This window comes from Thamnophis sirtalis, unplaced genomic scaffold (assembly GCF_051295495.1).
Source record: "Thamnophis sirtalis isolate CommonGarterSnake01/CBP01778 unplaced genomic scaffold, rThaSir2_p1.2 scaffold_3, whole genome shotgun sequence".
In the NCBI taxonomy this organism is placed as follows: Eukaryota; Metazoa; Chordata; class Lepidosauria; order Squamata; family Natricidae; genus Thamnophis; species Thamnophis sirtalis.
In genome coordinates this window covers 119,660,237-119,782,489 of record NW_028261383.1, presented here as the reverse complement: position 1 = coordinate 119,782,489, position 122,253 = coordinate 119,660,237, and the positions used below count along the sequence as shown (strand labels likewise).

The 122,253-nt window shown below is 38.5% G+C and overlaps 1 protein-coding gene across 1 annotated transcript; it reads right to left on the bottom strand.

Moving 5' to 3' along the window:
- Window positions 1-5,068: 5,068 nt before the first annotated feature.
- Window positions 5,069-66,399, bottom strand: LOC106553293 (uncharacterized). Its single transcript, XM_087708248.1, has 78 exons — window positions 66,381-66,399; window positions 66,111-66,158; window positions 63,436-63,667; window positions 63,198-63,341; window positions 62,951-63,107; window positions 58,384-58,411; window positions 58,171-58,288; window positions 57,989-58,081; window positions 56,627-56,690; window positions 56,452-56,550; window positions 56,246-56,349; window positions 55,860-55,998; window positions 55,264-55,382; window positions 54,529-54,678; window positions 54,236-54,406; window positions 53,362-53,665; window positions 53,202-53,263; window positions 52,710-52,797; window positions 52,496-52,613; window positions 50,954-51,077; window positions 50,734-50,870; window positions 50,372-50,627; window positions 49,542-49,784; window positions 49,269-49,445; window positions 49,034-49,179; window positions 48,858-48,948; window positions 48,380-48,769; window positions 47,911-48,037; window positions 47,606-47,724; window positions 47,160-47,356; window positions 46,668-46,851; window positions 46,399-46,564; window positions 45,890-46,014; window positions 45,378-45,686; window positions 45,082-45,285; window positions 44,267-44,392; window positions 44,010-44,180; window positions 41,515-41,619; window positions 39,707-39,802; window positions 38,556-38,708; window positions 32,750-32,962; window positions 32,524-32,667; window positions 29,615-29,771; window positions 27,421-27,448; window positions 26,575-26,692; window positions 26,371-26,463; window positions 26,168-26,231; window positions 25,993-26,091; window positions 25,789-25,892; window positions 25,099-25,237; window positions 24,494-24,612; window positions 24,246-24,395; window positions 22,955-23,125; window positions 22,338-22,641; window positions 20,990-21,051; window positions 19,817-19,904; window positions 19,608-19,725; window positions 18,254-18,377; window positions 17,906-18,042; window positions 16,878-17,133; window positions 16,083-16,325; window positions 15,810-15,986; window positions 15,575-15,720; window positions 15,393-15,483; window positions 14,915-15,304; window positions 14,008-14,134; window positions 13,506-13,624; window positions 12,796-12,992; window positions 12,238-12,421; window positions 11,951-12,116; window positions 11,235-11,359; window positions 10,431-10,739; window positions 9,912-10,115; window positions 7,585-7,710; window positions 7,331-7,501; window positions 7,138-7,242; window positions 6,818-6,913; window positions 5,069-5,352 (listed from the first exon to the last, which is right to left on the bottom strand). Exons 3-78 carry the CDS (start codon window positions 63,643-63,645, stop codon window positions 5,197-5,199), a joined length of 11,634 nt encoding a protein of 3,877 aa, XP_087564374.1. The 5' UTR covers window positions 63,646-63,667; window positions 66,111-66,158; window positions 66,381-66,399; the 3' UTR covers window positions 5,069-5,196.
- Between the last annotated feature and the right edge of the window lie 55,854 nt (window positions 66,400-122,253).

The following is a 122,253-nucleotide window of genomic DNA, read 5'->3' as shown; positions in this document are numbered from 1 at the left end:
GAAGAATTAGAGTGAGTCCGTATTCCTTTTACACCCTCTTACCTTTAAACTGTTGGTGCAAGGACCTAAGAGGCTGGTCCCAAGGCTACTTATATATGAAGTGATTTGCATGCACAGAACCCTCCTCTTCTTTCTAAGGTCAAAACTGTTTCAGTAATCTTAGCAACTCTTAGCAAGATTCTCATACATATTTGACGCAAATAGATATAATTAGACATATCAACACCATGGATCAGTCTATAAATAATTTGTCAAGGAGAGAGGATTATGTATGAGAATTTATATATTGCACTTCAATTCTGTTAATCGGTTGAAACACAGTAAGTAATAATTCCTGATCTTTATAAAGTGCAATTCAGAGGCAAGAGACTGAATTGAGGTACCTCAAGCACTGGATTGGAAATGTATATTCATGGAAAAGGAACAGGAGGCTAGCAAAAATATTAAACATTAAAAAGATGGACACAGCCATCAATACAGGTAGAAAGGGAAATGACAATAGGACAAGAAGTAAACTCATGAAAGGGGAGGGTAAAAGAAAGACCGGCCCTAAAGCAAAGTTATAGGGACAGATTAAAGAACACCAACACTAAAAGAGTAAGTGCAACTGGCTTACAAAACCATGTGGGGGAAAAATAAAGGTATTACGAGAAAAAGTGTCTTGAAATAATTTGAAACTAATTTTGTTTCATTTATTGTTAAAATAAGAAAAGAAAGAAAGAATGCAGACTCTTTTTACCTCTGTAAAAAGAGGAGAGTAAATTTTGAGGGAGATTAATGTGTTCCATAGGTCTGATGTTTCTCAATGAGCAGCTGTGGCTATAGTCTCAAAATTAAAGATGGTAAACTGGTACATGTTTGAGATTACGTATTGCTTGAAAAAATTCCTCCTCTTCAAAAAATTGCTTTCCTTCACATCTGCAGTAAAAATAGCCAACCATAAAAATTCTGGGTCCTAGAAAGACTTCTGAAATATATTTCCTTAACTAAGGGCCATTACTTTTGGCCCAGCTTCATTATAAAGGAGAGAAAAGAAGTTCAGGACTTCTCTCTAGCTGTCATCCGAAGTCACTGCCTCTTTTGGCAAGGTGCCTCTGACTTTGACTGATGGGACCTTAGGGGAAATTGGTGGAATCACATTTAGTATTTGGCACCAACTTAATTTACAGAAGTGTTTGGCATTCAAAGAATCTGAAAGCTGAGAACCAGAAATTCAGCTGGTGAAGGACAGTATTACACTAATGGCCTTTTCAGGTCTGATCTCTTTATAATGAATAACAAAGAGATTTTCTGAATATATATATACAGTGTATGTATGTATGTATGTATGTACGTACGTACGTACATACATACATACAGTATGAATGGCCTTGGTAGAGATGAGAAACTATCCTTTTGCAATGTGGCATTGAAAAAGACATAGAAGTTCTGGGTTTCAGCATATCAACATTTATCTTGTTCCCCGAGTTAAAACCCTAATCCTCAGCTAGCATGGGTAAGCCAAGTGTATGAAGGAAGTAGTAATTTAATAATAGTAATATTAATTTAAACAAAAAAAAACATTTTTCTGGTTTTGATCCAGCAACCTGTTAGCCACAGTGCTTTTTAAAATGCTAATAGGAAAAGAAAGATCTTAGGAGCTCTTAGACAAAAGAAACCAATATACTGTTTGAAGTGTATTCTCCTCTCTGCAAAGAAGCCATTGAACTTCTAACTTCAGCTTGTAAGGAAGTGATCCAGCTAAAACAGAGGGTGTTCATGGTGACCTAGATTGGGGAGGGAGTAGAGAATTGGTAGAAGGGAATTCTATTTGTAGCTCAATGTTAAACTAAGGACCCTTTATGGTCCCTGAGCTTCGGTCTTTTCTTGCAAGTGTTTCATTCATTACCTAGTTAGATAATTAAATGTCTACAAGAAAACAACCAAGCTCAGAGAGCACCAAGGACCACACAGATAGAAAATTGTTGGGGGACCACCTGAGGGTGGTCTCCAGCATTGAGTCTGAAAGCTCTGAAGAATAAATTTCTGGTCCCGGTGATCAAACCAGATTGGATCCTGCAGCATTATCCTGCAACATACATGTTTGCCTTCATTCATGAGAATTGTTTCTCTTATATTTGAATATGTGTGAGGGAGACTTGCCACTAGAATGAAGTTAGGCTTTTTTGGAAATTTCTGAATTCATACCAAGCAGAAAAGATTCGTAATAACTGAGCTAGAGCAACAGGCATGGTGAATAAGCCCACTATTGGCAGTGTTGCCCAACCTGGTTTTTATTAGACTACTGTATAATGCACTTTACATGGGACTGCCCTTGAAGAATATCCAGAAGTTTTAACTGGTATAAAATTTATTTATTTTATTAATCAAATGTAGCTGCTCATCTCAGAAGAGGTGGTTCCAAGCAGTGTACAATAATCAAACCAACAGAGCAGGAAGATACAGGTGCTAGTTGTATGATACCATTGCTCTGCAAACTCCATTGGCTTTCGGTATGCTTCTGGGTGCAATTCAAGGTCCTGGATGTCACCACTGAAATCCTTCTTGACTTAGGACTGGGTTACTTACAAGGATTGTTTCTACCCAGTTGTTTCTACCCATCTATCCAATCTGGCAGGAACAGGATGCTGACAGCTAAGATACTGTCAGACAAGGAGTGCCAGCTGACAGAGCCCAGCAGAACAGCCTTTTCTGCCATGGCACCCACCTTTTCAAACTTCATTCCCCCTGAGATTAGATTGGTCCCATCTCTATTAGCCTTTCATAAGACCTTGAGAACCTGACTTAATGCACAAGCTGAGGACCCTGGATGTTGGTCAGAGCCTGGTTGACAGATGAGACAGATGACAGATTAGATTGTACCCAGCTGCTATGTGTTTTTATTCTTGTTTTACAATGTTTCCTGCATTTCTATTTGTTTACTTGTCTAGAGTCAAGTAAAAGTGAGATGTGTGGCTAGATAAATAAAAAAAATTACAATAATACATTTATTTTCTAACCATTATTTATCCAATCATGTTAGAAGACAAATCTATAGAAAATATGTGTTCAGATGAAGTGTCATTATCCACTTATCTGACTTTTGATTCTGGTTGGTTCACAATTCTTTCTGGTTGGCTACTTTGGCAATGTTTTTAAATACATGAAAACAATTTTAGAGAGGGAATCTTCTCTTATTTTGGGTACTGATCTCTGCAAAAGTTAACTGAGAAGTTCTATGATATGGTTACATAAGGGTCAATAAATCTAAGAAAAGAGCTATTTAGTAAATGCAAAACATCTGATTATTTGAATCCTATTCTCTTGTACTTCTAGAAAACGATTGGGGGAATGTAACTTATACATAAATGGATAGTTATCAAAAGATGGAATGGAACAATTTGCCACAGCCAACTCACCATGGCCAACTTGCTGTCAGACAATTTGCCACAGGAGAATTCAATCAATATAAAAGTTAAATCAATGTCAACAGAACATGGCAAATAATAATAAAATAAATAAAGTCAATCCATAAATACAAGAGTTACAATAATTTGGACAAAAATGTGGTCACCAATAATAAAAGTAACTGAACAAAATGATTAATGCAACATTGAATTGCCCAGAAGAGTTGTCCTGCAGTAAGTTGGCTGTGGCAAGTTGTCCCATGAAGTATTGGCCATGGTGAATTGGCTATGGCAAGTTGTCCTGGACCCATCAAAAGCTAAGCCAGTAGCATGTTAACCTCCTATTTTCTCTACAATAATCTCGGTCTTTGGTTCAAACATCCCTCAGAATCTCCATTTGATTTCTTGCATATGCAGATTCTGTCTTGTATCTCTTCATCTTTCTCTCCATCACAGATTTCTTCCCAGATATACTTCCTAATTACATTATACTATTGCTTGTAATGTTTTCACTTTAAAAATTATGATTGCTCTTAAATCTATTCATGCCTTTTGAATGTAAACTTTAATCTAACTGTTTTGAGTATATGTTCTACAGACAATTCATTCTTGATTAAGCCACAATGTCTCCAATGTTGCAGCACACCTGTGTTAGTCTATATAAGCAAAAGTGAGGAGGAATTTGGTAGCATCTCTTCAGACTGAATTTAACTTTCATGAATTGCAGTTCACTTCATCAGATCCACGGAATGAATTAACTGATGCAAGATTTAAAGTGGTGTGGAATGGAGTGGGAAGGGTGGAAAAATTAGGGTGATTATACAGATTATATGTGGGATATATTATAAAAACCTTATCAGTTAAGAATGTAATATGTTAAACATGTATTATATTTATTTAGGTTTTCTAAGATTTCTTGAAAATTTTGGGTGTGTGAGTTTGGCCATCTCTCGTTCAATTGTACTGTTAAAAATGTTTTTCTTTTTGTTGTTGTTCTAAAATAACTAGAATTTGTAATGGAGTGTCCTGGAATATTGATATTACTGATCAGTGATATTACTTTGCACTTCCTTACTTCTGTCTATGCATTGACAATCCACATACAATGTTTGACATTGGGTGTCAAACTTGATTTCATTGAGGGCCACGCCAGGGTTGTGTTTGACCTCGGGGGGAGTGGGTGTGGCCAAGGTGGCCAGCTCAACATAACTCATGGTGGGGGCACCTGTGTTGGTCCAAGCATTCTGCCAGAGAAAACAGAGCTTGGAAGGATGGTGCATGGCCTTTGCTGTTTCCAGGGTGGCCTCGCAGTCCAGATGTAAGCATCCATGAGTTTGACACCCCTGGTCTATAGTCTTAAAGCACATTTTTCCTTCTATTTGTTGGAAAGTTCATTTTTATTAAGAGAGGGCATGAAAAAGATGCATTAATGTTTGTTACATTATAGGACAAGGTTATAGTGAGAGGAAGGCAATGCAGAAGGGAGAATTATAAAAGCTAAGAAGGAAAGCCAATATAGAAAGCTGTAAAATTATTGTATATTGGTATGTATGTTCTGTGCTTTGTTTTGTCTTATTGTGTTTTTTTTCTTTGCTGTCTCTTCCTATTGTTTTAATGAAAATTATTTTTTTAAAAGATGCGTTAAAATGCTTATTAATAATAGGAAAATAAAGAACATAATGTGATTTTTCCAATTGCTATAATCTTTATTTTCTACAAATTGAGGCAAAATAAACAGTAATTACAGGGAGTGACAAAGAGCTTCACATTTTGCGCTTCTCTTCGGTCACTTTGCCATTTCCAGGTGAGTTTATTCTTCACTTACAACCACCTTCTTATGCACTTCTCGGGTCTTCACCCTGAGTTTGTTCACCTGGGACTCAGCAATGTCAGCCCTTTCCTCAGCTTCTTCCAGCTCATGCTGAATCTTGCGGAATTTGGAAAGGTTCACATTGGATTGTTCCTCCTAAAAATATGATTGAAATTAATTATTATTATTTTCCATTTATTGAAAACACTGGCAAAAATTTAGATAGTATGGTTTTTTTTTAAAAGAGAAAGGAAATGTAAAGGATTATATTTGTGTCACATCCATATTTTTTTTTCCAAATCCAGAAGTGAATCTTTTTCTTCTGTTTCTGGCAAAATAGCAGCAGGAAATTGTTTCCTTGCACCCCCTTTTTTCCTCACTGTACATGCTTCAGGATGAAAAGTTCATAAAGCTACCAATCCAAAAATGCAAGTAGATGTTTTAATTTTTCCTCAATAATAGACTATTTTAAAGGTAAAGGAAAAATTAAGTGTTGGAAAACAAAGGATTTAAAAAGATGGAAAATATTTTCCTGCTTAGCTTTATTTTTAGAATATGTTTTTATATGGAGTTAAATAAAAGTTTAAAAAATGGTTCTTCGGAATTTAATAATCTTTGCCTAATTATAGTGTTACATGGGTTTTATTAGCATTAAAGATATACTGGAATTACAAATTGAATTCTTACTGCCTATCAGGAAGTAGCTACTGTAAATACTGGTAAATGCAAGAATTAGAAGACATCCCATCTCCCTTTCAACCTTATAAGTCTATGATTACTTATTTTTCATTTTTTTTAATTACCATGCATGCATTGAGAGCCCTTTCTCACATGCACACCATTAAGGAGAAGATTAAGAAGAAGATGCCAAGCTAGGCATTCCCTATAACAGGAGATTACTCCCAATGCCATAATTTATACATATTTTGGTTTAATGGAGCAATTTGTAATTATTTACTTAGGAGTCAATGTTGGGAAGAAAGGTAATTGTGTCAGTTTAATAACTGCTGTCCTAGTAGTGAGGAGATGGCAGTATAAACTACCAAATTGCTACCTCAACTGTCAGGAGGCAGGGTCAAGACAAATGACCCAAATGGATCCTGAGTGACATTTCAGATCATCAGTCTTTCCCTTAGAGCTCAGCTGTATACTCCAGGAACCATGCTAGGAATATAGTTCACCCTGAGTGGAATTAATATCCTTAGCATTTAGTGACAAGCATGCATGTTCATATAAAATTAGTACTTAAAATACAATATAAATAGTGTGTGTGTGTGTGTGTAACATTTTAAATAATTTATATGAATTGATAATTTCATATAAAAATTAGCTATTTAATAACTTCGCAATCACAAAAGCTATGGTATTAGTGCAAGCACCAGGCCTCCCAGGCCTCTGACATCCCCTGAAGGCCTCTCACACAATCCTTCTTGCATCAGTCTTGCATCAGAGCCTCCCACATCCCCTTCTTGCATCAGTCATAATTAGCACTGTGCTTTATGCCCCTCAATTCATTGTGCCATATGCAGGTTAATTTGGTTTCTAATAACCTTTACTCTTTCTCTAGTATTCTCTTCCACAATTCTAGTTCAAGCAACCCCAAGTTCAGAAAAATACTTACAGCTTCCTCAGATTGCCTCTTATATGATTTCACCTTCATTTGCAATTTGTCCACCAAATCTTGGAGTCTCAGAACATTCTTCCTGTCTTCCTCAGACTGAACAAAGTAGAAAAAGACATAAAATTATGAGAAAAAATGGATGGATGGAAGGATGGATGGATGGATGGATAGATAGATGATAGATCATACATATTTATAGAGATAGAGGCAGAGAGAAAGAAGAAAGAGAGATAGAGATATATGGAGATAATATAGAATATAGATAGATAAATATAAATACTGATGATCCTTCAAAGGTATCAAAAACCCTCTTTCCTCACCTGGTAAGTCAGCTCCTTCACTCGTCTCTCATATTTACGAACACCTTTGATGGCATCAGCACTACGCTTCTGTTCATTCTCAACCTCAGCTTCCAATTCACGCACCTGAAATAAAAATAAACATTTAGCCCGTCCACCAGTAAGCTTTTTATATGGTTAGAAATGCATGAAGATGCATACAAGGTATACATACTCTATGCTCCAGTTTTTGGAGCTGCTTCTTGCCACCCTTCAATGCCAGCTGTTCTGCCTCATCAAGACGGTGCTGCAGATCCTTCACACTCTGCTCTAGATTTTTCTTCATCCTCTCCAAATGGGCGCTGGTGTCTTGTTCCTTCTTCAGTTCTTCTGCCATCATAGCTGCCTATTTACAGAGAGATAACTACCATTCAGAAAAACTTTCAGACCAATTTAAAACAGTTTTAAAGGAAAAATGTTTCAACTCACATCTGTGATGGCTTTCTTGGCCTTGTCTTCTGCATTGCGTGCCTCCTGAATAGATTCCTCCATTTCAGTCTGGATTTGTGAAATTTCTGTTTCCAGCTTCTTCTTGGTATTGATCAAGCTGGTATTCTGTTTGGGACAAGAACAGTGTTTTTGTAAAGCAAGAAGACTGACTTTGTCATTTGGATTCCTATTCTTTTGTAAAAAATATTGCTGAATATATTAATAGTTGTACAAATTATGCTATTATAATGAGACCAGCCTGCTTTATTGTCCTCCTCAAGCTACAGAGGAACAAAAGGTGGCAGAACAGTGTCTCCACTGATTCTACTGTGGGTAGAACCAACTACACTCAGTCAGGCAGAGCTGAAACCTATTATATGAGTATTAAGAACTGGTGCCAAATTTGCTTAATTTCTTGTTTTATCTTCACTAATTATGTTGTAACGGCCTGGGTGGTGGGTGGGGCTCATTTGTTTACCAGGGCTGGTTTCCAGATGTCTGGTAAGCAGGAGGTATCGTCACGTTTATTCATGTTGTGGGGGTGTTTCTCTATTTCAATAGCTTCCATAATTATTTTCTTGTTGAAGTGTTCAGTTTTGGAGATTAATTTGGTTCCTTCAAAATTAATTTCATGTCCTGTAACTTTAAGGTGCTGGAAAAGGGAGGAAGTTTTTCTTTTTTTTTCTTACTGCATTCTAGTGTTCTGTGATGCATGCATTTATTCTCCTGTTCGTTTGTCCTATGTATGTTGCAGGGCAGATTGTGCATGGTATTTCGTAGACTCCTTGGTTTCCTAGCTGGATTTTGTCTTTGGGGTTTCTTAGGATGTTGGCTATTTTTTGGTCAGTGCTGAAGGCTGTCTTGATATTGTGTTTGTGGAAAATTTTGCTGATTTTATCTGTGGTGCCTTTGATGTAAGGGAGGAGGGCGATGCCATTGTCCTGTTCTGTGTCTTGGTTTTTGAGGGGAGTGTCCCTTTGGATTAGGTTGGTAATTATGTTTCTTTGGAATTCTTTGGAAATTAATACTTTTGTGAGAGTGTGCAATATATATATATATATATATATATATATATATATATATATATATATATATATATATATGTGTGTGTGTGTGTGTGTGTGTGTGTGTGTGTGTGTGTGTGTGTGTGTGTGTGTGTGTGTCTGTGTGTGTGTGTGTCTGTGTGTGTGTGTGTATACACATACATACATGCACATATATATACACATACATACATACACATATACACACCCTGTGTGGTGTATGTGTATATATATACATACACATGGATCCGCAGCTGACTTTAGAACATCATTTGTCGGCTGTGACCAGGGGGACTTTTGCCCAGGTTCGCCTGGTGCACCAATTGCGGCCCTACCTGGACCGGGAGGCCCTTCGGATAGTCACTCATGCCCTCGTCACCTCAAGACTGGACTACTGTAACACGCTCTACATGGGGCTGCCCTTGAAGAGTGTTCGAAGACTTCAGCGTGTCCAGAATGCAGCTGCGCGAGCGATTGTGGGTGCACCTCGGTACACCCACGTTACACCTATCCTCTGCGAGCTGCACTGGCTGCCCATTGGTCTCCGGACACGCTTCAAGGTGCTAGTCGTTACTTTTAAAGCCTTACATGGTATCGGACCTGGGTACTTGAGAGACCGCCTCCTGCCAGTCACCTCCCAAAGACCTATCAGATCCCACAGATTAGGCCTCCTCCGAATTCCATCTGCTGGCCAATGTCGGCTGGCGACTCCTCGGGGGAGGGCCTTCTCTGTGGCTGCTCCGGCCCTCTGGAATGATCTCCCCGTGGAGATCCAGACCCTCACTACCCTCCCGGCCTTCCGCAAAGCAGTTAAGACCTGGCTGTTCCGGCAGGCCTGGGGCTGTTGAACTATCCAGCCCCACTCGAGGTTATGGCTGTTGTAGTATTTTAAACTGTTGTTTTTTATTTTATTTTTTGTATCCCCTCCCTTTTTATTGTTAGCCGTCCTGAGTCCCTCGGGAATAGGGCGGCATACAAACTCAATAAATTGAATTGAATTGAATTGAATATATATATACACACACATATACACATACACACACACACACACACACACATATATACTAACATACATACGTATTGTATTTGTGCTGATAATTATATACATACATACATACATACATACATACATACATACATACATACATACATACACTCACAGACACACACACACTTACCAGTATATATAAAAAATTGCATCAACCTCTACAAGTTCATATTTATATTTTTCACAATTGCCTTCTTACATTAATGCAGTCATCAATGTTATGATTTCTGACTTACCTGGCTATGGAGGAGCTGCACACGTTCACTGGCATCGAGAAGCTCCTGTTCTGCCACTTTTCTGGCCCTCTCTGTCTGTTCAAGAGCTGCCCGGAGCTCCTCAATTTCAGCCTGCATTAGGTTTGCTCTGCGCTCAATCATGGCCACTTGTTCCTTCAGATCATCCTGGCTTCTCAAAGCATCATCCAGATGTATTTGGGTATCCTAAAACAGGATATGGCAACATTTGTCTTGGAAAATGATTGTAATACAAGGGAAAAATGCATCTCTTTCTTAAATATCATGTTGGAGGTACTTGATGGAATAAGAGACAATCTCATCTCCACCTCCACCATGCATCCTGCATCCCATTCCTCCCCATCTTTAAATTACAATTTGTATTTTTACACTTGCTAGAAATATTTACTTTTGTAGTTTTATTGTTTTTGATGTTGTAAGTCACCCAGTGTTGCCTGGTGGTAAGATGGGAGCAAACAAATTTAATAAATAAATAAATAGAACATAGAAGTAAATATGTACCTTGAGTTGTCCTTGTGTGTTCCTGAGGTTCTTTAGTGCTTCAGCAGCTTGACGGTTGGCATGGCTCAGTTGGATCTCCATCTCATTCAGATCTCCCTCCATCTTCTTCTTAATTCTCAGGGCATCATTCCTGCTCCTAATCTCAGCATCCAATGTGCTCTGCATGGACTCTACCACCCTCACGTGATTCCTCTTCAGCTGATCAATTTCTTCATCTTTCTCTGCAATTCTTCTGTCAATGTCAGCTTTCACCTGGTTGAGCTCAAGTTGGATGCGCAGGAGTTTGCCCTCTTCATGTTCCAGAGAGGCCTTAAAGCATAAAAGATAAATTTATATAGCCTCCAATAGGAGCTTCCAAAAGTACGTGTTCCCTGGAGAAAAATGGATTCAGACGGTTGTTTTTCCGTGTCCCCGAAGAGGATCAAATTCATCCAATTAAACTATTTTCAGATTTTTTTTGAAAAAAATGAAATATAAAAATGAAATTTTTAATCTTAGAAAACATTAATTAGCATATGAATGCATGCTATGAAATACTGTAATAATAGACCGATTACTGTCTGCTTGTCATGGTGTCTTCAGATTGGGAGTCAGTATGATACCACATAGAATTTTCTGGAGGCCAAGAACTGCAAAGGCCTTTCACGATCTCATTTAGACTTCCTGCTGGTCAACAAACTATTAGGGAAAATGGGATTGTGTGTTGATCTGGTAAGTGCCCACCTTTTTTCTTACAGTCTTTTAAGTAGCCTGTTTAATTATATAAAACATTACTTGCTTTTCTACTAATAATGACATGATTACCTCAGCCTCTTCTAAAGAAGCCTGGAGTTCACCCTTCTCCTGTTCAATCTGCTTCTTCACTTTCTCTAGTTCATGGATGGCCTTTCCTCCCTCAGCAATCTGTTCCGTTAGGTCAGATATTTCCTCTGTTGATTTTACACAAGATAAAAAACAAATAAATAAGAAAATATGGGCAGCATTGGCAATTTTCATCATTCATCCTTGCTCTTCAATATGTGATTAATATTTGAAATGTTCTGAATTGTTAGATCATTGGCATTAAGCAAAATTGATATTTGCTTTCTTATAAGAACTAATTATCAAAGAGTTTTATAAGTTAACAAGACAAAAAAAATACTTTGCATTTTGCCACATCAACCAGGAACATACAGTACATAAGAATAGTTCATGTGCATGTTATTCCAGGCTTGAGTTAAAGGACAGTGTGAAGATGTTTCAACCATATAGGATATGTGTATTTCAATATTGTGAAACATCAGCTAGTTGCTTTTGCTACTATCTTTTTTTTACTACTTTCAAGAAAAACACTTGAAGGGATTTTCTGCATTGAGTGCTAAAATAATATGACCATCCGTGGTTATCCCAAGTGAGGTATATTAATTGCCTCAAACAACAAAAGAACTCAAAGGCAGTTCTGCATCATCTGATTTCTTTTCTTAGCTCTCCCAGTAAATAGATTCACAGTTCTATCCATGACTAGAAGAAAAACAGCTTACGCTGGAGGTTCTTGTTCTCGCGCCTCAGAGTTTCCAGGTGATCCAAGGATTCCTCATATGCGTTCTTCATCTTGAAGAGCTCTGTGCTCAGAGACCGAGACTCCTTCTGGGAAGCTTCCAGTTCAGATTGAGCTTCCTCATATTTCTGTTTCCAGTCTGCCAGAATCTGTAAAGGGTCAATGAATCATCAGCGCCATACAAATGTGATTAAAAAATAAAATAATAAATTTAATTGGCCCAACGTCTTGGTACAAACTGTTCCTTTTTAATCATCAGGAGCAAAATACCTTATCAAAGTTCTTCTGCTTCTTATCAAGAGCTGCACAAGCTGCATTGGACCTTTCCACGTCAATCATCAGGTCCTCCACTTCATTCAGCAACCTCTGCTTGGTCTTCTCCAAGGAAGCACATTTGGAATTCACAGCTTCTACATGTTCCTCAGCTTCCTGCAGACGCTGAGCAAGCTTTTTCCTGTTGGAATATAATTACAGACCATATTTAGGAAGGCCTGGGAACATAATATCTCAACACATTTGTATAAGAGCCTTCTTTCATGTTATCATGTGCAATAATGCCATTTTGTGCCCATCACTCTGACAGCAGCCCAAACCTTGTATCTCAGTGACCTCAGCACTTACATGTAGATAATCAAATGTGTGTATGTATGTATGTATGTGTGTGTGTGTGTGTGTGTGTGTGTGTGTATATATATATATATATATACACACACAAATTCCCATCACATATTCAAGGTGTATTTTGATGTTTTAATGCTTACGTTAATGATGTCACCATTTCTGTTTCACATACACATTTGTGCCACACACAAACACATTTTCACTTACTTGGCTTCTTCTAACTCTTCTGTGCGCTGGATAGCATCTGTTTCATATTTGGTCCTCCATTGAGCAACTTCACTATTGGCTTTAGACAATGACCGTTGAAGCTCAGCCTTGGCTTCCTGTTCCTCTTCAAACTGTTCCCGGAGCAAGTCACAATCATGGCGAGCTGACTGCAAACCATGCGCCAGGGCATTTTTGGCCTGAAACAAAAACAATAATAATTAGTAAGAGTGATTTTCAGAATTTTGTTTTTATCTTTCTATGTTTTACCTTTACCTTAATATGTTTGTTATGTTTGATATTTTTTATCTAGCTATTTATGTCTGAAATCTCTTTACATTGTGTACTTTGCTTTATTGACAACATTGCTGAAGAGGAGGTGTTTAAAATGTAAAACAAATATATTAAACTCTCCTAGGTCATAGTCTGAACTTAACTAATACCCAACTTACACAGCAGTTTTTTCTTCATTAATTCTTTTTTATCTATCTATCTATCTATCTATCTATCTATCTATCTATCTATCTATCTATCTATCTATCTATCATCATAATCTATTTGGCTACTGAGCTGAAATTCATGATGCTGGATCTCTAACTACAGTTTAAAATATAAAAACATAACTATAGAAATAATGCACACATTATTCACAGCAATATTGCAGTACCAAAGATGGAGTTAAGATCTATGCAATGCATAGACAAATTTCATACCTTCACTTCCTCCTCAAGCTGCCTCTTCAGTTCCTCAACTTGCTGTGTGAAGGCTTGTTTGCCTCTTGTGAGTTGAGAAATCAATGCATCTTTTTCCTCTACTTGGCGGGACAGTTCACCTAATAAAAGACATTTGATTATAGTTACTTTTATAATGGTCACAAAGAGCAAGAATAACTAATATGTCTTCTTGAAATTAGTAGGATTTATTTTCAACTTCAAACAAGCGTAGAAACGAGAGGGGAACTAGTCTGGTGTGGTGATTAAAAACACTAGGCTAGAAATTGGACTACTGTGAGTTCTAGTCCTCCCTTAGACATTGACCCAGCTGGGTGATTCTTGGCCATACTCTCACTCCTAGAAAGAGGTGAGTGTAAAGAAAATTGCACAAATTTCTCTAGAAAGAAGGAAGGAAGAAAGGAAGGATTCAATTATTATAAATGAACTAATGTTTATAATGGCAAAATAATACAGAATAACACAATTTGTTCCTTTGAGTTACCTGTTTCTGTCTGCAAACGTGCTCTTTGAGCATTGAGGTCATTAATTGTGCGCACATGTTCTTCCTCCTTTGTTTTAACCTCACTGAGCTGGTCTTCTAATGTACGGCTTATCTTCTCAAGATTTGCCTAAATGTAAAATATTGGGGGTGGGGAGTGATCTTTCATATATTGAACACACAGCAGAGACTTTTAATGTTTCTTTAAAGATAAAATGTTTATCTGTATAAAATAGGCAGCCCCCAATGTCTTTTGTCTTCTTCAGATGCTAGCAGTAATACACTTTAATTAAAAAGGAAATTTCACACAGCAGAGAATGGAGAAAATTTACATATTTATCTTACAAATCACAAATAGTTCTTTCTGTTTTAGAATATCTCTAGATAATTTTTTGCCCTTTAGAGTTTTAGCAGGAGCAATTCTGATACTATACAAAGGATATAATACCAGAATTTGCTTCAGAAGGACAGTTAATTACAAAGTAGTTTTTAAAACCCAAGTGCCAAGCTCTTATAACCAATAGATAGCAAGAGTTGTCTTCAGAGTGTAAAGCTGAGGTGGCATGCTCCCATGAGCAGAAATCATGTCTGTCTTGTACAGTTTGTAAATTTTATTCACATGGCTCAAAATAATGCAAATGAACATATTGTTTTTTGTAACACACATTTTCTACATATAACTCATACCTAAAAGGTTTGTGGGTATCTTTTAAAATTGTTTTAGAATCTGGAAATTCAATATAAATATTAAGTGCTCACTTATGGCACCATACTTTTATACATTCAAATGCTTACATATGTATAAGAATTACTGAAAACTGCTTTGTCCACATTTTTAAATAAATCAAATGATTTGAATTATATCCTGACTTTGTCTAACAGAAACATTGCCTATACTTCTATAGGATACCTTAGATTTAGAGACAGATTCCATATTGCTTGCAAGATCATCTATCTCCAACTTCAGTTCACTCTTCTCCTTCTCCAGCTTCTGCTTCACTCGCTGCAGGTTATCAATTTGTTCCCCAAGTTCAGCTGTACTATCTGCGTGCTTCTTGCGGAGGGCAGCAGCCGTGGCTTCATGCTGCAAGGTGGCCTCTTCAAGGTCCCGGCGCATTTTCTGAAATTCTGCCTCACGTTTCTTGTTCATCTCAATCTGAGCTACAGTTGCTCCACCAGCTTCCTCCAGACGCTCACTGATCTCCTCAAGTTCCCTGGAGAGATCACCCCGCTGTTTCTCTGCTTTGGCGCGAGATGCCCGTTCTGCCTCAATCTCCTCTTCCAATTCCTCAATACGAGCCTAGAGAAAGAGAGGCAACCATGAACCCTGAAACTGGCTTCCAGATAGCTTAATTCTCCATTCATGAATGGACCACTGCATGACAAACCTGCAGCTCCTTGATCTTCTTCTGAAGCTGGGAGCCCAGGGCCTGCTCATCTTCAATCCTGCTCTGCAGTTGGCTGATTTCAAAGTCTTTCCTTATCACAACAAAATATAATGATTAGCAACCAAATAAAAAAACTCCATTTAGCACAAAAAAACCCCCTGATAATAGACATTAATACTTACTTCTTCAGCTTTTCATCCAGCTGCTGCTTATCATTTTCCAGATCCATTGTGGATTCCTGAGCTAGCTTCAAATCCCCTTCTAGCTTCCTCTTAGCTCTTTCAAGGTCCATGCGAAGTTTCTTTTCTTGCTCCAGAGACCCTTCAAGCTGAAGACAAAGAGATCAGGGAGATTGTGTCAACACAGCAGTACACCCACCTCAGACCAATTCTTCTCTGGAGATGGTAGCATACTTACATCATCTACTTGCTGTTCCAGCTTAGTCTTTGCTTTGGTCAGAGTGTTCACTTTGTCCTCCTCTGCCTGCAGATCATCCAAGGTCTGTTGATGGGCCTCTTGCAGGGCTTTCTTCTCCTTGGTCAGTTTGGCAATGGTCTCGTCCAAGACCGCCATCTCTTCAGTAAGGTTTTTCACCTTTAAGCGTTGAACAGACAGGGTTAAAATGCTCTATGTATTCTGAAATGGCAATAGTGGGTAGCAATTTAATTCTGATATATTTTTGAGTAGTACCTTGTTTTCTGTAGCATGCTTCTCCTTTTCAACCTTGGCCAGTGTCAGCTCAAGATCATCAATGTCTTTCTTCAGTTCTGAGCATTCGTCCTCCAGTTTCCTCTTCTTGGCTGTCAATTCAGCATTCATTTCTTCTTCATCTTCAGCTCGCTCAGTCAGCTCCTTAATTTTAGCTTCCAGTTGGATTTTGGTTTTGATTAGCTGGTCACATCTCTCCTCGGCATCTGCCAAGCCATCAGATTCCTATCAAAGAAAAGTATGGACCATTTAAAAAACAGTTTTCTAATTAAAATATTCACATATATAAAATTCCTATTCTAATGGAAAAAGTAACTTATTACTAAGAAATATGCAGAGGGATCAACTCTCTTTATATTAACTGCAATAGTAATCAAAGGGAAATTGTTCTTTGTTATGTTGAGCAAGTCAATATGGTGCAGAAAATATGTTTACTATTTATTTATTTGTAATGCTACCCAACTGTAACTGTCTCTTTAATAAATATTGGTCGTTAGTTAAATATGAAAATAAGAATAGTTTACCTATTACAATACAATTCTTACATATATTTATGTGTTAGGTCATTGACTTCTTAATTATAACACTGTTTAACAATATTACAGACATAGAATAAGTAAATATGATTTTGAGAGTATGTAGCAATATAAGAAAATATCTTAATAACCCCAACCAAAAACTGCCGTGAAGTTTCATCTGCCAGCTTCAAATTACTGCTTGATAAACAATACTAGAACATTTAATCAAACAACAATATTTAATATCTAACAGGCTTACAGCTTGGACTTGAAGTTGCAAGTCATTTTTCTCCTGCGTCAGGGACACCATTTTTTCTTCTAGTTCCTTCACTTTGGCTTCTGCCTTGGCAAGATTCTCCTTTGCTTTCTCAAATTCTTCCTTCATGTTGGCCATTTCCTTCTCTGACTCCGCACTCTTCAGCAGGGGCTTGATCTTGAAGTACAACTTCATCCATGGCCAGTGCTTCACATTCATGAATGAACGAACATTGTACTGAATAGTGAAGATGGATTCTCTGGAAGGAAAGCAAAATAAAACTGATAAGTTAGAATTAATTTGGAATATACATATATAATACAAAATCAAGCTCTTGGCTTAATCCCCAATCTTATCAATTGCAAGATTTGGAAATATTTTAAAATCTAATAACTTTGGCCAATATGTTGTACCATATATCTAATTAATGCAAGATAAGGCATTAGTTGGATATATGGTACAACATATTGGGCAATTGTCATGTCATCAGATTTTAAATACTTCCACATTTATTTCTCTAGGAGTAAATACTTAAACACTTAAAAATGGGATAAGCACAAATAAATCATATTCAACAATTGGATATCTCTAAATTTGCACAAATAGCATTCTGCTTTCTTCACAAAAATGTTACCTTGCATTTATATAATTTTCACTAATGTAAGTTAAAGAATATATGTAAGAAATATAGATTAATGCTAGTATACAAAGCTTTTCAAATACATTTTAAAAAAATGTTTATACAGTTAAATGTGAAATAAATATATATTTAAATGCATAATTTCTGCCATGTTATGCAATGAACTGTCCTGAGGATCTGAGATTTTTAATGGCTACTTATATCATTCATACATGACTTCTCAAATCTACTATTGCTAAATGATGCTAAATGTTCTATACTATATATTATAGTCTGTTCTGCATGCTACAGTGGTTTTCCAAGCATCAATATGTCTGTTGGGTATCAAAGGCGATTCTTATATGTGTCTCTTTGTGTATGTCTCATTTTATTTGTAATAGCAAAACTGTACCTTCGTTCCATCATTTTCTTGAACTCAAACCTTGCTAAGTATCCACGACACATAGCTTGGGTACGTGTAATTAATTGTGCCAGCTTATCATCTCTCATCTCCTCTAGAAGACCCAGAAGCCCAGCTTTGAAGAACACCTGGGGTATGGAAGAGAAAGTATAATAAATATATAATTGCCTCCATAAACAATGTTGCATTCAAACCAGAGGTGAGTTGCTCCCGGTTCAGCCCGGATCGGGCGAACTGGTAGTAGCGGCAACAGGAGGCTCCGCACACACACACGAGCGAACCGGTAGTAAAAAAAATGGCAGCCCACCATTGATTCAAACAGTCAAAAAGTCATCTTACCTTAGTGTGGCCAAATTTATACTGGGTATGGTCAACATCAATTGATCCAAGAAGTTTCTCAGAAGCCTTCTTGCTATCTATGAATTGTCCCTCTGGGATGGCACTTGCATTCAGAATTTTGTATCTATTAAAGAAAGCAGAAGCTAAAGTTGCCTAACATTGGAAGCCTTGATATTAAGAAGACATGTAGGGATGAAACTCATTTTGGTAAACATCCAAAGAAACATATATCAACATTTGGACTATCTCCCCTCTCTGCCCTATACACAAACATAACACAAGCAAATCCATAATATCTATGGGAAGACCAAAACTTGTATACAACATTGAAGCATGTACAAAAGAACATGACTTTTGCATTTTGACACATTTTCATTAACTTGCCAATTTTGCACACATACACGCCCAGCCCCTCAGGTGACATTGTTAATAACCCAAGATCTCTGAATAATGGTATCTATTACTAGGAAAGTTTAGGTCATACTCAAAAGTTCTACTAAGCATTCTGCTTTCAGTTCTGATGACAGCAGAACTGTATACAGTTTCTTCCTGGGTTTTCAGTTTAGAGGACTTGAAGTGTGTCTTTAATGAAGGGGAAATAAGTGTGCACCTGTTTGCTGTTTAATAACAGTCTTTCCAATCAGCATGAGAACAAACTCTCAGACCTACCAGCTTTGGCTACTTCCTTAAAGCAAAGAGATTGGTCAATGTGGTTGAATTTTCGAAAGGTTTATCAGTGTCAACTTGTCATCATGCTTCTAAATGCTTTTGTTAGTACAAAGTAGTTTATACTGTATCGATACGTTGAATTATTCAAGTCTGTAAAAGTAAACATCTGAAACTCCTGAACCAAATTTGTAATTCTTCTTATCCACAATTCTATTCTATATAATGAAGACTTATGAATGGAAGTAATAAGATTTTGTTATTTTCTCCCCTAAATTCTTAATATAAATTATATGATTTTATTTAATTAATAAATAAAACAAACAAATAAATATAGTTGTACTCCTGACAACTATATGGACATAACCCTGAAGCTTTCCTGGCAACATTTGCTCAAATAGTTTGCCATTACCTTTTTAGAAATGAGAATTATTGGCCCAAACTCACCCAACTGGCTTCCATATCCAAGGTAGGGTCAGAAAACCTAAGTCTCTCTGCTCCCCACTAGACTATATGACACTATTTACATTCAATCATCCAAGTTTCCTGCCTAGGCAGGGGGTTGGACTAGAAGACCTCTGCTGTTGTATTGTATTATTGTAAATTACTAAAGTGTAAACTGCTGTAAGATGGAGACATTAAAAACAGTTAGAATCCAAATGAGTCAGTAGCTGGAAATCAATCTGACCTCTGTTTGAAATCAGCATAAACAATCCTGCTGGGGAAGCCTTTCCTGCAAATTCGGATACCTTCAAGTACACCATTACATCTCAGTTGGTGCAATACAAGGTCATGTTCCATGGAACCTTAGAAAAACCACATGAAAAAAAAGATGTTACAATATCTACCAAAGGTAGATTACATTTTTCATTTTAAAACCAAAGTTCTGTATCTTACCAGGAGTTTTAGTTTCATTGGGGATGAGGCAGCGCACAAAATGTGGATGAGTGCTCCTCAGATTGCTCATCAGCTTGTTTAAGTTTTCCTGTAGGATTTGAAAACAAAATTATTATTGTGTTTTTTTTAAAGTAAATTTATATACCCTGTTACCCCAAAAATAAGATCTCCCTGAATAATAGCCCCAATTGGGCTTTTGAGTGCATGCGCTAAAATAAGCCCTTCCCTGAAAATAATCCCTCCCAAAAATATTGCAACACACTAGCAGCCTTGAGGTGACCACCTCCTGATCTCAAAAATAATAAGATCTGCCCAAAAATAAGGCCATGTGTTTATTTTTTTGGGGGGGAGGAGTCTAAGAAAAATATGACCCTATCTTATTTTTGGGAAAACATGGTATTAAGAAAAAAACTAAAGAGTGAGCTCCACAATTTGCCATAGGTAGCCAGAAAAAAACAATATGGTGAACTTTCCCCACATTCTCACAAACAACCTTTTAACTTTTGTCCTATTCTGCATCAAATGACATTTATATTGATATCTTGGTTAACTTTTTAAGGATAGTGCATGTTCTTTACCTTTTGAGAGCATGTTACAGATATTTTAATTAAATGCTCTTGTGATTAAGAAATGTTTAACAACTCAGCGGTTTTTAAAAAAAAAAACACCAGCAGAATTGTGTACTGTATTCACCCTTTATAATCTTGACTGTGATGTATTCTCTTAAGGACCATTGGTAGACTTCTATTGTTCCATAATATTGTGAACTAATATTTGATTGTTCTTATCTTGCTTTTCCTCCTCTGAGGGGGCTAAATATGTCTATTGCTCTATCAGCCTATGGATATTGAAATATGCTTTATGTGAAGTTAATCTATGTAGCCAAGTCAACTGGCAATAGCTTTGCAGTTGGACTCTTGTCCTATGTTCAGTTTTGGTGGACTCTTCTCCTATCTTCTCCCTTGGAAAACCACTGCCAGTCAAGAATCAGGCAATGGCTCTCCCATCTTCAATTCTGCAACTGCCAAAATCTGTATTTTTGTTTGCGGCAGTAAAACATGTTTTCTATCACAGCCCCTCCCCACAGATATCTTCAGTTTATACAGAGAGGCACATCTTTCCTGCACGAGTGTCCTCGAAGAAATAAAGGATAAGATCATCGGATTTCCATACCCTGAAAAGGGCAGACACAGTCTGGAAGGAGGAACCCTTCTTCTTGGCTGCCTTCTTTCCCTCTGGGAAAAAAAGAAGAAAGAAAAGGTGTGGGAACCACAATTAGACAGTTATCTGAGGTTTAATAATTTATCCTATAGCACAAGTAACTAACAATAGATATTAGGTGTATCACATTGTTGTGTTACAATTTGTTAAACATGATATATCAACCTTATATGTATGTGATTATAGTTATAAGAACTGCAGTTGGTGAGGCAAGAATTAAAGGAAGACAACACAGTTAGGTAAACTCTGATCAAATGCCAGCCTTAAAGATGGGAAATAGAACAACTAAACTTTCATTGATTTGGAAAAAAAATGGAGGGAAAGGCTTTGTATTTGAAATATTTCTGTGCTCTGTCATTGGCTTATCTTCTATGCAGCTGTGACTTCGTTTATAACTATAGTATGAGCTGCTTATGTATTCACACTACAACCAAATATGTGGGCCATATTTCTGAAGAAAGATTTATTGTAGGGATTGATGTGAAGTCTGTCACTAAACCATACTGTTTGAGTTCACCTTATGCTAATCCAGAACCCTGCAGCAACACTGCAATTTGAACCAGATCATCTCATACATTTATTTGTATTTCTTTGGAAATTATACATTTGGGGTATTTGTGAGAGAAAATTGAAAGAGCAAATGTAGTGTAGTGGTTAGGTCCTGGACTGAAGCGATTTCAGTAATGTTTTTGGTCAGTGTGGGTCACTTGGCTAATCTTGGTCTGTCATCCCAATCAATCTCATAAGGTTATCATGAGGATAAACCTCTCAGAGAAAAGGTGAAACATAAGTACTTTAGCTAATGTTAATGTTGGGGTTATTTATAGAACACGGGGAAAGGATGTGCCAAGGGTCTTTAGGAGAAGCTAAAAACTATAAAAACTATAAAATATTACATATATATGCAATGTTACTTATTAATCAATTATTAGGAAATATCTGGTTTAAACCATGTTAAGGCCAGCTGCACCTTTAGGGGTTGTTGGGCACATTTGAAATATTGATAATGTCACCATTTGCAAAATGGCTGTTAATGGTTTACCCATTCACAAAATGGCTGCCATTGGGGACATCATCATTTACAAAACAGCAATTTATTTTAAAGGTGTCTTTAGGAAACTCTGGACATTGTGCAAGTTATGTGCTTTTTTTCATTTTTAGGTTTACAGATATGAGCTCCTATGCTGAGGATTCCCTAACCTGTATAAAAACAATATCATATGGGGATAGCACTGACATGGGCAGTTGTTTTGACTCTGAATGATGTTTATCGTTCATTATTTCAAGTGTTAAGAATTACCTTCTACTGGACGGTCAGCAAACAATAAGGCCAAGGTCTTCATAGAAGACTTCTGATACAGACCCACCACGGTTTCATTCAGGGGGTCCTTGTTCTTGTCCAGCCAGCCGCTAATGTTGTAATCAACAGTGCCAGCATAGTGCACAAGGGAGAAATGAGCTTCAGCTTTGCCTTTGGCAGGCTTGGGTTTCTGGAAGTTGTTGCTCTTGCCAAGATGCTGGTCATAGAGCTTGTTCTTGAAAGAGACGTCTGTTGCCTTGGGGAACATGCACTCTTCTTCCAGGATGGAGAAAATGCCCATGGGCTATAAAACAATGAGGGAAAGACAGTTGGCCACTACATGGACTATTATATACTTACTTCAAATAATTTCATCTTTTGTAATTTTGAATCAAAAACAATGGTTTTCTTGTGATAGTCTATGAAGAAATATGATTAACAGCGGAACAAGCATTCAAAAATTATATTGAGTTAGGGAAGCATTGTTATAAATATATCTGCATCATATATCTTTATAGCTATAATCAGGGATATAGCTCACATGCCAAGGCAGTTAACGGTCATTAGTTGAATTACTGCAAAATTCAATATAATAAATATAAAAATTTGATCAAAACCTTCTCAATGAGTTCAATGCAGGCAGCCAAGTCCATTCCAAAGTCAATGAACTCCCATTCAATTCCTTCTTTCTTGTACTCTTCTTGCTCCAGAACAAACATGTGATGGTTGAAAAACTGTTGCAGTTTCTCATTGGTGAAGTTGATGCAGAGCTGCTCCAAGCTGTTGTACTAGACGTAAGAAAAGAATAAGAATAACAAAGATATATAAGAAAAGAAGGCAGAGTTTTGGTAAAATGAATTAAGATGAATTTGTTTTAAAAACACAAAATGTGTTGTCCATTCTTAATTTTGGCATCCAAATGTTTAATTGTAAAGTGTTTTTCATCAGTTTCTCTATGTAACATCAATATTATGCTGAGTTATTAAAAAAATATTCTAAGGTTCTGCATTAAGCCCATAACTATTATTCTGAAGAATAATTATACATGCTATAAACCGTGACCCGACAAAAGGGCGAACGACAACTCTGCACCCGACTAAACCGCGTGTTCTAAAGTGCTCCAACGAATGAGCGCTGAATCGTGCCAACAACAGCGCGGTGACAACAGCGCGGAGACAGAAGGGCGCTTTACAACAGTGTGTCGACAGAAAGCCGATTTAACTTAAGGTAAGGGTTAGGTTTAGGGTTAGGGTTAGGGTTAGGTTTAGGTTTAGGGTTAGGGTTAGGGTTAGCGTTACATTTAGGGTTAGGTTTAGGTTTAGGGTTAGGGTTAGTTTTACAGCGCACTTCTGTCGGCGCGCTTCTGTCGGCGCGCTTCTGTCGGCGCGCTTCTGTCGGCGCGCTTCTGTCGGCGCGCTGTTGTCGGCGCGATTCAGCGCACATTCGTTGGAGCACTTTAGAACACGCGGTTTTGTCACCGCGGTTTTGTCGGGGGTGGTTTTGTCGTTTGCCCTTTTGTCAGTGAACCGCTATAAACAGAATGATACTATTTTTTGACTAAATAAAATTGCTATATGTTTATTTTCTCTTTTGCATATGAATGGAACTGCTAATTAAATTACTTTCTTTCTTGGTCATGAATTTGCTAACATGTTGCAGAGCTTCCCCAAACTGGCAAGCTGTTCAATTCTGAATATATGTCTGATCAATTATATGTGTCTATATATTGACACATTTTTAGAAGACTGCTGCAATGTTCTTTAAGTCAAAAATCGCAAATAAAAAAAATCTAAGTCTATGTTATGAGCTAACAAAAACATTTCAGAACAAAGATAGTAGAACAAAACTGAGATAGGAAGACTGGGTAACAAAAGCCATCTGCTTGGTCCCAAGGTTTCATTTCCTTACATCAAAGATCTCAAAGCCAGCAATGTCCAGCACACCGATGAAGTGTTGTCTGGATTGTCTGGTATCCAATTGTTGGTTGATACGGACGACCATCCACAAGAACATCTTCTCAAAGACAGCTTTAGCCAGAGCACCCACATTATTGTAGACCTAGAAGAACAAATTGGTGACATATGCAACAAGGAACATTCACATAAAGAGAGTCATTATTTTTTTTTAGCTTTCCCTTTGATTTTAGAAAGACTTACCTGCTGGACAGTTTGGCCTTTGGTGACATATTCATTGCCGACCTTGACCCGGGGATAGCATAGAGCTTTCAGAAGATCTGCTGAGTTGAGATTCGTGAGGTAGGCAGCCTTGTCAGCAACTGAGCACAGTCAAGAAAGGAAGATATGATCAGTATATATTAGCAAAACTATAATTTCCAACTCTTCTAGAAGACCAAAACAGATTCTAATTTTGACAAATAGGCCATACAGATTTTTTTTCTAAATTGATTAGCATTTTGAATTATTCATTAGGTTAACAATTGAATTATTGTATTACTGGGGGGAACCCCCCTCTCCCCAACTTCAGTCAGCTTTGTATGGAGTGGGGATAATCACACTCCCAAAGTTTGCAGGAGGTATATCTAGCAAATGGCAAAACAGCAATTTAAAATACATTTTAATTTTTCTATGTATTTCCTTCTAAAGCTAAACTTTTAAAAAGCATCATGTCTTTGTCTAGTAAGGGAAATACTACTAATAAAATGCAATATCCTAGCAGTTCTGAAAACGATATGTTGTACTGCATCCTCCATATCATATTCTGGATCTTAGCATATCATGTTTGTCATTCCGTAGTCAAATACCTTCAGTGCCGTCTGGCTCAGCCTGCTCCTCTCGCTGCTTCTGCTTGAATTTCATATTCCCATAGTGCATGACAGCTCCAGTCAGCTTGTAAATGGCTGTCTTTTCCTCTGCAGTGAAGCCCAGGATGTCAATGGCACTCTGGCAATGAAATCTATAGTCAATACATTGCCTGATATGCTAGATGAAAGCACAATGCTCAAGCCTATTTGGAGTTGGAAAACTTAATATATTCTAGTAACGAGTGACCTGTGATTTTTATTCATTCTATTTTTTTGCTGGCCTTGAAATACTGCATCAAGATAGAAGATCCTTCTGGAAAAGGAGTTAGCAAATCCTTTGGGTTCCCATGATTTCTAACATCCCCACATGGCTTCATCAATGTTTCTGAGACGCACTAAACTATGATGACTCATTATAAAAAGAGAAAAATCTGAAAGGAAGAATATCAAAACCCCTTTTTGTAGTAGTGGCAGCAATAAGTTTGGTTTAAAAGAAAGATGGAAGAAGGGAATTTCCTTCCACTATTGCTATTCCCTGAAGCACTCTGACTGAAACACTAGAGGTTCTTTCTACTGGGACATTTAAAAAAACTATTTTCACTCCTAACATAATTGGTCCAAAAATGGTATACCAAAATGGATATGTAATCAAGTTAATATCTCATGTCCTCACTTTTGCAAATTACTTACATCAGTTGCCATCAACTCTTCTTGATCATCAATGCTGGCAACAGTGATCTCACCCTGGCTGACAAAATGGAAGTCATATGGGTTGGTAGTAATCAGAAGCATCTCTGCATAAAAAGAAGCACAAACATGATTCAGTTTCAAGCATCAGCACATTTTTAATGTTTAATAGTGGAAATAGTCTTCCAAATGGATGATTCTCCTTACCAATCAGTTCTGGCCTCTTGTTGGACATGATCTGATAAAAGATATGGTAGCTTCTTTCAGCCTTGAGCTGGAAGGTAACTCTGGACTTCTCCAGCAGATCTGGCAAAACAATAAAGTTGTATTAGTTAAGGAAGAAAGAAAGGATCAAATAAACACACAAAGAAATATCCCTTACATGTCTCAATGTCTGCAGAAGCCAGCTTGCCAGTGGTACCAAAATGGATTCTGATGAATTTGCCCTATAAAGAAGAGAAGGCATAATATTAAAAAAAAATTGGGAGACATAATTTTACTGTTTCAGAGATTAACTTGCAAACAGAGGCAGCATTCAGTTTTTCACACACGAAAGTCTTTCGTCCTATTTTGCACAGGACTTACAAAGCGTGAAGAGTTGTCATTCCTCACAGTCTTGGCATTTCCAAAAGCCTCCAGCAAGGGATTGGCACTGATGATTTGATCTTCAAGGGTGCCCTTCAGTGAAAAAGATCATGATTAATTTCATTTTGTTTCATCACGGAAAATTTCTATGTATTCACTTTTCATCTTTTACAAAAAAAAACAAAAAAAAAAAAACCCACACACATGTATTTTGCCTGTTTGAACTGGCTCTTCCTTTTTCTTGTCAGAAGAAACTGCAATTGTTGCGAAGTACTGGATGACACGTTTCGTGTTCACAGTTTTTCCAGCACCAGATTCTCCGCTGTTGATTCAAAGAAGACTTAATTAATGTGTTAGAAATCATTTCATTGAAATTCCAACTCCAGGTCACTAAGAAGTAGGGATGGGGGATAGCCTCATCTGCCCTCAGGCCTGGAAAATCAGAAAGGCCTTCTAAGCCTGACTGAACTATAGGAAATTGCAGATTTCATTCCACCTAATCTGCCTACCAACAAAATTTATATTAACTCTGGCTCCGCAAAACACAGTAAAAATTCAAAGTTTAGAACCACCTGCCATGGATATGAGTTATTTCTCCTCTGAAACTCTCTCTCATCTGACCCATGCTGCATTTTTTTGGTGTTGTTTTTCGAATCTAATTGTACCTTAAAGTGGGAAGGCCAATTCGAAGAATCTCGATTTCAAATCTTATTGGTGTGTGTGTGTCTGTGTGTGTGAGTGTGTAAGAGAGTTATATGACAGTATGCACAAACTTCCATTGTTCTACCTGCTACTGGCCTTCTAGCTAAAATAATTTTCCCATCCTTGTTCTACATACTTCTCTTCTATACATGTTTAACTACAATGATCTCCACTGCAGTTTAGGGAGGAATCCTAACAGGGGCTGCCAAATGTTGTTGAGGAATCATTATTGTTACGGCATTCAAACAGTGATACACAGTAGTCCTGCAGTTTCTTTTAGAACAGTGGGCTAATTGTCCTAATTTTATTTCAAAGAAATCAGTGGACCAGTTAAGAAGGCATACTTACGTGATCAAAATGGATTGATTCTCGCGATCTGAAAAGATTTTTTAAAAAGTTACTTGTGACTTTTTACAATTTTACAGTATGTTGCAAAAAAACCCCACCCCTACATCATTCTGAATATAAAGCAGAAGAAAATCCTCTAAATTTTTGAACTCTCTTATCCCAATACACCACACACACACACACACACACACACACACACACACACGTGTATTTATGTGTATATGGATGTATATGTATGTGTATGTATGTATATATGTGTGTGTACACATATATGCTGTATCTATGTGTGTATCATAAATCCTAAATAAGTAGTTTTCATCTATTTGTCTTTCACCAGTGACAATTTTAATTTGCAGAACAATGTAATTGTTTTAAGACACCTTGACCACTAGAACTAATTCAGTATTTGACTGTCATCAAAAGGAAAAAGATTCTAAGGAGGTATGTTTTTATTTATTTTTTCTATTTAAAAGATTTGGAAAGAAGCTGTGCAGAGGGGATCAGAACTCAACCTCTTTTACTACATCAACAGGATAACTGAGGCAGGAGAAGCCAACAGCAGAAACATCATCTTTGAAAAAAGGTCAGATCAGGCTGTGGCCATGGAGGAAACAAAAATCCCTCAGAACTTCCCTCAGTGAATCTGCATGGGCAAGCCATTGGGCAACAGCTGAACAACTTGCTGACTTCTCCTTTCCGTTTACAAAGCTCAGAGCAGAGCTATTCTTAAATCAGATTCTAATTACATCTGATCACTGTTCTTCAGGGGTATTATTTAAAAAACCCAGATGTATGAAGCATTGCCATTCATTTTATGGCCTGCATGTATTGCTCCTTGTATAAAGATGTACAGATGCATCGTGTAACATTTTCATAGTCAATGTCCCAGGCTGTGTTTAGATGCCTTATCAAAATCATTCTGTTTCTTCGAATGTGGCAATATTATGTTTTATTGCCTATAGGTAGTGCTCAACTTATGGCCACTTGCTTAATAACTATTCAAAGTTACAATAGACTCCCCCCCCCAAAGGTATTTAACAATCCAGTTCCAAACTTCCAACAGCTTCCACCCCCCACCCCACCCCCTCCTGTGGTCCCCTGATTGCATTTCAGAAGCTTGGCGACAGATCCTCATTCATGGCCTTTTGCAGCATCCCACATTCCTGTGACTACAGTTTACATCATTTTTACTGAAAAAAGCATTTATTTCCAATTTTCAGCAAAAATCCCCCATAGCAAACAGCGGATTTGCTTAACAGCCATGGTGTTCTCTTAATGATCAAGATGTTTGCTTAATGTCTCTGTATTTGCTTAACGACTGCTGAAAAAATGGTTGTAAAAGCAGGCCTGGTCACATATGATTCGATTTATGACCATCATGATTTAACAACCATAACAGGCATTATGGTTGATTTGATTGCTCTGCTTGTTTTTTGTTTGATTTTTGTCTGTAGTATTTATTTTGTCATCTATTTGTGGATTTTTTTTACCATTGATGATAATAAATATTTATTTTAGAAACTTTATATTGCCATTTACTCGCACATGGCAACTCAAGCATTATATAAAAATAAAAATAACAAAAGAAAATTAGAAAAAAAAATAATAATAGTCCCCACCCCCATCCCAGTGGCAATACATATCCATACACGCCATTTAATGGCCTCCATCCAACTCTGGGTTCCCTAGAACCATTGGCAGAACCAGGTCTTCAGCACCTTCTGGAAGAGTTTAGAGTGGAAGCCAATCTAATCTCTGGGGGAATGCTGTTCCAGAGAGAGGGAGCCACCACAGAGAAGGCTCTTCTTCTGTGTCCTGCCAGATGTATCTCCCTAGAGGATGTGACCCACAACCTTCCTTGCCATTCCACTCTAGTGGGTTACGTAGATGTGACTGGCAAGATATGGTCCCTCAGATAACCTGTCCCAAGCCATGAAGGGCTTTAAATTCCCTTGAATTGCACCTGGAAGCAAATTGGCAACCAATGCAGTTCCTGAAGGAGAAGTGAAACGTGCACATCAAGAGCTGCACAAAACCATGCAGGCCACTGCATTTTGCACCAACTGAAGCTTCCGGATGCTCTTCAGGGGGAGCATCTATTCTTAAGGGTCTGAAAGGAATTCCAAAAGCCATGTTCTTCCTGTTTTCCCTACCTTATTATTCCCCACCCCCCCAAAAACATTCATTTACTCACCAGTTAACATGAACTGATATGCATTGTCAGAGATGGAGAAGATGTGGGGAGGGGCCTCTTGACGCTTTTTGCCTCTGTAAGCTGACACCACTTCTGGGTTGTATACTGGCAACCACTTGTAGGGATTGACAGTGACACAGAAGAGACCTGAGTAGGTCTGAAAAAATACAAGGCAAATATCACCATCCATTTGCTTGTTATATTTGTTATTTTCCTTAAAGCCTAAGGAACTGAATCAGAGGTGGGTTGCTTCTGGTTCAGCTCAGATTGGGCAAACCAGTAGTAGCGATGGCGGAAGGCTCCACCCATCTGCCCAGACACTTCCAGACACTTCTGCACATGTGCAAAAGCAGCATGTGAGTGCGCATGCACATGAGCAAACAGGTAGTAAAAACAAATAGCAACCCACCACTGAACTGAATCATACATAAAAAGGTATATGGAAGGGGAAAAGAGTTGAAAAGGAAAATAAAGAAAGAAATAATAATAAATGATAGATATTTACTGTGTAGCATGAAAGGAGCAGTATCATAATTTCTATACTTTCTAAAGGTTCGTTTTAAAAAATAGACACATAGCACATTCAGTTGTGCAGAAACTGCTACCCTGTTTCCCTAAAAATAAGACCTCCCTGGATAAAAAGCACAAATGGGCTTTTGAGCGCATGTGCTAAAATAACCCTCCCCCCAAAATAAGTCCACCCCCAAAAGTTTTAGTTTAGTTTAGTTTTCACTTTATTTGTATGCCGCCCTTTTCCCTGGGGGAACTCAGGGCCGCTCACAGTTCAAAAGGGGGGGGGGAAGGACAAACAATTTACAACATAAAGGCACTACATCATTTAAGAACTCAACAGTCATACAATTCGAGTAGGGGTTAGAGTCTTTAACCCCAGGCCAGCCGGGACAGCCAGATTTTAAGGGTGGCGCGGAAGGTCTGGAGGGTGGTGAGGGTCCGGATCTCCACGGGGAGTTCGTTCCAGAGAGTCGGAGCAGCCACCGAGAAGGCTCTCCTCCGGGTAGTTGCCAGTCTACACTGGCTGGCTGATGGAATTCGAGAGGAGGCCTAATCTATGCGATCTTATCGGTCTAGTGGAGGTAATTGGCAGTAGGCGGTCTCTCAAGTACCCAGATCCAATACCATGAAGGGCTTTGTAGGTGACAAGTAGCACCTTGAAGCGCACCCGGAGATCAACAGGCAGCCAGTGCAGCTCGCAGAGGATAGGTGTTACGTGGGTGAATCGAGGTGCACCCACGATCGCTCGCGCGGCCGCATTCTGGACCAGCTGAAGTCACCGAATACTCTTCAAGGGCAGCCCCATGTAGAGCACATTGCAGTACTCCAGCCTAGAGGTCACAAGGGCACGAGTGACTGTTGTGAGAGCCTCCCAGTTCAGGTAGGGATGCAACTGGTGCACCAGGCGTACCTGGGCAAATGCCCCCCTGGTTACAACTGACAAATGGTGTTCAAAAGTCAGCTGAGGGTCCAGGAGGACTCCCAAGTTGCGAACCCTATCTGAGGGGCGTACAATTTGACCCCCCAGCCTGAGAGATGGAACACTTGGCCAATTCGTGGGAGGGAAGTACAACAGCCACTCGGTCTTTTCTGGATTGAGCACAAGCTTGTTAACCCCCATCCAGTCTCTAACAGCCTCAAGACCCTGGCTCATCACGTCCATCGCTTCATTGAGTTGGCACGGGGCGGACAGATACAACTGTGTATCGTCCGCATACTGATGGTATTTTATCCCGTGCCGTCGGATGATCTCACCCAGTGGTTTCATGTAGATATTGAAAAGAAGGGGGGACAGGACCGAACCCTGCGGCACCCCATGCGTTAGGGGCCTAGGGGTCGATCTCTGCCCTCCGACTAACACCGACTGCGACCTGTCCGAGAGGTAAGAGGAGAACCACCGTAAAACAGTGCCTCCCACCCCCACCTCCCACAGTCGTCGCAGAAGGATACCATGGTCGATGGTATCGAAAGCCGCCGAGAGGTCAAGGAGCACCAGGATGGAGGCATGGCCTCCATCCCTGGCTCTCCAGAGATCATCAATCAACGCGACCAAAGCGGTTTCTGTGCTGTAGCCAGGTCTGAAGCCGGACTGGATTGCAACACAGCACAGCAGAAGCCATGAGGTGACCACGCTCTCGCCGCCTCCAGCACCTCAAAAATAATAAGACCTTCCTGAAAATAAGGCCAAGCGCCTTATTTCAGGGAAACATGGTATATCAGCTTATAAGAAGTGCAGAGACCACGCACAGAGGCCTCCCATATTATTTATGTGCATAATATAGTCCACCTTTTGTCTATATGAATGCAGAAATATGTGATTACCAAACTGACTAATAGATTATTCTGACAATGCAAATTTATAGCCTGAGTCAGGGGTGGGTTCCGGCTTCTTCTACTGCCAGTTTGCTCAGCGATGTGCTTTGGGCACATGCGTACTTGATGCGTGCATGTGCAGTTGGTAAAAAATGCTTCTGTGCAAGCGCAGAAGCAAAAAACAAGATGGCAGCACAATAGAACCGGTTTGGCGGCATGGCCAGCCAAATTACTACCTACTCAACCAAATCGGGCCAAACAGGTAGGAACCCACCTCTGGTCTGAGGGGTATTTCACCAGGCTTTTTGTTGACTGATGCAATCAAAATTGGACACTATTTTTTATGAATTTTGTTTGGATCAGTTTATCTTACTATATGATAGTTATTCTAAACATGTTCATTTCTAGACCCCATGTGAAAACATGAAGTAATCAGTTGACTCTATTATCATTAAAATCTCTATTGGGTATTTGTTCAGATTTTTCATGAGCCTTACTGGTTTTAAGAGATTATACATGCATTATTTGAGTCCGTAGTATTGCACTAGCAGAAAGCAGCAAACAGAAACAATGGCTGCACTCACGTAGATCATCCAGGCTGCATAACGCTCTTTGAGGTTATATAGGACAGCAGGTTCATTGAGGTGGGTCATCATGGCCATGTCCTCAATTTTGTCAAATTTGGGAGGGTTCATAGGAAAGATTTGGTCATCCTTTACAGTTACATTCTAGGAAAGAAAAGATATTGATAAGTAGACCTGGTCTAATAAAGGCTAACTTTTGACAATATGTTTCTTGTTCTTTACTCACTTCTCCTTTTTCAGTCTTGACTACGACTTTCCCTGCATCTTTACTTTGTACAATGCCTTTCACATAGGCTTCCTTAGCATTCACCACATAAACCGAGGTCTTGGCATCAAAGGGCTTGTTCTGGGATTCAATTCTCTCCTTTTCTGACTTCCGGAGAAAAGCGGCAGCTTCCCCGAAAATTGCCATTTCAGCGTCTGACGACATGGCTGCAGTTTACAGGGCACACCGCAGCAGAGAAAACTACATGGAGGAAAGATGGTCTATCAGCTTATAGGTACAGTGCAAACTTTTCTAAAAGGCTAAATCATTAGTTTTTGTCTCTTTTGCAACTTTCCGCCTGGTGGACTTAGCAACTGTTTATGATTACAAGACCCTTCTAGATTGTCTTCCTTTGATGAAAACAACATTCCCCGCTAGAAGGAACCTGTGTTTTCTTTTCTGGAAGAAGAGAAATTGACCAAGTATAAGATGGGTCATTTCAGTTCCATTAGAAACTTGTGGATATTAATAAATCAGCATATGGTATGAGTCCCTCTACTGTCGTCATTATTATCTTCAACTTTTTATTCAAGAAAAAGTTTTACTCTTTGTCCAAAAGAAAAAAATATATAAACTATGGATGAATAAACAAAAGCAGAAGTGTAAGAGCTCAGACTAGATATATATAGAGGGGCGGGCAGAGGGGGGGCAGAGGAGGAAAAGAGGGTGAGGAGGGAGATCTATCTATCATCTGAAAGAAAAAATAACTCAGCATACAGCAGAACAGCATCCCATTTCCCTATTTGTAATCTGTAATCAATTACTTTGGTTAAGTGTAGGTAACAAAGCAGGACTCTGCTGAGAACTCAGCACATGTTTTATAAATAAAAAGAAGAGTGAAGTGGAAAAGGAAGTGGTATATATATGTGGGTGAAAAAAATGTGATTTATGTACTCAGAACAACTATAAAATATTATCATACCATATAAAATATTTAATTCCTTTTTTAATAATGTATATTGTAATTATTATGTATTCCAACAGGTGATGAGTATTCTAACGAAGGAACTCTGAATTTAATCAGCAACAGAAACTACTCCTATCTCCTGCCTCCAGGCTGTTTTTCTTTTGAACTGGGCATATGCCATTATATTTTTACCCTACTGTTTTGAAAAAGAGACGTTCGTGAGCGTTTTGCGTCTATGAAATTAAATATTGCTTGCTTTATCCTTGGCATTAGAAATATTCCAGTCTCTTATCAAAAATTTGAAAGTGACAGTACAGAAGCCTGCTTTGTGATCCTGCCGTGTTTGAAAGTAAAGCATCTTCCAAAAAATTGTAACTAGGAAACCATAATCTTCATGGCCAGCAAAATGAAACATCTTCATTAGGGGGTCACAGAGATCCAGCCCAAGATTTGTGCCTTGCTGACTTGAGTTCTGAAATAAAATCCAGTGTTCCATCACTTTTTAAGTATCATAGTTTTATATTTTAATTTTTTTAAAAAAATCATTTTGGGGGGATCCATTTATATTTAATGCTTACATTTAAAAAATAAATAAATATTTTGCTTATATTCTTTTTATTCTTCCTAGCTGCTTGTAGAGAGATGGGCAGAAAACAATTTTAATAAATGAAAATGAAAATAAATAAATAAATAAAATCTCAATTTAAAAAAATATTTGTTTATCTTTACTACGTGTTAGATGTTACACGTTGATCACATTTTCAAATGCAGTTTTATCTATATTATGGGGATCATAATATTATCTACATTGGGAGCATTGTAATGTTATCTATCTATCTATTATGGGCACTAGCACTGTTATGCCTTACCTCACCTTCTGCAAAGAAGTTACAGGCAGCCTTGAGGCTGGCCAGAACTACCCGAACAATTTAGAAAAAACAAAAATGATGATGATGATTCTCTTTGTAATCCAAGATTTCCAAAGTTCCAAGAATATGTTGATATAAAGAATGGAAATGTACAGACATATTCAAGAACAGGTGTAATGTCCCCAGAGAAGTTAGTTCCAGAGGTGGCAAGATGGCCCTGGGATGTGTAAGATCCCAGGCCTACCCATGATCCTGCCCTCCAATTCCAAGTTCATTCTTCACATGACTTACCTTGAAGCTCTAGGCAAAGCTCAGGCAGATCAAAGATAAAGCAGGTCCCAGAAACTCTTTTATAATATCCGCTCGGCCCTAGCACCTCCTCTGCCACAGGTCAAATATTTCTGGCCAAGTATTGTTTTGGCAAAGTTGACTGCAAACATAATTCTTACTCATATTATCCCTGGATATATTTAGAGTTGAGCCACTGCATTCCTAAAAGTGCCTGTATCATTTCTAAATATATTTGATGGAAGTCATTAACTTACATTTTCAATAAAAGCATCTTAACCGAAAAGGGCTACTGACCACCCCCGCCCCCACTGAAAAATCAGTTTTTAAAAAGTGATTTCAATGACTTTTGATCACATTTAAATAGCTTGAATAACATTTAAGTGACTCCCCCCGCCCCCCCAAGCCATTTTCATTGATACTTTGCAGAAGGGAAAGGATAACTGGCTACTATGCTACTGACAGAGAGTCACAGCTACTATAATTGTCAAATATTTTATTCCAATCGGATTGTGATATGTCCAAAAACCTACTGTGCAATAAATCATTTTTGCTGGAATGGGAAAACCTGTCTACTATTTTCAGACAACGTCTGATAAATAGTCATGATGACGAGGAAGGAATAGGAGACTTGGGGCTCTTGGCATGCCTTCTATGATTACCAAGACAGTATTCGCACACCCTTTGGACCATGCTTAGAATTTGAGTTATAAAGAGCATGTGTTCTGTAAGAGCGTGCAAGAGAAGAGGCTGGGAAGAGATACTTATGCCTTGCAATAGCAAGCCAAAGGTTATTGAGAAAGAAATATGATGATGATGGAAAAATAAAAGAGTATAAGGAGCTTGAGGCTCTCAAATGCTGCAAGAAGGAGTTGGTGTGGTTTGCCAAGTCCTAAGTGGCAAACTCAAACTTCCCTTTAACGTGTCCTTTCTTGGGCGCAATTTTGGGAAGCTCCGCATCAGGTTAATTTGCTTCATTGTTCTCCTTCCAGGATCTATGCCACTCTTTTTCCATGTTCTCCCCACCTTTACATAGGCATTTCTTGTTCATTCCCCCTCAGTGTTTGTGACGTTACTGTAGGAATAGGGGCTGCTTGCAATATTCCTTCCTTTCCATTTGTTTAGGTGGTGGAATGTAGTAAAGAGACGGATACCCAGGAGGAAGGGGGCGCATTCCAGAGGAGTAAAAGGCCACTCGGTCCAAATGTGATTTGTTAGAGAAAGAGGCTGAAAACAGACCCTCCCTAGTAATTCCTGGAGTACATGGTAGAATATATGGTAGATGTGGATAGTAGAGTGCTCAGTTTGGCAAGATTTTGTCTACAGGTGTGAAATAAAATAACTCTATTTGGAAAAATCTCCATTTGTTGTTTTTGGTTTGGAGTCTGGACGTGTAGTGGGTTATTGTTTAACCCAGTATTGTTTCTCTAAGAGATGTGTTGGCCATCAAATAGGTATGTAATGCAAGAATTTCCTCCTCCTTAATCCTTAGCACAACCAAATATAAAATTATACATTATTTAGCACTGATCTACTTTACAAGCAGTGGAAATTTTTGCTTAGATCTTTAGAGCACTTTTTCATTTTCTTAATCAGTTATTGTTCATTCCTCAGAGATTAAAACACATAGAATTTTGTCAAAACTCTGGAGAAATCTACTTATCTTATTGCTTGCAACAGATGAGAGAAAGAGAGAGAGAGAGAGAGAGAGAGAGAGAGAGAGAGAGAGAGAGAGAGAGAGAGAGAGAGAGAAGAAGAAGAAGAAGAAGAAGAAGAAGAAGAAGAAGAAGAAGAAGAAGAAGAAGAAGAAGAAGAAGAAGAAGAAGAAACGTGCAACTAACTGCACATTTTTTCTGTCCTACTGCAGTTAATGTCAGTTTCATTTGTGCTTAGCCAATTTTTATTGTAATGTAGGGGCTTTTTTTAAAGATTAAGTACTAGATAACAATGCCAAAACAAAAACAAAAAACAATTCAGGCTAAAGTAATATCACTTACAGCTGGGAACTCCAAACTTAGCAATTTTGAGACTTGTGGACTTCAACTCCCAGAATTCCCTAGCCAGCATGTCTGGCTGAAGAATTCTGGGAGTTGAAGTCCACAAGTTTTAAAGTTACCAGCCTCTGACTTACAGAATTACAGATGGTGTATGACTGACACCAAAAATAGCCCTTCCCCAACTGATTCCATATGTGAGTTCACAATTATGTATTTTTCTCCCCTCTTATGTGTGAGTTGAATATTTTAGTAGTACAATCCAATATACAAATTGTTTTCCCAACTGCTAAAATGTATTTTCTTATTAAAACGATATATAGTTTTGTAATTTCTTTTTTGATATCTATTAAATCACTATTCAAATTTCGGTTCTCCAAGATCTAATCATCACTTTGGAAAAAGAGCAATACTATTTGTATAATAAAGCTTAGTTTGTTCATTTATAATGTTCCCCCTATTGAATATGAAATGTATTGTTATTCCATGTTATTTTCATTTTAATTACTAATCAGTCTCTATATACCAGGATAGTACTGAAAACTATTTGGTTAGGGATATATGATGGCTGTGCACTGTATGACTATAAAGAAGGAATATATTATGTTTTCTACAGTGAAAAAACAAAAGGAAAAAGGAAAACCTGGATTACTTGGATACTTTATACAATTCTAAGAAATATGGCTAAGTAATGAAAGTCTTATATTGAAGCATCCTTACTTCTTAATGTATTTTCATTGGATTTAGTATAAAAATAAAAATATGTTCTGTTTATGCCGATGTAAACTTTACCCATTTCATTAAAAAAAAATACAAACTGTCTTTCCATTAAAATCTGTGAAACATATATTGCAAAATTGAAAGTTAATAGCCTAAATCAAATTCAGTTTTTGATTACTACATCAATACTTCCATGTAGTTTTCTTGATAACAAGGTAGCAGTAATTTGTCACTGCTACTTCTATAGTTCCCCCCCCCCTTTTTTTTTTACTTCCTAGTCTACCTTTTTGGTAATCTGCTACAAATAAGCTCCAATTCTACATAGCTTTTCAGAGATCAGGTACTATATTCTGCAACACATTTAATTCTACTGCCAAGATAATTCTATTACCAAGGGAAATTCAATTTTATGGAAATTATTATAATCCTTATGGAAATTACATTATGGGCATTATATAGATAATATATTTCTATATAGAAATAATAATTAGATATTAATAAAACTCAGTTAAATATACACATCCTACAGAGTGGTGAAATTCATTTTTTTTTACTACTAGTTCTGTGGGCATGACGTGATGGGCATGGCAGGGGAAGGATACTGCAAAATCTCTAGTCCCTCCCCACTCCAAGGGAAGATTATTGCAAAATCTCCATTCCCATCCCACTCTGGGGCCAGCCAGAGGCGGTATTTGCCGGTTCTCTGAATTACTCAAAATTTCCGCTACCAGTTCTCCAGAACCTGTCAGAACCTGCTGAATTTCACCCCTACATCCTACAGGCAGAAAATTAGAATTGCATAAATCATCTGCAGTTTCTAGCATTAAGTAGAATGAAAGAAAAGTCACAACAGTTTTTAGTATGCAAAGTTCTCTATCATCTTTATTTTCTATATATTAAGGAAAGATAAACAGTAATTACAGGAAGTGACAAAGAGCATCACATTTTGCGCTTCTCTTCGGTCACTTCGCCATTTCCAGGTGAGTTTATTCTTCACTTACAACCACCTTCTTATGCACTTCTCGGCTCTTCACCCTGAGTTTGTTCACCTGGGACTCAGCAATGTCAGCCCGTTCCTCAGCTTCTTCCAGCTCATGCTGAATCTTGCGGAACTTGGAAAGGTTCACATTGGATTGTTCCTCCTGGAAAAGCATACAATTATTCCAATTTAATTCCCAGTAATTGTAAAAAAAGAATACATAATATTTCTTCTGAATTCTTCTGAAGAACCTTTTTTTAAAAATATATTTTTATCTTCAAAACAAACCTAAAAATCCTCCTTCTTTACATACTGTAGAAAGTGTACCAGTTGGTTACAAAAGGCTTTTGTGCATCTCTTCCATCATCATCAAATATAATTCATATTAATTCTAATATCTTAATTCAGATATTTATTATATTACCATTATCATACCTCCACTTTTATTTGACTATGATTATTTAAATGTCCTTCATCATAAAATATACCATGATTTAATACATAGCCACACACTGGCATTTCATTTACTTATTTATAAAATCCTCCATTACCATTAAATCCTCATATCCTATTCTAGCTAAACATCCATAATATTTAATACCAAAATTTTCTAATCCTCCTTTCCAAATCCCTGTTTACCATTTACATCCAATTCCCTCATATTGTACTCATAGCATGTATATAATTTATTATCATTATCCTTTCTTTATTTGACTATATCCTATATCATAACATTTTCCCCCTAATAATTAAAACTTGGCTGTGCCTAATTTTGTTCTTTTTATTGTTATTGTTATTAATAACCTTTATATATAGTCCAAAAGTATTTCTAACCTTTCCTTCATGGGTAACATTCAATATTCATATCCAACATTTTTAAGGGCCTAAAATTAATCTGAAATATCAAACTAGAAGCATAAGCAGAATCTCATGAGGTTACAAAGATTAACATTAATTCCATGAAGGTCTTCATTCATCCAAAGTGCATAAGAATAGGCTGACACTTTACAAGCTCTCATATAAATACGATTTTATATTCACAAGCAATATAAAATGGGACCTTTTCAGAAGGAACCTTCATTATTTTATGTCCTACGCATAGTGTGTTTTAATTGTGCAGAGAGAGAGAGTTTTTGGAACTAGGTCTTCCTGTGAACTTACGGCCTCTTCAGCTTGTCTCTTGTATGCTTTCACTTTAAGCTGTAGTTTATCGACCAGATCCTGGAGCCTCAGAACATTTTTCCGGTCTTCTTCAGACTATATATATTTAAAGGATATAAAGAATGGAGAGAGTAAGTATGCAAATTATTTAAACCTTTATTTGTTTTTCCTAAGAGGTTTTTTTTTGAAAAGTTTTTTTTTAATTTTTATTTTCATACAAGTAACCACAAGTAGACCATTACATCTTAACCAGCACTATTTTGTGTTATCCAATATTATATCAGTTCCTTTTACCATCAACCCACAGAACTATCATTTGCTCTTCTGCTTTCCATACACCATATTATACCCGATCCACTGCCATCCTGCTTTCTCTCCCTTTCTCCTCCTCCCAACTCCTTTCTTCCTTCTACCATCCCGCTCTTCTCTACTTCCCCTTCCTCTCTCCTCTTCCTCTCTCCTCTTTCCACTCCTTCTCTCTCGCCTACTCTTTTCCTCCCCTCTGCTCCCTCTCTCCTAACCCCTCTCTTCCTCCTCTCATCTTCCTTTCTCTCTCTTCCACTCTCTCCACTTAGCTTACATGGTGTATTTCATTGTGTAAGCAAGCTCCATTTAATATTGATGGTATTAATGATTACATTTCAATAAACATTTTTATATTAATAATTTTAATATACATCCTATTTTAAAGGTATGCATATATAGCAATTCCATTGTTATCCTCCCCCGCTCCAAGGCATATTTTTTGGGCAAGGTGCGGTTCAGGTTTCCAGCTATCCTCATAATAATATTACATAGTTATACAGTTTATTAGACTTGTATGTTCAGTTTATTAGACTTGTATGCCGCCCTATTCCCAAGGGGATCAGGGCCGCTAACAAACCAAGGGGGAATGGGGACAATACAAGCAAAACAAACAAAATGAAAAAACAATACAGAAAACAGATTTAAAAAACTCCTCAACAGTCACAACAAATTCAAGTGGGGCTGGAAACTCATCAGCCCCAGGCCTGCCGGAACAGCCAGGTCTTAACAGCTTTGCGAAAAGCCTGAAGGGTGGTGAGGGTCCGAATCTCCACGGGGAGATCGTTCCAGAGGGCCGGAGCAGCCACAGAGAAGGCTCTCCCCCGGGTGGTTGATAGTCGACATTGGCTAGCAGATGGAATCCGGAGGAGGCCTAATCTGTGGGATCTAATTGGTTGTAGGGAGGTAATTGGCAGGAGGCGGTCTCTCAAGTACCCAGGTCCGATACCATGTAGGGCTTTAAAAGTAACGACTAGCACCTTGAAGCGCATCCGGAGCCCAATAGGCAGCCAGTGCAGCTCGCGGAGGATAGGTGTAACGTGGGTATACCGGGGTGCACCCACAATCGCTCGTGCGGCTGCATTCTGGACAAGCTGAAGTCTCCGAATGCTCTTCAAGGGCTGCCCCATGTAGAGCGCATTACAACAGTCCAGTCTTGAGGTCACAAGGGCGTGAGTGACTGTTCTTACATGCCCCAAATTTTTAAACCTCTTCTTATAGTCTCAGTTATTTTTCCTCTTTAAGAGTATATTTCAAGTTCCCCATCCATTTTTATCCCATATATTTTCTCATGTGATACTTATCCTTATCTATAACCAAATATTCATTTCCCATTCATCTGTTGGCGCCTATCAAGTAATACACTATCCTCATTCAAATATGTTAGCTTACATTTAATTATCTTTTCATTAGAGTCCTTGCTATTCAATTATTACAATTCAATTAGGCTGCTACTTAATTTTTTTCTAAAAGTTTTTGAAATAAATGACAGTTTCCATTCTCACCTGATAAGTTAGTTCCTTTACTCTTCTCTCATATTTCCGTACACCTTTGATAGCCTCTGCACTACGCTTCTGCTCGTTCTCAAACTCAGACTCCAGTTCACGAACCTGACATTAAAAAGAAAATTAAAACATGTAAGCCTAGCAATCGAGATTCCCACTAAATTATGAAAATGCATGTGGAAACTTGGTTATAAGGATTAGCTACACATAGCTATAGATGAATGCTTCTATGTTTCTAATTTTTCTAATTATCTTTTCCCAACTTTGTTTGATATGATTTGCTCCAATCCTCTTTTCTTTACTTTCTTAGCAGCATTCAACAAAGCATTAAAAGAGTGCGGCATGTGGGAAAGGTTTTTGACTTTTAAGACTCTCCACATGTAGAGATCTTAGTCTAAAATAATGTGTAGCCTTGGTTGCATTTGTCCATTCCTTGCAAAAATGTTTTGAAACTGAACGGCATTTTCCTTAACATCACAGGCAATGCTATACATTTCATGGGTACAAATGAGGCAGGTAACCCTGTTTTATATTATGAAAAAGTGTTACAGAAAAGCCTTAATTGTGTACAGCCATGGTATCAATCAATATTGATGGTTCAATCTAGTGACACCATGGTATATTGACAAATGCAGTTTTGAAGGTAGAAGGAGTAAATAGTAAAAAGCATGAATTTACAAAGAGAAGAAGTAAAAATAGATATGTGACACTAATAGAAGGGAGAAGGATATGAATGAAGGTGGGAACTGGAAGCTTTTTCATCAATATTTCTGGTTGAGCAAGAAGAAGAAGTAGGGCCTTGGAAATCAAACACAATCTACATCCATGTGTTATTAAGAAGGCTTTGGACTATGTGACAATGGTCAATTCCTGGGAAGATACTGTTGTATGAATAGATCTCATTTTGTAGGAATAGATTATATAAGATTATATCTTACAAAATATGGGGAAAATGTTTGCATTCTCCATCTTATCAGGAGTGTGTTAAACTGTAATAAAATGAAGGGGGTGGCAAATGCCCAGACACAAAAAGACAGCCAAGAACTGAGCCAAGAAAGTAGAGATACAGAGTGTCCAAGAAATACCACCAGAAAGCTAGAGGGTGTCATGTCAAATGTCAGAGGTTTCTATTCCAACAGACAGAGTATTGAAAATAAACAGGGAGATAGGACTTACTTACTTACTACAATAGGATAGTAATGCTAATTAGGACATAGCACTGAAACACTACAGGTATTTCAAAGGAACAAACTCAACAGAAAGGGTGGAAGCATTGCACTGCGTGTAAAGAAACATGTATTTCTACATAAATTCAGGAATTAGGATTTATTTCCAAAGGAAAACAATTTGGACCCAGGAAATCCTGAATGAGAAAAGTATCCAGAAAGCACAATCACAATAATCTACATAAAAAGGGGAAAAAATAGCATGGATCCAGCATAGACAACATACAAAGAATTATAACATAGTGAAAATACAGAAACCTCACATTTGCTCATACTGATGATGTTACTTTGTTCAGTAATGAAATGTCTATAATTAAGCAGCCCAACTCAGAAAACACCCAGAAAGAAAAGGGATATGTACAGGAAAATGGAAGAATGCTAAATCCCCAAAGAACATAAATAGCCTAAGAAACTGTGGCAGAAAGGCTGAAACTCAGCAGGAGTGAAGACTGGCTAGCAAGAAATATTTTAAAAAGCACATTAAAAAGTTATTTGTGTACATTAGAAGCCAAAAGGAAACCCAGAGTGATAGATCTGTTGTGAGAAAAAGGGAAATTGATTATCACCATTATGCCACTGGAGGAAAAAGGGAACAGTAAACCAGACCTCCTTAAACCAGACAAGAAGAACATAAAGAGAAACAAGTTGATTAGAATGAATTCAGATCTCTAGGGCAGATAAATGACTTTCTATGGTAATGAAAGAATAAATGAAGGTGATCACAGAACTTCTTGCAATAATTCCTGAAAAATCCTGCAAGCTGATTAAATCTCAAAATACGAGAGACACGAATGACACAGAGGTTTTTGGAATGACACCAAGAGGAAGTATGTCAAAGGATGGCTGGAATTATGTCATGAGAAAGGTTGCAGATGAAAAATCTGCAGAAAGAGGAAAAAATAGGATAAAATAAAGTTATTCTATAATGTGTACAGAGATAAAAAGACTGTGGCAAACAATGTAGTTAAGGAAAATAAATAATAATTCAAAGGAGGAAAAAAGGTGGTAAAATTTTAATGGAAATTAAAGAAATATTTTAGGAGTCAGTGAAAAGGATTAAAAAGTGGGGGAGGGGGAATAAGTGTGATGAAAAAAAATGTGGGGAGCACACCTTGGGATATGTAGGGCAACTTTATGTTGGGCAGACCATGTGCAGACCATATTTTTGCTCTTTGACATTTCTCTGAATTTCCAGGTAATGTTACACAAAGAGAAAGCAGATCAAAAGTTCATAGTACATGCAATTGCTCATATATGAATAATACATACCCTAGCCTCCAATTTCTGGATCTGTTTTTTCCCTCCTTTCAGGGCTAGTTGCTCTGCCTCATCAAGACGGTGTTGCAGATCCTTCACAGTCTGGTCCAGATTCTTCTTCATCCTTTCAAGATGGGCGCTGGTGTCTTGTTCCTTCTTCAGTTCTTCAGCCATCATGGCTGCCTAATAATAAATGAACCAAACAGATGAGAGTAAAGAATGCCTGGTGTAAATTGATTTTTTTTTCATCAAAAACTCATTTTACTAACATCAGTGATGGCTTTCTTGGCCTTTTCTTCAGCATTGCGTGCTTCCTGAATAGTCTCCTCCATTTCACTCTGCATCTGGGCAATGTCTGTTTCCAGCTTCTTCTTGGTGTTGATCAGGCTAGTATTCTGTTTAAAAATAATGTGGTCAATCGTTTTTCAAAAAAGGCAGAAGCCACAAGTAAGTATACAGAGAGAGAGAGACTAAATGATTGATATTGAAGAACTGAAATTATCTATCCAATCCAGGAATGGAATGAAAATAAATGACTGCTAGAACTGCTAGAACATATATATATGACAACACGAAACAACAATGGACACACAACCAGCACCAATCAACACCAATCTATCAATCATGATACAATCGCACAACCAATCATTCCACTTACTGAAACAAAGCCAGCACTCCACACACACACACAAACACACACCAAGATTTATAGAAAGATGTCAGCAGCTCTGACCACACTTTAAACCCAAGACCCAGCCTGAGGATGGCGAGTGAGACCTCGCCAAAACATTGCCAAGACAATCTCAACCTTACATGGGAAAAGACCTGAATACAACAAGACCAGCATATTCATACATACATACAGACAGACAGACATGCATGCATGCACGCACGCACGCACACACACACACACACATATTATTGGCTTTTCTAATTTTGTATTAAAACTCTTCATTTTGGATACATTCCAAAAGTATTGAACATACACTATCTAACCATTTGGGATTTACCAAAGTGTCCCAAAGTAGTTAGGAAGCACAAATATATTTGCACTTTTGCTATTTTCAAGATAAAACTTATTTACCTGGGTGTGGAGGAGCTGCACACGTTCACTGGCATCCAGAAGCTCCTGTTCAGCCACTTTTCTGGCCCTCTCTGTCTGTTCAAGAGCTGCCCGGAGCTCCTCAATCTCGGCCTGCATTAGGTTTGCTCTGCGCTCAATCATGGCCACTTGTTCCTTCAAATCTTCCTGGCTTCTCAAAGCATCATCCAGATGTATTTGGGTATCCTAAAACAGGTTTTTGCAATATTTGTCTTTGAAAATAGTTGTGACAAAAATAAAATATCAACTGTGTCTTGAATATAGAAATAAATATGTACCTTGAGCAGTCCTTGTGTGTTCCTGAGATTCTTTAATGTTTCAGCAGCTTGACGGTTGGCATGGTTGAGTTGGATCTCCATCTCATTCAGATCTCCCTCCATCTTCTTCTTAAGCCTCAGGGCATCATTCCTGCTCCTAATCTCAGCATCCAATGTGCTCTGCATGGATTCTACCACCCTCAGGTGATTCCTCTTCAGCTGATCAATTTCTTCATCCTTCTCTGCAATTCTTCTGTCGATGTCAGCTTTCACCTGATTGAGCTCAAGTTGGATGCGCAGGAGTTTGCCCTCTTCATGTTCCAGAGAGGCCTTAAAAGTAAAAAGACAATAAAGCAAACATTATGGAGCTATCATCTGAAAATTTATTAAGTAAGAATATCCTACCAATGGAATCATTTAGTTCACTGCCTACTGCCTAGAGTGTGTGTGTGTGTGTGTGTGTGTGTGTATGTATGTATGTATGTATGTATGTATGTATGTATGTATATGCTATAAAATAATTATATAATTACCTCAGCTTCTTCTAGGGCGCTCTGGAGATCTCCTTTCTCTTGCTCAATCTGCTTCTTCACTTTCTCCAACTCATGAATAGCTTTTCCACCCTCAGCAACTTGCTCCGTGAGGTCAGAAATCTCCTCTATTGGTGTGACACAAAATACAGTGAAAAAGTAGAAATCTTGCTGTACAAAATGTTACAAAATCTTATCCAGCTTTTAACACTAATACAAGTTCTATTGTTCATATTAATGCCTTACATTTGATGGGTTGAAGGCATCAGCAGCCTAAGACAACCACGTGAGGAAGATATTACTATCCACATGATGTTTTACAACATCCCTCACCATTGCTTAGCTTGGCTGGTGGTGCAAGAAGTTAGATTTCAGTAACACCTGCTGTAGGTGCTCCCCATCTTCCCCATCTTTCATCAAAATAAATAGGACTAGATGGAAGCAAAGTAGAAACTTCCCAGTAGAAAACCATGATTAGGGTTGAGTGAGACCATATATGAGCATGAGCTTACGTTGCAAGTTTTTGTTTTCACGCTTCAGAGTTTCCAGGTGATCCAAAGATTCCTCATATGCGTTCTTCATCTTGAAGAGTTCTGTGCTCAGAGACCGAGACTCCTTCTGAGAAGCTTCCAGTTCAGACTGTGTCTCCTCGTATTTTTGTTTCCAGTCTGCTAAAATCTAAACACAAAAAAACAGCAAGAAATAAGTTTATTAAACTTAAAACGTGTGTACAGTGCATTTCACTTTTAAAACAATGAGTTTGAACAGCAGCTCCCATTACTTTATCAAAGTTCTTCTGCTTCTTATCAAGAGCTGCACAAGCTGCATTGGACCTTTCCACATCAATCATCAGGTCCTCCACTTCATTCAGCAACCTCTGCTTGGTCTTCTCCAAGGAAGCACATTTGGAATTCACAGCTTCTACATGTTCCTCAGCTTCCTGCAGACGCTGAGCAAGCTTCTTCCTGAAGAAACATAAACCCAATGTTCCATAGTAGCAAAATATTTGATTTGGCTGAACAAGCTGTCTAGTGAATAGTCTCATTTCAATCATTCTGCTTCAGCTTCAGTAAAATTTAGGATAAATAGGTTTGCAAAATCTCAGGAGTCTTATCCCAAGACACACAATAAAATATTGTTCGGTGAACAATGTTTGATTAATGAACTATCTTTATCTTTATTGCTGCAAACACCCCTTTCTGAAAAGTCACACATCTAACTCTATTCATACTATAAATTTATTAGAAAGTTTCAATATGTTTATTGAACGTACTTAGCTTCCTCCAGTTCCTCAGTCCGCTGAATGGCATCAGTCTCATATTTTGTCCTCCATGTGGCAACTTCACTGTTTGCCTTGGACAGGGCACGTTGTAGTTCAGCCTTGGCTTCCTGCTCCTCTTCATATTGCTCTCGAAGGAGGTCACAGTCATGTCGAGCCGATTGCAAGCCATGAGCCAGGGCATTCTTGGCCTGTAGAGTTAACCAATATTAGAGATTCTGCAAATTGTCAGGTCATCAAACATAATTAAGAATCATCTTCCAGGATAAGATTTCACAAGAAATGAGAACAGAAAGAAAGGAACATAGAAAAATTCAATAAATACACACACAAAGGCTAGTGTGGTATTAGGAAATCTTCTGAAGCATCCCAGGAAGTTCTGTGTGTACTTCTGGTAGAGTTAAAGATAATAAAAGATCTGCATAATTCAACTTATGTACCTTTATCTCTTCCTCAAGATGTCGCTTCAGTTCCTCAATTTGTTGAGTAAATGCTTGCTTACTTCTGGAGAGCTGGGAGATCAAAGAGTCTTTTTCTTCCACTTGTCGTGAGAGCTCACCTATAGCAAGGAACATATGACATGTTTGGAATAAAAGTCACATTAACATTTTCTCAGCTGAGGGAGCTTCAGGATTCAGCTCAATTCATTTCAAAAATCAATTTGTGAATCCAATTTAGCAAGACTCTTCACATTAGGGACAAAAAGAAACAAAATAATTTCCCAAAATATATTTCATCATTTTACCTGATTCTGTTTGTAGGCGAGCTCTTTGAGCATTGAGGTCATTAATGGTACGCGTATGCTCTTCGTCCTTTGTTTTAAGTTCGCTTAGCTGATCCTCTAGTGTGCGGCACATCTTTTCAAGATTGGCCTAAGCAGCATGGAAAAAGAGAAAAGGGCAATCTTTTAAATGATTCCACTGGACCAATCATTTATCTTCACTACTAGACACTACAATGTTCAATATTTAGTAATGATACCTGAAGTGTTTAAGAAAACAGAACAGCCTCCAGAAATAAAGTGGGATAGATGGCACATCTTGTATAGCACAAACAAATTGGGATTTATGAACATTTAAATTATGTACACACACACATACACACACACCATGAAATAATGACAAGGAAGACAATTTTAACTTCAGTATATAACAAAGAAACTTAGGTATAAAACCAGCATCTTTTCACTTACTATTTGATTTATTACAGCATACCTTAGCTTTAGAGACAGATTCCATATTGCTTGCAAGATCATCAATCTCCATCTTCAGCTCACTCTTCTCCTTCTCCAGCTTCTGCTTCACTCGCTGCAGGTTATCAATTTGTTCCCCAAGTTCAGCTGTACTATCTGCGTGCTTCTTGCGGAGGGCAGCAGCCATGGCTTCATGCTGCAAGGTGGCCTCTTCAAGGTCCCGGCGCATTTTCTGAAATTCTGCCTCACGTTTCTTGTTCATCTCAATCTGAGCAACAGTTGCTCCACCAGCTTCCTCCAGACGCTCACTGATCTCCTCAAGTTCCCTGGAGAGATCACCCCGCTGTTTCTCTGCTTTGGCGCGAGATGCCCGTTCTGCCTCAATCTCCTCTTCCAATTCCTCAATACGAGCCTAGAGAAAGAGAGGCAACCATGAACCCTGAAAGTGGCTTCCAGAGCACTTAATTGTCCATTCATGAACAAACCACTGCGTGTCAGACCTGCAGCTCCTTGATCTTCTTCTGAAGCTGGGAGCCCAGGACTTGCTCATCTTCAATCCTGCTTTGCAGTTGGTTGATTTCAAAGTCTTTCCTTATCACAACAAAATATAATGATTAGCAAATAAAAAAACTCCATTTAGCACAAAAAACCCCTGATAATAGACATTAATACTTACTTCTTCAGCTTTTCATCCAGCTGCTGCTTATCATTTTCCAGATCCATTGTGGATTCCTGAGCTAGCTTCAAATCCCCTTCTAGCTTCCTCTTAGCTCTTTCAAGGTCCATACGAAGTTTCTTTTCTTGCTCCAGAGACCCTTCAAGCTGAAGACAAAGAGATCAGGGAGATTGTGTCAACACAGCAGTATATCCACCTCAGACCAATTCTTCTCTGAAGATGGTAGCATACTTACATCATCTACTTGCTGTTCCAGCTTAGTCTTTGCTTTGGTCAGAGTGTTCACTTTGTCCTCCTCTGCCTGCAGATCATCCAAGGTCTGTTGATGGGCCTCTTGCAGGGCTTTCTTCTCCTTGGTCAGTTTGGCAATGGTCTCGTCCAAGACCGCCATCTCTTCAGTAAGGTTTTTCACCTTTAAGCGTTGAACAGACAGGGTTAAAATGCTCTATGTATTCTGAAATGGCAATAGTGGGTAGCAATTTAATTCTGATATATTTTTGAGTATTACCTTGTTTTCTGTAGCATGCTTCTCCTTTTCAACCTTGGCCAGTGTCAGCTCAAGATCATCAATGTCTTTCTTCAGTTCTGAGCATTCGTCCTCCAGTTTCCTCTTCTTGGCTGTCAATTCAGCATTCATTTCTTCTTCATCTTCAGCTCGCTCAGTCAGCTCCTTAATTTTAGCTTCCAGTTGGATTTTGGTTTTGATTAGCTGGTCACATCTCTCCTCGGCATCCGCCAAGCCATCAGATTCCTATCAAAGAAAAGTATGGACCATTTTTTAAAAAAAGTTTCCTAATTAAAATATTCACACATATACAAAATTTCCTCATCTAATGGAGAAAGTCACATTTCACTAAGAAATATACATTGGATCAGCTCTCAGTGGTTTTTGGAACAATAAACAAAAATAAATATTTTCTGTATATTGGATAAAAATCAATGTAATGCAGAATTTCTTTATTTATTTAATTTTTGATGCCACCTAACTCCAACTGCCTTCTTAATAAATTGATAATATTAGTTCATACAATATAAAAACAAATATAGTTTATCTGTTACTTGATGTCTTTATATACCTTTATATACTGTCAATGATGAAACAGTATTAAGATGTATTAAAATTTAAGATTTATTAAGATGTATTAAGTATTAAGTATTAAGATGATGAAACAGTATTAAGATGTAATAAGGTATTTAATATATGTTACAACAAGGGTGAATTTCTAAATAATCCCAGATTTCCATAGATTTCCCCTGTAATCTATAAATGATTGCTTACTAAACTATGCTGGACTAGCCAATAAAAGAACAATATTTAATATCATTTTATGTGCTTACAGCTTGGACTTGGAGTTGCAAGTCATTCTTTTCCTGCATCAGGGACACCATTTTTTCTTCTAGCTCCTTCACTTTGGCTTCTGCCTTGGCAAGATTCTCCTTTGTTTTCTCAAACTCTTCCTTCATGTTGGCCATTTCCTTCTCTGACTCCGCACTCTTCAGCAGGGGCTTGATCTTGAAGTACAATTTCATCCATGGCCAATGTTTGACGTTCATGAATGAACGGACACTGTACTGAATAGTGAAGATAGCCTCCCTATCAACAAAGTTAAGAAGTGTGCCTTAAATTACGTGTAATAAACACAGATCCACCAATCAAAGCCTTCTGACCGAATTGATTTAAATAATTATGGGATCCTCACCTCCTTTGTAACATTTTCTGATACTCTGTTCTTGCTAAGAAACCACGACACATAGCTTGGGTGCGTGTTATCAGGTGGGCCAACTTATCATCTCTCATTTCTTCTAGGAGACCTAAAAGACCAGCCTTAAAGAACACCTGGGGAAAAAAAGCATTACCAATTGTCATATGTAAGCACTACAAAATACAAAACAGTATTTAGGATAAAAACTTATATATACCTTGGTGTGTCCAAATTTATACTGGGTATGGTCCACATCAATGGATCCAAGAAGTTTCTCAGAAGCTTTCTTGCTATCAATGAACTGGCCCTCTGGAATGGCACTTGCATTCAGAATTTTGTATCTAGTAGAAAAAAATATCACCTATAAATCTTCCTATGTAATGCCTAATAGTTTTTTACAATTATTTGTCCTCAGTAAAAGAAAATTGAACATAAATATGAAATGCTATAAAATATTTATTCATCTCTCAATATGGGCTTAGGTGGTTTGGGTGGGTCTCCTTTTAGTGAAAGATTAGTAGAAATAAGTTGGGTTGTTTTGTTGTCTCTTCTGTGTGAGTACTCTGCTGGATATTATTATTTTGAGATGGTGGTGAGTATGTTTAGTTTGTGAAGCTGCCCAGATCATTTGGGAATTGAGCAGCCTAGAAATGTGAGAAATAAATAAATATGGCTTGTCAAGTTTTTGATAACCAATTATACCTAAAAGCATCAGACTCAACAGAAGTTTCTTTAACTAGATTTATTGTAACAAGAAAGATATTAGATTACAAAAGTCTCAACAGTAAAGTTTGCTCTTTTTCCCCAATTTCTGAAGCTATAGAAATTCAATCCTGCTAAGGTGGGAACTTTTTTCAGTCTCTTGACTTCTAAGTAAACTGGTGAAAAGAGCATATGTATATATATTTTTGGTCTGGGTGTCCAGAATGGAAAACTCTCTTAAACTCTAAACCATACCATTACACTGAGAAAATAAGAGAGTTCAATTCTAAAGTCATTTATATTTAATGCATTGTTCTAAGGTTACAAGCCAAGGATATGTAAGAAAGTTTCCAAGGTGTCATGGGACAGGCTGGATCTTTCCTTCAAAAAGAGATAAATTTGTCATTGGAGGAAAATACCATGCTTACACATCCTTTACCAGCACTCTTGCTCTCTAAAGGAATGATAAACATGACCAACAAGGTAATATTTTGATTCGGCAGAACCTAAAGTCACTCACCCCTAAATCAAGACAACATTTACGATTTCCTTCCTGTTATTTTCAATGGAAGAAAAACTGTCAAAAGGAATAAAAATCTGAAAAGGGAGAAATGAGCAAAACTCCTGTTCATCATCCGCCAATGTGCTATTCTGCCTATCGATATGATTGCTGTTTTCAATTAATCTAATCCTTTAATATCTTGAATCTATTTGAATGTTAAATTAGGATAGAAGTACAATATCACAGAGAGTTACTATGACAAATAATTGGCATAGATAGATAGATAGATAGATAGATAGATAGATAGATAGATGATAGATAGATAGATAGATAGATAGATAGATAGATAGATAGATAGATAGATAGATAGATAGATAGATAGATAGATGATAGATAGACAGACGATAGATAGATATATGAGAGAGTGGAAGGGAAGAAGAAGAGGGTGGGAGAGGGAAAGGGAAAGGAAGAGGGGGAAAGAGGAGGGAGGAGAAAGAGAGGAAACACACATAGAGAGAGAGATGTAAGGAACCCTTATAAGAAGGTCAAGCTGACCTCTGTTTGAAATCAGCATAAATGATCCTACTGGGAAATCCCTTTCTGCAAATGCGGATGCCTTCCAGTACACCATTGCATCTCAGCTGATGAAGCACAAGTTCATGATCCATAGCACCTTTAAAAAAGATGATTAAAAAAAGAATCAGGACCAAAGCACATAGAGAGGGACAAGCATTGTAAAATATCTATCATAACCTCAACAATGCCTTACCAGGCGTTTTTGTTTCATTGGGAATAATGCAACGCACAAAGTGTGGGTGAGTACTTCTCAGGTTGGACATCAGTTTGTTTAAGTTCTCCTATAGATCCAGAAAAGAAGCATATCTGTACAAAATTCCAAACAAATCAATGTATTCCTATAAAGGAAAATCATGAATCCAAACAAGCAGGGGTATATAGCTCTATTGAATGCAAATGAATTCTAGTCATTGGATGGATTAAAAATAAGACGAACAACAATATTCAAACTCCACGAAGACCTAACATATTCTTGTGGCCCACTAGCAGCCAGTGGAGCTGTCAGCAGAGTCGGACAGTGACAAGGTTGGGAGGAACATGGGAAGAATCATTTTAATTTGCGAATTCTAAAAATTCAGTCCAATTCAATAGCTTTCTTAAATACACAAATGAGTTGTTGGATTATTACTACATAATATATTTTCCCTTACTCACAAAGGAATCCCAGTATAGCATTTTACCATACCCTGAAAAGTGCAGACACAGTCTGGAAAGAAGAACCCTTCTTCTTGGCAGCCTTCTTGCCCTCTAAAATCGAAATGAATAGAAAAAAATAAATAAACCTCACATTTCTTGAACATTTTTTCTCATTCAAGGGGAAAAAATCCTTTCATTATAGTTCTCACCTTCTAAAGGGCGATCAGCAAACAACGAAGCTAAAGTCTTCATTGAGGATTTCTGGTAGAGTCCTACCACGGTGTCATTCAAGGGATCCTTGTTCTTCTCCAACCAGCCACTGATATTATAATCCACAGTGCCAGCATAGTGTACCAAGGCAAAGTGGGCCTCAGCCTTGCCTTTGGCAGGCTTGGGTTTCTGGAAGTTGCTTGATTTGCCAAGATGCTGGTCATAAAGTTTGTTCTTGAAGGACGTGTCTGTTGCCTTTGGGAACATGCACTCTTCTTCCAGGATGGAGAAAATGCCCATGGGCTACAAAGAACAATGACATGGTTGCTTAGACAGCATCTGGAGAGAATATTGAACTTTGGAATAACATGCTTCTTCAAGCAAGTATATACAGACAAGTAAAATCAGAACAGAGATGCTGAAAAGCAATGAAATATAAACATGGAGACACACTCTCTCATTGAAAAGTAGACTACATCTTCTAAATTATACTTCAATAAGCAACTATGAATATCTAACATGGCTTCATACTTATTATATGATATATTCCAATTATACTTTTATTTTTATGTCAAGAATTGGTTTGAGCATATTATTAAAAATTGATTAGGATCCTCTATAATTCTATGTATTCTTTACCAGGTTGTCCTTCTAATAAAGCCATTAGAAAAGCTGAGAGCTAAACTTTCTAGAAAAATAATAATAAAGGAAAGGGAGCAGTCAAAAACTGTAATGGGCAGGACAAAACAAGAGTAAGAGAAACTACTATATGTAGTTTCAGTTTGTATTTTCATCAATTATTTTTGAGAGAAACCTAAAGCACTTCTTATCCCATCTGAAATATGCATCAGTTATGTCTACTATAAAATGAACCTTCTCAATGAGCTCAATGCAGGCAGCCAGATCCATCCCAAAGTCAATGAATTCCCATTCAATTCCTTCCTTCTTGTACTCTTCTTGCTCCAGGACAAACATGTGATGGTTAAAAAACTGTTGCAGTTTCTCATTGGTGAAGTTGATGCAAAGCTGCTCCAAGCTGTTATACTATAAGAAAAGAAGGGAAAGTTTTGGTAAGATGAATTAAGATGAAATAAATTTGATTGGGTAAAGCAAAACACTGTTCCTCTTATCTGTTAATATGTACATCTTTCTCCCAGTTTCCTTACATCAAAGATCTCAAAGCCAGCAATATCCAGCACACCAATGAAATATTGTCTGGCTTGTTTGGTATCCAATTGTTGGTTGATGCGAATGACCATCCACAAGAACATCTTCTCATAGACGGCCTTACCCAAAGCACCAACATTATTGTAGACCTAGAATAAGAAGACAATGGCAAAAATCAGTATGTATAAGGGATATTTTAAATTAATAATTATTCCAATTTTAGATACAGCATATGTATGTGTATACATATACACACACTCTCATATATGGACATACATACATACATACATACATACATACACATGTATGTGAAAGAGAAATAAAGATGAAGAACAACTAAAGATATAGCGGTGCTAATAAAATATGAAAATATACAAATATATATATGAAATGAATAAGCTTTGTAGAAACTAAAAATATATCCATAAAATATTTATATAGATCTAGCTCAATCATTTAACATATTTTTAAATCTATTGATGTAGATCATCTACTGCTCCATCTTCCCAGTTTGGTACAATTGGTTAGTTCAGTTATAATTACATAAGAATCTTAGATTCTTGATGTTCTATTATTCAGGTGCCTTAGCCTATAGAATATAGCTAAGAAAGAAAAATGGATTTTATCATTATTAATTACAGTTTTGAATATTGATGCTACAAGGATTATAGTTATAATTCCATTCACCTTGGGGGATGCCAGGATTTGTGAGAGTTGGTTTAATGTAACATTACCTGCTGGACAGTTTGGCCTTTGGTGACATATTCATTGCCGACTTTGACCCGGGGATAGCACAGAGCTTTCAACAGATCTGCTGAGTTGAGATTCATGAGGTAGGCAGCCTTGTCAGCAACTGAAATAGGCAAGAAAGAGTTTTGAGTTAGAGTCTTTTTTTAATTATAAATCCCACTGTATCCATGCAATTTGGAACAGTTAACTAATAAACATGAAAATCAGTACAATTTTGGAAAAAGTACAAAAGAGACTTTTGGTTACTGTTGGCTGAGTTCTACTTGCCCAATGATGGGAATGTTCATTCTCTAAAATTATAGCTTCACTTACCAAAAAATGATTTTTGAAAAAGAAGAAAAATGTTACAAGAGTATTTACTATAATATCAGTAAAAAAAAAATATGAAAACTTCCTCCTTCTTAAATACTAATAAATAGATGATAGCATAATATTTTTATGGTCTACTATCTATTCCAATTGATCAATATGAATATCCTTCTAGATAACGCTAGGGAAGCATGGGATGTGTTTCTGCAAAATAATGTCCTATTTTGTTCTGAATTATTTTAAATGATTTTGCCATAATTTTTTCAAATACCTTCCGTGCCGTCTGGCTCAGCTTGCTCCTCCCGCTGCTTCTGCTTGAACTTCATGTTCCCGTAGTGCATGACAGCTCCAGTCAGCTTGTAAATGGCTGTCTTTTCCTCAGCAGTGAAGCCCAGGATGTCAATGGCTTCCTAGTAATTCAAGTAATAGAAAGGATTCTGTCTAACCCATCACTGAGCCACCTTGAGAGTTCAAACTCACTTGAAATCATTTTGGCAAGTACAGTAGTCTGCAGTTGTCTCCACCAGTGTTCCTCTTGGAACATTATGCCTCTCATCGTATGCCCAAATCTCACATACACTCACACATTTAAACCAAATATTATTGTCTGTCTAATCAAATTACAATTTTATGTTCCCGATTCTGCAAATTACTTACGTCAGTTGCCATTAACTCTTCCTGATCATTAATGCTGGCAACACTGATCTCACCCTGGCTGACAAAATGGAAGTCATATGGGTTGGTAGTAATCAGAAGCATCTCTGCATAAAAAGAAGCCCAAACATGATTTCATTTTCAAGCATCAGCACATTTCTTAATGTTTGATAGTCGAAATAGTCCTCCAAATGGATGATTCTCCTTACCGATCAGTTCTGGCCTCTTGTTGGACATGATCTGATAAAAGATATGGTAGCTTCTTTCAGCCTTGAGCTGGAAGGTAACTCTGGACTTCTCCAGCAGATCTGGCAAAGCAATGAAGTTGAATTAGTTAAGGAAGGAAGGAAGGGTCAAATAAACACACAAAGAAATATCCCTTACATGTCTCAATGTCTGCAGAAGCCAGCTTGCCAGTGGCACCAAAATGGATTCTGATGAATTTGCCCTGTGGAGAAAATAGTATTTAATTTAATAAATTCTCAATGTATTTATTTAACTCTACAATAGGATGTTACAAAGATCTCTCCTTTTAATAGCAGGAATTTCAGTCTCTGGCTACAGAATGTATGGAATTTTTTTAAAATAGTAATTTTTTAAACTTAATTTGTGTCAGAGGTTTTAAGGAAAAAAAGTGAATGAGTTTACCATTTTAAGAATACAAAATTTTAAATATGCCATATGTTAAACTTTATTTTAATAATATTCATGATACAATAATTATTAAACTTTAATAAAATTGTAAAATGTGAGTGAACTAAAGGAGAAAAACAGTTGAGGTTTGTCTATGGAGATTCATAGTCATCCAGGTCCTAAAGGTGTTGTTCAAAAGGCAAGAAAGAAAGAAAGAAAGAAAGAAAGAAAGAAAGAAAGAAAGAAAGAAAGAAAGGAGGGAGGGAGGGAGGGAGGGAGGGAGGGAGGGAGAGGGAGGGAGGGAGGGAAGGAGGGAGGGAAGGCCAGTTGCCTTTTGAATAACACCTTTGGGACAACAGTTGAAGTTTATTATATAAGAGAAACAAAAAGTGGGTTGATATGATAGTAATGATTGATAAATAATATTTTTATTCTTCATTTAATGAGATGAGATGAATGTGAACGTGAAATATTGCAAATAATAATTGCAATCAATTTCTTTCCTTTTCAAAGACCAGAGTCACAGTGCACCATGTTAAACAGGAAAGGAGGGCTAAGCTTCCTTAAACTGGTCCTGGGTTTCAGTGTTCCAAATGGGACTTGGCCTATGGATGGACCTCTTCATCAGCATCCATGGGGATGGGGAAGGGGGGCAGGCAAGGAAGGACAGAATGACTGAAGTGGCATTGTCCTGACAGAAGGCCTTCCCCTTTTGTAAGTGCATTGTGATGTCATAGACACATCCCAAAGGGGTGGAGCTTGCAGTTCAATAACACAACACTCAGGGATGGGATTCTACCGGTTTGGAGTGGTTTGGGCAAAGCTGTAGCTCCGAAGAACAGCTGGGAGCGCGCATTCAGCAAACTGGTTGTTAAACCAATAGGATCCCACTCCTGACAAAACTGCTTATGTTATTTTGATGCTGCTGCATAGGTTTGATGTGAGGCATTCTTAGCCTGAAAAACAAGTACAATAACATTGTAGCTTGTCAAAAAGGCTCCCTTCCCAAACACAACCTTGTTGTCTCTAATTCATTGTCATTTTTAGTAGGATGCTAAGAAGATTTGCACAAAAAGAATTATACTCCCACACATGTTTCAAACTGTAACTTACAAAGCGAGATGAATTGTCATTCCTCACAGTCTTGGCATTTCCAAAAGCTTCCAACAAGGGGTTGGCACTGATGATTTGATCTTCAAGGGTGCCCTGTAAAAGTAGAATTACTAAGTCAACCTTTATACATAATGAAATTGTCAGAAAGGAATGTATAATCTTCTCCAAAAGCCGTACTTTACCTTTAACTTGCCAGTTTGCTGTGGTTCATCCTTCTTCTTGTCACTAGTTGCAGCAATTGTTGCGAAGTACTGAATGACACGTTTCGTGTTCACAGTCTTTCCAGCACCAGATTCTCCGCTGTTAAAACCGAGTAAAAGACCAGGCTGTTAGCCAATATATTGCTCTGTGAAACTTCTGATGACCAGAAATATGATTATTGGAGGTGTACTCACGTGATCAGGATTGACTGATTCTCGCGATCTAGAAAGCAAAGAAACAAAGAAGTAATCCTAGCAGAAATAAATGTTGTGTTAATTTTGTGTTATGTTTATTAATAGTTAGAATCTGACTTGTTCATTTCTGTTACCAATCTTGAGCACGAAATCAGCTGATTTGTTGATAATCATGTAAAGTTTCTAATATACATGCCATAACTTCTATCATACAGTGCCCATGTAACTTACATTGCTTCCTTTCAAAGAAGACTCTAATACTATATACTGAATATAATACAATACTGAATTATAAACATTATAATTTTATCTATTTATTTATTATTTCAATCTCAAATTCATGACTGGGTGATTAATAGTGTTAAAAGAAAATATAAAAGCCTAAAAAACAATACCCACCCATGCACATAAAAACAGTGACTGAGGTAAAAAAAAAAAAGTCTATGTTGACTATCATAAGTCAACATGAGCAATACATGGGCTCAGGCCCATTACTCAATTCGCAGATCTGATGATAATAATAATAATAACAACAACAACAACAACAATAACAACAACAACAACAACCCTTCTGAGGAGCTTTACCTTGTCGTGGTGGAGGGGCTTGCATGCTCTAATGATTCTAAGGGCTATGCTGAACAGATGCAACCATATCAGACAGGTCTCAGGTGAAGGGCCAGACAAAATTTGTTCTACAACCCATTCAAATATGGTGAATATGAAAAAAATGAAATTTATGCCGGCTGAACCATCGCCCGGATTAACAAGGGTTCCGTTGGATGCTATGGCTCCTGAGCATTCTGCGCAAAATGAGCTACTGGGCTCAGCTCCCTCTGCTAGGCAACGAGGGCATGGAGCTGACAAGCTACTGGAAGAAAAAGTGAAAAAGCGAAAAATCTGGACTAGGGAAGAAAACATCTCTATTATGAAAGCTTACTATCAGTCTGAGACAGCAAAATGTGGATTTCAAAAATGAATGTATCAGATTTGGAAGGTGAACCACATGACTGTGATATCAGTGAACAAAGGCTAACCAACGACGTGTAATCCTAAGCCACAAATTTTTCACTATAGCAGAATTAACAGAAATCAAAGAGAAAGCAACTAATGGTCTGAGTATACCAACAAAGAAGAGTAACATCAAAAATGATTTGCAGACTCAAAAGCAAACTGAGGAAGAAAGGGAGGAAGAGGTTGCTGAAATGGATGAAGATAAAGAACAAACACCAACAGATATTGCTCAATTATCTGAGAAAATAAAGCATCAAATGGAAGATGCTGAAAGAACACGTTTGCCAAAGCTGAACCAAGTGAACCGGAAAGGATTGAGAAACATATTTAAAAAAGGCAATGAGGCTGTGCAAACCATTCAAACCACTACATTAGCTGAAACAAACCAGCTGATGTATGCAGCAGCCTTCATAACCACCAAAGAATTGGGTTTGAAAATACAAAAGAACCAAAGAGGCAAGAAAAGGAAGCCTAAATGGAAAATTCGGTTGGAATTGAAGATCAAAAAATTTTGTGGAGACTTGAGTAATTTGAAGAACCTAAGGCAAGGTCAACTAAAGAACAAGCAGGTCAAAAGCAACCTGGAAGCAAGATACGATTTGGAGAATAAAGAGATTGTGATAGTAATTGAAGAGCTGAAGCAGAGGGTTGTTGCCGTTGCTGAAAAGATTAAAAGATATGAAAACCGAGTAACTTAATTCAAGGAAAACTCACAGTGCAGAGCAAATCAGCATGAGTTTTATAAGAGCTTAGAAAGTGGAGATGGAGTAACAACAAATGAAAAGCCTGATAAAGAGAAAGCTCTGGAATTCTGGAAGAATTTGTGGGAAAACAACAAGAAGCACAACAGAAATGCAAAATGGATCAAACAGATTGAGGATTCTATTAAAGTGCATAAAACGGAAGATGTGAAAATAACAAAAGAAATGGTGCAAAGACAGTCCAAAAAAGTGAAGAACTGGAGTGCATCTGGACCAGATGAGTTACATGGCTTCTGGTTAAAGGCACTTAAAAGTGTGCACAAAAGATTGGCAGCCCAAATGAACCAGATCTTTAAAAAAACCTGAAAATGATGAATGGATGACAACTGGAAGGACATTTTTTATCCAAAAAGATAAAGAAAAAGGAAAGGATCATGGAAACTATAGGCCAATCACCTGTTTGCCAACAACATACAAGATCCTTACTGGTATTATTGCAAACCAAATTTATGGATACTTGGAAAGAAATAACTTGCTTCCTATAGAACAGAAAGCATGCTGCAAAAATGCAAGAGGAACAAAGGACCAACTGCTGATTGACAAACTAATCCTAAAGAATTCAAAGAAAAGACAAACCAACCTGTTCATGGCTTGGATAGACTATAAGAAAGCATTTGATTCAGTTCCCCATAGCTGGATCCAGCTATCTTTGGCATCAGCAGCAACATACAAAAATTCATGGAAACTTTAATGAACCTCTGGAAAACGAAGCTTATAGCTAATGAAGAAGTACTGGGTGAAATTGAAATTAAATGAGGCATTTTCCAAGGCAATTCCCTTTCACCCCTACTTTTTATACTCTCAATGCTATCACTGACAATCATTTTGAAGAAGATGAACTATGGATATGAACTTGCAAAGAAAGAACTGAAAATTTCGCACTTGGTGTACATGGATGATTTGAAGCTGTTTCGTAAAACAAAAGCTGAACTGAATTTATTAATTGAAAGCACAAAAGAATTTAGCCAAGACATTGGTATGCAGTTTGGAATTGACAAATGTGCAACAATGGCAACCAAAGCAAGCAAAGCCATAGAAGATGATGGAATAGAACTTGAGAATGAAGAAATGATAAAGGCAGTAAAACCAGAAGAAGGCTACAAGTACTTGGGGATTTTAGAGGCTTCTGACTTAAAGCATAATATAGTCAAGGAATTAACTTCAGCCAAGTACATTCGACAAATTCGCAAGATATTAAAGTCCAAATTGAGTGGAGGAAACATCATAAAAGCCATAAATACCTGGGCTATAGCTGTGATTCTATACTCTGCAGAAATAATTGACTGGACCAGATGGAGTTGGACAATTTGGACAGAAAAACAAGGAAGCTTATGACAATGAATCATGCTTTGCACCCTAAAAGTGATGTTGACTGATTATATCTACCAAGAGCAAAGTGTGGTCGAGGACTCCTACAAGTAAAACAGACTGTGAAAGAAGTAAAACACAACTTGAATGATTACATCCAGAAAAGTGAAGAACCAATGATTAAGTAAATAAAGAAGACCTTCTAAAGACAACTAAGTGAAAAGCTGAATATAAGAAAGAAGTAATTGAGAAGTGAGCTGAAAATTGGAAAAACAAAGCTATGCATAGCCAATACTTGAAAAGTATTGAAGGCAAAGCTGACCAAAAGCTAACTTGGAACTGGTTAAGATCAGGAGCACTGAAAAAAGAAACAGAAGGCTTTATTTTGGCAGCTCAAGAACAAGCCTTAGCCACAAACTGCATGAAGGCAAAAATTCAACATGTTACCACCAACAGCAAATGTTGCCTCTGTAATGAAAAAGATGAGACAGTCGACCACTTGATCAGTGGGTGCAGCAAAATTTCACAAACTGACTACCTACAATGCCGTGACTGCGTTGCTAAGATCATTCACTGGAAATTGTGCCAAAAGTTTGGATTTGAGTACAGCAAAAACCACTGGGAACATCAGGTCCAGAAGGTCTTAGAGAATGAGAAAGTCAAGATCTTGTGGGATTTCAGAATTCAGACTGACAGGCACTTGGCCCACAACACACCTGACATAACAATAGTTGAAAAGAAAAAAGTATGGTTCATTGACATTGCAATACCTGGAGATGCACAAATTGAAGATAAACAGCAAGAAAAAATCACAAAGTACTGGGACTTGCAAATTGAAGTTGAGCGACTGTGGAAAAAGAAATCGTGTGTTGTCCCGATTGTAATTGGAGCCCTTGGAGCAATACCTAAAGGGCTACCTCGCTATTTGGAAATTTTAAATTTATCAGACTTGAACATTCTGATTCTACAAAAAACCACCCTATTTGGAACAGCTTATATCCTCCGATGTTACCTTAACAGTTCCTAGGTCCTTGGTTAGGACTCGAGCTGTTGAGCTACCAACCAGCCCCAAAGGCTGTGAATCTCACCAAAGATTAACCACATAATAATAGGAATGTCCTAAATATTGTCACAAAGCTAACTGAATTTATGGGGAGTTTGGCTCAGAGGTGGTTTGATCCAGATCGGGTGAACTAGTAGTAGCACTGGCAGGAGGCTCTGCCCACCTTCCCGGATGCTTCTGTGCATGCACAGAAGCATTGCCTGCATGCACAAGCATGCACGAGAGCGCACCTGAACTGGTAGTAAAAAAAATTGGCAACCCACCACTGGTTTGATTCCACTGAAATTGAATAACAACGAATAAGTGACCATTGTTATACTTTCTGGAAAGGTGAAAGACTCAGTCTGGAAATTCCAGAAGCCATTTTCTTCCTTTTTCCCCCAACCTTGTTTTTGTCAGAATACTCATCTACTTATCTTCTTACCAGTTAACATGAACTGATATGCATTGTCAGAGATGGTGAAGATATGAGGAGGGGCCTCTTGGCGTTTTTTCCCTCTATATGCATTAACCACCTCTGGGTTGTACACTGGCAACCACTTGTAGGGATTGACTGTGACACAGAAGAGACCTGAATATGTCTGGAAAGAAAAGACAAGTTAGTAATTGTTTGCTTGTGGACATAAAATATTTGGTTGTGAATTCAATGACAATGTTCAGATTCATCTTACATAAATCATCCAGGCTGCATAACGCTCTTTGAGGTTATACAGGACAGCAGGTTCATTGAGGTGGGTCATCATGGCCATGTCCTCAATTTTGTCAAATTTGGGTGGGTTCATTGGAAAGACTTGGTCATCTTTAACAGTTACAGTCTGCAAGGGAACAAAAGGTATTTCAGTCAAAAGCATTCAGAGGATGATGATAACAAAGCCTTACTTTTCCCTTGTGTGGTGTTTTTCTACTTACCTCTCCACCTGCACCTTCTTTCTTAACTGTGACTTTCCCCGCTTCCCTGCTCTGGACAACACCTTTTACAAAGGAAACCTTAGGATCCACCACAAAGACAGATGACTTGGCATCAAAGGGCTTGTTTTGAGCTTCAATTCTCTCTTTCTCTGACTTGCGGAGAAAGGGGGCAGCAACCCCAAAAGCTGCCATCTCACTGTCAGATGACATGGCTGCAGCTTAACAGAGAGCACTGGGGAAGAAAGAAACAACTCATATGGTGATCACAACTTTAATGTGCTGCTTCATGCAATCTCCTACTTTGCTATCTCAGGTTATCTCAATCTAATTTGAAGAAAAGTCCTTTTCATCCATGAAAGGAATGCATATCTACTAATAAGTGGATAAGCAATTATTGCAAGAAATAGGGAATCAGTGCACATTATGAAAAAGTTTGTGCGCTATTCAATTTCATTGAAAAATGTGCATGACTGGCTAGCACACTTAACCACTGTTTATTAAATTAATCTAATTAATTTTAAATTTCCATGACATGTTGAACCTTCTAGTAATTAAGCCTGGATTTCCCCAACTGGCTAAAATGTAACTGTCTAGTTCATGGTTCAGTATATTAGATGAACACAATCACTGAAAATAATGATGAACTGGGTTATATGTTCAGAATACAATACTTATAAAGCCAATGTGCACAAATTCTTCTTCCTCTTATTTAAATAGTGATGGTCTGCAGTTTTCTCTATCATCATGGAAGCCTGGGGAGAAGTTGATGAAACTGTCTGCTGGTAGGAAAAAGTAACAGATCTGAAGAGACTTCATGAAAGCAAATGCTAATGAAAAGGGCAAAGGCAAAGAAAGTAATAGATGCCCCAGAGGTTGATTAATGACCCGGGGCAACCCTCCTGCCACTTTCTAGTTCTCCCCAAGCACATCTCATACGCACAACACCCTCCCCCTGACTTCATTCCTAATGTTGCAATTTGGCAGTGTTGGAATAAGGACATTCAAATATTACTTTTATACAGAACTCTTGGTGACAACTTAAAGCTGCCTCACTCAACATAAGTGTCATGAAGACAAGGGGAGATATTCTTGTTGTCTAGGCATGATTGTACTGGGCTTAAGTGCCAGTGAAGACAGATCTTTAATGATCAGGTTCTTCCCAGCTGACACTTTTGTAATGCCTATACCTCAGCCTTTTAATTTTAATGGAAACTGCATTATACTATATGTATCCTGCATCTAATACAGTCATTGTTTCTTTGGTTTAAAAAAAAATCCTCCTTTTTCCTTAGCAAAAGATATGAAGGGAAAACGGTTTCCTTGTGAATGATAACATTGAGAGGTTTTTGTCAAGAGCCAGTCTCTAAAAATAGAGAAACCATAAACCATAGAAACCAAAAATTTGATTGTAGTTGGCATACATCACAGAATAAGTTAAATATGTATCCTACTGACCAATATAGTCTTTGGCTTCTAAATTTCAATTCTATTTCTCTGCTTCTCTATCTTTTGTTTATTCTAGTTGTTATTGCAGAAATCCTAACCCTTATTATTTGATAGGAAGAATTGCATGCTTAAGTTGTACTGGCAATGCAGAAGACTATTGTTATTTTGAGTTTAGTGACATATTTTTATTTCTCCTTCATATTAAGAAAAGCCTAGAAGTTTAGAGCTCATTCTTAACTCTCCTGCATGGTTTTTTGCTTTTGCTTGCTTGAATAAAGGAGGGATGGGGATTTACATAGCTGCAAAACTGTGAAATTTTAGACTTTCCGTTCCCATCCCAGAATCATGTGGTGCCTAGTCAAGATCAGGTTTTACAATCTTATCCATACCAGGGTTATTAAATCATGGTGACTTTTTATTATAAACATCATGGGGTTGTTGTTGTAGGTTTCTACACAAAACGTAGCATTGGCACCTTGGGAACTAGATACCCAGGGTGGGGTGGGTTGTAGGTATCTCTGCTGTTGTCATTAAGGAGCTTCTCATAAGAGATTTTGATATCATCTTGCTTGGTATGTTTGCTTTTTATGTCATGCTTTTAAATCTGTTTGCTACAGTTAAATAATAATGCTTAACATCTCTTTATTCACTGGTGTGCTCATCTGTGGATCCAAAAGAACCAGTTGCCTGGATACCCGATCACCGCCTTGAGTCTTGGTAAAACATAGGCCTACAATTAGGATCAAGCTCTTTGTTTATGTGAAACAAAGCAGCTTTAAAGCCAGGGCTACAAACTCAGCTAGAAATTTTTTTGGGGGAAAAAAATCTATTTTGAAGTAAAGAAACAAAACACAACACAATTTCAGCTGTTTTTGAAGTCTCGGTCAAAAGTGAAAGGTCATTATAAATCAATGTGACTACTAGCCAAATATGAACAAAGATATTCCATTATTGTTTTTTTTTTAAATTGCCACTCTTCATCTTTTGTGAGAATAAACGGGTTTGCAGACTCTTGTCACATGCTTAGAAGAGCAGGAAATGCTCAAAATGCTTAACAGATGTCAAGACGAAACACTAATAAAAGATCAGATCTTACAATCTGAGTAAAATCTCTACAAAAGGCGTCTTGCGTGGCATTAATAAGGAAGAGTCAAATCTGTCTGTTCAGCTCAGTACCCAGAAAACAAACCCATTGAATCCCTCAAGAGCGAGTGTAAATAGCCTCTTACCTCCTGATGAAGAGAGTAGGTGGAATTCAGGCTCAGCACTGGCCAATGCTGCAAAACAAAAGGTCAATCTCTTCTTACTGATGGTTTGGCTTTGTTTATTAAGCCATTCAGCTACAAGCCACTGATTAGAGCTGAATGAATAGATTTGAGATCCCTCCGATCCAAGTAAATCCTCTCACTTTAACAACAGGGCATAAGAATCAACCAGTATGAATGGAATGTATGGGTGCTTCACCCATTCAGACCTTGCCGCCGCTGCCCAGCACTTACCTACTACTATCTTAAGAAGGACAAGGCAGGTTTGGTCCTTGAAACACTTTTATACTGTTGGATGAACATAAGAGCTACCTCATGCCCACCCCATCGCCATTCTTCACTGGAGGCATTTTTGGCTAACCTTTTCCAGTAAAGCATTGTTTGGCAAACTTGACTAAAGACATAATTGTCATTTGACATAGCTGGATATAATTAGAAATATTTGATGTCTCTCATACTGAGTAAATGCCCTATAAATAATGTCACCGAGGATCTAAAGAAGAGAATCTGGACTATTCAAGAAAGCCAGAGCATGGAATAAGGGCCTCTTAAGTTCCATCACTTAATGGCATCCTAAACACAGGTTTTAGTCCAATATCAACATTTAGGTCATCTGGCAACAGAAATAGGGTTCTTTGTTGGGAAGTACTCATGAGAAAATATTTGCAAAATGAATCTCAAGTCTCAAAAATGATTTTTTTTAAATGACAAATCTTCTATTATTATTATAGGTATTTCTGGAATTTCTCTTCTAATACCTTGGCAAAGCAAGTGTTCCATCTTAAGACTGATTTATATGACCATTGGATTCAGAAGCAATTTATAGTCATTTTATATGTATGCGTAATGCAGCAGAAGATAACTTTTTGCCTGCATAAGCTCATCGCCATGTTAAAAATGCACACTTAAAATATATTGTTCTGTATCTCTTTTAATATATTAAAATGTAAACATTTGGGGTTCTTCTGTGATATTAAATTTTCTATTTTACTAAAGGTTATAAGAAACACATATTTTAAAAGTGTATTCATACATAATAAGATATCATATGTACAGAAGAAGTTGGATGCTAAACCACAACTATGCATCTACCATTAAGAAATATTTATGTGGGACTGTGTTGGCACACACTTATTGTGGAGTCCTTGGCACTCTCTGAGCTTGGTTGTATTCTTGCATATATTTCATTACCTAACTAGATAACAACTAGGTAACATATAGTGCTGGAAAGGAATGGAGTTTCCTCTCTCTTTATATATAGTGCTTTGCCCTATGGTGGTGAGAGAGTCCTTTTCTTCTAGGTAGTTCCTTGATTATTGTTTACTGTTTGATTCTTTGTCTGAGTTGATAGTTCCTTCATTGTTCACTGCTTGATTATTATAGGCTGGTATTAATCCTGGTGTTAATCTCTCCTTATATTGCTGTTGATTGCTGGTGAGGAGGTATGTTGATCCTTTGGTTTTCTTTTTAGTTTTTCCATTGCCTCTAACACTGCCATACATCAAAAATATTTCAGAAATAAATAACAGCTTATTACAACCACATGATATCGTAGCACACAAACCATTTAAAGTTCTGGAAAAATGATAGTAAACCAAAAGCTCCAGTAGCCCCAGAAGAAAAAACAGAAGTTATCTATAATATACAGTGTAAGAATTGCTACATCCACTATTAAACACAGACAGGCAGAAGTCTAACAGAACATTTCCATGAACTCAAAGTATCAGTCCAAAAAATCATGGTGAAAGCGCCTTAATTTCACAACACATAGACGGATTTAAGCATAGTTTCAACTGGGAAATTGTGAGCATCTTAGATAAAACTAAATTGAAAAGTGCTAGAGAATTCCTGGAAGCCTGACACTCCAACAAATCAGCCATCAACAGGCACATAGAGATAAACAACATTTACATACTATTCAAAAGAGACAATATAATAATACACTGTACAGATAGCTCTGTACTTGATTATGACTTCTATATTTTAAAGCATTATGTAATGTGGAGAATTTAAGAGAAGAGTCACAAGAATGATCAAGGTGCTCAGATATTGGCTTAACTTTATAAATTAAAAAGTTGTCTGGTGTTCTGTGTTATTTCATGATCACATCTACTTTTGTCTTGCAAGTAATATCCAAGTAATACATCTGTAACAGAGAGGGACAGTGCATAATAGTAACACCTGAGCACCAGACTCAAGCCCAGTTTGGTGTGTTCTGAAAGATACAAATGTGGATAATTGAACTGAATATAGTCAATGGTAAAGAGGTCAGAATTTCCAAGTGTTTTTCATTTTTGGTGGGTATCATTTTTGTTTTTTAACCAGGTAAAATCTGTTTTATACATACTGTTTTTAGATGTCTCTCTAACTACAAAAGAGCAAGGGAATAAAGAAGAATCGGGTCACGAAAATAAAACAATTAAAATTCATATCAGACTTAAAAAACAAGACATTTATTACATGCATACATAAATAGATTCTTATTGAAATACCTGTGATATTATCTGAGAGGCTAGCTGCATGATTTGGATTCAATTAATACTCTAGCATCAATTCAGAGAGTAGCTACAGATGGATGCCATTTCAGGAGTCTTTGAGAAGTTCTAAGAATCATTGTGGAGACATGGAAAATTCTTAGCAACTCAAAGCATTAAAACCCATTTGAATTACTGAAGCCAACATTTTAGAAGTCTCCATCCAGGAGCAGAAGGAAGAGGTCTCTGTTGGGATTTCTCAGATGAGACTTCTATTATATATTCATTCCACTTTATTTACGGAATTACAAGGATCCAAATAGTATTCCATTTGTAACTTGGGCTTTCTTGTCAATTCCTTTTTTTTCTACCACCCAAAAATGGTTTAAATGTGGACTACTAGACTAAGTATTGTTTTCAAAACATATGTCAAAGTAAAACGTTCTCAGACCATTAGCCATCCTTTTTCTTCTTTTTGAAAAGACTTATGTTACTCTTAAAAACAGGGAGGTGTTTTTTAAAATTTATTACACCATCTTCATGGTATCCCCTTGCCTATTAAGGTAAATTGTTTGTTGTAAACAGAAGCCCAGCCTGAAGTCTATGCAGAGGTGAGATGAACTGGGAAGATGTGTTCATAATGAGATGTGGAAGGCAAGATGAGAAATTTAAGAGAACAAGTTAATTAATTAATTAATTGAACCATTTTGATCTGATGTTTGGAATCAGATATGACAAATACAACTAATAAATGTCATTGTTTCTCTATCATTTCTAGTCCTTTCCAGGTATTTTTAGCCATCATAAGATGAAGAAGAGCAAGATGTCAAGTTATGAAGGTCAACAGCTGAAAGCGTATCACTTTCTAATGACCGATAAAAGGGAAGATCTTTGTGTTTATGTTAGTGTATGATTTGAAAATATTTCCCAGGCATTTCAGACTTCGGCTGAATCCACCACTTTCCTGCTCTTTAGTGAATGAATCCAACTTTTTCAGACTTCTGTCACAACTTAGAAAAAAAGATTGTACTGTTTTAAGTCTCATCTTAATTTGAATGAGTGGATTCTTTAAAGCAGCAGCATTTATAAGCTGATATAGAACCTAGAAAAAAGGCCAGATTCTTTTAATGAATAGAAGATCCGTGCTTGGAACATGTGAAAAATGCATCTTCCAATCATTTTCAAAACATCTGAAATGATTGTCTAGTGATATGATTACATTGGTTTCTCCCATTCCAATTTTCTTTGGCAGACTTCCCAAGAGGAAAATATATTAAGGTTTAAGGAAGTAACACATAAATAGTTCTCTTATTTCCAGAAGCTCTATACTGATGGAATTTAACTTAACCCCCTTTGGAAAATTTATATTAGATTTACAACCTGTAAGGAAGTGTAACCATTGGAGTATATATCAATAGGTTGGTTGGACACAAACTTTGTAATTTTATTTTGTAAAAGTAATACTCCTTTTTTTCCAAATTGAATTAAAAGAAAAAAACTTTTACATTATCTCGGTACTCAACAGCTTTGAAACTTTCCAAATTGATTTGTTCCAGGTGGCACGATTAGTACCAAAAACGACAAGAAGCAATTTTTTCCCATAAGAAATTATGTACTGAATCACAAGAAACAAGTTCTAACTTGTGCATTGAGTACCAAACAATGAGTACCAGGCCAAAAGTTTTGCATCAAAATACATTGAGTAACAAATTCCAGAACAGGTTAGAATTTTGAGCTCTTTTTAGCATCTCTAAAAGAATGCTTCCTTTTCAGAAATGAATTGCAAATTGTCTATAGAAGAAGGCTGGAACTGTAAGAAACCATGATCTAAGACATTCTGTTGAAGTTTTCCCCCTTCCAAATATCTCTTTCCTATAGGCATTCCCAGTTCTGGGTACAAAAATCCAGACAGTTATTAGGAGGGATTAGCAAAGGGTTAAGCCAGTGGTGGGTTTCTGCTGGGTCGCACTGGCTCAAGAGAACTGGTTGGTGAAATTTACCGATCCAGTGAGAGGAGGTTCGACCGGTGGATCCGGAAGTAACTTCCGGAATGCTTGCCCTGGCTGTCCTGTCGCAGCTCGCTCACTCCCCTGCCCGTCTGCACTAAACTAGCCCAGCCTGCCACTCACTGATTGGCTAGAGTCCAGCCAATCAGTGAGTGGGCTGGGGATGACCCGTTTAAAAGTGTGGCGCTTGTTCCCAAGCAGCTGTCACATTGTGCTTGCTGATCGGTCCTCCCTTCACTTCGATTCACCTTCCAGCAGCTTGCTGCTTCCCTTAGGTAAGCAACTAAGTGCGAGGGGGGGGGGGGCGGGGGGAGGCTAGCTTACGCCAGGTCACAGCTTTTGTGAGGAAAGGCCTTCCAGGTCTTGCCTTGTGATAGCTGCGAGCTGGCATTCGCCATATGGCCGAAAGCGGGGGTGCGGGCTAGCTTTCTCGAGGGAATGCCTTCAGGCCTTGCCTCGTGAAAGCCATGAGCTGGCATATGCTGCATGGCTTAAAGCAGGTGGATGGCGGCAGTGGCGGTGGCAGGCTAGCTTTCATGGCCGAAAGCGGGTAGATGGTAGCAGCAGCAGGCTAGCTTTTGTGGCCGAAAGTGGGTGGGCAGCAGGCTAGAGTACACCGCATGGCCAAAAGCAGGTGGGTGGCAGTGCCCAAAAGCTGCAAGCTGGCATATGCCATGCAACCAAAAGCCCCCCACCCCCCTCTCCAGCCTCGCCTGGCTGGCTAAGCCTGCCAGGTGGCATGCCTAGCTAACCAACAACCCTTGTCCCTCCACTCTGGTAAGTTTACCTGTCATTCTGCCTCGTTGCCTGCTGCTCCCAGCTGCACACTGGCATATGGCACGTGGCAAAAAGCGGGTGGGCAGCGGTGGCAGGCTAGCTTTCCTGAAGGCCTTTCCACATGAAAGCCATGAGCTGGCATATGCCGCATGGCCGAAAGCAGGTGGGCAGCGGCGGCGGCCTAGCTTTTGCGAGGGAAAGCCAATTGGTGAATTATGCTGGCTTCATTTCCAACAAGTTTCAGCTGCAGGTGGAAAAAGCAAGTGCCATGTATTTTCCTTAACATAACATGCAGGAAAGCAAGGATAAATATGTTTAGGAGAATATCTGGATATGTTTCAAATTTCTCAAACGACCTGTCCAAAGTGTGGAGATGTTCTACATATTTGTCCTTTAACTATGCTTTTCCAAATACAGAAGGTGCATGGGGTGAAGAAAGAGAGAGAGAGAGATCTTCCTCCCCCACTTCATCCCACATTCCTCCTCAATGCCTATGATCTGTCATCAGGCTAGCCATCATAGAGGTGAGGAGTTGACGGTGTAATAGGTGGGAGTGATCAATATTGAGAGAGCTCCACCTTCACGACCTACTGAGGAAGAATGGATGCAGGTTTTGAGTCTGGCTAGTCTAAAGAAAAGAAGAATTAGGGGTGACAGGATAGCAGTATTCCAGTATTTGAGGGGCTGCCACAAAGAGGGGGTCAAATTATTCTCCAAAGCATTACAGGACAAGAAATAATGGTTAGAAACTAATCAAAGAGATAAGCAACCTCAAATTAAGGAGAAACTTGTTAACAGTGAGGACAATTAACCCGTGGAACAGCTTTGCCTTCAGAAGTTGTGGGTGCTTCATCACTGGAAGTTTTTAAGAAGAGACTGGACAGTCACTTGTCTGAGTTGGTATAGGGTCTCCTGCTTGAGGAGGGGGCTGGACTAGAAGACCTCCAAGGATCTGATCTATTCTATTCTATTCTGTTCTGCAAGACGTGAACTATTCCCTCTGTAAACAAGATTCCTGCCTTTCCTAGTTGGTGGAAGCTTCCAGAGAAATGACGGGAGCTATGGTCAGAATCAGGGGTGAGTTTCTGCCATTTCAATGCGTGTGTGTGCACAGTTGCCTGTAAATAGGTATGTGCATGCGCACAACATTAAAAATGTCAAAAAAATGCCGCAATGACTGGGGTTCAGGGGCATGGTGAGCCTGCCGTCCCTACCAGTTCGGCAACCCAGTCACAATTTCCACTACCAGTTCACCTGAACCGATGCAAACTGGTAGCAACCCACCTCTGGTTGGGAGAGGGAGAGTGTAGTGCTTCTAACCTTGAAAAAGGCAGCATGTGTCCCCTACCAAAGATATTGCTGTAATCTGGATAATTTGGAGAACTATTATCCAATCTCCAGCTTCATTATAAGATCATTGAGAAAGTGGTAGGGCTGTGGAAGTGAAAGACTTCAAAGGAAACAAAAAAGTCCTTCCTCTTTTAAGACAAGTTTATGGCCATACCACCAAAACCCATTGATCACTCTCATGGATGGTCTTTGATGGGAGTGTAACCCTCCTGGTCATCCTTGTCCTCAAGTGCCTTTGTTACCATCAACCATGGTACCTTCCTGAGCCATTTCCAAAGTTGAGAACAGAAGCCACAATGTAACAATGGTTCTCCTCCTTTTGAAGCCAGATTAATTCAGTGTTAGCGGAAGGGGAAAATTTGAGCCCTAAGCCCTGTTGCAGGATGATGGAGGGTTTGCACAGCATCTGCTGCTATTTAACATGAGGAAGCTGATCCATTGACATGGAATCAGGAATCATTAGCATGCTGTACATTACAAGCACTCTGAGCTAGAATATGCAAGTATTCCTTGTTTAGCAGCTGCCTCAGGTAGCAACTGTTCACAAATACAATGGTAAATAAGCAGTAGTAAAAGTGTTTAAAATATATACATTTCTGACCAATGCATGCACTTTCTCCTCCTGACAACAATGTACAACAAAGTGAAAGTAATGCTGGCATTGTTGCATGAGATAATTTTATCTTAATGAGATCACAGAAATTAGCAATTCTTTCTTACTTTTACTGAGATAATTAGAACTGCAGAAAAAACAATTGCTACCAGTCTGTCTTTTACAGAAGACCTGTATACCGCATGAGACAGAAAGAGGGTTGTGAAAATATCTACAGACTCCTCACATCCTGGGCATAAACTGTTTCATCTTCTATGCTCAAAACAATGCTATAGGGCACTGCACGTCAGAACAAATAGACAGAAGGACATTTTTTCACCCCATGCCATCACTCTGCTAAACAACTAATTCCCACAACACTGTTAAACTATCTAGAAAGGCAGTATCACCATCATTATTCTCATCTTCCCTATTCCCTACCCCCTTGTCTTCTTATGACTATAACTTTGTTGCTTGTATCTTATGATTTATATTGTTTACTTACATCCTAGTAGTACATCACTAAGTGTTGTATCTAATGTTTTATGATGAATATATTTTTACAATGACTATGATAATGATCTATCACTATTTTTGTATGAACGCTGAGAGCTTATGCGTCGGAGACAAATTCCTTGTGTGCCTAATTACACTTGGCCAATAAATAAATCTATTTCTAATTTTAATTAAAAGTTTGTGTGGGTCCTATAGTTATTCATATATGATATTAGGGAGATATAATTCCAAACAAGGTCTAAATCATTTCAAATTATTTTTAAAAGTATTCATCATGTGTATCAGTATGGAGCTCTCCTTCATTTACATTCCCATCATCCACAATCCCTGTAAATATCAGCAGGTAGATAGAAAATTCAAATACCTTATAACAAAATAACACTAAGACTTAATACAGTTTATTATATAATTTATTTATAAGGATTGCCTAAGTTCAGGATTGACCCTGAATATTAACTTGTAACTATACATCAGACATCAGTCACAAGTTACAGCAACTAAGGAACATGACTTTCTGCTTCTTGCAGTGACTCACCCCTCACCCACTCCTGTAATGTGAGAAGCAACTGCTTTTTTCGACCAGGGAACCTGTTAGTATTGCCAAAAGCCAAGGCAATCAAGGTTCATGTCAATGTCAATCCCTTGACATTGGTCTTGGTTTCTGGCAATTTTATATTATCTACTGTTTTTAATAAGGATTCATAATTGCATGAATATCTATCTCTATCTCTATCTCTATCTCTATTTCTATCTCTCTCTATATAATGTCTGCAAATTATTCAATACTGAAATTTTACACTAGTGGAATACTTGGTTGAACACTATTTCTGAAGAGTTAAACATTGTTTTGCAAATCATTTCAGGCAGTGAAAAGTTAATTACTAAAAGTCATGGGCCGATCCTTGTAAGTTTACACAGATAGAAAAATATCATAAATGTCATGGAATCCTTTTTCTGTACAACTGCAGTTTGAGTTTAGCATTGTCTCTAAAATATTTAGTTCTGGGAAAAGGCCAGAAAAGGAAAGAACTCTTCTTAATATATTACTTATTATGAGAGGATTTTGTATTGTCTAAAACTGTAGAACGCAATATCTTCAATTAAAGCGTCCTTATATTTCACCATTTGCCCCAGACATATTTGTTAAAAATCCCGAGTTACTGTTAGAACTGAAATGGTTTTTGAATGGTTACAAACCTATAGGAACAAAAAAAAGTTTTGGTTTTTACAGACAGTTCAGAAGTATTATTAATGCAGGTATTAACTATTTGCAATTGTAGAATATAACAAAAGGATTTTTAAAAGGTACCATAAATATCTATGGCACCTAGATTTCAAATCATGTTCTTCTAACTGAAAAAGTTTCTGTTTCTCAGCAACATCCATTCTTTCATCCAAACTAAACAAGCTGCAAATCAGATAAACTCAATTTTTAAAGTAGAAAAAAGAACTTTTGGTTTTGAACATTGTTAAGATTGAATTTGAAACGTAATTCTGTACTCGATGAACATATCATTGCTAAACTGTCTAAACTTTTATTGAAAAGTCACCGTGCTTGTTTTAGTTTAAAAATAAATGTTCCTCACTTTCAAATTGTTTAAATAGCAGTAAAGTAGGCTGGAAATTTTATGAAATAAATTAACACTGCACTGATTACTTTGTAACAGGAGAAAATGTGGCCTCTTCATAATAACAGAAAACTCCACTGAATCATATCAAAGGCCTGTTAATGTCAACATCCTAGATCTGTATTGGCCAACTATGCACATGGGGAAAGTTCAGAAAGAAGACATGAAAACAAGGATCCTCTTGTGCTATTTTTTCCCCCAGAAACTATATTGCTTCTGATCCCTGAGGATACAGCAATCATTGTAATTAGCTGCAATTATCCTCATTTATGTGTCAATTTCTGTTTCAAAGCTGTTCAGCTTGATGCCGTGCCATGGCACTTCTGATCCATCGGCATTCCTTTCAGTGGGCATTGATTTTCATTTGCTGTGTCTGCTCCACTGCTAGTTAACATCAGGAATCAGTACTGTAAAGAAAAGAAAAGAAAAGAAAAGAAAAGAAAAGAAAAGAAAAGAAAAGAAAAGAAAAGAAAAGAAAAACATAGTTTCTCACTGCAGAACAGGATGTTACAATACACAAATCTTGTCTGAAAACTTGTATTGATTTATCATTCAATTGAATCTTTTTCCAATAACAAAACTTCAGTCAAAATAACCTGATCAAATATATACTTTAAATAGCAGAATTGATTTTCAGAATGAAAATGTTATTCATATATAAGGGAAGATGCTACCCCAGTACCATTCTTGCTTTTGGTTTTCTAGTTTTGTACTTACTGTAATCTTGTTGATATTTTAGTATTTATGACTTTAATTGTAAGCTGCACAGAATGATTTTTTAATGTGAGAAGGGCAGCATGTGAATTTAATAAATAAATAATATGAATAATATGAGATAAAAGCAGATAAAGCTTGGGAATTATTGAACTCTCTGAAATTAAGTTGAACTCAGGTGAGTAGTGGTGACATTCACTTTGGGTGATACTGTATTAGTGGAGAGAAGGAACTCTGCTTGCGATGGCGACGTGCTTTTTCCTGCATAGCTAATAGCAGCTTTCGGTAGACCATCCTGCCTTTATGATCGATATGAAATTACTTCCCCAAGCAGAGGAACATATGCAACAACTACTGTACAGATTATAAGCTGATCTGCCATTCCCTAATTCTGCCAGAACATACTCGTATAATCAGTTTTACATGACATGTCTGCATGAAACTGAACTGATACAGCCAAGGCAGTTTAAAGTCATCTTAGCAGTTTCAAATTTAAAACGGCATGTACTGTCTTCTTTAAACACGTTAACCATGGACGTGATACAGTAGGCTTCACTGGTGATTATGTTGATGAAGTAATTCCAGGAAGTGGAATCTCTTTGACTCTGATTGGACAATTTAAGCTGTCTCTTCTCCTCCAGTCATTGGAAAGTACCCACTATGATCATTTCAGCTTGAGCAATAGGAGAGAGAACACACCTGGCTTTCTCAGAGGGCATTTGCTTAACCAGTGCTTTCTCAAATGCAGGCTTTTTATAAACACAGGCTTAGTGCTCTTTTAAAAGAGTGGTACACTGGGCATAAATATAAGGTTCATGCACTGTTGAGAGAACACTAATACTATGTTGCATTGAAGGTTTATTTAAAGAGAGAAATAGAGACATACAAGTTCTGCCAGGTGTGTGTTGTTGCTTCTGCCACCAATGAATACATTGCAGGTTGTCTGCTACTTCTGTGGCTGTAATTGTGTGTGTTCTCTTTGGGAAGTAGTGCCATTTTGCTGACTGTATGAATCACTTCTGGGTGCTAACAGCCACATTCACTTGCAACCATCACCACCATTCCCTTTCAGCACCAGCCAAGGATAGGATTCACTTTTTACTGAAGGCTGACTCTGCTTTCAACTCACCCCCCCCTCCTTCCTACCCTTTATCTGAGTAGCTTTGACAAAGATCTAGCATATTTTTTTAAGAATGTGCATGCAAAAGGGTGGGACTTGGATTGCAAGGTTGCACTCACCATCATGTAAGGTTTAATACATGCAGTTTAGTTTTCCGAGCTTTCGGACTCGTGCTAGAGACCATCACATTCTGGTGACATAGAGGTCCCCTGAGAAAGGGCTCCAGCATGAGCCCGAAAGCTTGAAAGACTAAACCTCTGGTCCCAGTAACTGACCCTATTGGATCCCATAATATTATTATATTTACATTCATTTGTGGTTTGAAGCATATACCCCATGGATGGCCGAATTGTGACTTATTGGGGAAATTGACAGGCGGCTAAACCAGATGTTTTAAGCACCCACAGTCACTAATCCCTCTCTTCCTCCTCCCAATTAAAGGGGTTTGTAGGCTTTGACTACTGACACTTGATAGCACAGGAAATGAAACTAAGGAAACCCACAAACAACTTTTATTTTTCTCACTGTGGATAGCACCTCTCATCAGGCTCAATGTTGAGAGCTTCAAAGAGCTTCAAAATGAAAGCAGAACAATTTATGTCAGCCCACTTTGCCTCTTGCTTACTGATTTATTTCTGTATGTGTGCATGTAGTCTGGTATGAAAACAAACACCACAAGAATGACTGGAATTTTATTGTTGTAGGGAATAATATCAGAGTCTTGGAAATCTGCCAATTTTCCTCTTTTCTCTTTCCCCTCCACCACGGAGAATCAAGCTGTTATTAGTTTCAGTCTGTTTCTTGTATTGGGATGAGGAAAGCAAAGGAAAGGAGACACTGAACTAATTTACTAGGATAGTTATATTGACAAGGTATATATTTGTAAGACAATCAGGAATTGAGAGTGAATATTTATTTATTCATTTATATTTCATACTACTTACCCACCAATCTACCGCAGGGAGAGGCTCTGGATGGTTTATAATTTAATTAAAAAATTAAACATTAAAATCAGAATAATTTAGGGTTAAAATAATTATAATTATAAATAATTATATGAATTTCATATGAAATACTGGGGTGGATACAATTTAGATTTATACACATGTTGCTCGTTAATATTTTCATTTACTTCTAGAAATTATCTCTTGTCACTTCTATTTCGATTAGATATACAGCTGCACTTCCAGGAAATGAGAGCTTCAGCATTTCAGATGAAGATAAATACAAACAACTGACTTGGTTTCTTCATAATCTGTTTCATACATAAAAGCCAACCACTGTCACTTGCTTAAAATATTTCAAAGTACTTACCGTGGGTAATAAGAGAAGCTTTACATTTCTTGTGAATTTGAAGCAATACAGAGAAATTCTTACTGTCTTCAGTTCTGTAGCTGATATTTATTAATGCTATCATCAACTTTCATTTCCAAAGCATTCCAATCTATTAGTGTAACAGTTCTTTTTACAAAGATCTCACTTCCATTGGGTGAACCATAAAATTATCATTTAAATGTCTTATTATTAGTTTAATTAGCCGTGTGGAAGCTAATTAAAACTCCTATCAATGTGAGAGATACATTTCCCTGTTGTACACGTTCCATACAGTTCCTCCCATTTTGTAGCTTCTTGTTTGACAGCCTTTTCAGTTGGGTCGAAGGACTCAGCAACAGGGCATGGAGAGAGCTGTGATATAGAAGTTTACATAAGTAGTGGTATTGCTTTCTCGCGCATTTTCACCTCAGAGACACATCAGATCTTACATTACTGTGAAAGTCCCTCATTTGGGGCTGATAAGAAGGGGCCCTCTCCTAGCCTCAGTATCAAATAAACTGATATCCAGCTGAAATGTGATTTTTTTTCCCAAGCTGTTGAAGGAAATGAATGGGTTTTTTTGCCTGCTTTAATAGTACTGAAATTGTCACAAGAAAATGCCGAAGAAATCATTCTCTTGAACCAAGCAACAGAAAATAAGTTGAAGGCCGTGAGGTTTTTCAAGGGGCAAGTTGCAGGATGATCATATTTTCCAGAAAGGTATATTCATTGTCTCTGATTGAGTAACATTGGCACATCAGCCTTCTCCAAGAAGTCACCTCAGACTTGTCATCTAGTCCAGTATCTTTATAGGTTGTGATGTGCCAAGTTTGTGCCTAAAATGATTCAAGTTGCTAAACAGACTTGTCTACTCTAGCTTACGTTCCTCATAGGATTATGCAGATCAAGTTTCCAGTTGGCATACTGAGCAATAATAGATAATCATGAAAGAGGGGTCTCCTTAAGATCGTTTTGGTATCCGTATCAGTCACGGCTCAGAAGAGTAGACTTGTATCATGAGAAAGATTTATATGCTCCTATTTCTCATCCCATATTCCCTCCTCCTATTGACACCTCTGAGAGATTCAATATTTATATGCCATGGAAAAGACATATCAGATAAATTGTTAAATATTAAAGGTAAAGGTTCCCCTTGCACATATCTGCTAGTCATTCCCGATTCTAGGAGGTGTTGCTCATCTCCATTTCAAAGCTGAAGAGCCAGCGCTTTCCGAAGACATCTCTATGGTCATGTGGTCGACATGACTAAATGCCGAAAGAGCACAGAACGCTGTTACCTTCCCATCAAAGTGGTCCCTATTTTTCTACTTGCATTTTTACATGCTTTCAAATTGCTAGGTTGGCAGAATCTGGGATAAATAATAGGAGTTCACTTCGCTAGGGATTTGAACTGCTGAACTTACAACCTTCTGATTGACAAGCTCAGCACCTTAGCCACTGAGCCACCACATCCCAATTGAGCCACCATGTCCCAATGTTGTATATTAGGAGCATTTTAATGCAAATCTTGAATGTAACAAAAAATAATAATTAGGGCTGCCACAATATTTGACTTTCTGTACTTGAAGGGCAGTCATAGAGAAGAGGGGGTTGACTTATTCTCCAGAGAACCTGAGGTTGGACAAGAAGGAATGGCTGAAAATTCATTAAAGAGTGATCCAGCCTCAAAGTAAAGAAAAAAATCCTGACAGTGAGAATTATTAGTCAGCTTGCCTTCTGGAGTTGTAGGTGTTCTATTGCTGGAGGTTTTCAAGAAAAGATTAGAACTCCATTTGTCCAAAATGGTATGAAGTTCCTGCCTTAAGCTGGGGTTAGTCTAGAAGACCTCCAAGGTCCCTTCCAGCCCCATGATGCTCTGTTCTATGTTTCAACAATGAAGTTGCATGTGCAGCAGGGTTAAGGAGACCGAGATGGAGATCAGCAATACAGTGGTGTTGCATCACAAGCACTGAATCTTTTCTACACATATGGCAAATTTCTGTGAATGTTGTGGCAACAATGGATTCTGGAATTCAGTTCAATGCTCAAAATACAATAAGAAGCAGATCTGAAATCTCCAGAGTTTGACAACACACTCTTAGTTGTGGGTTATAAGATTACAAGGTGGAAATATATGATTTGATTAAAACTGGGTAAGTTAAAACAGATTTCATTAATATAGCCTTCCTCCATTGTTTTTGTTCCATTATTTCAGCATGAATTCAGTATAATATAATGCAGCGTTTTCTGAACTAGAGGAACACCAGCTTTACAACTCAATATCTGTGTAGTGCAAGCAGTGTTTAAGCATTTTATTGGGATGCAAGTTAATTATTGAAAAATACTCATAAAAGAATAATTCCACATCAGTGGTGTCAAACTCGTGGCATCACATTATTATCATGTGATCTATTGTGACTTTTTCCTCCCTTTGCTAAAATGGGAGTGGGTGTGGCCAGCACATGATGCATCCGACCCATGGGTCACGAGTTTAACACCCCTGCTCTATACGGATGTGGAAAATATTAAAATAAAGAAAATTTTAAAAGTTTAAAGTATGGTGAAGTAGAAATATAAAATGCAATATGACATGAAATGATGAATGAAAGATGATATCCTGTGAGATCTTGAAATAGTTAATGTTTAATAGGTGTTTCTAAGAAATGGTGAATTAATGGTGGATCACTGAAAGGAAAGCAAAAGGAATAAGAGCAAGAAAAAGAGATAGATATAATTATATAAAATGATGCAAGAAGAAAAATGTTCTTGTATGGAACAATGAACCATGGAAAGCTATTTTAAAAAATCTATTAGGAGGAGGAAGGAGGGAGGAAAAGTTGGGGAGGAGAATTTCAACTCCTTCAATTATAGCAATATTATTAACTAAATATTAAACACAATATCAAAAATAAAATATCTATCAAAATATTTTAATAACTTTGAAACATTCTTTTTTTAATGTCGTTATTTTCCTCGGAGCATTGCCTAATTAAGAAGTAACTAATCTTTTTATGTATTTCTTGGGTTAACATGTTAGTTTGATAATACTCAACATTGAGCAATAATTACAATTTTTGCTATAATCAATGAAGCTCCCTTAGTTGTATAAATATTCAAAAATAGTAGACTCTGAATCTGACATTAGTATGAAAGGACCATCTGTTCTTGCAAATGCATACCCAATAAAGATATTGCTATAATAGTCTGCTGTGAATTATGTTTTTACATACATACATACATACATACATACATACATACATACATACATACATTGTGATGAACAAAAAAATACTTGAAAGGCCAGAAGATCCTATCATTGTATGAAAACATTTATACAAAATGTATGTTGGAAATGTGAACAACATGAAGGAAGATTTTGTCATGCTTGGCGGACATGTAAAAAAAATGGATTCAAAGACACATTTATTAATTTATACCCCGCATTTACCAATAATGCAAGGTGGAAAACCTGATTATAAAATGTAAAGTATACAAAATATGTTTAAAGCGATTAACATTAAAAATTATTGAAGAAATGTTTAACCATTAGTGTATTTTCCTCAGACAGGGTTGTCTTCTTTCTGAAAGTTGTAGTCTCATTTTGAAATAAGAGGAGCGTACAGGAAAACAAGGCTGTGGCAGTGGTAAAGGCTGTTCTATCTGAAATTGACAGCACAGAGGGCACTGATATTGGTCTACTACAAGTGGTAACTCAGGCTCAGTAGAAGGTCTTCCCCTCTCAGAAATACATCTATCCAAGTATTAAGTTCTGCATCAGCCACTAACTCATAGCAAAGGGATAGGGATTATTGTCATTTGGGAGACTGAAAGTGATCAGAGGCACTGTTTCACAAATAATCAATTATAAGGCTTTGTTTGTAAGGTTGGGCTTGGTGGATAATTTGGAGGTGGTGTTATGGTAATAGTGTCCAAACTTCTTTGCTGTACAACTTCCTCCATGCTGTGAAATTGGAATCTCCTAGGCTGATGAGTTTGGGAGATGTCCTTTGGCCTTCACAGTTCCTTGTCACTGTGATAACCATGGACTTGTTTTAGGTAATGATAGATCTGATCAGTTTGTTTGCCTCTGAACTGCTTTTTTGCCACTATCAGTACAGTTTAGCCTTCCTTTATTAGGAGGTAGTAATAGCAGATCTGCAGCTCCAGATAGCCCTGAATGGAGAGAAATATGTCTACTATTTTCTATTGGGCTTTAGGCTGGCTTCAGGATGGAAATTATATTAGTTGTTTTTATTAGTTACTTTAGGTGGGATAAGGACAAGGACCACAACTAGGACAATCTCCTAATTCTGCTGTATCTACCTGCAATCTTTAATATCAGAGACCACAGTATGGTCAGTTGTGATGGTTTGGATAGATGTCAGACTCTGGGAGGTTGACAAATTCAGGAAACAAAGCACTTGGATTTTTGAAAAGTTCTTTGATTTCTACTTGAATGCAGCAGAATCTTGAAAGCCTGTCAAAGCAATTCTCCCATTTAATTTATACATGGCATATTTAAGATGGAGGAGAGACATTGCATGCTGGGGGTGATATGTGACTCACCTCTTCCCCTTTATTGTTTAACATCTACATAAAGCAAATGGGAGAAGTTATGTGTTGGCCCCCAATGGGATTATCAGTATACAAATAATAGTTACATATCTCACCATGGGCAGGAGATATGATTCTTTCTTGGTTCCTGGTGACTGTTAGTCCAGATGGAAAAATACAGCTCTAGATGAAATTCGGGGGGAAATGGAAGAGTAAGGTGACCAGACGTCCCGCTTTTGGCGGGACACCCCCGCTTTTTGATGCATTTTCCCGCGTCCCGCCCGCTTTTTTAAAAGGCACGCTTTTTTTGGTGCTCGCAGCTCCCGCCCATCAGCTGCTGGGCTGGCTCATCGTTCTGTTCTATGCTACCACCTACAAATTTAAGCCAGCCCAGCCTGCCGCTCACTGATTTGATTGGCTGGACTTCAGCCAATCAGTGAGCTGGCCAACCAGCTCACTGATTGGCTGGACTCCTTAGCTGAGGACGCATGCGCGAGTCTCCATTTTATTTCGTCTTTGTTTTGGGCAGCTGCGCTTACTCACTGGTGGTGAGTAAATCATGTTTTGTATTGTCTAATTTGGTACCGTGGGAATCGGGAGGCGCTGGGGGGAGGAGACAGCCCCCTTCTCCCCCTTTGGCTTTGCGGAGTTCACAGCCAGCCCCTGTGGTTCCATCCAGAGCTTTGCTGCCCGTGCCAGCGGCAAAAGCTCTGGAACCACGTGGAAGTTCTCGGGCGGCTGCTCCCTCGCTCTCCTTTGCCGCCTGTTCCAGCGCAGCACAGCCTGTGCTTCCTTCCGACCTTCCCGCAAATGCGCCACGCTCTCCAGAAGGGCTAGGACGGGTCCGGTGGCTAAGCAACGCGCGGCCTTCATCGGGACTGACAGCCGCGGCGAAAGTAGCCCCCACTGGCCACCCTTGCTTTTGTCTGCTGGGTAGTGAAGGCGGCGGCGGAGGAGGAGGAAGCAGCCCGGCGTCGCTGCTTGCCGCGCGCTCCCTCGCTCGCGGCCAGGCTTTGGTGCTGCCTTTCCCGCTCTGTGCGTGCTGCCCAGACCTCTCCTCCTTCCGTGGAGTCCGTTCGTGAATCAATGGGATTCGCCGCGGAAGGAAGAGAGGTCGTGGCAGCGGCAGACGCCAGCAGAGAACGTCCCCTCGCTTCTGGGGCTTCCTTCTGGGGCTTCCGCTGCTGTCCCGACCTCTCTTCCTTCCGTGGAGTCCGTTCGTGAATCAATGGGATTCGCCGCGGAAGGAAGAGAGGTCGTGGCAGCGGCAGACGCCAGCAGAGAATGTCCCCTCGCTTCTGGGGCTCCCCGCTGCTGTCCCGACCTCTCCTCCTTCTGTGGAGTCCGTTCGTGAATCAATGGGATTCGCCGCGGAAGGAAGAGAGGTCGTGGCAGCGGCAGACGCCAGCAGAGAACGTCCCCTCGCTTCTGGGGCTCCCGGCTGCTGTCCCGACCTCTCCTCCTTCTGTGGAGTCCGTTCGTGAATCAATGGGATTCGCCGCGGAAGGAAGAGAGGTCGTGGCAGCGGCAGACGCCAGCAGAGAATGTCCTCTGGCTTCTGGGGCTCCCCGCTGCTGTCCCGACCTCTCCTCCTTCCGTGGAGTCCGTTCGTGAATCAATGGGATTCGCCGCGGAAGGAAGAGAGGTCGTGGCAGCGGCAGATGCCAGCAGAGAACGTCCCCTCACTTCTGGGGCTCCCCGCTGCTGTCCCGACCTCTCCTCCTTCTGTGGAGTCCGTTCGTGAATCAATGGGATTCGCCGCGGAAGGAAGAGAGGTGGCAGCGGCAGACGCTGTACAAACTAATCCAACCTAAATGTAGAGGAGGAGAAGAAGGGGGGGGGTTAAAAAGAGCAGAGGAAAAAGGAAAGAAAGCATGAAGAAAACATAAAGAAAGGGATGGGAGGGAGGGAAGGAAGGAAGGCAGTTTATGTTGAAACAGAAAATATTATATAAGGAAGAAAATGGAAATAACTTAGGAAGGAAGGAAGGAAGGAAGGAAGGAAGGAAGGAAGGAAGGAAGGAAGGAAGGAAGGAAGGAAGGAAGGAAGGAAGGAATTGCACTTAATATTGAAGGAAAAGAGAATGAAGGAAAAAGTATTGGAAGGATTGAAAGAAGGAAGGAGGAACAAAGAGATTACACTTAATATTGAAATGGAAAAGAAAATATAATGAATGAAAGAAGAAGTATAGGAAGGAAGGGAAGGAAGGAAGGAAGAAACAAAGACTGTTGAAACAGAAAAGATAATATAAGGAAGAAAATGGAAAGACGTATAGGAAGGAAGGAAGGAAAAAAGGAAGACAATGTTGAAATGGAAAAGAATATAAGGAAGAAAATGGAAAAAATTATAGGAAGAAAGGAAGAAATGTACTTAATATTGAAACAGACAAGGGAATGAAGGAAAAAAATATTGGAAGGATTGAAAGAACAAGGTTTTCCTTGTATGGGATTGATAGCGTCATTCTTAAATTTATTCCCCAAATTTTTTCCCATTTGTCTAGTTCAATGTTATAGCCAAAGTTCTGTGCCCATTTTATCATTGGTTCTTTTACAGTTTCCAATTTCCTCTTCCATTTGATACTTCAAGAGGAATTTGTATATTTTCCCTATCATCTTTCTGTCCAGACTTTGAATAATTTTATTCAATTTGTGTGGTTCTGTTTCAATACCATATATTTTAGTGTCTTTATTGTATTTAGTTTTAATTTGGAGGTAGGTTAGCCAGTCACCTTTCATATTCTGATCTGCCAATTCTTCAATTGTTTTTAAATTTCCCTGTCTGTCAATTAGATCTCTGTATCTTAGAATTTTGTTCCAATCTGTAAAATTTGGGTGTGTCGTTCTTTCTGTTGGTGATAGCCAATTTGGGGTTTTCACATAGTGGATTTTTTTTATTTTGAGCCATTGTTGCAGTAAAGTTCTAATTAAATGATTTTGAAAGTATTTGTGCGTTTTATGTTTGTCATTCATTCCATAAGAAATTATGCCAGCCTGCCTGCAGGTCATGGCCTTCTAAGATCAGAATTCTTTTATTCTTTAACTCAATCCAATCCTTCATCATTGTCATTGTTACTGCAGTTGCGTATATATAGGCTCCCTGTGTGCTTCCATCCATCCCTACGAAGATCTGCTGACTCTGCCTGCCTGCTGGTAAGTGAGCTGGGTTTTTTCTTTTATTTTTTTAATGTATTTTAAAATAATATTTTATTTATTGTGCATATGATTTTTAAAAATAGTGTTATTCTGTGTTGATTCTTTTTTTAAATTGTCTTAAACTATTTAAAAAAAGATTCTATCCAAAATAAATTGAAACAAGCCATTTTTAAAATTTCTATGCACAATACTTTGAAATGGACTCAGGAGTCATGATTGACACTGAGTGAATTTGCACTTTTAATAATCAGGAAGATACAATGGCATTGAAAAAAGTGACTGATGATCATTTTTCACACTTAGCGACCGTTGCGACCATTTTTCACACTTAGCGACCATTGCAGCATCCTCATGGTCACGTGATCAAAATTTTGTTTGGCAACAGAATTTTTTTTAATCAAGCCCCCCCCCCCCCCCCCCGGTCAAGGGCGTCCCTCTTTTCCAAACTGAAAATCTGGTCACCTTATGGAAGAGGGCCTTCATATGATGCTTCTTGAAGTGACATTTTTTAGAACCAGAGCCTTTGCTGGTGATCTGTTCAAGCCCATGCTCGAAGAAAACCAATCAAGTCCAATTCTATATTTGTTTTCACTAATAGATAGAATCTTGTCAAAATAAAACTATAATCTTCTAATTTACTAGATATATGTGGAGAGATTCTAAGATGTGTTGACCTTGAACCTCTTCCCCCCCCCCCCATCCCCTCTGGACTGCACAGAGTCTAGGCCTGTCTCTGGAGAAGCTCTATGTTGCTAAAACTCTTTTTCACTGATTCTCCAGGTGTATATTACAGTGTTTCTCAACCTTGGCAACTTGAAGATGTTCGGACTTCAACTCCCAGAATTCCCCAGCCAGCGAATGCTGGCTGGGGAATTCTGGGAGTTGAAGTCCGAACATCTTCAAGTTGTCAAGGTTGAGAAACACTGGTATATTATATCACGCAATCACTCATGTCTCTGTCTGGATTATTGCAATTCACTATATATGGGGCTGCCCTTAAAGACCATTCAGAAATTTAGGATGCCACATCCTGCATAGGACAGTACCTAGGCCTTCTCCAGGAGCTGCAGTGGCTGTCAGTTATCTTTCAGGTAAAAAAAAAAAAGGCTTTTAAGGCTTTTAAGGCTTTAAGGCCCTATTCAAACCCAAGCATCTCCAACACTGTTTATTCAGTGAAATCATGGCGACAAGAATTATTAATTGATATTATCTTAATATTAATCAATTATTAAGAAGGATGACATCTTTAGGGAGTCTTTCTGATCCTTCTTGGTGAAAATCTCCTTTGGAATAATTTTTCCTTGCATATTTGGACTGCTTTCTTTCCATTATGCTTTTGAAGAACAAGACTAAAAATCTGGCTCCTCTGGAAGGTGTCTGGGGTCGAGATGGAAGTTTGTATTTCTCTGCAGTGTGTAGACACACTGTTCTTAGGGATAGTTAAGGATGTTAATTGTTTTCAGTTCTTCTTGCTATTAATCCTATTAGGGGATTTTGTAACCCACTTGGTCTTTTTCAATTGGTGTTTAGAACATGGTAAATAAATAAACTAAAATCTGGAGTCTGCAGCTTGGAGGAGTTTTGTTTAACAGCTTAGAACCACTTCATACTTCACGAAGCAACATGTCCCTAAACACCTTGGCCATGTGCCAGGAAGTTATGGCCAATGACAGGTTGCAATCCCTGACACTTATTCAAAGTGTTTAATGGAACACGTTTTCCCTCACACTTCATGTATTTATTGCAGGAAATACAAATGTTGTGCCAATGTGTCCTGCTATGATGAACAGCAAAATGCATCTGACATGTTGTCTCAGCTGCACTTGAAAGTCAGATCCTTCTAGGAGGAATGGCTGATTTTCAGTTGTCCAGCAAAATATTTAATCTCCACGCACTCTACGTTTCTGTCAGTATGTCTATTCTCAACCTTTTTCTAGCAGATGGTGTAGACTGGTCAATGTTTTACTCCCGAGGAAGATAAACACTCACAGGAGCTGACATGTTTTGGAGTTACAATATCATGAGATGAAAGATGGCCAGGCCAGAGTGAGACCTGAAGGGATGCAACAGTTGCACATTTGGCAAAGTGGTGAGCTTTGAAGAACTGCCCAACTTTTCCATTCCCAAACGGGACCAGGCTTTTAAAGACTTGTCTATTTTAAAGAAAACCCAAATTTCTATATACCTCTTTAAAACAAGAAACGGAAGTCATATTTGTTTGGCTAGTCTTATGTGCATGTTCAAGGACTATAGGCCTATTATTTAGTTGTGGGGTTTGAAGCTCATAAGCCATTTTGTAATAAGAGATAAAGCCAGCTTCTCTAGGAGGATTAGAGTGTTAATTTTGTCCTCCTTTGCCCTTCGTGGACCTTCCTGCACAAATACAAAGAGCAAGTGATTCAGGAACCTGATACAGAACTCCATTTTGCCTCAGTGTACTTTGCTGGTCAGGCATTAATATTATCCAAAAAGCTCAACTTCAGTTTATGCATTCAGATCAAAACTAGAAGGACTTTTAGCATTATTACCAGTCAAAACATCTTAAGACAAACATTTGCTATGGTGTTCTACATTAATTTAGACAAAATGCAGGTTTCCCTGTTCTTATTATTTGAAAATTCAACTGGCCCCATCTGTCCCCAATTTCTGCATGGCCCTGAAAAAGGTGGTGTCTCTTTAAGATTCTTAACAAAACTTATAATGTAGATTTCTCATGTTTCTAAGTCTTATCCAGAGGCCAGAAAAAGACAGTCTGCTTCACTGAACAGCAGCAATGTGTAGTGTGAAGTGCTTCCATGCTGTTTCTGAAACATGCACAGCCCCAGTAGCCAAGCAGATGGACCAGAGACATACCCAAATATAGGACAGCTTCCCTCCCTTCTTTTTAACATATATAAACTACTGTAGAGAAAGAGAGAGAGAGAGAGTATATGAATGTAAAGGACATTTTCTTGTTGCCAAACACATTACATTAGCTGCACGCAAAACTAAACTAAATGTTCTAGAAAAACCCTTGTCTTTGCAAATGGATTCTTAAAAATCTCCTTTTTCTTGTGTCGTTGATAATCTTAAGGTTATGATACAGAGAAATTAAGCAATAGTAATATTTTATTATAGTTCAATCCTATTTTTCTTGTCAGAAATTACAGGACGACTTAACGGTCTCCATCCTTTTCACATACAGAACCTATGAGTTTAAACTTTCAATTTTTCATATACTCAGACAGATCATTGAGCTAATGTTATTTGTTTTGCCTTCATATGTGTGGTCTGCCTAGAGACTTCAGTACAGATCTCTACTTTCTGTCTTTAAATGTAACAAAAAGTGCCCGAAACCATTTTAAAAGTAATAATCACAACATACTTACCATACATGCTTACAAGGCAAAGCTGCTAATATATGGTAGAATGTAGTCAAGGCTTGCAGGGGGGAAGGGTATGTCTGTCCTCTGGAAATGAGCCTCTCCCTCTTGCCACCCTTGACTAAATTCCACTACATAATATGGAATTGGTTACTGGCACTGATTATGTGTGGCTTATTAAAAAGTCTGGATGTAGTCTATAATCAGGTTATAGCTAAGTATAGGAAAACTGTCCCATGTTTTCATATTTTATATTAGGTATTCAATTTCTTTTGGAAATTGAATGCTTACTAAATCCATTCAAGATGACCCAATCAAGCCACACCTTCTGGTTTATCATCTTAACAGCGTTGTCCTGCGAAATCAAAGTATATATTTGTACCTCTTTGCTTTTTCAACCTAATCAACAAACTGGGGCGAGATGACAAAGAGGCCATCTTTGTCTCACGCTGAGTTATGGCTTTAAGGACCTCTACACCCATGAGAGATCCCCAGCTAAAAGATGAAGTGTCCTTAGCAGAGGAACCTCATTTGGTATCTAAGTATGTGCTCCTATCCTGGGACCATCAATTCCTTCCCAAGCACGTCTTGAAGGAACTAGGAGTTCAGTTAAGCTATTTTTACATGTGCAATTGTCACTGTTCCCCAGGGTAAGGTTTCGGGCACAAGCAGCTTCTATTTCGCTGACTTGTTATTACTTCTGATGGATGCTGAGGCTCTTGGGAGAGTGAGTGAACACAGCATATGTCTGCCAGCTGCAGAAGGAACATGATCTGGTCCAAATATAAGAACTCTGGGAATTATCCATTTGTTTTATACCTTATTGGTTCATTTAAAGCAACGATACTCTTATATAGCTCAGTGTCTGCAGGATAGATCTCCTTTGAATAGATCTTGCTGCTATGCTATAATACCTAGGGCCTTCTTTGGTCACACAACTCTTAATACGTGTTAGATGAATGGTGGCTTACGTAATAATAAAGAATATGGGAAATTGAATGAAAAAGATAAGAGGACTTCTTTCAGGCTCATCTTCACATGCAAGAATATATTCAATAATGGAGCTTTAAAAGAACTTCTTGTCAAACCTCTGTGCCCGTAAAAAGTGAAAATTAATATCTGGGAGATGTGTTGCTTAGAAACATGGGGTGACCTTTAGCTCTCAAATGCCAAGCAGATATGATTTCTTTGAGAGGTGCTTTAAGTGTTCTTGCTGCAATCTTTCTAAAAGAGGCTAAAAAAGGCTAGTACACACGTATTTCATATTTGGTGATAAATGGGAAACTAGATCGTTATTTACTAAATATAACATTGCCATGGTAGATAATTTCTTTGATCATCAAGGGCCTTGGTAATAATTTAGAAGGTATTTGATACAATGTAGAGAAGGTTACACAATCACTGTCCACTCCATAATTATAAGGTATTGGTTTTTCTTACCTCTACTCATCCATGTTCTGTTGAGTTTCCATGACCAACTTTCCCATAGTTAACATTTAGTAACTCATTTTTCCCATACCACTGTGAACCCTAATCTTGAGCATTGAGTGAGCACAACACACTGAACTAATATATGGCTGGCTAATTTGTGATTCAATGCATTATGCAAACACTGCATAGTTTAGTCCCGTGTTTCTCAACCTTCAATTCCCAGAATCCCCTATGCTGGCTGGGCAGATTCACTAGGAGAGTTGCTGAGATTTGGAAAAACTAGTTGAGACTAGTGGTTCTCAACCTGTGATCCACGGACCCCTGGGGGTCCGCGATGTTGTCACAGGAGGTCTGCGAAGACTTGAAGAAATGTTATGCTTTAAATCTCATTAGACTTGGTGGTCTGTGGCCATAAAAGTTATTTAAAGGGAGTCCATGGTGAAGAAAAGGTTGAGAACCACTGGTTTAAACCATTACCTGAATCTGAATTTTCCCCTTCTTTCTTTATGATCAAGGAATTATCATTCATACCAATGGAATTTCAGATCAATAGGATCAGGCCTATGGTTTCTCCAATTCTAGATTCAATAGTGCTGCTTACATCCTTATCACATGGACAAGCTCCTTGGCTAAGGAAATCTTGAGCAACTTCTCCCAGTTTGTATCAGGATGAAAACAGGAATAAGTGTTTGCCCTTACCTCAATTTGGAAAATTATAAGAGTTCTAGCATAAATGAAAAATTTTCTACTCTTGTCTGTTTAGACTTGTGTCCTTGTGTCCTACTATATCCAAGTGATGGCTGAACTAAGCAACAAAAGGGGGAAAGTACGATTTCTACTAAAAATCATGCTTATTGTCACATTCCAATTGTTCAGCTTCTTTGACAGATGCAAAAGAAATTCCCTCAGGGGGTTAAGGAAGGGATCTGTAAAAACTGGGCATACACACATAATCTATGTTGTCTACTTGTTCATTTTTAACTCAGTGATTGAAATATGTCACAAATCATAAAGTAATGTTTGTTGTGCAGCCAAGCAGGGAGAGGGGGGACAGGTTTTGTTATGATAGCAAAATCTTCATTCTTCCTTTGCCTGAGGGAGCACAGCTTTAGCTATTTAAATCCACTCCTCTTTTGTTTGCACAAGACTCTAGGAATAGGCCTACTGGGAAGCCCATCTGTGTGCGCGCGTCCCAGCATTGTTTCTAAAAACTTTCCAGGCATGATCTTTGTCTCCTCACTTCAATGCTGGAAAGTATGCTAAGTGTACACAGGGTGCCCCAACTACCTGGGGGTTTTTGGTAGAAAAATCAAATGCAAATACAAAGTCTGTTGCTAAATCCAAGGAAAAGTACTTGAATTCCATCAATCTCAAGTATTGCATTGGAAAGAGGATTATAGATGGGGTATTAGCCTGCCACAGAGTAAACTTTGAGAATTGTCACTGAATTAAAATGATCTTATTTTGTTTAGAGTTTTTATGTTAATGCTTAGATAATAAGAGAACAACCTGTGTTGGAGTCTGTCAACCTTGCAAGGTAAAGCAGATAGGAAACATAGCTAGATGAGCTAATTCTACTTTATTGTAAGGCTACATTATCAAATTCTTGCAAGCCTGTCCATTTTACAGCTCATAAAATTAGGAAGAGTCCCTTCTTAGGCCCTTGCCCTGCCCACATTATTGCTGGAGGCTAAACTACATCTTTTCTGACCATTTTCTTAGTTGTATCTGTTGCCCTTATCTCCCAAGGCCATTTCCCCATATAACTTTTTAGTCTTTTAAAAAATGTTTTTTCCTTAAGATTTGTTTTATGTTGGCTGTTCCTGACATTAAGCTGGCAGGAATAGCCAACACCCCAGAAGACAAGCTCAGGATCCAAAAAGATATCCACAGACTTGAACAATGGTCCCTATCCAACAACATGAAACTTAATCTGGAGAAAAGCAAGATTTTACCTAGGAAAAACCAAGGTGCAAGTACATATTAGGTGAAATCTGGCTCAAAGACAGTAACTGTGAGAAGGATCTTAGAGTCGTAGTGGACCATCACTTAAACATGAGCCAGCAGCGTGTAGCAGCAGCCCGAAAAAAGTTAATACAATCCTTGGCTGTATAAACAGAGGCATATAATGAAAAATACATGAAGTATTAGTCCTGCGTTATAAATCCTTACTAAGAGTACACCTGGAATACTGCATCCAGTTTTAGTCACCACATTACAAAAAAAAATATTGCAACTTTGGAAAAAGTACAAAGAAGAACAACTAAGATGATTAAGGGCCTGGAGGCAATAAACATATGAAGAACGGTTGCAGTAATTGGATTTGGCTAGTCTAGAGAAAAGAAGGACTAGGAGTGACATGATAGCAGTATTTCAGTATTTGAGGGGCTGCCACAAAGAAGAAGGGGTCAACTTATTTTCCAAAGCACCAGAATGGTTGGAAACTAATCACGGAAAGAAGCAACCTGGAATTAAGGAGAAACTTCTTAAACCAATGAAACAGCTTTCCTTCAAAAGTTGTAGATACTTCATCATTAGAGATTTTAAGAAAAGACTGGACAGCCACCTTTCTGAAATGGTGTAGGATTTCCTGCTTGAGTAGGGGGTTGAACTAGAAAGTCCCATCCAGCTCTATTCTGATTTTCTTTTAATTAACATAATAAGGTTCTCTTCACAGACCCCCTTCCTTCCCGACTCCTTCGATCTGTATACCCAGTGGTAGTCAACCTGGTCCCTACCGCCCACTAGTGGGCATTCCAACTTTCATGGTGGGCGGTAGGGGTTTGTTGTAACTCTGCTTTATAAATTTTATAAAGTAAAGTTACTTCCCTACTTTATAAATCACCATTACTGTGGAACCGGTGGGCGGTTAGAAAATTTTACTACTAACAGAGATACAAAAGTGGGCGGTGGTATCCCAATAGTCTACTTTCATAATTTCATAAGAGGAAGGCTTTTCCTTCTATGCTTTGAACATAAATATAGAAAAGCAGTTTTCTAATGCCAGAGGAAGATGGCATATGCTCAACGTGCTTGAAAATAAATGGCTAAGAAAAAAAATGGCTGAGCTACCTTGTCAGGCATTTTAGGCGTTAGTAGATAGAGTAACTTTTAAATGCATTGGCTGCTACCCTTGATTAGCACATCAGTGTTTATGCTTTTGTTCATTGTTGTAAGGCCAACAAGGATCAACGTCTGTGCATATTCTGGCTCTATCTGGGTTGTGAATCAGCCAAAGGCATCCCTTTTGGAATAGCTTCTATACACAAACATAAGGTCGAGTCCAGACACAAGACCAATAGGATTGTTTGAGGATATTTCTAATGCTTCCATCTCTATTAAAGAGGGAGGTACTCGCATAACAAGGACATTTAGCACGCCAGTCTTTGGCTTCCAACATAATGCAAAGCATCCAGATGATTTTCTCTACAACATGAGCAAAGCCCAAGCAAGCTATGTACACACTTCCTACCCAGTGTCAGCAAAGTCATCTTCTCTTGTGAATGAAGCATAGCTATAGGATTCTTAAGAGGGTGGTGGCATGTCGTTATTGTTGAGATATTGTTCTATTATAAGAGCTATGGTAACATAGAGGTTAGAGTGCAGAACTGCAGCTACTTCTGCTGACTGCCAGCTGCCTGCAATTTGGCAGTTCGAATCTCACCAGGCTCAAGGCTGACTCAGAGCTACGTGGTTAAAATGAGGATCCAGATTGTTGGGGGCAATGTGCTGACTCTGAGAGGGTTGTAAAGCACTTTGAAGCGGTATATAAGTCTAAGTGCTATTGCTACTGCTATTATGAGCTTCACATCAAAACATTTATAATTTTCTCTTCATGGTGTTTTAATGCTAGACTTTTGAATCAAACATATCAAGGCATTTAAAGAAATTGTATGTTTTAGCCATAAACTATGAACGCTTCGATACAGACTGATTTTTAACATTAACTTTTATTTTTCAGCAACACGTTGAGTTCCCAAAGTCTGAAATTGATTTAAAAGAGATTTAAAGCTCTTTATATGGTTTAATATTTTGAATTTATTCATCCTTTCCTCCACATTCAGATGATCTTGGTTCATCTCAAAAAATGAAGTAGACCAGTTAATACCTGAATAGAAGACTATCAGGAAATGCCAGTGCTGTAGACTAAATCAAATACTAAAAAAAAAACAACCAATTGTAAACTGTTTCTTTATAACTGCAAAAGAATTACTATTGACAAAGTTACCTAAAACTTGAATCTAACTCGTTTTAAAGAACTCAGAGTAATAAATCTGGCTATCCTTTCCCCCATTTTATTTTCACAACTGTGCTATAAGTGTCAAAGGCAGCTCCTTTACCCATGTTTCAAGAAATTCAGATCTCCACTGAAACAACTGTCCAGAAATTTAAAATGACAGCCACAATTCTGGGATCAAAGGAGTAGGGTTTCAGTCACATGGTCATGGCTGCCATATTGAATTTTCTATTCCCAAGCTACAGAAGCAGTGCATGAAAAGGCACCACTGGCAATTCTGCAATATGCTCGCAAAAACCTACTGAATAATCCATGATCTGCAATTTGAAAGAAATAGTTGTGCAGAAAACCTGAAAAATGTGTGTACATTTCAGGCACTCATGAAGCACATTTAATGGAAAGACATCAACTTTGTAGTCTTCTGCATAACTTGGTGGAAACAAGATGGGACATGGAACTATAATTATATTACCACATTCTTGTTTGTGAGTAGTATATACCCTAAGTGGTTATCAGCAATTTCAGAAAATGGGAAGTACAGAATTAATGCAATAGAATGGACATTCATTCTAAGCTAAAAGTCCTTATAGGTATTTGTTAGATACCAGAATCAGTTACAATGGTTTCCACCAAGATCCTCTGTTCCAGCGGGAACAGAGATTCAACCTGATTGGTCAAATAATCTGACAGTTCCCTATGAAAGGGCTGCTGTTAGACTGAACCTTCGCTGGATTGTACATAGTTGTTCTGTTACAATAAAGAGCTATTGCTGCCTAAGCCTGAGTGTGCCTTTCCTTTACCCAATCTAACACTGGCGACAAAGGTGGGTTTGGAAGGCAACTAGGCAAACAAAAAGAGCACAACAATCCAGCAAGTAAATCCAGCCCGGAGCTCAGTGCAACATCAAGCAGCCATCTTTCAGCGGCTAATTCAAATGCCCTCAGAGACACAAGATGGCCATGCATGCCCCACCGACTCCATACAACCCAGTCACCGAGCACTGGGAATCCTACATGCGGAGGTTCAACTGCTTCCTCGAAGCCAACGACCTCATGGGCCTTTCTGAAGGCCGAAAGAAGAACATGTTCCTGAGCTACTGCAGACGGGAAGTGTTCGAGACTGCAAAAGACTTGTCCAAGTCAACACCACTCCAATCGGTCGCTTGGTCAGTGTTACAACAGACGCTGAGGACACACTACACTCCCAGACCATCTAAACATCTAAACATGTCAGAAGGCAAAAATTTAACATTCACAACCAGAAAGAGGGTGAATTCATCAATGAATACATTGAAAAGCCTCAGCGTACTGTGAGTTTAGAGATCTCAATGAACTGATACATGACCGCATCATATGCAGTTTTAGAGACATTGTTCTGCAGAAAAGGCTATTAGCCAAATCTAACCTGATGCTTCAAATTGCCCTAGATGAAGCCAGGGTCACTGAATCTGCCGTTAAATCGATGGAAACCCTGCAGTGCCAAAACAGTCCTAAAAGCACGTGGAAGAGCGCAGGTGTGCATCGCAAGGCTACAGAGCCTGAAGGCTCAGAGAGCGAAGATGACAGCTACTGCATGCGCAGTGACTGCACCAAGCTGGTGCGAAAATTCAAACCGCGTTTCCCGCCTTGCGCCAGCTGCGAAGGAGACCATCTCATATAGCATTGCTGTTTCCGTGATGCAATCTGCCAATGCTGCGATAGAAAAGGGCACATCACTAAGGTATGCAGAAGCGATCATCCCGCTACAACCTGGCAGCCCAGAAGCCGACCAAACCACCAGCAGAGGCCCAACCAAGGGGCACAGCAGCCACCATCACGGCAAACAGAAGGCGACACCAGAGTCACCTACCACACCTCCATAGGCCAGGTCCGCTTGAAGCGGCCAAAAAAGCTGAAGGTCACAGTCCTCATCGAGGATTCTCCATGCAAAATGGAGATTGACACTGGGTCATCCCTTACCATAAAGCCTTGGGCAGTACTCAAGCAGGCTATCCCTAGCCTCAAGAAGCAGCATCTATGGTTTCCTGACATCCACCTTCGCAACTACCAAGGGAACTGAGTCCCCATTGTGGGCCAGGGCACCTTCTGGCTGCAATTCAAGACTTTCTGTGGCCAGCTACCAGTCAACGGAGATCTGCAGAGCCTCCAGGGGCTTGACTGGTTCGAAGCCCTGGGCCTAGAAGTGACCGGAATCAAAAGCACTGAGGAATTCCTTAAGGAGTTCGAGGGCGTCTTTGGCACCACTCTAGGTGAGTATGTGGGGACTCCAATATCCTTTACTTGGACCCCAATGTAGCCCCCATCAGGCTAAAACCCAGGAGAGTACCTTTCGCTCTCCGCCCTAAAATTGATTTGGAACTGGACAAATTAATAGGCCAGGAAATCCTAGAGCTGGTAGATCACGCACACTGGGAGACCCATATAATGACACCTGTCAAATCTGACAGGTTGTCCGCATCTGCGCGGACTACAAGTGCACAATAAATAAAGCTTTACAACAAAATGCTTATCCTGAACCCATTGTACAGCATTTACTACATTCATTAGGCCCCGGAAAAGTTTTTGCAAAATTGATGGCACAGGCATACCAGAAGTTGCCTGTAGATGGCACCACAGTGGAGGCCCAAACCACAGTGACGCACAGGGGTGCATTCAAATGCAACCGCCTGCAATTCGGCATTAGTATCGCCCCTGGACTGTTCCAAAGTATCATGGAATGGCTTTTGCAGGGGATTCCAGGAGTCGTCCTCTATTTTGATGACATCTTGGTATCGGCTGCAAATAAGGCGCAATTATTCAAAAGATTGAGATCTTTTCTGGCCAGAATCAGAGACAAAGGCCTCTGTCTTTAAAAAGAAAAATGCCAAATTAATGTGCCAAGGGTTGAATTCCTAGGTTACCTCATTGACGGCTCTGGGATTCACCCGACCAACAAAAAAATTAAGGCAATCCAAGACAGCCCTACACTTCGCAATCAGACCAAGTTACAGGCGTTCCTCGGGCTCCTTAACTTCTATAGCGTCTTTCTCAAACAGAAAGCCACAGTTGCTGAACCTTTACATTGGCTTCTCACAAAGAATGCAAGGTGGTCCTGGGGAAAAGCCAAAGCAGCCGCATTTTCCATGTTAAAGAGACTGCTGTCAGCAGACACATTTTTGGTCCAATACATCCAGACCCTGCCACGCGTTCTAGCATGCGACGCTTCCCCGTTTGGCGTCAGAGCCGTCCTCAGCCACCGCATGCCCAATGGAACCGAGGTGCCCATTGCCTATTACTCGTGAACCTTGTCTGCTGCCGAGTGAAACTACAGCCAACTGGACCATGAGGCTCTGGCTGTAGTTGCCGGCATTAAAAGGTTCCACAAATATCTCTACAGCCATGACTTTGGACCATAAACCACTACTGGACTTGCTGGCTGGGGACCGGCCTATCCTGCTTCTTTGTTGCCATGAATGACCAGATGGACAATCTTCCTCGTGGCCTACACTTATTGCCTTGTCCATTGACCTGGCTCTACATTGGGGCATGCTGACACCTTGAGTCGCTGCCCACTGCCTGAACTGCTTGCAGACCCTACCCCTGAGATGTCAGTCCTCCTCATTGACTGCCTAGATACTGTCTCATCTAGTAACATTGCCCACCATTCGGCAAAAGACTCCACTCTCAAACAGGTTTTGAACTGGGGGTGGAGGGGGTGGCCCAAGGGGCCTGTTGGGTCTGAATTTAAAATGTTTTACTGCAAACATGATGAGCTGTCTGTAATAAATGGTTGTCTACTGTGGGGGGACCGGGTTGTTGTTCCACCCAAACTGTGCATTGCAGTATTAGAGGCTTTGCACGTAGGGCATCCTGGAATTGTCATGATGAAGTCTTTGGCCAGGAGTTACATGTGGTGGCCTAACATGGACAGGGAGATAGAAGAATGGGTGGCTACCTGCACACTGTGCCAGGAGTCCAGACCAGCTCCCACAGAGGCACCTGCTAAGGAGTGGGAGCGACCTCAAGCACCATGGTCTAGGGTCCACATAGATTTCGCTGGCCCAGTTCATGGCCAGACTTTCATGGTAGTTGTGGATGCCTACTCGAAATGGCTAGAAGTAGTCCTGATGGCCTCTACCACGGTAGAAGCGGTCATCAAGGCACTACGGAGACTTTTCTCCACTCACGGCCTGCCCGATGTCTTGGTCTCTGACAACGGGCCCCAATTTATGGCCATGCAGTTTGAGATCTACTTAGCAGCGCAGGGAATCAGACATGCCCTGGTCACTCCATTCCATCCAGCCTCCAATGGTCAGGTGGACAGAATGGTGAGATCTGCAAAAGAGGTCCTATCCAGGATGGGCCCGGGAGATTGGCAAACATGGGTTGATCAATTTCTCCTCATACAACACATCACACCAAGTGCTGCCACTGGGAGAAGCCCCTCCGAACTTCTAACGGGTTGCCGGCTAAGGTCCCACTTAGACCGGCTACACCCAAACTACTCTGCCGCATTGGACCCTGATTCAACAAGCAAAATAAGGAATTTTAGCATAAGGGATTCAATTTACCCCCACGACTACGCTGGGGGAACTCTGTGGATTCCTGCCACAGTGATAGGCATCATTGGACCTCGCTCTTAATAGAGTTTGAGGATGGTCGGAATTGGAGAAGGCACGTTGACCAACTCCATGGCCGCCTCTCCAACTCCAATCTTAGGCAACCAGAGGTAACTCCTGCATGGGTTAGCCAAAGCCCTACCCAAAAGGAACAGGAAGTCACTCCTTCCACAGACAACTCATGCCTGATGGTGCCGGGATACTCATCTATTAGTGTTGCAGGCCCACAGTGAGCTCCGAGTGAACAGGCTTTAGAAGCTCCAGCCACGGCCTGGGAAAGGTTCCAGGAGCTTCCACCAGGCAAAGCCTCAGAGTCAACAGGTCAGTCTGACCTGATTGAAAAACACCCACCAACTGAACTACACAGGTCTGTGAGAGCCACCGACTACCCATCTAAGAGGGGACGGGTGTTAGATACCAGAATCAGTTACAATAGTTTCCACCAAGGTCCTCTATTCCGGTGGGAACAGAGATTCAACCTGATTGGTCGAAGAGTCTGACAGCTCCTTATAAAAGGACTGCTGTCGGATCGGCTTCCTGGGAGGAGCCTACTGGTGGGGGCAGCAAAAAATCAGCTGCCTCCGAATTCCTGGCTACGTACCTGTTTAGAGGATCTTCCATCTGACGTCTTATCAGGTTTTCTTATCCTTCAGGCAAGAAGGAAAGAAGAAACTGTTTTGCTGGCAAATGCTCTTCGATTTTTGCAGCTTTTGTGCTTGCAGGAAAGGGGGGCTAGCCCAAGGCAGAACGGCTGTCCATGCTGGGAACTTCAAACTGCCTTGTGCAGGACAAAGTAGGTCTCTCCCACTCTGCTCTAAGCTTTGTTTGATTTATTCTTATCACGAGCTGGATCCGTTTACTGTGGACAATAATTGCTTATCAACATTTTAGCTTCTTTTCTTTTTCTCCTCCGAAAAATTATTTACTCAGAGGCTTCTAAAATGGCGCCGAGCAGGCTGGCCTCTCCGGTAATAACGAACACTTTTTGCTAACTCTCACAAAAATTCAAAACAAAAGAGATTGCTTATCATTTGTTTTGGTTTCACAATAGAAGAATTTTACTCCTTCATTAACCTTGCTTATTTGGAAGTTAAATGGTGATGAATCTGCTGAATGGTCTTGTTACAATGTTTACTCACTGAAAGTTTTGCCAAGCCTTAAACTTCAAAATAAAAGCCTCTTTACTTAAAGCTGCAAATTCAGGCAATAGAGTTTTATTAACTGCAGGCAGATAAATTTTGAAATGGCCTCAAAACCAAATATTAACTTGAAGTCGTCACCCTCTACTTCCAGGGGCACATCCTCAGTGCCTGGCACAAAGCTGCAGCCTACACCCCCTGCTGGGGATGTGTTAACGAAAGAATTTTTCCTGAGTAATCTAAGCGAGGCTCTCAATGCACAGACAATTAAAATGGAAGATAAGTTTAGAGATAATAGAGAGGTGGTAAAGCAGGAGAGAAAAGAGGAAATGAAAGAAATGAAAGAAGAGATTAAAAGTGAAATAAATGGACTTAAACAGGAGCTGTATGAGAAATTTGATGCTAAGATTGATAAAATTAGAGACGACATGCTGAGTCTTGTAACTGTATTAACAGAACATATTTCTGGAGTGGAAGATACTCTAGAGGTTCTTAATGATGCCAATGCTAACTTGACATTGAAAACAGAGGTGGTGGAACAAAAAGTGGAAAATGCTGAAAAAGAAATTATTATGATACAGTACCGACAAATGGAGTTCGCATTAAGAGTAAGGGGGCTGCGTGAGGAGAAACAGGAGAACCTGAAACAGATCCTATCGGAAGCTTTTGACCGCCTGATGGGAAGACCAGGGACCAATCAAGACTGGCGAATTGACAAAGCTTACCGCGTTAACTCCTGGCTGGCAAAGCAGAAGCAGCTTCCTCGAGACATCGTTATATATTTTACTACAAGAGAGTTTAGAAATATGGTACTGCAAGCATCTTATAATACTAAGCTTCAAATTGGCGGTCAAGACTTGGCTGTTTTGAAAGAGATACCACCTCCAATGTTAAGAGCCAGGAGAGACTACGCTTTTTTGGTCGAAGAACTCAGAAATCGTCAGATACAGTATAGATGGGATGCACCATTTGGCATCATATTTACATTTGATAAGCAAAGATACCGCCTCAACTCTGTATGGAAAGCCCGAGATTTTTATTATAATATATTGAAGGCCGGACACCCTGCACCATCTGGACCTAGAGAAAGACCACAAGAAGGACAGGATAGACAGCAAACTACACAACCACCAGACAAGATGGAGCATCTCTCTTCTCTAGAAGTGCAAGGTGCTATGGAACCAAGACCTAGCCGCATGACTACTAGACGTATGGAGAAACAAGCTAAAAAGCAACAGCATCAACAATCATCGGCCATCGATCAAGGATCTACAACAACAAATCTGGAAGCAATGGGAGGAGCTAGACCTAAGGTTAAACAGGCCGTGCAGGAAGCTCTAAAAATGCTTCAACCAACCAAAGATGACAACTAAGATTTTAACATGGAATGTCAACGGACTGAACTCTCCACAGAAGAGGAAGAAAATATTTCATTATCTCAAACAGTTTAAGAACGATGTAATTTGTTTGCAAGAAACTCATATCAAATCAACTGATCAAAAATATTTGATCAACTCAAAACTTGGTCAACATTTTGTAGCTTCTGCTATGGAAAAGAAGAATGGTATAGTTGTATACTTAAGAAAAGACATGAAAGCTGAATTAATAGAAGCAGATCCCTTCGGAAGATATATTGCTTTAGACTTAATCTTAGAAGGGAAAAAGACATTACTTTTGGGAATTTATGCTCCCAATCAACAGCAAGATAGATTCTATAGAAATCTTCATGCTAAATTAGTACAATGGGACTATAGTTCCTGTATACTATTGGGTGACTGGAATGGAGTGATAGACACAAAGAAAGATAAGAAGATTTCCCGCCTAAATACCAAGATGCGAGCAAAGTTACCCAAATCTTTCTTTGACATTATGGATGATTTTGAATTGAGAGATATTTGGCGAGAAAGAAATGCAGAGGAATGTGACTTCACTTTCTTCTCGGACAGGCATCAATCCCTCTCAAGGATTGATTTTATTCTAACCACTAATGATTTGCTTTCTAGGGTCAAGAAAACAAAGATTGCAGCTAGGATCCTTTCGGACCATAACCCAGTTTGGATGGAGTTGGGAAGGGTAGTGCAGGCAAGAAGGTCTTGGAGATTGAATGAAAACTTATTTAGATATGAAAAGTATATTAATGATTGTAAAAAATTACTATCTGAATATTTTGTTTTGAATATGAATAAGGGTACATCTATGGAATTTGTATGGGACGCAAGCAAAGCGTATATGAGAGGAGTTTTGATGAATATAAATAAATTTGACATGTTGATCTCTGACCAGGTGGCTACTAATCTATTATATGCAAAACACAATACTTTTTGTAATGCAAACAAACCTGGCAGATGGTTAGCTTATCAGATTAGGAAAAAAAGGAAAACTCGAAATATATCTAAACTGATTTATAGAGGGAAGGAGGTGTTTCAACAGGAAGAGATTCAAAAGGCTTTCTGGGAATTTTTTACAGAACTGTATAAAGGGGATAAAATTAATGGTTTAGACATAGACAAATATTTAGACAAAGAGAAAATACCTTCAGTTAGAGAAGAACACAGGCAAAAATTGAATCAACCAATAACCTCGGGGGAAATCCTGCAGGTAATTAAGCAATTAAAGTCAGGGAAAGCACCAGGTACAGATGGCTTGACAGCGGTTTACTATAAAAACTTACAGTTAGAAATGGTAGAACCTCTTAGAGAATTATTTAATATGATTCAAACGGAAGGTAAAGTCCCTCCATCTTGGAAGACAGCGTTTATATCTTTGATACCCAAAGAAGATCAGGATACTACTCAACCCAAAAATTATAGACCTATTTCATTACTGAATGTAGATTATAAAATTTTTACTAAAATATTAGCAAATAGGTTAATGTTGGTCACTCAACAATTGATACATACGGATCAAACAGGTTTTATACAAGGGAGACAGATGAAAAGTAATGTTAGATTAATTATTAATGCATTAGAATATTTGGGAAAGAACAACCAGATCCCTGCTGCGTTTATATTTTTGGATGCTGAGAAGGCCTTTGATCGAGTTAACTGGCAATTTCTGTTGATGAGACTGCAAAAAATGCAGATAGGAGATAATTTTTTACAGTCAATTAAAGCAATATACCAACAGCAAACAGCACAAATCATAGTCAATGGAAGTCTAACAGACTCTTTTCAAATTGGAAAAGGTACAAGACAGGGCTGTCCTTTGTCCCCATTATTGTTTATTATAACTTTGGAAGTATTGTTGAATAAAATACGGGGCTTGGATGGTTTAAAAGGGATCAAGATTAGGCAGCAAGAATATAGAGTCCGCGCTTTTGCGGATGATTTGGTTATAATATTGGAACAACCGCAGGAATCCAGTATGGTTTTAATGAATATGATTAATCAATATGGTCAAGTGTCGGGCTTTAAAATAAACTTAGGAAAAACCAAAATATTAGCTATAAATATGAATATTAAACAAAAGGAAGAATTAGGAGTGATGCTAGGATGTGAGGTAGTTAAAAAAGTCAAATATCTTGGAGTTAACATTTTAACTTCAAATGGGAAATTATATAAGCATAATTATGAACCACTTTGGCATAGCATACAGACAGAGATGAAAAAATGGGAGAAATTGCACCTATCTTTGCTGGGTAGGATAGCGGCAGTGAAAATGAACATTCTACCAAAATTTTTATTTCTCTTCCAAATGTTACCTATACTAAAAAAAGATGCGAACCTTTTAGAATGGCAGAAGGGTATTAACAAATTTGTGTGGGCAGGAAAGAAGCCGAGGGTAAAGATGAAAATAATGCAAGATGCACGTGAGAGAGGAGGATTGAAACTACCTAATTTAAAACTATATTATGATGCAGTGGCATTATCTGTAATTAGTGATTGGATTCACTTAACCAATGATAGAATATTGAACATTGAGGGACACGATCTGCTATTTGGTTGGCATGCTTACCTGTTATTCAACAAAAAATTGGATAAGAACTTTAAAAGTCATATTTTAAGAAATGCTTTATTGCGGGTCTGGAAGAAATACCAATATAAATTAAATGACAAGATACCCATGTGGGCAATTCCTAGACACGCAATTGAAAATATGAATACAGCACAAAAACAGGATAGAATTACTTACAGACAGCTTCTTACCTCGGAAAGGGGGGTATTACAATTAAAATCTTTAGAGGTATTAAAAGAGGAGAAGGTAGTTCAAACATGGTTCCAGTATGGGCAATTACAGGCTAGGTGGAAAATAGATCAAAAAATTGGTTTTATTCAAGTTGAGGATAATCTGTTTAAACAAATAAGAGATCAAAGCTTAATGCATATAAAGAGGATATATAATGTATTAATACAGATGGATTCGGAAACAGAATTAGTTAAAGATTGTATGATAAAATGGGCTCAAAATATTGAGGAACCAATAATGTTGGATACATGGGAAAGAATCTGGGTAAGAAATGTGAAATTTACACAAGCTCAAAATCTGAGAGAAAATTTTTACAAGATGTTCTATAGATGGCATTTAGATCCTAAAAAGTTGGCTTCTATGTATCCGAATGTACAGCCTAAATGTTGGAGGTGTGGTTCTCTCGATGCTACATATTATCATATATGGTGGACCTGCCAAAAGGTTAAGGCATTTTGGATAAAAATATGGTGGGTTATGCAAAATATTTTTAAAAGAAGGATAAAGTTTAGTCCTCAGTTATTTTTACTAGGTATATGTACTGACTTTACAGTGGTAGAGACCAATTTGACTTTGCACCTGATAACGGCAGCAAGACTGTTGGTGGCGCAATATTGGAAGAAGGAAGACTTGCCTACAATCCAAGAATGGACATTGAAAGTAACAAACTTAGCTGAAATGGCTAAAATATCGGCATATCTCAAAGATCATTCAAATGAGAGATATAAACGAGACTGGAAAAAATGGATTGACTATATACAAAATAAATACGGGACTAAGAAATTCCAGTTAGCCTATGCTTAAGATCAGAAATGATTTAAACTGTTAAAAGTCAGTTCAGTAAGAAGAAGCTAAGGTCAATCTAGAATGTCATTAATTTCTTTATTTCTTTTTTCTCAATAGATTTTAGACTGTGCTAGTTAAAAATCCATACCGGGTACGGGTTCTGGGAAGTCGGGGGGGGGGGGAAGGAGGAGGGGGGTGGGGGGTGGAGGGAGGGAGGGGTACACACAACAAAAAAAAATTGTACTTCAATGTTTTAATGATTGACAAATGATATATTTGTGTTTTTTTAAAGAAAAATAAAAAAGTTCTGTTTAAAAGGACTGCTGTCGGACTGAACCTTCACTGGATTGTACATAGTTGTTCTGTTACAATAAAAAGTTGTTGCTGCCTAAGCCTGAGTGTGTCTTTCCTTTACCCAATCTAACAGTATTCCTCAAATGTATTCAAGCTTTCCAGAAGATTATTTTTAATAGCCACCCATAGCAAATCCTAAACTAACAAATTCTTGTTTCTTACTATTTAAAAATCTGAATTCTTTAATTCTGTTTTGAATCGCCGCTGTACAATCTCTACTGTTTGCTTCATTTTAACCCAAAATGTGAGGTTCTGATTGTTTTTAAATCGGGGAGAAACTTTTTTTGATCTTGTCAGTGAAGATGAAATTATGTATGCTAGAAGTAGAACATATCAGCCACCAAAATAAGGAAAATGGAAGCTGCCAGCTTAAAGTGACAAAGTCAGCAGCCTTTCTCTTTAAGGATTTATTTCCACTGACATTAAAGGAGCAGAGATTGTATTTATTTCTCACAAATGTTTCTGATAAAATGTTCCTCCATAAATTCATGGGGATCATTTAAAAAACTAGAAGAGTCCCTTTGGATTGATTTAGTTTAAGCCCTGAGCCAATTCAGAAGTCTCTCTCACAGTGTTTGATAGGATAGCCTCACAGAGGAAAACACACATGCTTTGTTTTTGTGGTACAACTCCAAAATTGTGAAGAGCAACCGGAGACCTTAACCTGCTCTGACTGAGTGGAGGTATTAATGAGTTTCTAAAAACATTCCCGATGGGATTTGCAGCTTTCCAGAGCTGTGCTCAACCGTGTTTTCAGAATTAGTACATATGCCTGGAGGGATCATCCTTTCCCAACAACACGTGTGAAATGGAATGTGCAGCTTGGCCTTGAGCCGTTCTTCCTGTAACAAGAGAATGGCCAGGAATCTTGGCATTGGGTAAGAGGGAAAAAAAAGTAAACCTGGAGCCGTACCCTCCAAAGCTAAATGTCCCATCCCTACACACTTCTATTACAATTCTTCCAGACTCTACACCACGAAAATGGTAAGTTGGATATTTTTTTTGTCCTTACCAATTTATTTCACCTGCTAAGATAGTGGTGCTGAGTTAAATTAAAGCCTTGAAAAAAGGCCAGAAGATGGTGAGAAAGTGGATTTTAGGAGGGGTGACAACATTGGGATGGTTAATTCAGGTTGTCTCCGAGAGGTCATTTTCAGCAGCATGGTCAATACAAAGAGAATTAAATTGGCTTATTCAGAGGCACGTTGATGTTGTACATTGCATAACTGCTTGTTATAGAAGCAAACATTGAGTATAATATTTATCACTTATTATGAGTACATCCATGAGTCTGGATATAAATTAAGTATAGTAGGAGATGTGTACCATAATGGTAGCTTTGGGGTTTCAAACCACCTCCCATTTTCCAGCTATGTTATCAGTTACTGAAGGAAATTGATTTAAAAGCAGCAACAGTAATTTGGACCTTGTGAAATCAAAGGTAAAGTCTGAGAAAAGGAACTATAGAGGGGTCTCCCCAAATAGTTCACCAGAACTTAAATGGTTAATGGACTTATTTCATTTTTACCTCCTTTAGTCCCCACCCCCCAAATAATCAACTCTGTTAAGTAGAGTAAAAGGCCCAAAGTTGCCCAGGAATTTTCCATGTCTGAGAATAGACTTGAATCTGGGTCTCCCAATCTTAATCCAACATATTAACCACTACACTAGCCTGGGATCTGTCTTCCAGGGGTCCAGTATTTGGGCACAAGGTTTCCAAAGGACAGGATGAAACTTAGGTATGCTTACTCCTTGTACATCAAAACAGCTGAAGGGGTTCTATTACACAGCTGGTGAGTAATAAGACAAGGCTGAAAAGTTCATGACAGAAGAGGGAGAGGAGAAAAGAGTTTAAGGGCGAGCAAGAAGGCATATAGGGATTTAAACACACATATACAAAATATACTAATCTAACAATTTTTTTTGCCTTATTTATTTAAAACATTCATACAGCTGTCATCTTTTGGACAACTCTACTTACTCCTTATTTATTATACATTTACACATATGTTGGAGAAAATACATGTCATCATCTAAGTAGATTGATTTGGTTTTTAACACTCTTTCCTTCCTTCCTTCCTTCCTTCCTTCCTTCCTTCCTTCCTTCCTTCCTTCCTTCCTTCCTTCCTTCCTTCCTTCCTTCCTTCCTGGAAACTGCCTGAATCCAAATCGCTCTGCGCAGCTCAGAGCCCAAATTTCTAGATACATTTCTTTGCAATATTTAGATACCACTATTCAAATTGATTATACGTGAGAACCAGCAGTTATTTCCAGGTTCTTGAGGACATTCTCTTGAGGAGAATGCCAGCCACTTCTTTTTCCCATTAAATATTTTTTTCTTACCTCCTTTGAGATAACACACAAATGTAATTAGAGATAACAAATAAATGATGTGAGATGGAGAGGCATCTTTAAAGGCTGTTATTAATACAAAATGGACAGGATTACAGCAGGTGATCTAAAAGGCCTCTTCTAACTTCAGAATTCCAGTTTCCAAGCTTGTACAATTTAATATATCAAGTCAGCATTCAAAATCTACAGTACAATTTAACTGTTTTACAAAACTGTTCTTGTACATTATTTTCGGGAAGATCAGTTGTTAATATGGAAGAAAAGACACTATAGCCAGGAGTGATAAATTGTAGGGACCAATAAATAATAACAGTAATAGAATTTCTCAGCCTACAAGATTCAAATATATATATGACTTTTTCCCCAAAACTTTGTAGGGTTAAGATAATTTTTCAGTGGTCTTTATCCAGGGCATCTGCAGGATTTTTCAAGCCAAATAGAGAGTTGATTATTTCATGTAGTGACAAAATAATTACATCAGTGTTAAAAAAAACCAGACATCAGAAAATAAATCATATCACTACAAATCATTATAGAATCCCAGAAAATCATCTAAAAACAAAACAATAAGGCACAGCAGTTAAGGTTACAAACATATATAGAAGATATGCTACCCAATTTAAATAATAGCACGCTCTCCCCTACAAATCTTAAGACATAGGCAACCTAGTATGGTAAGAAACATTGATATTTTAGATTGTAGCCATTTAGGGATTTAAAGGTAGGCTAGTTTAGAACAGAGCACAATAGGAAATAACCAACCATTACAGCTCCTTAGAATCAGTACTATTGAAGGACATCTCGGTGCATCCATCAGTATTTTAGCACCTTATTTGGTACTAACTAAAACTTCCAAATCATACCCAAGAACTGCTGCATACACAACACATTATGCTACTGCTGTTCAGATGCTAGTGGAAGATGAATCACAATGGGTGAAACATCTTTGTCTGACAGTTAGAAATAGCTTTCCATCAATCAAAGCTGATAAAAGGCATCTCAAGCAACCAAGGACAAGAATTAAAAAGTACTCCCAATGTATGCAATTGCTTATACAAAACATAAGTGCTGGCTGAATTATTGGACAAAGGACCAGTTTACTAGGATTCCAGTTCATCTCACTGGCTCTAATCCAACCAATTACTGAGTTCAGAAACAGACTCAGCAGCTACAGAGTCTCACTTGGATTAGATCAGGGGTGCCAAACTCAAGGCCCACGTGATCTGGCCTGTGGTATGTTTAGATATGGCCTGCGGGGCCGCCCTGGAAACAGTGAAAGATTGGTCTGCAGTGCCTCTGCCAGTGAAAATGGAACTCTGTTTTTGGCTGCGAATGCTTCCTGCAACCCTCTGCCAGCGAAAACGGAGCTCCATTTTTGCTGGAAGAGAGCTCGGGCCACCACAGGCACCACTGAGACGAGTGATGTCAAGCTGGCCACGCCCACCCTGGCCATGCCTACCACCACCCCCAGGTCAAATACAACCCTGATGTAGCCCTCAATGAAATCGAGTTTGACACCCCTGATTTAGATGATGCAAAGAAATAACATAGGGTGCAATTGGCGTATTGATAGCATCTCACTTCCAGTTCTCCAGTGACTTCACCCAGCAATTTATTATTGATTTTGAAAAGCATGGGTGATGATATGAAGGATGCCACAGCATATATGCTACCTACTGAATCATAATCAAGCACTTAAATGTGGATATACTATATACACCTTACACTCAATTTGCAGGGCTAGTTTAGCAAAAGCTGATGGACGTTTAGGGGAAATCAACAAGATTGCTTTCATCCTATCTCTTCCCTCACCAAGGTCATCCATCAAGAGGACTAATGTAGTTCCTGTGCCAGAATTGGATTTAATATGAACTGAAAGCAGTCTAGCCGTCAGTACTTATTGCATAACATTTCTCGAATGGTTTTTTTCCCTCCTGTAACCTTCCAGGAGAAAAAAGTTTGCCCATAGAACTGTGATTTCCACGTGAGACAAGCCTCTGATAAATACAACTGAATGTCCTTCTTCCCCTGCAGATATCATTTAAATGGCTCCAGTAGAGGTCAGGGTCTATTCAGAGCACTCCAAACTTCCTGATGCTTGGATAGAGTTTCTGTTTCTTCCAAACAACCTCTGGTAATCCAGGAAGGCACTTTTAACTTTAATTTAAATTGACTCTGAGCACTTAATTTCTACACCAGGAATATCAAACTGGTGGCCCGCAGGCCAGATTCATCACATGTGGGCCAGGCCCACTCCAGATCCGCGAAGGGAAAAAAACATCACAATACGTCACGTGATGGCAATGTGATGCGGCAAGTTTGACACACATTTTCTACACCATCAAAATGTAGCAGTCACTGTTCTACCAATCAGATATAGATCTTAATGACCTCAATCCCATTTTTCACTATGTTGATATCATCCCTTGAGGGCTTCCAATTTCTTGGGTTGCTTCCTGCAGGACAGGCCATGTTCATTTCTAAGATCTTACAGCTGCTCATGATTATCCTCAAAGGCCCAAAGCACTTTACTCTTCTTAACCACACTTACCCTGCAGTTGTCCTTCCCTATTTTTCCCTGTACTAAGATGATATAGCCTGCAAAGTATTTCTGCCCCTTTCATGTCTTCATTTTGAATTATTTCATTTGTCCCAAGTATGCAGAATAATAATTTTTTTCTGTGTCTTGTTTAAGACTTGTACATTCACTATTGTACTTAGAAGTGGGATTTAAAAGTTGTGACATATATATTATATAGTACAGGATTGAATTTTTCTATCAGTTTAAACACAGTACAGATACATTTACAGTACAATTATATATGCAAAAGTGAATAATCTGCATGTAGTGGCTGTGAAATGTTGCTTTTTATACCTTATCTCAATTTAGCAAGTCTGAACGTTACATGCATCTTCATGGTAAATGATAAATGGTGGTGGGGAATCAGTACAATAGTCCATTGCATTTTAGCACTTCAAATGAAGATTCTAATTACCTTTCAGGCTCCCATTTGTGATTTGTGATTTTTATCTGAGTCTTATTAGACTAGATATTAATCCTGCTTAAATCTGGATTCTTTCCAGACAAAGAAAATGTCTCATCTCCATTGTGAAAGAAGGAAAAGTATGTCAGGCTGTGCATATTGGGGGCAGTGGAGAGTGACAGAGAAGAAAATTATATAATTGCATGTCTGCATGCCTCAAAGCTTGAGTTCTAGCTCTTAAACAAATTCAGTCATCAGCGTAGAACATACAATAATAGGGTAAGATGTCTTTTCTTCCAGCCACCTGCTCAAGCAGAAAACCTTATTCCATTCTGGACAAATGGATGTCTAGTCTCTTTCTGAAAGCCTTCAGTAATGGTTCCAGAGCTTCCAGAGGAAAGTTTCCAGAGGAAAGCCCAAAGCTTTCAGAGGAAAGCCCTTCCACTATTTTCTTGTTCTCACTTTCACAAAATTTCTCTTTAATTCTAAGTTGGATCTCTTTTCTATGATCTTCCATTACATCTTGTCCTGCCCACAGGTGCTTTGGAAAATAGGTTGATCCCCTCTTCTCTATGACTGCCCCTCAAATATTAAAAGACTTCTATCATATCATCCCTAATCCCTCTGATAGTTAGACTACCCTAGTTCCCTCGTACACTTTAGCCTCCAAACTCCTTGTCATCTTTCTTATCCCCAAAGGTATCACGTACACAGACTCAGGAACCATGCCTTGTGAATTGTACATGGCATTTCCCCCAAGAAAGGATCCCTAAAATAAATGGATAATTCTATTATGGAAAGTGCAGTCCTTCCTGAAGTGGGGTTTTTTTTTTTTTTTTTTTTGCTTTCTAAAAAAATAGAAGGGCATCCAAACCTATATAAGGTGTACTGTACAGTACACCAGCTTAAGAAACAGCTTGCTACTTCCACTTGCTCCATAAAGTAATCTGGGAATAGTTCTTGCATGGGAAACTAAAACTCATATTACCCTTTTCTTTCAACAGTTTCTTTTGCCGTTACAAGAGTAGACCAGGTCCTAGGACAATTTTGGGTGCATCACATTGACTGCATCTATTTTTAAGGCTTCACCCAGTAATGTTCCTTTATGGACATTACTTTAGGGACCCATGTTTTTTGGGAGATCAGTTACCTTTGCATCAGCACTTACCAGCTGGCAGACAGACTGAGTACAGAAATAGGGTGTCAATGCCAAGTGGCTCCTATCCTCCATGTATGGAAATGAAATTTATTTTCCATCTACCCTCATTAAAGTTCCACTCGACCCTGTTAATCCACTGCAAGCTCTCTACCCCAGGCACAACAGTTTGAGCTGACCGCAATGACTGTCCTGTGGAAAGATACTTTCAGCTACGAAACAACCACATCTTCTATTCGCACTGCTTCTATCCAAAGTAGAATTACATGCCAAGGAATTTTAGAGATTAAAATTATCATAGCATCCCAAAAGATCATATATCTATCACTCCTTCCTCCCAGATGGCTGTTGTAACCCAATTCATTATTTACAGACTCCCTTCAGTTCAAAGCCTATATAGTATTATTATTATTTGCTATTTCATGAGTGTTACTGTTGCTTAACCATCTAAGACATTTCCCTTTTCTCTCATGTTGATGGCAGTAAATAGAGCCAAGGGATCCTTTTAACTCTTTGAGGTATATATCATTACTTTAGTACTTCATTCTTCCTTCAAGGAACTTAAGGCAGACATTGGTCAACTACATCTTGGAAGCTGGCTGGCTGAAAGGACAGTTGTCCCTAGATCACCCCACAAACTTCATGTCTGAGTGAGAAGATGAATCCAAATCTCCCCTGCCTGAATTAAGTATTCTAAAAAGCACCATTTTACCACCTGTTTAACTAAACAGCATAACTTTAATGGGATCATCATATTCAGGAAAATATTATAAGGGCAATGTATAAAAATATTTTAATTGGGCTGTAGTGTTTGGATTTTTTGATCTAAAAACATAAATAAGTATGAACTTATTTTATATTTTTAGTTTAAATAAATTTACATCCTTTATGATTGTAAGCTGCCCAGAGTTATCCTGAGGTAAGATGGGTGGTCTATGACTTTTATAAATAAATAAATAAATAAATAAATAAATAAATAAATAAATAAATAAATAAATAATAGAAATAAATAATTGTTCCTATTAAAGGCAGAGGAACATGCCTACCTAGAGCAAGGGGCAACAAATATAGTCATGTATATCATTCTTATTTCTTGTATCAATTACTGTAATTTGTTTTATTGTACATGGGCCTGTTCTTGAAGACCGTCAGGAAACTTAGTCCCTATGATTTATGGGTTAGCTTCAGAGATGGTATTCAGCCAGTTCTGACAGGTTCTGGAGAACCGGTAGTGGAAATTTTGAGTAGTTCAGAGAACCGGCAAATAGGTTGGCCTCGCTCCTGCTGCCTCCCAGCTGATCTTCTTTTGTTGCCCTAAACAGGACAACGGAGCTGGAAAACAGGTTAGTAGGGTGGGGAGGGAACTTTGCAGTAACTTTCCCCCAGGAGTGGGGAGGAAATGGGAATTTGGCAGTATCCTTCCCCTGCCATGCCCACAAAGCCACACCACGCCCACAGAACCAGTAGTAAAAAAAGACTCCCACCATTGGTTAGCTTCTTTACTACCATGCAGGAGCATCAGTTTGTTTCCACTGCAATTCAAAACTCTGATAATTATATATAAAATTGTATGTGACTCAGGATCTGGTCACCTATAAGGTTCCCTGACATAAACAGACTCTAGCCATCCAAATAGAGAATGCCTGCTGATGGTTCCTACTTATAGAAGTACAGGGCACTTGGAACTCAGTCTGTTTTGGGTTTATTAGTTCGGCATGGCACATTTTGGCATTGTTTCTTAATGTTTAATAAAACAAACATATCTTTTGTTTTTATTTCTGCCACTGAGAATATTTATATTAAAGAAATGAAAGAAAAAATGCATTTTTCTTTATTATCCTTTATAGCTTTTAGTTTGTTAAAATTTATTCAATAAAATGTTGTGAAAAAGAGAGATTTATCCTGAAAGATACCATCACAATTTTTTTTTTAAAAAATCTAGCTCATATTGCCTCATCACAGGGTGGTTTTGTCAAATGACCAACAGATATTGTATCTAACCTGAGGAAACTACAGTATTAGGACAGGAGATAATAGGATAACTTAGGCTCTTCCGCACACCTCATGTTGATGAGATCAGTTGAACCCCAGTGGTCAGCCATGGGTAAGAAAGAATCTCCACTAGATGGGGCAGTAGCCCCCAAAGAAAAAGGAATAGGAGCAGGATACTGTTTTTTCCTCTCACCACTGAAAATAATGTACTAATCTACCGGGATACTATCTGCATTTCCACAGTTGCTGAGAAGGAATGTTTTATTGTTCTGAGATTACTATTGAAATATAAACGATTACTAGCCTTCTTAGCTAAGGTGACCAGATTTTCAGATTGGTAAAGAGGGACACCTTTGACCGGAGGGGGGGGGGAAGCTTGATTAAAAAATTTATACGGAGCAACAAAAATTTTCATACAACGCAAAAATAGTATTGTAATATTTTTTTATTTCAACATAACTACAATTTACAAATATAAATTGTAACTGTTGCCAAACATCAAAATTTTGATCACGTGACCATGACGATGCTGCAACGGTCGCTAAGTGTGAAAATGGTCATCAGACACTTTTTTCAGTGCCATTATAACTTTGGTCACTATACCACCTTTCTTGCCATAGTTCTTAAGTGAATAACTGCAGCTGATAAGTTAGTAACATAAGTGAATCTGGTTTTCCCATTTGACTTTGTCAAAAGGTCACAAAAGGCAATTACATGACCCCAGGACACTGAAACCATCATAAATACGAATCTGTTGCCAAACATCAAAATTTTGATCGTGTGACCATGAGGATGCTGCAATGGTCGCTAAGTGTGAAAAGGGTCACTAAGTGTGAAAATGGTCATCAGTCACTTTTTTCGATGCCATTGTAACTTTGGTCACTATACCACCTTTCTTGCCACACTTCTTAAGTGAATAACTGCAGCTGGTAATTTGTATTTTGGATAGAATCTTTTTTTAAATAGTCTAAGACAATTTAAAAAAAGAATCCACACAGAATAAATTGAAATAAAACATTTCAAACTATTCCACACAGAATAAATTGAAGTAAAACTATTTTTAAAAATTCTATGCACAATATATTTCAAAGTATTGTGCATAGAATTTTTAAAAATTGTTTCACTTCAATTTATTTTGGATAGAATCTTTTTTTAAATAGTCTAAGACAATTTAAAAAAAGAATCCACACAGAATAAAACTATTTTGAAAAATCCTATGCACAATAAATAAAATATTATTTTAAAATACATTAAAAAAATTAAAAGAAAAAAACCCAGCTCACTTACCAGCAGGCAGGTACTCCAAGTCAATCCAGAATGATGTAGATGTTAATACAAAGAACTGAGCAAATTAAAATAGAGAAATTAGTCAGGGAAATATTTTTCAAAGAAAACTTTGCCACCATTTTTTCCACACGAGCCGACCTCCAACCTCTGTGCCCCTCCCCTCCAGGAAATCCAGGAAGGAACACTCACTACTTCTCTAGCCAAGTATTTCCTGGACCTCTATGGTACTGGGTCATCTTTTCTTATAAAAGTAAGTAAAATGGGCGGGGGTGGGGTCCGTTTTCTTGCTTTAACATTTTATCTTCAATGAAAGTACTGAGACATAGAGAGGGTTTAGACAGAGTGTCTTTTGTCTTGCCCCGGTTAGGATTTCTTAAGCAAATCCACTGGGCTTTCAACATGAAGCCAGAAATAAATAATAGAGAGCCAGTTTGGTCTAGTAGTTAAGGTACCAGGCTAGAAAGAGGGAAACCGTGAATTCAAGGCCTGTATTAGCCATGAATGCCAGGCGGGTAACTTTGAGCCAATCACTCTCTCTCAGTCCAACCCACTTCACAGTGTTGTGGTTGTGGAGAAAATAGGAGGAGAAAGTTGTATAAAGAGAGAGGAGGTGGGGTATAATCCAACATTGACGAAATTCCAAGAAACTATAAGTTACTCCAGGTATTTATATGAACTTTTAATGAAAAGCAAAGGGCTACCGCTAACTATAAAAATTGAAAAACCAGTACATTTACTATTCTCTAAATTTATAGAATATTTTGTTTTTATGTTGAAAAGCAAGAATTTAAGGCTCAAGGGTTGAAGAAAGATGGTGAGAAAATTGACAAAAACTGTCCTAGAAAAACATAATACGGACATCTCATGGACTGGATGTCCCTCTAGTGGTAAAAAGTAGGTAACTGTATAGCTAATTAAAAATACAGCCTCTGTGGTTTAAATAAGTGATGGAGCTTATCCATTAATGCACAGAGATTATTTTGATGGATCATTTATTCTCTTTCCATTGGCCTCAGCTTCTTTGGTAATTATTTATATTTATTTATATTTTAAAAATATAAATTCTTCAATATGAAAGCAAATCAACTTAGAATTGTCTTGATATTCTAACCTTCTTAGATTTTAATATAATTTTGAATGGGAAACCGTACCCTATGTAGTAAAGGTGCCATATGAACTTCATTTTCTCCATGCTCCACTATGTATTAAAGCAGGGTCTCAGCCCTTTGAGAACCTGGTGGTGGAAGTGGTGGGCAAGTGCATGCATGAAGCTGCATTTGTAAAAGTGGCACGTGTGAGAAACCATTCCCTCTTCTCCCCCACTGTCACCAGTCCACTGAGCCAGAAAGGTTAGAGACCGTGGTATTAAAGGGTATGTGTGTGACAGGCAGATCCACATGTGAAGAGTTCAATTAGCTATTTTATTGCTCAAGCCTATATACAGGAATCTTCTCATTCTGTTGGTTTGCACTTGGTAAGACTAGATAAGGTTCAAAAGCATTTGGGGTGGGGGGGTGAGGTCAGACTTTGCTCTGTTGTCCCCATGTAAGGATTCTAGACTAATTTCCCACTTTACTGTTCCCTCAGGCTCAGTCTATTTCCAACAGTATGTGTCAATTTTTAATATAATGTGAGAATAGAAAAATAATTGAGTGACAAGCAAAAGTCAGTGTAGTTGCCAACTTTATGGGTTTTTTTTGCTCTTGATCAGTAAAGGTCAGTAGGTAAACGAAATGGGCATTATTATTTAGGTATTATTTCAGTAATATCTACTTTCATGGAGAGGTTTAGGAGCATATATCCCTGCGAAACATCTTCATTTGTATAGAGTAAGGAAGATTATTTTGATGTGGATATATAGGAGCAGTTACCTAGGCAAGAAGAACTGAAGCATTTTTAAGACTAGAATGTCCAGAAGTGACCTGGGCAGATGCCTGCCTAATTCACTCAACAATAAGAAAGGGAAGGTGTAGCACAATTATCCTTGCAAGGTTCTGTTATTATAATCAATATGAACATAATCAAATGAAATCAATTTCCTGGTCTGGTCTACTGGTTATTCACATAACCCAGACAAATAATCTATACTGCATGGGCCAATGGTCCTTGGGAGTGGAGGAGTTCTAATAATTATATCTTTTCAGCCGTGATGCATTATAGTCACAATAAGACAGACTGATGTAATACACTGTCTGATATGACCCAATATTTCAGCCCTTAATTTTTCCTTGAAGATATGTTGGTACAAGCATAGGACGCAGGGCAGGAGTGGGTTTCAAAAATTTTTACTACTGATTCTGTGGGCATAGCTTGGCAAATTTATGTTTCCAATTGCCAAGCCAATTGGAAATGGGAAATAAAATATGCTTTAAAATATGCTGTATGCTTTTAAAAAAAAGGCCAAAGTAAGCAGCAACCTGAGCTGTGCCAAGCCAAACATAGGAGAGCTGAAGGGTCCAAAGAGTGTGTGGTTTTGTTTGCAGCCAAGCGAGCAAGCCAGCAATCTGTCAGCTACTGAGCACCCTGCTCATGAGTAAACTTGCTCATGAGTAAACTGCATATTAGAGGCAGCTAGCAGATCCTCACTTGTGCTTTTTAATAAATACTTGGATGATCACAGCTACCACTATATTAAGACAAATGAATAAAGGATCAGGGAGTAAGGAAAGGTAGAGAAGTGACAAGGCAAATGGGATGTATCCTCTCATCCCCTCAGTGATATGGAGATGTATGGAGTTTTCGTTCACAATAAAACACTTAAGGGTGCTCTACTGTACATGCAAGCAAACAAAAAAAAGCAGAAAAGCATAACATTATGAAGAGTTATTATGATTTACAGCATCTTCTTATACTGCCATCCCAGTCATCAGTATGACAATAATTCACAAAGACTGCCGTATTTTGCATATAAACAGCATAGATTCTATAAATCTCTAGTGAAAAACTCCAGAATAAAAGAAAGCACACAGACGATCACAGTCTAAAGAACTCTTGCACAGTAACAGTGCAAACGGAGCCAAGAATAATCTCACTTTCTCTCAAGGATCAGACCTGTCAATCAGAGTACAGTGAGCCTTCAGTTTAATGGATCCATGGGAACTAATGGGCGGAAGGAAGGTCTGCTAAAAGCCAAGACGCCACTAATTGGGAAATAGGGTTTTTCAAGCCCACTTGAAAAATTATAATTGTACCAAAAAATGTGAAGAAGGCATTCAGATCTCAGCCAAAGATCACAAAGCAGCAGGAGCTGTGACCTTCAAGCAAAATGAATCAGCACAGAGAAGAAGCCAAATGGATGCCGAGTAGCATGTTTGGGAGCACCAGAGCCAGAAACACTGGCTCTTAGATTCACTTGGTTATCTAAGAGGCAGAACAGCTTCCAGAAGTAGCAAAAGGATGAGGTAGGGACTTTCTCAGTCCGCAGATCCTGCCCATTAAATCTCCAAACTGCCAAACCAATGTCCATCAAGTTGTAAGTTCACTGTACTTTAGAACCCAGCAATTATCCTTCAAGTTCAAAGTTATGTCTACTGTAATTCATTTTAGCAGGTTTGCTAGGTAGTCCATCTGTGCCCCCTATTCAAAGACAGATAGGCACACTTCAATGTTTCTGGACTGTATTATTACAGTTCCCTATAAAGATGACTACTTTTGAAGCAGAAACTAATGTGTGTCTTTGTGTGTGAGAGAAGTACCTCTGTGTTGTTTCAAAAAATTCCCATTATGCTTCCCTTTGTTGACTGTTCTCAATTAAAAGCATAGCATTATTGTATGAAGCCTTGAATTATGTATAGAAAAAAATCACGATGGCCATAATTACTACTGTATAGTTCTTCCCTATTGCTTTGCAGTTTGGCAACTTTTTTTTAGTTGAAATAAAAATGTAACATAAGAAAATCAGAAGTCAAAGAGAGGTGTTCACATTGATATGTCCAGACACTACATTGGAGATCCCAGCTCTAAATGGCCAGTTGTGATACAAAAGGTTCCTAAAGGAATTGAAAGCAAGGTTGTGTATTAGGCAGGCAGTGCTAAAATGGGAACAGTTGCTGGGAACTATTGGTTAAAATTGGTCAACTACTGTCAGGAGATTCAGGCTGGATTCAGGTCGGATGGACTATGACAAGAGATTGTTGGATATTTTCTCACAGCTATTTAAAATATGTATTTAATATTTAAAATAATTTACCCCATTCATCAGACAAAGCCTCTGGAGTCATTTACACAAAATCAGGAACAAATCAGAACATTTCTTGCACTGTAAAAGACATTGCGTGAAAGGAAAAAATAAGCCAGATAGGAATAGCAAAGAGAAATACTCTTCACTTTCTACTCTGTTTTATAATAACCAGCCTGATTAGATAGCTGGAAAAAAAGAGAGAATTCACGTCAACCACCTTAAATTAGACTTGGCAGACAACCAGCAACCAGTAAAGCTCTTTAAATGTGGGACCTTCAGGAGATATTACTCCCTATGTTTGCTGCCAAATTCTGGGTCATTCTAATTTTTTAGGCCATCTTTATTGGCTGCTCTACAAAAAGTGCATTTTTCATATTACAGTAACCCACCTTTTAGATTTACCAGCACATAAGTCATAGAGGCCAGACCTTTGCCCTGTAAATGGGCATGCAGTTGGTTTACTAAACAAATCTTATGAAAAAGCCATTTTTTTCACCAATAATACTTGCCTGTCCAGCATTAGTGCTGAATCCCAATAGACTGTAAATAGGGAGGATGCAGCAATATAAACAAGAAAATTAAAATATTCTGGAGAGAGATAAGTTCCCTTTGGGTGCAGCACAAGTGTCAACTTTGGAAGAATAAACCTTTAGTACTGGTGACCGACTCAGATCGGCTCCTGCAACATTATTCTATGGCATCAATATGTCCCTTCATTCACAAGAATATTAAAAGACACAAAAAGATTCAGGGGCATTACCAGAATAACTCTCCCTCTTCCAACATAGCACAATTATCAGAGCCCCCAGGCCAGCCCCGATGCTCAAATCCAACTTTAAATATAAACTGAAAAGGTCCTCGTTTTTATGTAAGATCTCCTGTAGCCTTATGGCCATTATTTTTTCTATTAACTTAGCTATGTTAATGGAATATTAGACTGAAGCCAGTTTGATGTACCAGTTAAAAGACACTAGGTTAGAAACTAGAAGGCTGTTCTAATCTTGCATTAAGTACAATGCTACATGGGTAACTCCAGTTCCCCCCTCTCTCTCCTTCCCACCCTCTCCACAGAAAGTAAGCAAATCACTTCTGAAAATATTGCAAGGAAAAATAGAGGAATTTGTCCAGATTGTCTCAGAGAGCCAAAGCTGACTTGAAGAAAAGATGTTGATGAAAAACAGCTAAGTTTAGATGAAGATCGCTTAAGTAAGAGGCTCAATGCATCCTCCATTTCTGTGTCTGTATACTGTAGTGGCAAAATTTCATTTGTTAAATGTTATGCTGTCATACTTTGCAGCTTCTCTACTGCAATGGTCATTGACAACCTTACTCCTAACCTACATTCTTAAGTGTAGTGATAAGTCTATATAAGACATGGTGAAACATGACAGGGGAAAAACGTATCTATCTACATCGAATTATTCCACAGTTACAGCAAAGGAACTATTTGCAGACATTTTGTAGACATAATAAATTAGCAGGATATTTTACAAATGGGTATTATTTGTGGCAATTGGTAAGTTCATATAGTTGCTTATATGAATAAGTTTTGTCTTTTTAAAACTGTGTTATCAATAGTATTATGACATCATGGTTAATTTTAACATGCAGCAGGCAGCCTCCTGTGGAATGTCTTGCATATCTATTAAGAGCTACATTAACTATATCAAGAAACCTCTAAGACTGCCTATAGTTAGCCTGCTGGCTCAGGCATATATCCTTTCTATGTAAGGCAATACAACCTTGTCAAGTTTCATTCACCCTCTCAGCAGCTACAGTACTTGTTCTCTCGTATGTTTCTATCCTCGGAACCAAAGCTGCAGTGAGGCCCATCTTGAGGAAAATGTTTACTTTTCATGCTGTCACAG

Bases quoted from the DNA above. Each gene is read 5' to 3' on its own strand.
- LOC106553293 (XM_087708248.1), bottom strand. From the start codon at position 63,645: ATGTCATCTGACAGTGAGATGGCAGCTTTTGGGGTTGCTGCCCCCTTT. The intron at 53,666-54,235 runs GTTCATTTTATA...TGTTCTTTGTAG, and splicing joins GCATTGAGCTCATTGAGAAG to CCCATGGGCATTTTCTCCAT. The intron at 6,914-7,137 runs GTGAGGAAAGAG...TACTTTGTTCAG, and splicing joins TGAAGGAGCTGACTTACCAG to TCTGAGGAAGACAGGAAGAA.